A 118,661-nucleotide genomic window follows, 5' to 3' on the forward strand; every position below is an offset into this window, starting at 1 on the left:
TCCACGACAAGAGAAGCCACTGCAATGAGAAGCCCGCACACCGCAACGAAGAGTAGCCCCTGCTCGACAAACTAGAGAAAAGCTCACGGGCAGCAACGAAGACCCAATGCAGCCAAAAATTAATTAATTAATTTTAAAAAAATCTAGGCAGTCAGATTCCAAGGTCCATGCTACGGCTATAATGGTGAAAACATAAGAATGAACTAACTGTCCCTAGAAAGGCAATTTATTAAATAAGTTCTGGTGCATCCATACAGTGGACTAACTGGCTTTCACAGTGCTGCTGTAGATTAATATTCATTGACACGAAAGAGGCAAAAAAATTGGAAGCTATAGAACTATGCATTTATGATTCCATTGTTGGTTTTTTAATGAAAGTAATTATGGAAATTTATCTGTACACAGAGAAAAACACTGGAAAAAATGATGAACACCAAAATGTTAGCTGTGATTTTTTTTCTAGGAGGAAGCATTATAAGTGTCTTTCTTCTCCTATTAATACGTTGCTATATTTGGGGTAAAATGATTCTGTATTACTTTCATAATCTAAGAAAGGCAGTAACCCTATTTTTAAAGGGTCGTGACAATGGCTACTTCGATCAGTGACTGTGAGAGTGCTGCTAGTTAATTTTCAGACAGAAAGCATTGTTGCTTCAGGCCACACCCAGATCAAGGGCTCTGGGCAGCAGGCTGGCCCCAGCACAGAAGTTTCCTGTTTCTCAGCTGCCCAGATGCAGAGTTTCCATGATTGTCCTACAGAGACGGGCGTAAACGTCTCTGGGCACCCAACCACAGCAGAGTCTGGCTGGACTTCCAGTTTCTGACCTCAAGGCATTCTTGCTGAGTTTTGCTTCATTGAACACACTGAGTCCTGTCTTTTACTCTAGCAGTTGTGCCTTCCGGGGCACAAAGACTACACGTAACACTGGCAACAATACCTTCAATAACCCACAAGGGAGATTTGGCAGTTGGTGGTTCTATGCTCTTCTATCTATCTGTCTGTCTGTCTCTCGGTCTGTCTGTGTTGATTTTGTTTCATGCACAAGGCTCTGTGCTAGGTGCTAGAGAGATCTGAAATAATGTACCTCTAATGAGGAGACAAAAGTCAGTCTAAAGCGCTGAAAGAATAATTTATTTAACTGGGTCACCACAAATCTGGTGACAATTCATGGTCAGGCACTACTTGGGGACACAAGGCGGGAGCTCAGAGTCTGAAGGGGAGATGCATATTTCAGTAGGATTTTGAAAGAGGAGTAGAGGTTTCTCAGGTGGAAAAGCAGGAGAAGGGCCTTCCAGGTGGAGGGAACAGTAGGTGCAAAGACCCAGAGGCATGAAGGGGTTTGGTGAGCTCAGGAAACACAGCCCAGGACAGTGCAATGCAGGTAACTGTTTTTTGTTTTCTTTTTTACAAATTATCATTGTTTATTTATTTATTTATTTATGGCTGTGTTGGGTCTTCGTTGCTGCGTGCGGGCTTTCTCTAGTTGTGGCGAGCGGGGGCCACTCTTCGTTGCGGCACGTGGGCTTCTCGTTGTGGTGGCTTCTCTTGTTGAGAAGCACGGGCTCTAGGTGCCTGGGCTTCAGTAGTTGTGGCATGCGGGCTCCATAGTTGTGGCTCGCGGGCTCTAGAGCGCAGGCTCAGTAGTTGTGGCACACGGGCTTAGTTGCTCCGCAGCATGTAGGCTCTTCCTGGACCACAGATCAAACCCGCGTCCCCTGCATTGGCAGGCAGATTCTTAACCACTCGGTGCAGGTAACTGTTAAGGGTAGTGGCTCCAGAGGAGTTAGAATAAGACCATGTTATGAGGAGCTGGAATATCTGAACCTTATGGTTGATAGGAAGTTAGCAAAGGCTTTGATTCCATGGATGGGCAATAAGCAGACCTACAGTTCAGAAAATTCATGCCAATGACAATGTTGCTGAGAAAACTGAAACAATCAAAAGGGACTTCCCCCAGCTCCCATCACCGCATCTACCCACATGCCAGCATCTGCCCACGTACCTGCCTTTCTACTGCCACCACCGATAAACTGAGGGTTCTCCTCTCTAAAATCAGCCCTCCTCATGTGCACCACATCACACCCCCTCCTTCCTACCCAAGGACAAGGCTCCAGAAATTCTCCCCCTCTTGCCTATATTAACAAATACTATCTTTCTACAACATCATTGCTATCAGCCTGCAAGTATCCTGTTATTCCTCCTGTCTTGAGAAATCCTCTCTCTCTTTTTTTTTTTGCGGTACACAGGCCTCTCACTGTTGTGGCCTCTCCCGTTGCGGAGCACAGGCTCCGGACGCGCAGGCTCAGCGGCCATGGCTCACGGGCCCAGCCACTCTGCGGCATGTGGGATCTTCCCGGACTGGGGCACGAACCCGTGTCCCCTGCATCGGCAGGCGGACTCTCAACCACTGCGCCACCAGGGAAGCCCTCTCTTTTTTTAAAATTTATTTTTTATTGAAGTATAGTTGATTTACAATGTTGTATTAGTTTCGGGTGTACAGTTACACATATATACTCTTTTTCAGGTTCTTTTCCATTATAAGATATTGAATATAGTTCCCTGTGCTATACAGTAGGTCCTTTGTTTATCTGTTGTTTATCTGTTTCATATATAGTAGTGTGTATATGTTAATTCCAAACTCCTAATTTATCCCTCCCCCCCATCTCCCCTTTGGTAATCATAAATTTGTCTTCTATGTCTGTGAGTCTACTTCTGTTTTGTAAATAAGTTCATTTGTATCACTTTCTTTAGATTCCGCATATAAGTGACATCATATGATATTCGTCTTTGTCTGACTTACTTCACTTAGGATGATAATCTCTAGGTCCATCCATGCTGCTGAAAATGGCATTATTTCATTTTTTTAATGGTTGATGAGTAGTCCACTGTCTCTATATACCACATCTTCTTTATCCATTCATCTGTTGATGGACATTCGGGTTGCTTCCATGTCTTGGCTATTGTAAATAGCACTGCTATGAACACTGGGGTGCACGTATCTATTTTTTTATTCTTTTCCACCTGGCATGCGGGATCTTAGTTCCCTGACCAGGGATCGAACCCATGCCCCCTGCAGTGGAAACACAGAGGCGTAACCACTGGACTGCCAGGGAATTCCCAACACGTGTCTTTTTGAATTAGAGTTTTCTCCTGACATATGCACAGGAGTGGGATTCCTGGATCATACGGTAGCTCTATTTTTAGTTTTTTAGGAACCTCCATTCTGTTCTCCACATTGGCTGCACTGGTTTGCATTCCCACCAAAAGTGTGGGAGGGTTCCTTTGAGAAACCCTCTCTTGACCCACTTCTCCTTCCAGCTACTGTCCCATTTCTCTCTTCTTTATAAAACACCTTGAAAAAGTTGTCATGGTTAATGTCACCAATTCCTCTTCCTGTCCTCTCCCTAAAATTCAATCCAACCAGGATTTCCCCCCCTCCACTCCACCAAAACTGCTCTGATCAAGATCCCAAGTGACTCTGATTAACATCTGGAATTACTAACTTGAACGGTCAATTCACAATCCTTATGTGACTTGACCTCTCCCCACTCCTAGAAACACTTTCTTCACTTGGCTCCCAGGACCTCACACACTCCTAGACTAGACTAGATTTCTTCCTAGGACTGATTGGTCCTTGTGTTTCCTGTTTGGGTCCCCTCTTGCCCCAGCCTCTTCATGCTGTTAAGTCCTAGGACTCAGACCTCAGCCCCCTCTCTATCTACATTGACTCCTTGATGAGTTCACCCATCTACACACCAGCAACTCTCAATTTTATATTTCTAGCCCAGATCTCCCCACTGAACCTGAGGCTTAGTTATCTGACTGCTTTCTCAACACCCTCATTTAGATGTCTAATAATTACCTCAAATTTATCGTGTCCAGAACTGGCTTCCTGGTATTCCTCCCCAAGCCCGCTCCTTCTGCAGCCCTCCCCAGCTCAGTTCATGCAACTCCATCCTTCCAGGCCAGACACTTCAGAGTCACCATCAGTAATACTTCTTTTTCTCTCGAGCCTCACATCTCATCTGCTAGTAAATCCCATTGGCTCCAACTTCAACATATATCCAAGATCTGACACAAGTTCCCACTTCCATTACTGCCACCCTGGTCCAAGGCCATCTCATCTGGATTATTATCATCTAGATTATCACAAGAGCCTCCTAAGTAGTCTCCCTGTTCCAACCCTCGCTCCCCACCCCCTAGTTTATTCCCCACCCAGTAAAGAATGAGCCTTTTAAAATTAAGTCAGGTCACATTGCTCATAACCTTCCAGTGGGTCTTCGTTTGTCTCAGAGTAAAGCCCAACGTTTTTACAAATGACCAACAAGGCCCTGTATAATGGCCTTCCATTACTTAGCATGTTATTACATCTGCCTCCCTTTGCATGGATGTTAGCTTCACATGGGCAGAGGATTTTGTCTGTTGTCAGCACTCAATCCATGTTTGTTGAATGAATAAATGAATGAATGTAGAAGAAGGACCAGAGTAAGGAGAGGCTAGAGGATGGGGACCAGTCATGAGGTACTGGAATTATGCAGGTGAAAAGTTATGAGACGTGAAATCGGGAAAACATAATGGGAAAAGCACAGCAGAATGTAGTTCAGAGACATTTTTGCCCAAAAATTTACCAGCCATGGTGACCAAATCAATGTTGAGGATAAGGAGGTGGGCAGGGATCAAAGAGACTCTCCAGCTTCTGGCTTGAACAATAAGATAGGTAGCAGAGAGGTAAGGCGGAGGGGCAGCTCTAGAGTTTGGGTTTGAAAATGTTGAGTTTAGGAAATATTCACTAAGTAGTTAGAATAACTATAACCAAACCCCTCTTCTTTTTGGAAGCGACTTAACTGAAAATATACATGGTTTATACTATTGTTGTATAGTTCCTCTTGGTTAAAATATCAATTCTTCTCGTGTAGTGACAATTATTAGTTAGAAAGCAGCTAAGGCATGCTCAATGACCCAGTTATGCTTATTAGTGCTATGATTTTAAAATAATTTTTTCATATGATACAAATAATATATATTCATTGCCAAATGGTCACAGGAAGTTAAATGTTTCTCTCTCTAAGAGGTGGTAAGCCATCCAAACTGTTGGTAAAACTTGGTGATAACAACTTCTTTAATTTATATTAATTTGGTGAGTCACATTTTTTTTTTAGTAATTTACAAATGTATTACTTACTCAAAGCCAGAATCTTCTAATTACTCTGACCTGAGAACCTAGCCTTCTTTCAGTGGCACTTCCCCCATGACGGCACGGCAGATGCCACCACCTCCCACCCTCCGCCCTGGCACTTGGTATGACATTGCTCATAGAAAGCTTGTGTTGTGTGGCTGCCAGTCACCTGCCGGCTCCAGGTGGAGGCTGTGGTCAAGTCTACTGACTAGAACCCACTGGATGCAGAAGAGCTGAGAGATTTCCTGGAGCAGAGAATTCCAAGTAAGCTTCAGGATGAAAGTGGGAAGAAGAAAGCAAGCTCTCTCCCGCCATCATTTGGACTAGAGCAGCAATCGACAGTGAAAATTTGTAGAGAAAAAAGAAATTCACTTACCTTTTCTAGGAAAGGGTGAAACTTTTTAACAGGCAGAGAAGTCGGTCTCTTATGCAGGTCTTTCCATCTTCAGGGAAGGAGCTGAAGTGTGGCTGCATCAGAAGACTTGGAATCTTGTAACTGAGAGCCACTCAGCCTCACTGAGCCTCAGTTTCCTCACCTATAAAATGGGAGAATTACACTGACTCTCAGGGTTGGTGTGAGATGCAATGACGTTACATGAACGAATGTTTCGTAAACTCAAAGTGCCTTATACCTGCTACCGGAAGCCTCCTGGTTCAAGTGCAGTGTACTTTGATACTCATGGGAATAAAACAGCTTTACTCAGTCTTTTCTAACATAGCTCTCTCCTTCTCCCCATACCTTCATCCCAATTTCCAGTCCCTTATTGTGCTTTTTCTTCATAGCACTTAGCACGACCTGAAAATGTACTTATTTATTCTCTCTCCCCGTTACACGCCCAGCTCTGTGAGAGCAAGACTCTGCTGTCTTGTTCACCACCGACTCTCCAAGTGCCCAGAAGGCCTGATGCATAGTAGATGCTTAAAAAGTAGCTGTGAAACGTTGAAAGATAGATGCATAACCTGACACTTCCAGGAGCAAGATAGCACAGCGGTCAAACAGCGGCTCCTCAAAATTTAGTTTGCTTGTTTCAAGCACCAAGAGATTCTGATGGATTAGGACTGGCAGGCCTGCTGAATCTGCTTGTTTTAACAAGCGCCCAGGGTGACTCTGTTGCAGATAGTCACTCTGAATCAAGACAAATACTGTTCTGACTCCAGCCTGACACTTACTAGCTGTATGACCCTAGGGAGGTAACTTCTTAACTCCTCTGAGCCTGTTTCCTCATCTGTACAATAGGACTGACAACATTCCCACGGAGCTGTTACGAGAAATAAATTAGGTAATGGATGTAAAGTTCTCGGCCCAATGCCAGTTATGCAGTTAGCTGCCATTATCATTATCATTACAGATTATTTTATTGTTATGCCCTGGCAGGAGAAGAACCTTCTTGGAGAATTGCTCTTCAGAATCTCCTCCAAGTGTGGTCTGGACCAACGGCATCACCTGGGAGCTGGTTAGGGATGCAGAATCTCTGCCCCACTCCAGACCTGCAGACCCAGAATCTGCATTTTAACAAGATTCCAAGGTGATTTGTTTGCACGTACGAGTTTGAAAAGCACCGCTCAAAGTCACACGTACTGTTTTCTCCTGTCTCTAATTTCAGAGTCTGACCGGGAGGTGGGTACGCCCCGGCATCGTAGAGTCTGAATCCTTCCTCTTAGTGAAGAGAAGCCCCCAGCTCACTGTAGGTGCACCTCCAGCTGAGGACCTGAGGGGGAGGAATTCTCTCACGGAACCCTGACTAACAGCCTCTGTGGAGCCAAGGGATGAATCCAAACTTCAGCTTGCTTTCTCAACCATCCCGGGCCTGCTCATACCTGGCAGAACCTTGTACCAAAGATGGAAGAAGCCCGTCCCCCAGAGAACAGGGCAGAGACTCCCCATTTCCCTGGAGCCAGGTCCCCAGCTCCAGCCTCGCTGACCCTGACTGGTTTTGGGATGAGCACATCCAGGCAAAGAGAGCCAGAGTAGAGACCATCGTCCGAGGCATGTGCCTCTCCCCTAACCCTCCGGTGCCAGGCAATGCCCCAGCCAGGGACAGCCTGTGCTGCCCAGAGAAGGCCCGGGAGCGGAAGAGGAAGCAGAATCTTCCCGTGCACCAAGGCCCCCTGAAGCCAGGCCCTGCCGGGGACCGGGGAAGCAGGAAGGGGGGCCCTCGGGTGAGAGAACAGCTTCACCTGCTGAAGCAACAGCTGAAACACCTGCAGGAGCACATCCTGCAGGCTGCCGAGCCCAAGGCCCCAGCTCAGGGCCCGGGAGGCTCAGAGACTGGGAAGGACCCTCTGAATGTAAAGCAGAGGGATGGCTCTGGGTCTACGTCCTGGGCTGTGCACAGTGACCACCGCCAGGGTTCCAGCGGGGACCTCTCCAGGGTGGAGAAACACAGAGTGTCTGAGGTCAAACACCAGCCTGAGGAACCCAGGCTCCTTCCTTCTGGAGCGCGAGCTTTGCTGGAGATTCTGAAGAAAGAATTGACGGGGGCCATATCCCAGGCTGTGGACTCAGTATTACAGAAGGTGCTATTGGATCCATCGGGCCACCTGACTCACCGGGGCAGAAGCTTCCCGGGGCTGGTGCCAGATGGTAGAAGCGAGCCCTCGCCTCCTGAGGGAGGTGCCTGTAAAGATCCCCTTCCTCTGGCTGCCTTGCCCAGGAGGGCCCAGCCACAGACAGGGGCTCCACTGGGAAACTTATCTCTGGCCAAGCCTCTAGATTCTCCCAGGTACCCTGTCTCTCCGACAATGATCCCCAAACCCTGTCAGGGTCCCCCAGCAAACTGTCCCTTGACTGTGCCTGCCCACATGCAGGAAGATCAGATTCTCAGCCAGCTACTGGGCCATAGGCCCAGTGGCCACTGGAGGGGCAATCTTCCGCAGGACTCATCTCCCCAGAGCCACCCCTCCTCAGAGGCGGCCCTGCGACCTTGGCGAGCTGCCAAAGTGCGACCACTGGCTTTGAGCCAGCAACAGTGCCCCTGGCTCTTCAAGTCCACCTGTTTGGAAAGACTGCCCCTCGTTCCCTCAGTGAAAATGGAGCAAGGTGGCCTGCAGGCCGTCACGGACGCACTTCCTTTCTCTTCAGCCCTTTACATATCCTTTTACTAGTAATCGAAGTTCTCGTTGTCACAGCCCAGAGAGACAGGAAGTCTGGACGATGAGGGGAGGGGGGGACAAATAAGTACCCAGCGCAGGGAACAGCTCTTCTTTCCCGGTGGTCTTCTTAACGTTGCTTCTGGGCCTCCCTCCCCTGTGGCTCGTATTTGTTAGGCTCCTGAGAAAGTGGTGACCACAGCCTGGGATTTAAGGATGCTTGGAGGGGTCCGTCACCTTCCTCTGTGACACATCAGATTCCACCACTACTGACTGAGTCCTTTGGGTCTGAAAGGGTTTTGTCTGTTTTTAAACCCAAATTGGCTCCCAAAATACCCTGTGGAAGGAAAAACCCCATCATTTAGTTGTCAGCTGCCCATAGACCTTGGCACAGCGGGTCAAAGGAATGGCCTCACCTGAGGCGTGGCTCCTGGAGCCTCTTGGCTCTACAGGCAAAAAGCCTGCTCTGACCAGATAATTCACGGGGAAGAGACGAGGGACCAGAAACTTCTGGAGCAGATGGGAAAGGGGAAGTTTTCTGCAGGGACTAGACCTGAGGGGTAAGCTGAAAGGGGTAAGAAGATTTCAGTTTAAGGACTAGCTTCTAAGCTGCAGCTGAGGAGAGAGCCTAGGGCTGCACACATGTGGAGGAAGACGAGGCCCCCATGGGGAAGGCTGCGGGGCCCAGGCTGGTCTGAGAGGGTCCGAATCTTTTTTTTTTTAATTTTTATTTATCTATGTATTTTTGGCTGCGTTGGGTCTTCGTTGCTGCGCGCGGGCTTCCTCTATTTGCGTTGAGTGAGGGCTACTCTTCGTTGCGGTGCACGAGCTTCTCATCGCGGTGGCTTCTCTTGTTGCAGAGCACGGGCTCTAGGTGCGTGGGCTTCAGTAGTTGTGGCACTCAGGCTCAGTAGTTGTGGCTCACAGGCTTAGTTGCTCCGCGGCACGTGGGATCTTCCCGGACCAGGGCTCGAAGCCGTGTCCCCTGCATTGGCAGGCGGATTCTCAACCACTGCACCACCAGAGAAATCCCAAGGGTCTGAATCTTATTGCATCATCTTTGCAACCCTTAGGCAGACCCCACTCTTAAACAGTTTTTTCTTCAGAGTAACTCTCCCTCAGGATGTTAACAGCTGTTGAAGTAGGAGAAAAAGTAGCTTGGGTAAATAAACACTGGGTTAGTTCCATTACTGCGGGACTTCTCAGAGCCATGCTTAAGTCCAGTGAAAAGCTCTAAGAGGAGAATGTATGCAGCCCCAAACTCATATGACCAAAGGGCCCTTTTCCAACAGGCAACTGCAGGACTCAAGTTCCTGAGAACGTATTTTAGATGTTGCTTTTTTAGGGAGCCAAGCTCACGCTGCTGCTTCTCAGGGACAGCCTTAAGTCGAATCTCCTTGTGCCTGTGGAGTCACACAAGCAGATGTGAACAGTCGTGCCCTCTACCTGGCAAGCAGTGGTGAGGACGCAGGATGGGATGGGGCCAGCTCACCACCACGCCAGGCCCGCCCTTGTGTCCTAAATACTATGAGCACCCCCTGCTGGTCACAGGTGTTAGAAACACTCCCGAAGCTCTGGCACCGCTGGCTGCTTTCCTGGCAGGCAGAGAGCAGCTACAAAACCAACGCTGAGAGCACCTCACCAGCCACCAGTAGGCATAGAGATATCAACATAGGCAGCATTTCTCGTCAGGTGATAGCCCTCTGTGAGGAAAGCTATCTGTCGGGCCTTTGATAAGAGGCTACTGGTTAAGACTCTCTGTCAAAGTCAGGTGGTGGAAGAACCTCAAGGGCTCAGTCCCCAAAGATTCTCTGCTGTCCTTCCCCTGTGAGGGGTGTGCTGCTATTTCTAAGGCACCTGGCCCTGAGAAATACACACACAGGGGCATGCCTGGCCCTGCCTTATGACATGAGGATTGGGCTCCAAGAGCTTCAGGAGGTTTCGGGGGGCACCCACGGAGCCTGGCTGCCCAGGTCAGGTACTTGGCTACATTTGGAATGATTGGGAGGCCCCAGGCAGCATCCTGACCCCGATTATTCCCTCATTCCAGCATTAGAGATTTATTCCTCTGGGCCATGAAAGCCACCTAAGAGCAAGTTCTTCACGTGGCACGTGGAATACAAAGTTGAATGGATAAGGTTCTTGCTCTCAAGGACCTTCACGTTCACATGATACCCCTGTGAAACAGGTAGAGCAGGTATGATGATGAGACAATGATGATTTACCGCACACCTTCTCTGCGGCGGGCACTGCGACTCGGTTTCCCTGCTCACCCCCTTAGCCACAATTCTGAGACACAAAACGCTCTGAAAATCTCTATGATTTCTTTCCCCTAAGGTTGATGGGAACTCACCTGGTTGCAAAACCTGACCTGCACTGGTAGGAGGCTATTTATAGACTATCTCACTTAACATAATTACTCATTGATTTTGCTGTGGGAATATTAAATGGATTAGACTCCTGCCACAGACCCTGCTGTGAGTGTTAACTAACACATCGTACATGCACCGTATTACCTTTATAAAATAACAGGCTTTATAAAATAACAGGGATTCTGAAGTCTGGCCTCCATTTGGCCCAGCGTTTCAGATAACGGATTGTGGGCCTGTGTTATCTTACCCTCCTCAATCATCCACTCTAGATCAGTATCAGGGAGGCAGGGACAGAGAAGCAAAATAACTTGCCCAAAGTCAAAGACAGACACGTGCAGAGACAGGATTCAAACCCAGCATCTGACTGCCAAGCACAAGCTTCAACCACTATACTCCACAGTTTAGAAATGAGGCCCAGAGAACATAAGTGGCTTGCCCAAGGTCACACAGGGTCTTGGTGGCAAAATCTGTATCTGAAACTGGGTCTTTGGACTCAATCCAGGATTCTGTCCACAGCATTTATGAAGGATAAGAAGTAGGGCCAATGAGGCAGGGAGCGGGGGCCTCCTGGACAGCAGCCTGGGTGCCTGGCCAGCTATAATTATAATCAGTTGCTTGGTTTCCTTCGGGTAAACTGACATATCCTACTGAGAAGTCTTTATTGTCCTAAGGCTACAGCTCAGGTCTGAGCTCCAGGGTAACTCTGTATGCTTGTCACTCAGCCCTAGGATTGTTCCTGGGAATGCTAAGTGTTCTTGTGTAAGAATCTTTTATTTCCCTCTCACCCTGGTGCTAGTTTTCACACCACAGCCCCCTACTCTTATTAAAGGGGAAGGACTCTGTTCCCAGAGTGAGGAATGAGTTGGAATAGAATTGCCATATTTGTGTATGGATTAAAGTTGACCCTTTAATCACTCCCTCATTCCTTCATCCAACAAACATTTATTGAGCACGTACTATGTTCCTAGCACCGGGCTAGGCATGTGGAATACAAAGATGAAAGGATAAGGTCTCTGCTCTCAAGGAGCTAACAGTCTAAATGGGGAGACAAACATGCAATAAAACTCCAATAATGTCATTGTTACAAAAAAAGGTTTATACAAAGAGTGTTGGTAGCCCAGGGTAAGGAAGGCCTAATTTGGCTTCACAGCAGAGGGAACATCTGATTTGAGATGGGAAGGATGAGGGAAAATTCTGCCAGGCAAATGGAGAGCAGTTGCAGCCCAGCAATTCAAGCTTCTTGAGCCAAAGTTAACTGTGATCTGGTACTCAGTCTGGTTAGATGCTCGTTGGTGTCAACACTGCAAAGGCAATGATGAGAGCCAGAATGGGGACCATCTAGTCGACTCCTCTCATTTTACAGATGAGGAAACTGAGGCAGAGAGAAGTCAATCTCTACCTGAGGTTTTGAAATGGTTTATCTGGGAGAGAGTTGCCGTCTCTTCCCATCGTATTGTGAAAGCACACACACAGTACAACAAACTGTATTTGATATCACATGTGCCATAGAACTTTTACACATCAAAATGCTTTGTAAATTCTGCGACTTTACTGTACATATATGGTATTCAGCATCTGGAAAGAAAAAGCTTATCTGATCATACTTGCTAGAGGCAGAAAAACAGAGCAAATACATCATTCAACCAGAAAAAAATAAAATAGAAACCATAAGGAACAGGGCAATTTACTGTTTGGATAATTTGACAAAATTATTTGATAAACTGGTATTAGTTTTCCTTGACCCTGGGATAAATCCAGGAGGGCCTCAACCCTGGTCACTTGAAGAAGGCCAAACTAATGTTTTTCTTCACACGCTATCCCAGTTCCAACCTCCTGAAGGCTTATTTTCCTGATGTTCAGGTAAACTCCTTCAACTGAGTTTCAGCCTCTGCAAAACTCCCAAGTGGCAGCGGGTTTTTCCCATGTGGGGCAAGTCCTAGGTCATCATACGTGCACTTTAGCTCCCCTTCGTGTTGTGGATGGAACTGGTGGCATTTTTGGTCTGGGCTGAGAAACTGCCTGAATCATCAGGGGTAACTTTGAGGGTAGGAAAGTTGGGTGTCTGAATTTAAGCTTTTGAACTGTAGTTATACCCAGAAACATACGGGGAGAGAGGCAGGGTTAGAAAGAACCACTAGGAAATGGCGTCTTTGGCCTAGTGTTCTGTCTTTGCTGGGGACGCTATGAAAAAAAGAAAGAATGTATCAAGAGTTGGACACTGTCCCTGTCAACTTTACATTCAAACTGCTGTGTTTCAAAATCGACTGAAGGTGCATACAGATCAATGTGACAATAAGAAAAATCAAGGTCTGATGGTTGGAACCAGGCCTTGCCTGTTTCCATAAAGTTTCTGAGGGCCTCCTTTAACCTGGGTATTGGGTTAGAGGCTGTTAATACTTTGTATCTATATCATCCCTTTGCTGTTTTTGAGCTCTTTCCCTCATATCCAATTGCTCGGTTGATCCCTGCACCAAGCTCTCATTCTGATTCATTCCGCAACTCTGAGTTGCCAGTAAATGGCTCTCTGATCTACACCTTTACCCCTTTCCTTGGCTCTTTACCTGGCAGAGGGCTCTGGGGCTGCCGTGCCGTCTACCTGGGTGCAGCAGAAGCTGGGACCACACTAGTCTTGACCCTGGACCCTCCCAAAGTCACACTTCAAGAGTGAAAAACCTTTATAAATCTAGGCTATAAAATACATTTTCTAATGGGCATTATGGCCTAATTCAGATTTTTCTGTGTATAACTGTATAGGCTTAGAAAACAGCTGTGGCTTCTTTTTTAAAGAAAGCCCTTTTTAGTGTTGCTTGAAGCCAGTCTTGTTAACCCCTGTGTTGAACTGGAAGCTGACCGTTCGGACCGAGCACCTCACGGCGAACGTCTGAGTTCATGGACCCTGTTGTTTGTACAGTTCAACCGCTGCATTACCTCCCAGATGATCAAGTGGTTCAGCAACTTCCGCGAGTTTTATTATATCCAGATGGAGAAATTTGCCCGGCAAGCAATTTCAGATGGTGTCACAAATCCCCAAATGCTGGTGGTTCTCCGCAACTCGGAGCTTTTTCGAGCTCTCAATACGCACTATAACAAGGGAAACGACTTTGAGGTAAGATCATGTGCTTGGGTCCCAGGAGGACTGATGAGCGCCTTCCCTTTGTGATTGGAGTTTCAGAAAAGATCCCCTTCCGTGTCTGTCCTTACATCACTGAGAGCAGGGCAGCCTGGGGCCAATCTCTGTACCATCCACAAAGATTACAGCCTGCACATCTTCTCTTAGGCAACTGATGGATGCTGCAAACTGAATGTACAGCCAGTCTTTATTCATAAACTTGGCCAGAGGTCAGCTGTTATGCCATTTTAGACAATACTCTGTAATGACCGAGTTACACAGCCTGTCGACCTTCTCACCTTAGCGCCAGGAGGCCCAGGCCTAAATGCAGGGCTCAGCTGCAGCGCCTAGTCTTGGCCTAGGGTTTCTTTACAACAGTCTCTGTTCTTTCAATCATTTGATTCTTATCTTCATTCTCCCTTGAAGAGTTTTATCTGTGGGTCTCCCATGGCAAGTCACCTCAAATCCTTTCTGGAAATAATAAACAATACTCAAGCTTCTCAGTCCTTTGGGGATCTCTGTGAAGGCACGATGGTGGCACCATAGAGGTAAAGCATCAGTAAAGGGTGAGCAGGTGGCCTAAGTGTCGCTGGTGAGAACTCGTAATCTTCCTTGTGTGTGGCTGACAGCTCAGTTAGGCTGACATCTTGTTCTGCAGGCGCTGGGTGTGTCTGGTCACTGACTACACTTCCCTCTTCTCGCATTTCTCACTTGACTGTGATCACAAAGCAGTGTATTGACACCTCCAAAAAAAGAGAAGAACTGCTGGCATCCACTGGTTAGATGCTCCATCAGAATATGTTTGGAAACCTAAGCCTACCTGTGGGGAAAATGGACCATGCCTCCTTTGTGAGGCTCGTGGGGGTCAAGGCATGTGGATGGGAGGCAGTGCTGCCACGTCTTTCCACGTGCGGGTGTCATCTGGCACGCAGTGGTGGCAAGCCCCAGGCCAGGCTGGATCTGGAGGCCCTGTAGGATGTCCCATCATTAACGGTGCCAGTCTGGGTGAGGTCCTGGAACATCTTCTTGAGGCCCCCCACACCCCCGCAAGCCTCCTGGTGGGCTTTGGGAGCAGGAATGATTCCAAGTCCTTCGAACCCTGTCCCAAAAGATGGCAGAATGAGGTACGACAGTCGTAAGCTTGGGGGCAGTTTTTTCCACATGAGGCACTAAGGAAAAGAATACGAAAAACCTCTTCTGAACCACAGATTTAACTTCAATCAGAGTCAGTTTCCCGCTTACTAAAAACGCCACTCATTAGTGGAATCAGCTACTCCTACAAAGGGAGTGTCCCTAATACGCTTTCTCCCAGGGCTGTCTCATCAGTACCATCATTTTAAGGTATGTATTTGATGAGGGAGGAAGAGATTCCACAGAAGTCAGGGGCCAGTAGAGCAGGGAAGCTCTGATCAGCCCACAACCCTAGGAACAGGCAGCATCAGGCAGTGAGGTCTGTATGGTGCCAGTGCTTCACAGCCTCACGTCTTTTCTTCCTTGTGGGTCTCTTTGGGAGTGCAGGTCCCAGACTGCTTCTTGGAAATCGCCAGCTTGACATTACAGGAGTTCTTCAGGGCTGTCTCCGCAGGCAAAGACTCAGATCCTTCCTGGAAGAAACCCATTTACAAAATTATTTCGAAACTGGACAGTGACATCCCAGAGATATTCAAATCTTCCGGCTATCCCCAGGAGCTGTTTCGGAATTAAGGTCCCACAAAGTGAGGGGCGACTGGCCTGGGTTTCCTGGGTTTATCTTAAATGGCAGTCAGTACAGCTGTAGTCATATAAAAAGAGCATAAGGAGAAACCCCTCAAATAGGTACCATTACCATTTTTGATCATTTATTTCCTTTTCCAGAATTACCAGAGGTTTAACATTAACTATAAAATATTGTAAAAGGAACACAACAGTTTGGAACCAGAAGTATCTCCATGCCACTGTTTCCAGGTATCATGACCCTGGGAACTTGCAGGTGTCTCAGCATCTGTAACATGAGGTTGTATGGATAAAAAGACATGTCCGAAAGTGCTCTGTGAAATGTTTCTCACTACACAAATGTTATTTTTTTTTCTCCTTCATCTTTCAGATGAGGCTATCTCATTGGGGGTTTTTATAAATTGCTGTTTCGAGTTACCTATTTATCAAACTCCACTTATTTGCAAGACACTTTCAAATACATTACCTTGAAGCTTTTTACCCTGAAACATTTTTAAAACAACCAAACAGAAGTCTTAGAACTGTAAGATAAGTCGCCGAAGGCTATGAGGCTAGGGCCTTTGGGTTGGTAGGGGCAGTCGGGAGTGTGGAGGAACCCATGGCCTTCTGATGCCAGGCTGCACGTGGACCAGCTCATGCTGCCGCCCATGCTCTCACACAGGCCACCATCCCCGGCGAGCATCCAGCACTGATGCGGCACCATCTTGTGACAACCCCTGCCTGGCACTTAGGAGTGCTTCATCACCGGATGTCCACCGATCGTTCCAGCAAAGCTGACACAGACTTTCTGCGGGACCTGAGGGTTGCTGTACATTCACATTTATCTGCTGGAAGAGTTTATCAGCTGAATAACCCAAACAGTCTCTAGGTGACCAATACAATTAATGCCCCAACTTCCCATGTGCAGAAGAAACTGAACTTCAGACCACGAAAGCTAGAAGGGCCTTAGGGGCTCATCTGGCCTACCCTGCTTAAAAGAGGAAGGAGGAATGAAGCCCATATGCGAGGCTTTGCACAGACTGTGGACAGCTTAAGTGGGACAGATACAGCATCACACAGCAATGGAAATTCTCTTGCTCCATAAGGACATTACAGCCCATGGTCACTCTTTCACAGATAAAGGAATTCATGAAATCAACATTCCTTTCACCTACTGCTCCAACACAAATTGTGCCTTGCTCTGAGCATACAGGGAAGACATCTGCAAAGCTGAGTAACTGTATCTAGCTTCCCAGCTAGTCAGAGTCAAGTCTTTGAAAGGATGCCAAAGGTGCGCAGGCCAGGATAGGCGTCACAGAGCTTGAGCTCTGTGCTCTGATTAAGGGGTGTCTGTGACTTCGTTAGTTTACTTCTCTTCCCTCTGTGCAAAACAAGTTTCCACATTTAATTACTCCACTTCCTTGACTTTTCAGGTCAGCTGGATCAGATAAGATGAAATCCCTAAATTACTGCTAGATGTATCAACATAAAAAGGTAGGAAAGATGACTTTCTTTTGAATTTTCTCTTACTCCAAATAGCTAAGAGGAAAAACAAAACAAACATACTCAGCCCAAGCCAGTCTTTTTGGGTTGCTTTAAGGCTATTTGTAAGTGTCCTTCATCACATCCAACTGCACTCAGATGATCTTTGCCCTATTTTCTCCCACAGTGTTCTCTTTACAAAAATGAAGGGCTCCGCCAAACCTCAGTTTTAAGCAAGCGCTGAGTATCCTGAGCAAGGGCAATGAGGCATCTGTGTTTGGGGACAGAAGAACCTGCTGTCCAGAGTGACATTACATAGTTATTTAAGACATTCATGGGGAACAATTCCAAGTTCACATGATTGTCCAATATGGACAGCCACTTTCTGTCCCAAACCTGAAATTCATTAGTTTTAAACACTGAGCCAAGCCACCTCCAGGGCAGTGAACCTTGTCCCAGGGACCAATTAGATGAAATGTACAAGCCCAAATTGAAAACATTTGGGTCCTGCAGTCTTTCCAGGAAGTGTTCTCTAACCACTGAGCTAAACACACAAGAATGCATAAATATATATGCTCTGCCAACAGAAGAATTCTAGTTTACTATATTTTTCTGTCTCTACCAAGTATGGTGGGAACACATTCGAGCATAAGCTGAGATGGTTATTGTGTTCTTTTAGCAGTCATAATATTGCCAAAGGTCTGCTTATTCTTTCCATCAAGGTGTTTTGTGGATATACCCAAATTAGACATGCTCAGTGTCTGGTCAAATACTGCATAATTGTCCAATCCTTCTTTGTTGGACAGCAGGGGCTGGACTGTGGTTTAAGATGATGGCACTACTGAGGACTTAATGTCCAATGATCAATTGAAAGCAGGCAGTTAACTGGCATTCCATGCAGAAAAATGTTAATTAGGACCCTTTATTTCAAACATGGTTGTATATAGTATACACAGCTCCAGACCAGATTCATATGGTGAAGAGGCGAAAGGCATCTCCTAGGTATATAAGGCGGTACCCGAGCCATTTTCTTTCCATCAGAGGAAGGGCATACCTGGCAGCGATAGCACAGCACTCTTTAATAAAGTTCTGCACCCCAGACCCAGGGAGGTACACAGGTCCACTTTTAAAAATTGTCTTTGTTTTCAATGACGTAATATAGAATCCTCAGAAAAAATAATTTAAAATAAGGCTTCCATAACATAATTTTACATGTGCCTTTAAGAAAATATTTCTTTTAAAATCTTTATAAAATTTGCTGAAATTTTGGTAACCAGTTTCCTGGATGAAGTATATATTCTAAATGTTCATAATCTTTATTTTATTTTTATTTTTTGGTGGTACGCGGGCCTCTCACTGTTGTGGCCTCTCCCGTTGCGGAGCACAGGCTCCGGACGTGCAGGCTCAGCGGCCATGGCTCACAGGCCCAGCTGCTCCGCGGCATGTGGGATCTTCCCGGACTGGGGCACGAACCCGCGTCCCCTGCATCGGCAGGCGGACTCTCAACCACTGCGCCACCAGGGAAGCCCTTTTTTTTTTTTAAGTGAAGTTGATGTGTTAGTTTCTGGTGTACAGCAAAGTGTAAATGTTCATAATCTTTGATTCTCTCTTTTTTCTTTTATAGTTTTGAACCTTTGCTCTGTAAAGCAGATCAAACATAGTTTGATGATGCATGCATCCAAAACAAAACAGAAATTTTAAAAATCCATTGATTTTTTACACAAACTCTATTAGGTAATTTGTTATTTCACATAATACATGTGTATTTGTATTTCACACAATGTAAGATCATTTTCTCAGGACTGAGAAAAATCAGAAAAGATAATGAGATAAAGTGATGAGGGGGAGAGCTAAAGTTATAGTTCTGTCAGGCTGATGCTTGTGACAATATGGCAAATACAATACTTCTCGTGAAAGTATAAACATATTCTTGGTCAGATTTAAGTATATACAACACACACTGTAAAGACTGAGCTCTGGTTACATATTTGAGAGCATTAATAATGCATGCTGCATCTCTGAGGTAGATCATGGTACCTACACTTAAAACTGTGTACTAAGTGCTCACCCATGGAAAAACATAATTCTTGAAAAGGGTATTTTTCAGGGGTAGACAACTTCTATAGACCAGAAGAAGCTCTTTCAGACTATATAAACCTAAAGAGTATAACCAAGTGTCCAGGAGTTGAATGCTCAATCATATTCTTTTAGAAAACCAGATGCTAGGCCCCAGAGGAAGAAGGGAACGTCTGATGAAACGTTGAGGGCAGGTACAGACAATGAAAACAGTATAGGAACACCCACTCCAAACCCCACCAGTTTCACATGTCCATCTACTCACACTGAGGGGTCTGCCTTCTCTTTCACCAAGGGTCTCTCGGGGTTATTTGTTTCTAACAATCTTACCCTTCACACTGACAAACTCTTGTTTTGCCATTTCCGAATTCTCCAGCAACACCCCTCAAGCAAACGCCAGGTCCTAGAGGCTTCCCTCAGAAAACCCTTTTTCTCCCCATATTTACTGATTTCTGTGGCTCAGACTCCTTATCTCCTTGACAACTGCTTCTCCTTAACTAAGTCTGAAAAGTAAGCGAGCACTGAGTACCTCAAGCAAGAATGTCGTCTCTCCCCTTCCCTTTCCCCCACTTTATCCTCAGCTATCTGATCTGCTGCCCCCGCTCCACCTTCACTTTCCCCCTCAACCAATACCTTTCCTAAGTAGAGTTCTGTGGTTAGGTGCATGAGTTCTGGAGTGTCTTGTCATTCTGGCTCAAGTACCTAGCAGCTCTGATCTCTGCAAGTTACTTATTCCCTTGGCCTCAGCTTTTCCATTTGTAAAACAGAGATAATAAAATAGTACCTACCTCATAGTACTGATCTAAGTTTTAGGTAAAATCATACATGAAATTCTCAGCACACTCCTAGCGTACAGTAGGTGCTCAGTAAATATTATTAGCTACATTATTACTCAGCAGTCATAAACTGTTAGCAAGATCATGAACTTGTACTCCTAACAGTGAAGAAGAATTATTTCTTAAGAACGGCACTGATGTGTGACATTACTGATATAAAACATATTCTGAATTTCATTTTTACTATAACCATGTAGTAACATGTACTAGTATCTGTAAAGATAGCAAAAAACTTAGCTTTAAAGTGGTATGTTGACGTTTTCTGAGAGGTAAACAAAACCCAGCCTAAAAAAAAAGCCATGTGCCATAAACTCTATATGCTTCCCTCACTCTTTATAACAATCCTATGTTGATGTGCTGTGTACTTGACACATGACATAGCTATTATTGCTATTTGCTAGTTGGTTGCTAAGTCATCAACCTGCTTTTCTGTAGGCCAATACATTGCCTTTTTGACACCCTTTTAATTATAAGCTTTGTGACTGATGTAGTATTTCTAAAATTATTCAACTTGCTGTCTTCAGCAACTGCTTTTTGAGGCTGTATCAGTATCCAATGGATAGACTGTTTTTGGCTTGAGTATTTTCTGAATTAACTTCTGCCATTTATTCAAAACATCTTTGTAGTTGTTCCACTTGTTAAAGAGGCTGTTTCACTGTTTTCTTGATTGAGTGGGTGGGTGGGTAGGGGGAGCATGTACTGACACAACCCTGATTTTCCTCTCTTAACCTTTAAAATCTATTTACATTTCCACAAAGATAAGCTTGCTTTCTTATTGAAAATAACCTGACCTCTTTTCTGGTTTTTTCATTTAATAGTCATTAAAGTTGATTATTTTCTTCCTCTGCTCTTTCATGAATATGGGTCGGTGATTACCTTTTTCAGAATATTTAAGACTCTAAATGTTTTTTTGGCTACTGTTTCTAAATAAACTGACTTTTTCAAATCAAGCTTTATGAGACAATAGGATTATCAATTTGATGCTTTGCTGAATTCTCACTCTATTGAATCCCTAACAAAAAAAAACACAATTACATTTGGTAGAATATGTTCTTTATAAATACCCCAAAGCTGCTTTTATTCAAGATTACTATCTTGGTGTTTAGATCCTTTATTCCTCATCATATATCCCCTTACTTCATCAGGGCTGAGCTTACTGACTCTGGACCAACCAGAACAAACTCCAGAACTCCTCTCCTATGGAACTCTTGCCAAAAATAGTGTCAGAAATAAGAGTTTCTAGAGAAGAGAATGGGGTGCAGGTATTAGAACAGAACACACATATGAACAGTTTTTGCTAGACTGTAGATTTGTCAGCAAATCCTGGGAACAGAAAGCTTAAAATCACTGGACTTACATTCCTAAACACCTTAGTTTTGCTATACTAGATGCAAAGATAATTAAAATCCTCATACCATGTGAATGGTAGTTATGATAATGTATCCTTTGTCTCTTGAGTGAGGCAGAGTTTAATATGTTGACAATGCTGAGAATATGCTATTAAGTGACAGTTTTCACTTCTTTACTATAGAATCGTGCCTATTCACTTCAAATGTATCAGGGCATTTCTCGGGCAGATGGACAGTCTTCTCACTGTTTCAGGAACTAGAAAAATGCACTATTTATTGAGCAAATCTCAAATGTTCTGAAACTTGGCAGAAAAAGAAGTCCCAAGCATTCAGTCCATTGCTGTTGTACCAGAACTGGTGAATTTGCCCCCAAAATGAAGATCAATAACAGATTTTTCGGCTTTGGGGTATATACTTAACAGTTCACTTCCTTTAAATAAAGTGACCACAATTTACCTTTTCAAAGCGTAGTTACTGAGAAACACACTTGTATTGATGATCCCATGAAAAAAAGACCAAAAGCCACTTGAGGTTGCAAAAGCTATGTGGCACCTCCCAGCAATACAAAGTCCTGAACTCAAGTTGGGGATGGGACTACGAGCAAAGTGACTCATTCCATATCTTTTAACAGTTCTTCAAAATCCATGTGAAGTACTGTATCGTGATTATGGTAGTGGTTACACAAAGCCACACGTGATAAAACAGCACAGAATCACACACATACACACTTGAGTGCTTGTAAGACTGGTGAAATCTGAACAAGCTCTGTGGAGTATACCAATGCTAATTTCCTGGTTCTTATGTAAGATGCTAACATAGGGGAGGCTGGGAGAAGGATGCATGAGGACTTCCCTGTACATTTTTTTTTAAAACTTCCCATGAATCTATAATTATTTCAAAATAAAAAGTTAAAGAAAAAAACATAACCCACATAGAATCAGAATCTTTAAGCAAGGGTTCTATTGAAGGAGAGATGTACTCTAAGGAAGAAGCATATAAAGGCCCACACCAGCACAGACTGGAGTGCTTCTATAAGGACACAATTTTCATTCTGTTAGGGTCTGTTTGGTTTTGTTCTGTTCTGAGTACACAGATAATCGAACTATCAGCTAGTTCTGCTCTTTGGGATCAGAAAGAAGTCATGGAAAAACAACCTGTCCTGCGTGCTCACCACAGTCCTCATCTATCTACAACCTCCCCACAAATCACATTTCCCCTCTAAACTTCCAGGTTTAAGTAACATTGTATAGCAATTCATTTCTTTGTATTGTTAGGAATCTTCACCACAACTGTGAACGTCTTGGCTTGTTTTCAGGCCCAGGGGCCCATATGTGTTTTAGATTAAAAGACATTTTAAATCTTGGCTTTATTTGCTCCCAATAAGCCAGATTCTTCCTGTGCCTAAGCTGTTCCTTGGCTATCAAGGACCTTTGGAAACTACACTAACTCTTTCAGGCTAGGTGGATTTTATTTTTCACTATAGGAGTTTCCTATTAACAAATAGCCTTCCTACACCTCCAATTTCTTCCACACTTGCAAAGTTACTGACAGACCAGGGCCTTTGGAAATTGTGATCAATGAACCTACCTTCAGACGGAGATAAAATAAAATTTAAAATCTCCTTTAGCCTACCAGTTCTCAAACTTGGCTACACATTGGAAGTACCCAGTGGACTTTAAAAATTACCAGTGTCTGAGTCCCACCTCTAGATTCTGATTTAATTGCTATGAGGTGTAGCCTGAACTTTGGGAGTTTTAACAGATCCCTAGATAATTCTTATATGCAAAGTTTGATAACTACTGCTTTAGCACACAACTCTTCACATGGAACACTTTTCATATTTCATCACTCTTCCAAACGTGCATAAAGAAAAGAGTAATCATATGCTTTAGTGCTCATGAAATATAAGCAATTATTCAACTAGAAACATATCAATTCTTGGATTAGGGCCTCCACTGTCAATACCCTTCCCTGACCATACAACTTTGGGAATGCCTTGTAGAGGCCCTACTGACACGCTCAGGTTCATATCTAATGAAAGCGGAAGGCTCATATGAAAAACAGGAGATCCTCTCTTTTCCTCTCTCTCCCCCTCCCTCTCTGTCTCTGTCCTTCTATATATATATTTTTAAAAACACACTTTATTTTTTAGAGCCATTTTGGGTTCACAGCAAAATGGAGCAGAAGGTACAGAGATTTCCCATATATACTCCCTGCCTCCATTTAAGCACAGCCTTCTCCATTATCAACATCCCCACCAGAGTGGTACATTACAAATGATGAATCTACATTGATATATCGGCATCACGCAAAGTCCATAGTCTTCATTAGAGTTCTCTCGGTGTTGTACATCCTATGGGTTTGAACAAGTGTATAATGACATGTATCCACCATTACTGTATCATACAAAATAGTTTCACTGCCCTAAAAATCCCTCCTTTTCCATTAACCCCTAGCAATCACACTAATCTTTACTGTCTCCATAGTTTTGCCTTTTCCAGAATGTCATAGAGTTGGACTCATGTAGCATTTTAGACTGGCTTCTTTCATTTAGTAATATGCATTTAAGTTTCCTCCGTGTCTTTTGATGGCTTGATAGTTCAATTCTTTTTAGCGCTGAATAATATTCTATTGTCTGGATGTACCACAGTTTATTTATCCCCTCACCTACCGGAGGATATCTTGGTTGCTTCCAAATTTTGACAATTATAGAATAGAGCGGCTGTAAACATCCATGTGCAGGTTAGGTTATTGTGTGCCCATAGTTTTCAGCTCCTTTGGGTAAACACCAAGGAGTGTGACTGCTAGACTGTATGATAAGAACATGTCTACTTTTGTAAGAAACTGCCAAACTGTCTTCCAAAGTGGCTGCACCATTTTGCGTTACTACCAGCAATGAATGAGAGTTCCTGTTGCTCCACATCCTCACCAACATTTGACACTGTCCACGTTCTCGATTTTGGCCATTACAACAGGTGTGTAGTTGTACCTCATTGTTTTAATTTGCCTTTCCCTAAAGACATATGATGTGAAGCAACTTTTCATATGCTTATCATCTGTATACCTTCTTTGGTGAGGTGTCAAGGTCTATGGCCCATTTTTAAATTGGGTTGTTCTCTTATTGTTGAGCTTTAAGACTTCTTTTTGATAATAGTCCTTTATCAGATATGTGGTTTGCAAATATTTTCTCCCAGCCTGTGGCCTGTATTTTTATTCTCCTGAATGTGTCTTTAGCAGAGCAGAAATTTGAATTTGAATGAAGTCCAACTTATCAATTCTTGCTTTCCTGGGTTATGCCAAGATCATCTAGATTTTCTCCTATGTTCTCTTCTAGGAGTTTTACAGTTTTGTGTTTTACATTTAGGTCTGTGATCCACTTGGAGTTAATTTCTGTGAAGGGTGTAAGTCTGCATCTAGATTCACTTATTTGCATGTCAATGTCCAGTTGTTCCAGCCCCATCTGTTGAAAATACTATCTTTGCTCCATTATATTGCCTTTGATCCTCTGTCAAAGATCAGTTGATTATATTCATGTGCATCTATTTTGGGCTCTCAATTCTATTCCATTTAATTATTTTTGTCTGTTCTTTCACAAATACCACACTGTCTTGATTACTATAGTTGTATAGTAAGTCTTGAAGTCCAACTTCAAGTAAGTAGTACCAGTCCTTCAATTCTGTTCTTCAATATTGTGTTAGCTATTCCAGGTCTTTTGCCTCTCCATATAAACTTTAGAATCAGTTTGTTGACACCCACAGAAAATTTTGCTGAATTTTGATTGGGATTACATTGAATCTATAGATCAATTTGGGAAGAATTGACATCTTGATGATATTGAGTCTTCCTATCCATGAACATGGAATATCTGTATTTAATTTCTTGCATCAGAGTTTTGTACTTTTTCCTCATATAGATCTTGTACATGCCTTGTTAGATTTATACCTAAGTACTTGATTTTGGGGGGTGATAATGTAAATGGTATTGTTTTAAATTTCAAATTCCACTTGTTTATTGCTGGTACATAGGAAAGCAACTGACTTTTATCAATTAATCTTGTGTATCCTGCAACCTTGCTATAATTGCTCCTTAGTTCCAGGAGTTTGTTGATTCTTTCAGATTTTCTACATAGACAACCACATCTTCTGTGAACAGCTTTATTTCTTCCTTCCCAATCCATATACATTTTGTTTCCTTTGTCTTACTGCATTAACTAGGACATCTGATACAATGTTGAAAAGCACTGGTCTGAGGGGACATCCTTGCCTTGTTCCTGATCTTAGGGGGAAAGCTTCAAGTCTCTCACCATTAAGTATGATGAAGTATGTTAGCTGTAGGGTTTTCATAGATATTCTATATCAAGTTAAGGAAGTTCCCCTATATCCCTAGTTAACTGAGAGTTTTACCAGGAATAGGTTGGATTCTGTTAAACACTTCTTCTACATCTATTGATATGATGTGGTTTTTCTTCTTTGGTCTGCTGATATGATGGATTATATTAACAGATTTTTGAATGTTGAACCAGCCTTGCATACCTGGTATATTTCCCACTTGGTCGTGATATATAATTCTTTTTTTACACAACTGGATTTGATTTTTTTTTTTTTTTTTTTTGTGGTACACAGGCCTCTCACTGTTGTGGCCTCTCCTGTTGCGGAGCACAGGCTCCAGACGCGCAGGCTCAGCGGCCATGGCTCACGAGTCCAGCCGCTCCACGGTATGTGGGATCCTCCCAGACCGGGGCACAAACCCACGTCCCCTGCATCGGCAGGTGGACTCTCAACCACTGCGCCACCAGGGAAGCCCTGATTTGCTAATATTTTGTTGATGATTTCTGCGTTTCATGAGAGAAATCTGTAGTCTGTAGTTTTCTTGTAATGTCGCTGGTTTTGATATTAAGATAATGCTGGCGTCATAGCATGTTAGAAAGTATTTCCTCTGTTTCTATCTTCTGGAAGAGATCATAAGGAGTCGGTATAATTTCTTTCTTAAGTGTTTGACAGAATTCCCAGTGAACCCATCTGGGCCTGGTGTCTCCTGCTTTGAAAGGTTAATAATTATTGATTTATTTAATAGAAATAGGCCTATTTAAATTGTCTATTTTTTCTTGTGTGAGTTTTGGCTGATTGTACCTTTCAAGTAATTTGTCTGTTTCATCTAGGTTATCCAATCTGTAGTCAAAGAGTTGTTCATAGTATTCCTTTGTTATCCTTTTAATTATGGAATCTGTAGTGACATCCTCTTTCATTTTCAACATTAGTCATTTGTGTAAGGAATATTCTTTTTTTTTTTTTTTTTGCGGTACGTGGTCCTCTAACTGTGGTGGCCTCTCCTGTTGCGGAGCACAGGCTCCGGACGTGCAGGCTCAGCGGCCATGGCTCAAGGGCCCAGCTGCTCCGCGGCATGTGGGATCTTCCCGGACCTGGGCACGAAGCCGTGTCCCCTGCATCGGCAGGCGGACTCTCAACCACTGCGCCACCAGGGAAGCCCAGGAATATTCTTTTAATAAAAGTTTTAATACCTAAATAAATGAACTAGATTCTCTTAAGAAAACTGACCTTCACTAAAACAATATATTTTTTTTTTTCCTGAAAAGGACACAGTATCAAAACCTACACTTTCCAGGATTATTCAAACTAGTATTTTAAAAAATGTGTGATGTGAGAAAATATTTTCATGGTTCCTGTGGATTCAGCTGTTATAATTCCAAAGGGAGCAGAGAAAGACTTGGAAAAAAGTACTTCATGATTAAGGGAGATTATCTTCTCAATTGGAAATTTAATTTCCCCACCACTGTAACACATCATCCAAAAACTTACTAATTTTGAACCATGGCTAGAACTCAGAACCTATTTTGCTTACCCATATCAATTCCAAATTAACTGAAAAGGCAGAATTCAAATGACAGCAGCATAGAAAACTAGAATTCTAAAATACCAGAAAAAAGCATTTCTTTTGAAACCCTGGACATTAAGTTCGGACTCTCTCTAAAACACATGGATAGATAATTATTAGGAGGACATAAAAAATTGTTTCCCTGTGGCCCAGTAATTTAGTTCTGTATTTTCCCTGGAAGATTTGAAGATATACCCCAAAAGGGGCATTTACAAGGATGTTCAAAGCAACATTGTTATGACAGTGAAAAATTATCACAAATAAGGGAATATAATCTATGTTATATACCTATAATAGAATATACACACACACCTATGTATATGTGTACATGTATATGACACTGTGGGTCTGCAAAACAACGTGTAAAGAATATCACTCATGGAAAAAAACAATAAAACTATATCCTTATAGATACATGTATATGTATACAAACGCGCAGAAAATGGTTTGGAAAGCCACACTCCAAAATGATAACAGTAACTACCTCTAAGACTTTCAGGTGTCTGTTGCTCAATGGGGGGTTTTAGTATTATATGTCATATGTTTTTTTAAATAATGAGTTCATATTTTATGGCTGAAATGAATTTGAAAAAGATAATGCCCCAAAACATACTTTAAGAAATCAAACATATCAAAAGTATACCCACCTTGACACTGATAGGTGCCAACAAAGAAGCCGAATGACACGCATCCTCTTCCCCCAGAGGAAAGAGTAGAAAGCAATGGAGAGTTAAGAGAACATTCTGGTCAAATTTGCATCCAGGTATGGCTGCTTAGCTGTTCCACTTAACCAAAGGGAATTCTTGCTGTCTTCTTTCTGTGGGGCAGGTGTGTGCCCACTATTTAATTGTGCACACATAAGGTGCTTACCTGCATCTTGATAAATGGAAGCACTGGAAGGATGTTAGCCAAGGAGGGGGGCAATACACATGCTTCCATGTCAAAGCAAGCAATGGACAAAAAACAACCCACTGCAAATTCAGCATCAGTACATTATGTATGTATTACCATCTGGCTCAATGAAAACAGAATTGCTCACTCCAAGACATCAGTTAAAAGGTGCTGGTCAAAATATTTTTATACCATCTATGTGATATAACCTGATGTTTCCTTTCCTATAGAATATCTTCTTTGCAATAACTGTCTTTCAAGATTCACCATCCCTTATGGTATATGTCAGAAGTCCCAAAATGATGGCTGAAATATGTGACTTTCAGATGGGATTTGTTTTCTCTCTACTGTATTGTCCCCATGGTATTTTTGAGAAGACTATTTCAAACAAATATCCAGATTTCTACTTTATCTTCATCTGGTAACACTGGGTCTACCCCTGCTTCATGGCAACCACTGGCTGGAGAAGAACTGTCTCACTGAGATAGGGCAAGCACTCTGCAACATCCCAGTCCCCACCATGCCTTACTGCCTCCCCAGTACTGAGGCTGAGAGTCAGTTGCCAATATCATTCTGTTTCCACTGCTGTTTTTCTCACAGGAGAGTTAGGAATAAAATTAATACTTGTACTTACATTTCTACCAAAAGTGGAAAAGCTAAAGAAACAGAGTGTCAGATGTTTTAAGAAAAATGGAAAAGAGGATATTTTTCTATGAGAATGAAGAATATTTCTACATGCCCAATTGCAAAAAAGTATGTTTCTGCTGAAATAACGTAACTTAACAAGCCACTGTGAAACTACTGGCCAATTCTCTCACTTATGATATCTTCCTGTCCATATTAGGCATTTGAATTTCTAATGCCTGATTTATATAACATTTATGGATATGCCACCAACCAAAAGATACAGAGGCAGTGAAGAAGCAAACAAAAATTGGAGTTCTGTAAATTACATACATTTTTACCTATATGAATTAACTTCACATTTAAATATACCATGCCATCAATTCTAAATATGCTTGTTGAAAAAAACCAACAACAAAAAAGGAAAGCATAAATAAATAAATAAATATGCTTGCTGAGCACCAACTATACATAACAGGTACTGCATATTCAGTATTACAAGGATGAAGATGAACAAAACAGTTCTTCCTCTCTAGGAGCTTGCATTTGGGAGTGAGAAGGGATGGGGAAGAAGGAATAGAGAGGTATGTAAGTTACTCTCCTAGAAAGGCAAATTAAGATAGTTACAATTTCTAAAGGATAAGATAAAAAGGAGACAGTAAACCAAGAAATTTTAGGGAGTGTTGCGGGAACAGTAAGTCACACAGCGTACCTGCAGTATAGTGTACATATGGTAAGAAAGGTAGAAGAGAAAGCTGTAGTAGTTGGGATCATGTTATTGACAGACTTCACTGCTAAGCTGATGCGTTTGTCTTTAACAAAGTGGGTATTAGGGAAGTTCCAAGTGAAGTAGGAATAACACTTGTCATTGGAGCCAAAGCAAATAGGCTGGTTACATTACATAAGAAATAATAAATTACAGAAAACAAAATGACTCCTATAAGCTATCTGAGCTTATAGCTCAGATATAAGCTTCTACATAAGGTAGATAAGCTAGCTGCTTCTATAAGCATAGATACATGAGTGGTTTTCCAGAGAAAACCCCACTGCTCTTGTACAATAATCGATTCAATACTCTTGTCAATTTTTTTTTTTTTGTGGTACGCGGGCCTCTCACTGTTTTGGCCTCTCCCATTGCAGAGCACAGGCTCAGTGGCCATGGCTCATGGGCCTAGCCGCTCTGCGCCATGTGGGATCTTCCCGGACCGGGGCACAAACCCCTGTCCCCTGCATCGGCAGGCAGACTCTCAACCACTGCGCCACCAGGGAAGCCCTCTTGTCAAATTTTTAAGCTTCTGTGATTAAACAGAAATGTCAACCAATCTAATAAGTAATAAATGAGAGCCCATGTGTATAGCTACTCTTTGCTTCTTGAGAGGTCAAGATAGTTTCAGAGGTGATCAAATGAGTCACATGGTTCCAGGACCACAGAATTTAGTAAACACACACCTCTGCACATGCACGCACAACATACTCAATACCGGAGGATATGCCATCCTAGAACTTATGAGGGCCCTCATAAAGGGGGTGTTGTAGTTAAGGAAAAGGAAAGTGCCAGGTTACAGACTTGGAAAACCAAGTTTTAGCCTTGTTCTGCCATCAAGTAAGTGAGCAAGTCATTTCTCTTCTTTCAGCCTCAGAAACTTCACCTGTAAAATGAAGGGACTCAACAGGAATGAGCTCTATGGTCTCTTCAACCTCTTGCCTAATATCAAGAATTTCAGGGGCTTCCCTGGTGGCACAGTGGTTGAGAGTCCGCCTGCCGATGCAGGGGACGCGGGTTCGTGCCCCGGTCTGGGGGGATCCCACATGCCGTGGAGCGGCTGGGCCCGTGAGCCATGGCCGCTGGGCCTGCGCGTCCGGAGCCTTTGCTCCGCAACGGGAGAGGCCACAACAGTGAGAGGCCCGTGTACCTCAAAAAAAAAAAAAAAAAAAAAAAAAAAAAAAAAAAGAATTTCAATTCGCAGCCTTCAAGTGTGAAATGACAGGCAGCCTGTGTGTGCTGAAGCATTTACAAAAAGACCAAACCAAACAAAGAAGTTCCTGGTGCTGAAATATTGAAGATCTCACATAAAAATCCAGTTTTCTCACTTCTCTTGAAACCCCAGAAAATCTGGCAACACAAGATCCAAATCCCCAGATGGCCAGCCTGCTGTGGTTGAGCAGGTGCCGCCTCCCCTTTAACAGGACCTACCTTGTTTTCCAGTTTGCCACAGTCTCCACCCTCTGCCTCACACATGTGTCACCTGTCCGACTCTGAGTGACCACTGCCATACACATAGGAGGCATCCCCTCTATTTATTCACTCTACAGATATATGAGCCATGCACTGAGCTAGATGCTGTAAAAGAAAAAAAAAATTAGACATGCCTAGTCAAGACATAGGAAGTCACTATCAGAAACAATAGATCTGAGAGTGGGATTTCAAGTCATGGTGGAAGAAATTATTTTAATTCTTCAAATATCAAAGGAAATGGATCTATAATCTAGATCAATATTGTCAAAAACAAGAATATGAATATTTGGTAAAAAATTCAAGCTTATTAAGTAGAAGATTCAAAGTCAAGTTTTTCCCTACATGATAAACCATTAAGTCTACAGGTTCTTCGTAGGATCACAAATGCAGATTCCTGCTAGCAGGCTGAGGGCTGTCCATAACTGCAGAAGCTCAGCCTCAGTCACGAGGATGCTCCTTGACTACAGTCTGATGTGAAAGCAATAGAGCCTAAGATCAGATCAGTCACTGAAGTGCAAAAGCATAAATACCTAGGTACAGAGGAGGACAGTGGACTAAGGTCTTAACTCTTAGTCATGTGTGGACCATGAACCATCAGTCTGGCCACTCTAGCTCTCTAAGACACACCACGGTTCTTTACTCTGTCAGAATTCTATCATGCAGGATTTTCCAGGAAACAAGATTTGCCTTTTTCATTTCATTTGTCATCTCCCTTGACAGTTCACCGCTGTGATGTGTTGTGTTGGCTCTTAAGCACCTGTCACCCTCTGAGGATGTCTATGTAAAGGATGTAAACATTAGTAGTGTTCCTTCATTGCTAGAAATTAGGCAAGGATAGAAGTGGCAGAATGATGACAATATATGAAAGTCACAATTTATAACAGCAAAAGACAGCCTAAATACCCATCAACAGAGACCTGGTAAGTTAAATTATGGTAAAGACATAAAATAAAACATTGTACAGCTATAAAAGAGGATGGGATGGAATGCTATTGAGGAATAAAAAGGGAACAAACTATCGCTACACATACCAACTTGGATAAATGTCAAGGGAATGACACCAAGTGAAAAAAGCCAAAACACCAGTCCCCAAAGGTTACATACTATATGACTTCATTTATATAACATTCTTTAAATGATAAAATTACAGAGATGGAGAACAGATTACTGGTTGCCTAGGGTTAGAGATGGGGCGGTGGGAGGGGGAGGAAGATGGGGGTGGATACGCAAACCTACACACATGATAAAACTGTACAGAAACAGACCCACAGAGTATATATTCCATGCCATCAAAAGAACAGAAATACAGATAAATTTCTAAAAATTATCAGTAAAGCTTCTTACAATAAGAAGGTACCTTTGGAAAACTAAAGAGGAGGAAAGAGAAGAGGGGGAGAAGAGGGAGAGGGGAGTAGGGGTGGGGGGATGAGAACGGGAATGTTCTATACGACCAGAATGACCTCTAAGGCACACTACAAAGCAAAAAACAAAAAACACTATAGTAGTGTGTGTAGCACTCTACCATTTGGGTAAACTGAAACAAAAATGTTAATGCTTATCCACAGAATTTTTCTGAAAGGACACAAAAGAAACAGTCAACACTGGTTGCCTCTACAGATGGGATAGTAGGAGGCTGAGGACTTGGATGGAAGGGAGGAGATGTTACTATACATACTCTTGAACCTTCTGAATTTCATACCATATGAATGTATTACTTATTCATAAAAATTACTATTTTCTTTTTGAATATATGACAAGGCAAATCAATGCTTCAGTGCCTTTGTTCATACATGTGGTCTGGCAACAGCTTTCCATTACTACTCATCCCCTCCTGGGTACTTATTAATGAGCCTTTCTACCTAAGTGATTCTCTTAAGCTTCCATACTAGTTCTGAAGATCAGTTTCACTGGTTACCTGAAAATGCTTCTAAATTATTACTCTTCCAACCTACACTCACTGCACTATTTCATATGGTCTAGCTCAGTTATAGTAGCTGACTATAAAAAGTGACAATTATCTTCAAGCCAAGTGAAAATTTTTAATTTTAAAAGCTTATATGAGAACAAGTCAAAAAATAATGATGATGACAGCTACCAATTTTTGAGCTTGATACTGTGCCAAGCAGCTTTACAAGCATTATCTCAATTTACTCCTCACAGAAACCTTTAATAGGTGAGTTTTGTTATTTTTATTTTATAGATGAGGAAACTGGAGCTCAGATAGGGTAAATAATTTGATTAACGTCACACAGGTTCTAAGAAAGGAACCTGAACCTGTATTAGGGTCTGTCAATACTAGAAATGAGGAATCATTCTTCTATAGCCTAGTAAAATGCATCTCAGTTTTGGTAACTCTGAACTCTAAAATCCATCTGAAACAGCTGTATGGTCTCTTTGTAGCTGACAACCTGCTGCTTTTACAGTGCTAGCAGTAAGCTGGCTCTAGACGTCTATTATTACCAAAATAGCTGCACCTTGTGTAGTTAGGAAGATAAAACACTAAACAAAAAGCTGAGGCGCCTCCAAAGTAATAAATTTTTAGACAATCCAATTCAGAATTTAATACTTGGTCTCCAGATGAGATGGCACTTACTCTGATCTGTACAATCAACAATCAAATTCTTTCACAAGACATGAGTCCAACCAGAAAATTTAAGATTTTATCTTTATCCAAAAAAACTTCTGAATTAACTATTGATATCTTAATCAAATTTGAACTTCTGGAAAATTATGTGAATCAAATAAGTGTCAACAAGCAGACTACCGTGTATTATTAATGGCTTTTGATCTCTGTATCAGCCACAACATATTTTGAATATGCCAGCTTAACCCTAAATAAAAGATTCCCAAATAGAAAAATTTCTGCACCTCATCTACCACATTACTTGCACGGTAAGTGAGAGGTTTTACATTTAGTTTAAAAGATCTGAAACATTAACGATAACTGGAACTTTCCCCAACATCGGACTATTTTGTATTAAGACACAGATACCACAAAAGATTTTAAACTTAATATGTTTAAAATAAAAATTAAAAAACACGTACCAAGCAGCTTTCTGAGATAAGGAAAACAATGTTAATAAGTAACAGTAAAATGCTACCAAATAAATGCAACCCAAGTTTGGTCCTCTGTATTCCAAGGACATCTCTTAATAAACTTAAAGTATTTGTGTTATCAAGGCAATTTCTAACCACACCAAATTTCTCCAAGATATTCCTGATCTTTTTCTTCTATTCTGCTTCTAGCAATAATGTAAATTTAAGAATTTCTTAACAGCAAAGTCAAATATCACTATTACTTTCTTTTTGGTGCCTGATCTTTTTTTCATTAATCTCCTTTCATCGAGGTTATGTGTTATACCAAGTAGGCAACATTCTATGTTCATTGCCTAAGGTCATGTTAATCTGTATCTTCTAAAAATCAGCAGAGGCTATTTCTGACCCTGTTCATTTTTCCCTCCCCCCTCTTGGCATAAGATCGCAGACACAAAGCCATGGCTGCAAGGCAAAAGCATGACAGATTTAAAGGGATTCGTGGGTGATTAACACTTCTCATTTCATTGGCATTCTGAATACTGTCAGTCAGAACATAAAAAGGTTAAGAAAACTGAAGTAAAACACTCTCTCTAAGAACATATATACCTCCTGAACTAAAGAACACATTCTGGAAATTTTGTTTTTTGATGAGAATGGACATTTGGTAGATTCAGTAATTAGTAAGTTGGTCTTTGTATAAATGATAATTCTATTGACTATCCTGTGATGTACCTTAATTCAACATAGGAGAGGTGGCTGAGAAAGATCACTATATAGAAATGTCTTGTCGGCCAATAAGCAATCAAAGTAGCTTGTTAAACACTACAATCACCAGAAGTTACTTAACGTAGCAAATTATACATTCAGTATTGACTTGTTAATAACATAAAGCCTCTTACATGTAAACATTCAGAATTGCAGCAAAGATAAAAAAAAATACAGTCATCAGAATTTCCCGTTAGTCTTCAGCACTATAATTTCAAGCTCTTGAACCCAAAACTGATACTATTTGAATGGTAATAAATATTATAATAAACAATAAATATTATCTCTATTCACACAGTATTTCATGTAGGTCATAAAACTAAAAGGTTTTTATTTGTAGCCCAAAAGTAAACGTTTCAAAATATTCAAGCCTTTTGTAAACAAATTTACAGCTTGCTGAGTTAAATTACATAGTGGGAATGATGTTTGAGAAAGAAGTCTCTTCTCTGTCTTCTCTCATGCTGGAAACAACTTTTTTTTTCTTTGCAGAATGAAAAAGGGAAAAGAGTTCCTTTTCTGTTTTTAAACAGGAACGATATTTGGGTTTTAGCTCTGCATATTTCTAGGCTCCACCTGGTACCATTCACAAGAGAGGAAATTCTATGCAGAAGGCCATGCTTCTGGCAAGAACCTGAAAACTTGACAGGCTTAAAGGCTGCCTACCAGAGCACTCTGCATCGCCATACTCCTGCCCTGCAATCTTGACTTAAAAAATCAACAATTCAAGGTTAGCAGTGAGGCAACAAGCTCCCAAGCTTCATGGAGTACATCAGTTTTGCCTACCAGGAGTCAAAGCCAGATCAAGGAAAAATCAAAACATAACAGAACGTGAAGGGAGAAAGTAAGAAGAGGAAGGAAAGAAAAGAGGGAGGAGCAGAGAAAGGATCCGAAAACAATAAAACATCACGATACAGAACAGATGTGCTCCAGGGAACTGAGGAATATTTGAAATTGTCTCTACTAGTCTTCAAGACACCAAGATAGAGAAAGAAATCAGCTATAAAACAAAGGTAAGTGTTGTGAACATCACTGAGCCTTGTGTTTACAACATGAATTATGGAATCATTGAGCTACATAATATTGAATGGAAAAGAGGTTTTGGGATGTTCAATTAGCATGTAATTAGAACACACCATATTAAAAAAGCAATAAAAATAAAATTAAGAAAACAAGAGAAAGGGGCTCATGCTGTACAGCCCATGAATCTCATTGGCTTTATCATGAAAGTTTATTTTTTTTAATCCTAGTACAATCAACTACCAGTTACATACAGTAAAAAAACAAAAACAGCCACAAAGCAATGATGATAGAGATAGTCTGCGACACTGTACAGTGGAGGAAACGTTGTCTGTTGGAGTCCTCCGGCAGATCTCCACCTGGCTTCGGCAGTTAAGCTATCAATCCCTCCCTCCCCAAAGTAGTTAAAAAGAAAAATTAATGTCTTGCTTGGGTAGAGCAAGATCCTAATACCTCCTGGGGACACTGGAGAACTTTAAAAAACTAAAGCAGTAGAAACAAAACAAAAACTGAAATGTGGAAGCAAGGTGACACACAACGAAGCTCCATGAGGCGTTGGCTTCAGACCACCTCAAAGCGAACCACCTGGAAAGAAAAGAAAAGGCTGTCACAGCAGGAAGGAACAGACAGAAAATTCAGCAGACCTTAGTCTCTCTCATCACTCCACTCCTTACCAAATCTATAGAATCCAAGCTTTCCTTAAGTCTTATATTTTTATAAGTAAGCCAGGTTGCAGAAAATTGCTTCCTTTTCTAATACCCTGTATTGCAAATGCTGGCAACTAGAACATACTTACTCTTTTAGAACCAGAAAACAATACAAGAAGAGAAGCATTTTTAGCAAAGCATGCTGTCTTCTTTATCTCAAACTCTTCAAAACAACAAACAGTAGGCTATTTATATGACTGTGTACCCTTACCTTAGAGGAGTAATGACTCCATTCAAAAACTAAGTCTCATATATATTTGGTTCGATTGAGGGCTTTTTCAGCCAGGTGACCACTTTCATCTGTGATCTTCTCCCAATCAGTCTGTCCGACCACAAAACCTATGGCCCTTTTCCTATCTGCATCCTTCTTTTCTTCCAGGTCTGCCCATCTCACCTAAAAAGAACACAGCATTAGGCTGGGCTTTAGAAAAAATAAGTACGCAACGAGCCTCTTAGCTTTCTGAATAGTCTAATGGGTAGGATAACTAATTTAAAGCCAGGAGGTTAAAAAATTAGAAGTTAACTGTGGAGAATTGAAGAAAGCCATATACCTTAAGTTACAGAAAGAAAACTCTCTAGTCAATCACCAAGTCCTAACCACTCCAGCTCCTGAACAGTTCAGCCCTCAGTTCAGTCCTATCCCCTTCCCCCTCCTGTCACTCCTTTTCAGTTCACTGGCCTCATTTTTTTACCTAAGGAAAAGCACTAACCTCTACCTAGTCTTGCTATCTTCATTCGCACTCCCTCCGATCCACTCTGCCAGAGGAATCGTCCTAAAATACACACAGCTTTAAATCTGTGCCCTACCTACAGAATAAAATCCAAGCACACAGGTCCCTCTGGATCTGGCCCTGTCTATTCTCCTGCAGCATCTCTGAGCAGTACCTATGGCACTTTATACAGCAACACAAAATTACTTCCAGCTCTCAGAGCACACTGGGCTATTTCTCATCTCCGTAAGGCTGCACAAACTAGTCTCTCTTCCTGAAACGTCTTTGTTATAACCTGGTCCACCTGGCATGAGTCTCGTCATCAACCCTTGCTTTATCCCTCTTGTCCTTTGCCAATCAAATAATTAATCATTGCTTCCCTGGAGTTACTTCTGGATTTTGACATGTCTAGTTTTGAACTTCCATACTATATTGCAATTATCTACTTACAGATCTCTCTTCCCTAACAGACTATATACACCCTAGATCAAAGACTGAGTTGTTGTTTTTTTCTTTTTTTAAAAACTTATTTATTTTTGGCTGCATTGGGTCTTCATTGCTACACGTGGGCTTTCTCTAGTTGTGGCGAGCGGGGGCTACTCTTCGTTGCAGCGCGTGGGCTTCTCATTACAGTGGCTTCTCTTGTTGCGGAGCACGGGCTCTAGGCACCCGGGCTTCAGTCGTCTCAGCGCCTGGGCTCAGTAGTTGTGGCTTACAGGCTTAGTTGCTCCGGCATGTGGGATCTTCCCAGACCAGGGATCGAAACCATGTCCCCTGCATTGGCAGGCGGATTCTTAACCACTGCGCCACCAGGGAAGTCCTGAAAGACTAAGTTTTATTTATCTCCACATAATAACATTTTTTGAAATTTATCCTTAGAAAACAGGGAGCTGGTATGATTACTTTCATTTATGAGATGGACAGACCAAGAGACAGACTCAGTTGATACCATTTATGGCAAGATTATAACTACAAATATATAGATCAGGGATATTTTCTATTGGTATTCTGATAATTTTAAAATATGGATTCTTACATGTTATAGTAGTAATTTAAAAAATATAAGCAGATATATCCTCTAAAACATGAAATACTTAAAAGAGACTATGAAACTGTGGTTTGCAATACCTAGTACCAAAGTCTGCAGAGATTGTATTTTAAATATGGCTTGTGATTTATTGTGATTGTGATCTGTGACAAGGAAAGGGAACCAGAGCATGCTCAACCATGCTGCACCTGGAAATGTGTAATTGCTCTTAGAGGTACACTGACCCTCCCTATTATCATTTAGAGGAATGGTAATCAAATGACTAGGCTTCTTCTCCCCCACCACTACCACTGTTTTTAGCAACCAGTTAGCCAAAGATAAGATACACAGTAACAGCTGTGGGGGAAAACTGATAACACCTGACTCTTTTTAAAGTAGATTTTTTGTGGGTAGAAAATCTATGACTCAATTTCTTTCATGGGCCTCAGTAAAAAGCTATTTTAATAAACAATGTGGGTTTCTGTGTACCAAGATCTCTGGGCCTTCTGCCCATTAATGCTGATGTATTTATTTTGACAGATTCATGCACCCCTCTCTCAGCTCTCCCTGGGATCAAGGGTATACATTTTAGCAAAAGATGACTATGGTTAAGGGGAATGAAGAACGGATGGATGGATGGACAGATGGATTGTGGCCACTGAACAAAGAAACGGTAACCAGTCCACAGTACTTCCTTAGCACAGAGTTAAACACACTAATCAATCTTGCCCTGAGTAAACTAACAGCTAATTTTTAAATCTGTAGTTTAAATTCTAAGTCTTTAAAACTGATGCTATATCAACATTATTTATTTACATGTCAGGTTCCTCCAGTGGAGGTCCACTCCTTAAGTGGCCTCCAATTGCACAGACCTGACACACAGACATACAACGCCGTAGAAGGAATGAATAATTACCAAAAACACTAAAAATATATGGAGCAAAATAATGACTTTCAACTAGGAATAGCTTCTTAAATGTCAGTGTCCCTCCTAATCTTCCTAGAGGTACTTTTACTGAGATTTACAATCTCAATTTTTTGCCATTTATCTTAACTGTAAAAAGAAAAAAAAGTTATAATAAAGAAAACTCTTGACCAATACGCAAAAGTTTCAGATACATATATTTTATCCGTTGTCACCAAAAATATTTCTGAAATGTACGAGTTCAGCAAACAAGAGAAATGTTCACTTTTCCACAGTTATCAAAGAAACACAAATTAAAGTCCATTTTATACCCAACTAAGCAAGTGGAAATTTAAAAAAATAAATTATATTTTAAAACCTAGCCATTTTGGTAAAATTCTAATATCAACTCTACAGAACTACCTTTGTGTTACAGTGTAAATTAATCCCAGAAACCTGCCCAATATTTATAAAAAGCTGAATTATAGAAATCAAGAGACCCCAGGAGGGCTTCCCTGGTGGTGCAGTGGTTGAGAGTCCACCTGCTGATGCAGGGGACACGGGTTCGTGCCCCGGTCCAGGAGGATCCCACATGCCGCGGAGCGGCTGGGCCCGTGAGCCATGGCCGCTGAGCCTGCGCGTCCGGAGCCTGTGCTCCGCAACGGGAGAGGCCACAACAGTGAGAGGCCCGCGTACCGCAACAAAAAAAAAAGAGAGACCCCCCAGGAAAGGAATGAGTAATGAGTCCTGCATTCCTGGCTACCTGTAGGATTTCCTTGTGCTCTGATGTTGATTTTGGTAAGTGATTTGAGTGTTAAAAACTATTTGAAGCTGTATATATACAGCTATATATAAAGTAGATATAAAGTAGATATAAAGTAGAAACTAACACACCATTGTAAAGCAATTATACTCCAATAAAAATGTTTAAAAAAATTACTATCTCCTCAAGAAAAAAAAAGCTATTTGAAATGAGGGTGGGAGGCAGGGAGGAGAGTGAAAAGAGGAGCCACAAGAATTAGGATGTGAACCGCTCATGCTCTTTGTCCACCCAGCTTACAAAGTAAATTACATGGGATCACATACTCCTGATTGAAGAGAGTAACAGTTACCTGACTAAAAATGAACTAGAGAAAAATATTTCTCATTTGGAATTATTCACTGTTACACCAAATTATTATGCCCAAGGAAGAGCTGTTTCTACTTTTCTGTTGCCCCAACCTTAAAACTGGAATAAGAGGTATCAAGACAAGTAGTCCCTGCGTGGAGCTGGGTACATACAGAAGGCCACTAACCAGGTCTCAAGACACAGACAAGGGCAGGTCTAGGGACTGTCTGCAGTATTTGAAAGAGCTTTGAAACCTGGAGTCCTTTGTAATGGTATCCACTGTAATGAAGTTTTACTGGCATTTTTATTCTCTTAATAAATATCCTTTTAATATTGAATTACTAAGAGAATTCATAAAAAAGAAATGATGTGTAATGATGATGAAATTATTATTAACTTCATTCTTTACTTAGAGAAATGAAAAATGAGATACCATTTTTTTTTCACCGATTAGATTGTCGAAAGTTAAAAAGTTCAATAACAGCACTGCTGGTGCAAGTGTGGAAAAACAGGCATTTCCTTACATGTGGGTGTATAAATAGGTGCAACCTTTTTGGAGAACAATCTCGCAATATCTGTCAGAATGATAAATCATATTCTATGAGCTTGCAGCTTTAAGACTAAAAATATTCCCTAGAGATATACTGTCAAAAAGATGCCAAGATGTATGCATATGACTTTCACCAGAGTATTATATTAGCAATAAAATGAAAACAGCATAAGCATCCACTGATAAGGGACTGGATAAATAACTGATTATTCAGCCAAACAATGGCACACTAGGCAGGCATTTAAAAAGAACGGTAGGGAATTCCCTGGCAGTCCAGTAGTTAGGACTCTGTGCTTTCACTGCCAAGGACCGGGGTTCAATCCCTGGTCAGGAAACTAAGATCTTGTAAGCTGCGTGGCACAGACAAAAAAAAATAAAATAAAAAGAACTGTAGGTTTGTATATACTTAAATAGAAAGATCAAGACAGACTAGCTGGAAAAGGTTTATGTAAATCATATGTAATATGATCCCTCTTACTTTATTTTGTTTTAAAGGATATATACAATTATCACTTTTATTGAATTTGACATCTACGTGGAAGACTTATCCAACATCCTGGCTTCATTACTCTGCTCCCTATCATAGCAAAGCTTCTTCAAAAAGTTATCTACATTTGCTGTTCTGCACTTCCTCATTTCCTATTCTTCTACCATCTGCTCCAAATTGGCTTCTGTCCTTCAACTCTCTAAGAAAGCTTGACTTTCTTTGATCAAACATCAACAATCTCCATGTTGCCAAATCCAATGGCTATTTCTCTTTTCTCAATTTACTTGTCTTCCCTGTATCATTTAACAATGGAGTATTCTTTACTTCTTAAAACATTTACCTGTATCTGAACTTCTAAATTTTGGAGACCTGAGTCCTATCATCACTTCTAACTTAACTGGTACCTCCCTGAACTTCTGATTTTTCACTCCCAAGCTTACATCTCCCCTACTTTTCACTAACTCAGTAAATGGCACCACATATATGGAATGCTTATGGCCAGAACCCTGAAGAGTCACCTCTGATTTCATCCATCCTCGACCCTCTACATCTAATCCATTAAGAAGTCCCATAGATTCTCTTTAATACTCTACTTTGCACCTGGCTCTTTTGCCCCATGACAAAATGGCACAAGCAGCCATTCCAAACTCCTTTAAGGTGGACAACATGCTAGCCACGTGAGGTTCTGTTCTCCATTTTTTAAGTTACTTGTACATTTTGATCTGATCATTTGTAAGGACTCTTTTTCTTAATGTGTAATATGATACAGTATAAACCAAACCACTCTAAAAAAACAGCATTCATATGATTATCTGACTATAACTTTCTAAAACCAGATGCCTAAACGGGCCCTTTATCTGTTGGTAGTTATTGACAGTCTCTTACCCTCTTCTTCCCAGGCTCAGAAGCACGAGTGTCATAATCATCAGGGAGCTGAAGATAATCCTCCATTCTGCTGGCAATAGCCTCCCAGTCACGTTTCCTTTTAGTACCAGTTCTCAAGCCATCCAACTTGTCTGAGGGACAAACACAGAGCCGCAGCATTAAGGAAGAGTGTGAGCTGGCACACGACACAAAAACAAGGGAAAAGAAGGCTGGAACACTGTCAGAGGGCACATCCGCATTTGTGAGAGCAGCATCACTTGTAGATCCAAACTATCTTCTTGGCTGAGATAATATCGAGTTCTGTGCAATTTCCATTGTTTATCTGGTGTTCATACTGGCAGCCTTTACATTACTATGTTGGTTTAAGCAACAAATATGGGCAGAACAAGAGAAGGCACTTGTTTCCTGGCCTCCTTATCCTCCCACCCCACCTAAAATCACAACACTTCAGCTCTCATGTTTTGATGAAAATGCAACATTGGGTTTTTCTAAGAGCAATTTCTTCCATTCTTTTTTTTCTTTAACACAATATTAACACCACCCATTAGATGTGCAGTCATGTGTGTATCGTATTATATGAAAAGCAGGTAGTACAAGAACTTAATGAGCCAAGCTAACGTTCAGAAAGGTTTTAGATTAACAGTTTCTTGGGATTTTGACCACTGTGAGACGATTCGTCATGAGAATGTTTATGAGTAAGTTGATTATACAAATCACCACTTTCTTTGGTTATACTGTGAAGTGCTGTTGACCATCCTGAGGCTAAGGGCTAGTCAGCCAAAGTGGCTGGATCTGAATTTTCTTTCTGAATCCTCAATCTGAGAGGCTTTCCAAAAGCCCCAAACTGTAATCAATTAAATGAACAGGGATTGCTGATTCAGAAATTATTAGATATGAGTTTAGGTGTCTTCAAGAACACACGATGAAAATGTGTGGGTTTTTTTATTGGTTGTTAATTCTGATTTTGCATTCTACATGTGAAATATTATGAGTTATACATATACATATATATAATATATATATATTATATATATATATATATGCACTACATTGAAGCACTAAATTTTTGGATCATCTGTAGTTATAAACACACTATTATTAAGTAGGTCAATAAAGGAAAACCTAAACACTTCAGAAACACACAATAACCACACTTCATTTAAGTCCATAAAGGGTGCAGAGTGTATATATAATAGAAACCTTTTAGACATCAAGGTGGAGAGAACTTGACATGAAAAGAAAAGTACAATGGAAGCAGGAGGGAAGGTGAGTTTATGCTTCAAATGTAAAAGTTATACACACAACTAACTGTGCATACCATACAGGCCTCAAAAACCAGGAAGATTTTGCATACTTGGCAAAGCTTTTATTTCCTACGTTCCTCCCCCCATAAAAGCAATATTATTGAAATATCAGCAAGGCAAGCTACAACACTTTACAAAACCCAAGAAATTTTTATCATATCACTTTGGAAAATTTTTAACACGGACTGAGTTCAACAGAAACAGTCTTCTAATCTCCTCTGTGAATCACATGCTTACCAAATGGCTCTAACCTACATGTATATGACAGGCCATATTACACAAGATCTTAAAGAAGTGACACCTTGATTGCACAGGGACATAAAATATGGTATTAGAAAACCAACAAAGTCCCACAAACAGTAAAACTGTTCTCAGTTCAACAGTGTACAGTATTAGCAGAAGAGTAAGCAGCTCCAATACACTTATTGAATAAACCTCAAAGGATTTCCAAACTTAATAAGATCAACTTCCACATTAACATACTTCAAAGGAAAATTTCGTATTTCAACTCTAAGAATAGAACATGGCCAGGCAGCAATACAGAAGGGCAGTGAGAAAACTGCAAGAACTTTTCCTCATACACTGGGTGTATGACAGGAGTTACACACCAGGAGTCCCATATTTGCAACATGGAAGTTCAGAAGAGCATGTATTTCTAGTCTGAACACCCTTGTTTGTAATGTTTAATTTGAAATTTTATTGTGCACAACATGTTTAAAGTTTCCTTCTTGGGGCTGAAGAAAGGTTCATACCTCTTCCACATGGCATCCTGGAAACCCAAACACACAGATGTATGGCATAAGGTGAAGGAAGAGGAATCTGGGGTATTTGTTAGTTACAGAAGACGACTGGTGTCCAACACACTCATACTAATGATTTTCAGAGGTTTGAATTTCAAAAGGTGAAGTTTTAAGATGAAGATGAAAGTATAAATATCCAACTTGGCAGGTCACAGAATTTTACCACATCTTCAAAACAGTATATATTATTATTACAGCACAACAGAAAAAAAATTTTAGATATATCTATATATTTTCTAAACATAAATGATATTTCTGAAAATTTGATCACAGTGAACACACAAGGGTTACGTGCCTATACAAATAATAATTGCATTCCAACTGTGAAGAGATGAAACCACCTGACATGTAGAAGGCCAGTACACAATAACTCATAAGCAGAGACAAATGACACTGAGATGAGAAAAGCAAAAGTACTCGATATGAAGAAGCCTAAATTAGGATGACAACAGTCTCAAATATTCTTTTGGTTTTTCAGTTTGAGAAACCAAAATCATGTCAGTGGAATTTAAGTAGCTTGAATGCTGAATCCCAGCATTTGATGTGGCATGTAACACCCACCCTTGCATTAGGGTGCCTGTGTCCCAGCTGGAAAGGAGCCATTCAGGTGCTACTGAAGGTGGGCCACAGGCAGTCTTCAACAACTCCATGACACCCATGCCAGATGCAGCTCAGGCCAGTTCTGAATTTTTCTAAAATTACACCACTTCCAATTTAACACTCACACATAGGCTGAACTGTATACTGTACTTAATGAACACAGATTGAGACTCTACAATGAGATTTAACAGCTCTTTGAAAGATTATAGGTAAGTATTTTCTCACTGGCAGACTCATTTGTAAATCAAAATTCCTCAGTTACAGATTCAGCTTGTCTAGCTCAACGTATGACACTGCTAAAGCTTAGTATGTTTCCACCCAGCATAATCATGTTACCAAGAGTAATTTAAGAAATGTTGGTAAAATACTCAGAAAAGTAAATTGTACCTGCTAATCAAATCTACTGAATTTGCTATGACAGGAAGGCAACATAAATAGGCTAATTCTCAAATGAAGAGCCTCATGTTTCAGGCTCTTCTTCTTTTTCTCAATTGGCTCCATGGGCCAATCTCAAAGAAGCAAGCACTTTCAGGAATGCTCACACTCCACCTGCCTTTCTCTAAAGATGATATAGCTCTCAAGATAACACAGTGGTGCAAGAGGCAAGTCATTATACGAAACATCACTGTCACAAACAAAAACCCAACTGCAATCATGTAAGAATTTATTTCCTAGATTCATTACTAGATCTTCAGTGCCTTTAATTGAAATGGTTTATTTAACAGTTCTATTTCTGGATCACCGTCTAACATTCTGCCTTTAAAATGGACTGAATTTATATAAAATGTATTTTCTGAGAAGCAAATAGTAGATAGGCCAGAATTTTTTCCAGAAATTGATACCAAGATTAATGTCATATTATCTTGAATAATCATCATAACTAAATTCCATTTTCCTTTCTCTTTAGAAATTAGGAAGGAAAATAGAAAGTGGACTAGCTCAAGTTAAAAAAAAAGCATTATCCTAGATAATATATTACATAAGGCCTCTAAAGATTATATGCTTAGCTAAAATATTTTACAATCCCCACGTCTCTTTAATTACCATTTCTCTTTGCCTCAAAAGATAATCACTACTTAGAGAACCAGAAAATAGGGAAATGATCTTATAGTCTTATAGGTTATTCTATAAGTACAGAACTTCAGATTTAATCTAATCTTAAAATAAACATATCTAAAGCATTGTTATTAAAAAAGTAACTTGTGATTGTTATTTTCCTACATATTTAATTGCATCTAAACACTTACGAATACTTTAAAAGTTTAGGGAAGGAGATGGTTTATTATTAAGATTTCCCACAGAGGGAGGACGAATGCAAGAATATGTCAGAAACCACATATCATTTTCACATGCCATACACTAGAAAAAAATTCTAGACTTTGCAACAAAGCACCTATCGCAACAATATGGTAATACTACAGTTTACGGAATTATCTTTTCACATAGGACCTGGTCGTCATCAATGGCTCACATGATCAGCTGGGCAAAATAAAAAGCATAGCCTATGCAATTGTGTGTAAAGTGCATCCCTCTGATGTCAGAAACACAGATAATATGCCCCAAACAGTGAAGTAGCTAAATGACTCAAATTTGTTCTATAAATTTAAGATATATTTCTATGGTTACTTCAGCTTTGGAGTTCCAGCATAATTCCAGGAGGAGAAATGCAGAGACCAACAGTCATACTTCATATATTAGTAAGGTCCATCTTTTCAAAAAATCTTATACCATTATCTTAAATTATTTACTAATACATCTTAATCAACATGTTAAATGGTTCTCTTTAGGTGAGGTAAAAAAAAAATTGTTCTGCAATATTACCGTGAAATTTTGGGGTAAAATCCATTGGATATGTATGATTTTCTGCTTGACAAAGAACCCCATGTTAAGCAACTCCAATTTTTGATTTAGACAATTTTCACCAGTCTACCTTGTAATCTGGCACTAAAGACAAGCTGGAGGAAAATTTAAACGGAATCTTACAAAGCGGGCTCCTCAAAGACCTGAATTATATATCTACCTCCCCAACTCAGAAACTCTAATTTATTATACAAGGAAAATAACTGCCTTTTAATTAATTTTTAAACTTCAATATTTATTATTATTACTACCACTATTACCCAAAGTATTCATAATCAGGTTCAACTTTGGACTGCAGTTAAATATTTTTTTTAAAAAGTAGAAACCTCACCTACACCAACATTTCTGATTAATATAAATGAATGGATTTTAGAAGTGACAGTGTTTTATTACTAAATTTATCACATATTTCCATTTACTTTAAAAACTTTAAGTGGTACCGAAGGTAGTTCTTTTAAAATACTCTTCTTTCACTCTGTCACAAGACATAAATGAAAGCCAACAAAACAGACTGAGGATGTAAGGTAGGCCAAAAATCTTCATTTAAGCAGAAACTTTGGGAAATTTGTTCTTCTTATAGCAGAAAGATCTATGACCATTACCATCAGGTATCACATATAAAAACAGGAAAAAGGAAATACCCACCTAGCTTTGCCTCAGATGTGTCCATCTCCCATTTGCTTTTCGGAATGTAACCCTAAATCGTACACAGAGAGAAGCTCGAAGGGTTAGAAAGAGACACATACATGCACATCACTTTTGAATTGGAAAAGCATTAAAACTGGGAATGGATTCAGTTTCCACTCACTATTTATAAATATATCCTGAGGGAAAACACAGTCTCATTATCTTTGAAGAAACTGAATTACCAAATTCACCAAACTTCACTGCCCAGATTTCAGAATAGTCACTTTAGAGTGGTATCATGAAGGCGCTTGGCGGCAACTACAGTTCAGGACACACAACTGTAGTCTGAACAACAGCTATATAGCCAATATGGTAAGAATGTATGGTAGTTACTGTGCTCAATTAATACCATTCAGAGTAGCAGAGAATTTATAATACTAGCTAGGTTATTTTCTAAATACAACTGCTATTATCAAGTGATAGTAGCCATGAGGTCCAAAGAGTGTTCTTCAAGACAGTTACTTTATATTCCAGTGTACTTTTAGATACTCAAAAGAAGGGAGAAAACTTGGTATCACTGAACACAATTATGAAGCTCAACTTCATTTTAAAATGACTCAATCCATTTACCAGTTAGATCTTACAAAGACTAATTTTACTGAATCAATTTCAGAGCATTACTTTTTCATCAGTTGGAAACTAGATTATTATTTCTGATGTCTTTTTAAAAATTACATCTTTCTATTATATGAAAACCCAGAAATCTCCACAGGCAATTTATATCTTATTTAATAAAATAACTGGGTGGTTTATTTCAAACGAAGTCCTACATAAGATTTTCAAATTTCACAATGTACCTATTTAGCTATGTAGTAAGCCTTTCAGTTTATTCACCTAGCAAGTGTATGCTTTTTCCACATAATTCACTGATTCCCCCTTTCCTTCATTTGGACTCTGTTCTCTATTAGGTCTTAACATACAGAACTTTAATATTAGGTTAGGACTTATTATATAGGACAGATTCATCAAAGGTGTCAGCATCTTCTTTTAAGAATCCATATATCTTTCTACTATTGGGAATGTTCGAGTTCATAGAATAGACTGACACACAGGTAAAGTTGGAAAGTATGTTGAACATTTCATGACAATAGCTTCTGTGTAAGAGTGTACTAGAGCATCATCATTCTTCCAGGAAATCTACACGTTTTATACATTTCTAGTCTTTAAGCCAGACTAATAATTCAATTCCAACTAATTAGGTAGTATTTCAGATTATAAATTATACCATCCTTTCCAAATACATGTTTAGAACAAACCAAGACAAAGGCTGAAATGATGGTGCTAAAAGTTTAGTACTGATGGAATTTGTAGAGTTGTATCTCAAAAACTCATCTGAAAACCTTAAACATCACTAGAATAATATATTTATAAATTCTGAGTCAGATCTATGAGGTTCACTGAAGCACTAAAGAAGACAAAATATCATACCAATGATCCCCCCAAAGGAGTCTCTTAACCAAGAAAAGTTTGGATTTCACCCAGCTATAGTAATCAGTACAGAGTAGAAAATGTAAAGTTCAGTGAAAATTCCATTAAAATGGTCTGAATGACACAAGACTTGCTCTTAACCCTTTCCAAGGGTCAATTCTCCAAGAATCTTTTACTCTTGGAATAGAACCCAATAGTAGAAGATCTCGATTCTGCATTTTGAAAAAAGGTTAAGAGAAGGTTTATAACATAAAGATAAGCAAAATGAGTACATTAATTTCCCCCTGCTGGAACCACCTTTTTCTTCCTTTAAAACTTAAAATCATTTTCTCACTGTTTGAAATATTAGGCTACTTGGAAATAAAAGAGATAGTTCAGCAGGGTAGAGTTCTAAGGCTTCATTGCCATGTTTCTGATGAAAAAATATAGTATTACAATGTGTTTCACTTTTAAAAATAATAGTACATTCAATTAAAAGTTCCAAGTTTTGACCTACACCTAAGCAAGTCAGATGTTATGAACCATATGCTGAACTGAAATCTCCACAAAAGGAAGACAGAGCTTCAGAAAGCTAACATTAGAGACTTCTCACATGATCGATTGCTAGTACACACGCTGCAAGTAGCTAAACTGGTCATTAGCCATATTCCAGGACAGCGTGGACCTTTAAGTGAATTTCCTGCCTACATCTTAGATCATGTATGTCAAAATACAACCTAATTAATAAAAATACTTTGTTTAAAGAAAAAAAAACATAGGAGACTCAAATGCCATTAACTTTAAAGCTTATTTTTTAATCCACATATGAAATCTAGGAATGTAGAGATTGACACCATCTCTATGCAAACACACAGTTTCTATTCAGAGTCCTCTATAACACACATGGGTTGATGGGACCACTCCTTAGAGAGAATATATTCTCTAGGGGTTAGGAATCAGGGTTCTCGCTTTGCACATTTTCAGAAGAATATGAAAAGCAGCTTTAGCAAGGGCTGAAGTATTAAATAAAACAAATAATATTTTGAATTTAAAAAGCAACACTATTCCAAGGCACTGCTAATCTCTGTACCCCATTAGCAAACACTGAAAATAACGTAAGTCTATAGGTCGCATATTCTTGAATGACAGGGTAAAGGCAGACATCACTACAGAGGTGTGATCAAAAGCATTTACAGTAGGTACACGGGATCTTTGAATTCGCACTACGTAAGCCTTTAATCAGCCTAAGCAAAATGCATTGCCTACACAGTCAAATCATTTTCCCCATCACTTAATAGGATAAAATGCGGAAGAACAAATCCAGCAGTCAGTGGCAACCCTCTGCCTCCTCATTCAATAAGTTCTTCTGCCTCAGTTTATAGAAAATCAATTTTGAGCTCTGATAGCGAAGAAGAGACAATTATGCATACATTGGGTAGGCTGTACCACGTATCTGCTGGAATGTAAGAATACCCTTTCAAATGTAATCGATTTTCTTAAAAAGTGTATTCCCCTAGAGCCACCCACAAATAGATGAGTGAGTACAAGGGTAAGTTTCTTAGCATTCTAAAAATTTTCTTGTAACAACACAGTAGAGGGTTCTTTTCCTTTGGTCAGGGGAAAAACAAAAAGTATCCAAAAGTCTCCTTGAAGATGATTATGGAAACTTTTACCATTAAGGTGCAATATCAACAATAGTCATCTGATCACAGAGCTGAATTTAAACCCTTAAGAATTTTAATAAAGAGACACTTTGTTCAAAGTGGTTGTTCTGTCTCCTACCAGTTCGCTTTCCTCTTCCTCTGCATCTTTCTTTTCATCCTTCTGTTCTTCAATATTTGCATCAAAATCTTCCATCTCCACCTACAATACCGCAATAATCACACACAAAAAGACTGAGTTAACATTTAGGAAAATGTTGAGTCCCTCAATGAGATATGAAAGGAGCACAGTTACCCAGAGCAAGACACACAGACTTGCTGTTACATGCTAAGTAATTTCTAACACCCTAAACTTTGCAACAGAACTAACAGACAGGATGATATTCCTGCTTTTCATTTTCCTGGGATATCCATCTTTGTAATTCTCTATGAAGTTGTGTATAATGATCTAAATTGATGGTTATCTGTTTTGAATGACAATGGATTACTAGGATTTCTTTTTAAAACCTTTAGCAAGTATTTTTTCAATAAAGTAAAACAGGCATGATTCAAATTTCAAAATGTAAGAAAGGGTATAGTGAAAAGTCAGATGATAATAGGTTGGCCCAGAATAGTAGCAATACAAATAGAGAGTAGATAAATTAGAGAAGTATTTATAAGGTAAAACTGACAAAACTTGTAGACTGACTACATGGTGGAGGGATAGAATCAAACACTGGTACAAGGGGAAAGTAAAGAGTCAAAGATAATGGAGAGTAGAGAGTCAGGGTTTCAGCAACCAAGCAGACTGATGGATCTAATTACTAAAATAGAGAATGTGAGAAGAGGAACAGGTTTGGATGAATTACATATTGAATAGGTTGAGTCTGAGGTGTACTAAGATAATACATATTTTTTGGTAGAGAATTTGGAAAATAATGGTAGAATTATAAAAATCACCCATAACCCCTCTACACAGATATAATTACTGTTAAGATACTGATGAAATTCATTCCAGCCTTTACAATTTAATATTAAGGGCATAGAAGTGGCAATCCAAGGTACCAAAAAGCCTGATTATCGATACAGAATGTGCAGATTGAATATAGAGCCTAGGATAGAGCCCTAAAGAACCCCAGCATTTAAGGACTGGGTAGCAAGAGAAGCCAGCAAAGGAGACTGAAAAGGGATGGCCAGAGATGCAAGAGGAAAACCAGGAGAAGGTAGACTCACAGAAGCCAAGAGAAAAATGGTTTCAAGAAGGTGGACATGGTCAACCATGTCATATGTGGCTGCAAAATTAAGCAAGAGAAGTGAGAATTGTCCATTGCCATGGAAATCTTTGGTGAGAGAGTCTCTAGAGAATGGCTGGGGCAGAAGCCAGAGGAAGTGGGATGAGGAGTGGCACGGGAGGTAAAAACACATAAAAATACAGTGACAACATTGAGTACAGGTAACTCTCATTCACAGGAAGAGGTCAAATGAAACAGAAGTATATAACTGATTAAAAGAGAAAAATCTCTCCTTTTCCATAATAAAGATTTATTTATTTCAAACTAGTAATTGATTTAGACAAGAATTTGCAATCTGTGAAAATCTGTTGGGGAACAGGATATTAATAGTTTCAAAGTATCTTCCTACAGATTACTTATTAGGAAGAGAAAAACACAGAAAAATTTGATGAATATCACCTGAACCAAGTGATCAACACTTAAATCACCAATAATGAAATAAGACGACATCATATGACCCCTGATATGATGCAGTGAGAACACAATGTCACTTATGTAGCATTCCTGCTAATGTTTAACCTAAAGCTAATCATGACAAACCCAAATTGAGGGGCATTCTACAAAACAGCTAAGTGGCCTATCCTCTTCAAAAATGTTTTGTCTTTCATGACGATGACATAGCTGAGAAACCATTTTTTGTATTAAAGGACTGGATCCTGGATTTTAAGAAATTCTTATAAAGCACAGTATGGGAACAACTGGTGAAATATGAATATGGACTGTATATGAAAGAAGTCAGGAAATTTATATTACCTAATATAGTACCTTATCAATGTTAAATTTCTTAAATTTGATAATTGAGTCTTCCAGTTTTGTAAGAGAATGCCCTTGTTCTTGGGAGATATCTACTGAACTATTTAGGGCTAAAGGGTTTATGAGGTCTGCATTTTAACTCTCAAATGGTTCCACAGTAAGAGGAATAGTAGTAGTACTAGTGGCAGTAGCAGTAGTAGTAGTAACTAGAAGAAGAGGAAGAAGAAATCTAAGTAGAGAAAAATGAGACAAAATATTAACAATTGGTGAATCTCAACGAAGGTCATGCAGGTGTTCTTATATTGGGTTGCCCAAAACGTTTGTTAGGGTTTTCCATTATGGAAAAACCCAAACGAACTTTCTGGCCAATGCAATACTATACATGCAATTTTCTGTAACTTAAATTTTTTTCAAAATAAAAAAAGGCGGAAAAAGAGGTCGCTTTTGCACTGCTTTCGAGCCAAAGGACGCTCACCTCTTCAATAGCAGCATCCTGCAGCAAAGAACGAATGTCCAGACGCATCATATGACGAGGTGCCGTTTCCCAGTGATCGGCCATCTAATTGAGAGATTCAGGAGGTCATGTTATCCCTGGAAACTACTCAAAGAAAGACCAAGAGAATATCCAAGACAAATTTAACTAATACTATGAAGTCTAACAGGCTAGTTCCAGGAAGAGCTAGGACACCTCATACCCTTAGATACAAAGGGTAAGAAACATTTACTAGAGCAGGTAGAAAATATATTTTGAAAGTAAAGGGGATAAATAAGAATTTCCAGATAACAGTGATGAAACAGGCAAAATGAAGTTTAGAATATTACACCCTCTGTGCTTCAAAAAAAAATCACCTTATTTATTTCTTTAAGCTTTCTTCCATGAATATTCCTCTTGCTACAAGTCTGGTTATCTGCACTCATTTCAGCCAAATATACCTAAGAAAGAATGAATAATGATTAGGCAAACAAATGCAGCACTTACATGATAACATAAAGCACTCTAGAGTTCTTTTAAATCTATACCTCAAATCCCTTGGTTTTTGCTGCACTCCAAAACTGGTCAAAATGTCTAACTCTGTCATTGATGGCATCCAGGATGATGAAAGGGAAAAAGCCATCATCCAGAGTCTTTTTGAAAGTTTTGAACATGCTGGTGCGGTAGGTTTCCTCCATCTCAGCTTCATATTCGTATTCCATTACCTAAGATCCCCCCAAAGAGATATGGAGTTAGCAAAAGCAAAGAATCATCTTAAATCTCTTCCCTCGTTAGCATTTGGAGACATGACGACTTTCCAGTCTTTCCTTCACACCTGAGTACTAAAGTTTGTGTTCAAAAAAGCCACATTTCTCTCTGAACATGTTTTCCTTTCAATGCTATTTATGAATCAGGATGTAATCTGAAAGGAATATATCATACCTTTTTTTTCACTTTCTTTCCAGAATCTGGATCTTTTTCTTCTTTTTCCACTTCAGCGATGAAGTAATCATCCAGGCTTAGAACTCTGGGTGCAGGTCCTCCAAATTCTACCTCCTTATCCTGAGAATCATATATTCAAGAAAGTTAAAGAGAATTTATGGAATAAGTTAATAAATGTGCACAAAGTTTTTCCTGTGGCTAAATACCACGCAATCTTCTTGTAGTTTCAAATCAAGCAGGGGCAAAGCATCTGCCTAAGCAGATCAAAATTTATGATATAGCATCTACCAGATGGGCCAACTAGAACGGATCAAACGGGAAATATCTGTATCAATATCATATTACTTGCTAAGAAGGCAAGTGGCTAACAAAAGCAACTGATTCTTTCACTTTCCCATACTCACTCGAATAAGTTTCGCAACATGTGTCTTTCCACTGCCAGGCAATCCTCTCATTATAACGACAATCTGAAACACAACGAAAAAAAAAGTCACCCAGAGAAGATTTTATTTCACAGTGAGATCTTAGAGTTAACAATGACCTATTATTCTCCAGGACAGACCATACGATAGGCCATGAAACAAACCTTAATACATTTGACAGCATAGGAATAACACAAAGCATGTCTCTGACCACAGTGGAGTAAAATCAAAAATCTGGGAAATTCACAAGTATGTAGAAAGTAAACATCATACTCCTAAATAACCAGTGGGTCAAAGAAGAAGTCAAAAGAAAAATCAGAAAATACTTTGAGATAAACAAAAATGAAGACACAACATAAGACAGTGGAAGAACAAACTAAACCGAAAGCAAGCAGAAGGAAGGAAATAGTAATATTAGATCAGAAGTTAATAAAATAGAGAACCGAAAAACAAAGAAAAATCAACGGAACCAAAAGCTAGCTCTTTGAAAAGAGCCACAAAATTGACAAACCTTTAGCTAGACTAAGAAAAAAGAGAGAAAATTCAAATTACTAGAATCAGAAAAAAAGAGGGGACATGACTGCCAACGTTACAGAAATTTTAAAAGGGTTATAAAGGAATACTATGAACAACTGTATACCAACGAATTAGATAAATGAAATGGACAAATTCCTAGAAAGACACAGCCTACTGAAACTGACTCAAGAAGAAATAGATAACCTGAATAGACCTATGACAAGTGAAGAGATTTAATTAGTAGTCAAAAAACTGCCAAAAAAGAAAAGCCCAGGCCCAGATGGCTTCTTCACTGAATCCTAACAAATCTTTAAAGAAGAATACCAACTCTTCACAAACTCTTCCAAAAAACAGAAGAGGAAGGAACAATTCCCAACTTATTTTATGAGGCCAGCATTTCAAATCAAGCATATAATCTGATACCAAAACCAGACAAAGACATCACAAGAAAATTACAGATATCTCTTAGGATTATGGATACAAAAATTTTCAACAAAATACTACCATATTGAATCTAGCAACATATAAAAAGAAGTACACAACATGACCAAGTAGGGTTTATCCCAGAGATTCAAATTAATATCTGAAAATCAGTTAATGTAATACATTATATCAATACAATAAAAAACAAAAAAATCTCAATGCAGAAAAAGCATTTAACAAAATCCAATATCCTTTCATGATAAAAACATTCAACAGGGGCTTCCCTGGTGGCGCAGTGGTTGAGAGTCCGCCTGCCGACACAGGGGACGCGGGTTCATGCCCCGGTCCGGGAGGATCCCACATGCCGCGGAGCGGCTGGGCCCGTGAGCCATGGCCGCTGAGCCTGCGCGTCCGGAGCCTGTGCTCCACAACGGGAGAGGCCACAACGGTGAGAGGCCCGCGTACCGCAAAAAAAACCCCAAAAAAACCATTCAACAAACTAGGAATGGAAGGGAACCTCCTGAACTTGATAAAGGATATCTAATGAAAACTCACAACTAACATAGTACTTAATGGTGAAAGACTGAAAGTTTTCTTTCTAAGATCAGGAATAAAACAAGGATGTCCACTCTCACCACATCTATTCAACACTGTACTGGAGGTCTAGCCAGAGCAATGAGGCAAGAAAAAGAAAAAAGGCATACACATTGTAAAGTCAGAAGGAGAACCATCTCCATCTGCAGATTACATGATCTTATAGATAGGAAAAATCCTAAGGAATCCACTAAAAATCTATTAGAACCAATACATGAGTTCAGCAATGTTGAAGGATATACAATCAGTACGAAAAAATCAATTGTATTTCAATACAACTGAACAATCCAAGAATGGAATTAAGCCATCTATATCTTCCTTTTTTTTTTGGCAGCACTGTGTGGCTTCCGGGATCTCAGTTCCCTGACCAGGGATTGAACTTAGGCCACAGCCGTCAAAGCGCAGAATCCCAACCACTAGACCACCAGGGAACTTAAGCCATCTCTATCAATAATAACATTACACGTGAATGGATTTAAACAATCCAATTAAAAAGCAAAAATTACCAGATCGCATAAAAAAACATGATCCAACTATATGCTGTCTATAGGAAACATACTTTATTTGTGTCACTGAAAGACACAAATAGATTGAAATTAAAAGGATGGAAAATGATATATCAACAGCCACAGGAAAGCTGGAGTAACTACAGTAATAATAGATGAAATAGACTTTAAAACAGTGACATACATACATATACAGAGTCAAACTGCTGATGGAAATCTCCCGTTTTATTTAAACAGAACCATTTTATTTAAATGGAATCTAATTATTTTGCAATATAAGATAAATTTAAGAATGTATACATACGGAGGAAAATAGGTCTAAACTAATCAAGTCTCCTAATTCTCCCTCTTTTAGTTCCACATACCATAAAACCAAATCCTCTTTTCCCTTCTTCAAATTGCAATTAATTGAGTTCTTATGAATTATTTTCTAAAATTTTCAACATTTTTTTCTGCCAAGCAATTAAGCTCTAATTTCTTAGATTCTATAGGGTAGGCAGTTTATGAGATTTTATGATGATTTGAAGATGCCTTTAATCTGATATTAATACTATGTCACACATGGAAGCAACCTAAGTGTCCATCAACAGATGAATGGATAAAGAAGATGTGGTACATATACACAATGGAATACTACTCAGCCATAAAAAGAATGAAATAATGCCATTTGCAGCAACATGGATGGACCTAGAGATTATCACACTAAGTGAAGTAAGTCAGAAAGAGAAAGACAAATACCATGATATCACTTATATGTGGATTCTAAAGCATGGCACAAATGAACTTAACTACGACACAGAAACAGACTCACAGACACAGAGAACAGATTTGTGGTTGCCAAGGGGGAGGGTGGGGGGGGGATGGACTGGGAGTTTGGGATTAGCACATGCAAATTATTATATACAGAATGGATAAACAACAAGGTCCTACTGTATAGCACAGGGAACTATATATATTCAATATCCTGTGATTAAACCAAAATGAAAAAGAATGTATATATCTGTGTAGCTGAATCACTTTGCTATATAGTAGAAATTAATACAACATTGCAAATCAACTATACTTTAATAAAATAAAATAAAATTTTCTTAAAAATACTACGTCACTGAAAAGTACAGAAATTCTGTTCAGGATACTAAAGAGATTTCTTATCAGCTTCTAATTTGCAAGAAAACTAGTCATTTACATAGGACTTACTCTCTCAGGTCTGCTCTCTCGGCCAGGTGGTTTCAAAATATCATCCACATTCTTAGATTCAGGTTTCTTCTCAACCCGCGGAGCTGGAGGTGGCTGGTGGCTTAGTGAAGGAGCTGGCAGGGGCATTCGCTCCTCTGGGTAAGTTCTTCGTTCTCCTAGGATCCCAGCAGTTGAACAAATTACTATTTATACAGTAATTATTTAAAATTTTAACTCTCTCCACTCCTCCTAAGGTAATATAACTTATGGTGATTTTGGGGCTACTTTTATCCTTAATTAGAGATAGTTTAAGATAATGTAAATCTATTGAAATCAAGAAAATGAAAAGATTTAGGTATGCTTTCAGGCAAAAAGAATGTTCTGAAAATTACTGAATTCATCCTTATTTGTATTAAACTTAGGAAAAAAGTTAACAGAACACAGAAGAATAACATGTACTCCTGAATAGTCCTGAGTGTGATTTATAGTCCGTCTGTATGTAACTTCTGCTTTACAATATTGAGAACAAGTCATCAGCTTAGGAAAGCTTGTTTGTATAAGTAGGTGTGAATTTCTAGTTTAAGTGTAATTTGTAACAGTGAAAAACTAAAAGCAACCTAAATGTCCAAAAATAAGAGTCATATATCTCATCCACTTGATGGACTATCATAGAGCCATTAATATGTATGGAAAATGTATATAGTACACAATATCAATGGGAACAAGCACAACAAAGAAACTGTATTTATACTTTGATTACAACTTCATTAATATGTGTGTGAAGAGAGAATGACAGGAAATATACAAAATTACAATAGTTGTAGTATGGTAGGTGGTGGGATTATAAGCGATTTTGTTTCTAGCTTCCAAAATTTCTTTAAAAATGTAAAAATAGCAATTTACATTTTATTTCATCAATTACATGGCTATTTTTGGTGATAACGTTGTCACCTCTGAGAAATCTGTGAGTGCATTTTACTCTGAAAGTTTAAATCCATAACTACAATGGAAAGCATCTCATGTTGTTTTCAGTTCTCAGCATCTTTATAGTTAACAAGGCACTAATCTACCTCCAAACATGGACGGTCCTTCATAGGCTGGTCGGTCAGACTTCCGATCATAGGATGGCCTATCAAATCCCCCTCTTCTGGATGAGGAATGGTCTTTTTTGTCTCGATATGACTGAGTCCTAGAAGGTTTAACAGGAAGTGCTTTGGTAAATGAAAAACATATGGAGGTCTCTTATAATGCAACACCATTATCTGCCCAATTTTTTCTATGGGTACTCATTATACATAGTCAATACTTATATTTTCATTTTGCTTTCCCATTTAGATCTGCCTTGCGTACACACATCCACAGAACTCACAAATTGCAAAAACAAATTGTTTGCCTATTAATTAAGCAATGACTACAACTTTGTCAACAATACTCTTTCCTTTCCTTTCTGGCTATCTCCAGTTCCCATTTAACTCTCTGGAATTCAAGCTCACAAAACTCAACCACCTAGTTTCCTGAAAACTGGTACTCTTCCCTCTCCAGATTACACACACACATGCATGAGAAAAATACATCATTTACTAAAGTTCCTTTAACTACACTGACATTTGCTGAACTTAAGTATATGGTAATTTGCACACCCGGCAAAGATATTTCTCATAGCATACCTATCATCTCGAGGTCGGCGTTCTCTGTCAAATCGATCCCGGTCATAGTCAATAACACCACGATCCCGGTCTCGATCTCTATGTGTCTCCCGATCCCTTTTGAAATCTCGATGATCTGCCATGACATTACTTTGACGATCAAAATAAGGCTCACGATCTCTGTCTCTATCATAACGATCTCGTTGGCCTACATGCTCTATAAAAACAATATAAAATAAGAACTATATCCCTTTTTTTCTGAAATAAAAGCAGAAATGTACAAATCTAAATTTAGAACTAGCATAAACTGTTGCCCTAAATTCAACTTATAAAGAAATCTTTTAGCTATATTAAAGGGAGGCCCACATTCTAAGAGGCCTTCTGTGAGCTGGCCCCTGCCTAACCCTAGTTCCCTCTCTGATCTCACCTCCTACTACCTTCCCCATCTCTTTGTGATGCAACCACACTTTCCCGTTCCTGAGACCTACCACCTGCTGTTCCCTCTGACTGGGACCGTCAGTTTGCAGATGCTTCATGGTTGACTCCTTGTCATTCAGCTCTCAGCTTCACTGTCATAGGGGCCTCCTCTGACCACTCTGTCTAAATTAACCACCTTCACTATCCATCACATCAAATGTTTCACTGTCTTTATAATACATTCAAAGGTCTGAAACGATCTTGTTCATTTATTCTTTTTGTTTGTTTTCCCATTAGAATGTAATTTCACAAGCACAGAAACTTTTATTTTTCTCTTGTTGAATTCCCAGTGTCTAGAACAGGGATTAGCAAACTTTTTCTGTAAAGGGACAGACGGTAAATGTTTTATAGGACATACAGTCTTTGTCGCAACTACCCCAGCTCTGGTTTGTTAGCATAAAAGCAGCTGTAAACAATAGCTAATGGGAGTGTGTCTGTGTTCCATTAAAACTTTATTTCTGGGAATTCCCTGGTGGCACAGTGGTTAAGAATCTCCCCACCAATGCAGGGGACACAGGTTCGAGCCCTGGTCCGGGAAGATCCCACATGCCGCACAGCAACTAAGTCTGTGCACCACAACTACTGAGCCTGTGCTCTAGAGCTCATGAGCTACAACTACTGAGCCTGCGTGTCACAGCTACTGAAGCCCGTGTGACTAGAGCCCGTGCTCCGCAACAAGAGAAGCCAATGCAATAAGAAGCCCGCGCACCACAACGAAGAGTAGCCCCTGCTCGCCACAACTAGAGAAAGCCCACACACAACAATGAAGACCCAATGCAACCAAAAATAAATTAATTAATTAAAAAAAACCACAAAACTTTATTTCTGAACACTGAAAGAAAAAAAAAAAAGCGAGGCCCAGATAACCTCACCAAAAGGGAAATCATATGATAATTGGGTCCTAAAAGGTTTTAAAATACTGATCTCTCTGGGACTCCTACCTGTTTCAAAAGTTGATCTTTCAGGTAGTGGATCTGGACGCAGAGTTATTCTTTCTCCATAGGGTATCTGCTCAACTTTATTAGTGGATATGTCTGGTAAACAAAATCAGGGATAAAAACACTGTAAGAGTGAAGCTTAAGGAAGCCAAAGCGGAAGCTAACAATTCCTTTAGAATCCCAAATACAAATTTGCCACTTTCACTCACCTCGGCCATGGCCATAATCGACAGTCTGCTGCACCGGTGGTGGTTTGGACATCGGTGGCATACCCATAGGCACCGGGCCAGGAGGAGGGATGGAAGGGTGAACAGGTGGGGGTGGTAACACTGGAGCAGATGGAATCGTTGCAGCTTCAGGTTTAAATTCTGAATTCAGTCCTTGTTCATCATTTGTATCCCAGAGGCCATAGAAAGAATCTTCATCCCAGCGTTCTTGTTCCATAGCTGAAGTCTGTGGCTTTATCACTGGAGGAGGAGGTGGCGGCGGAGGAGGAGGGGGTGGTGGTGGCGGTATTGGGATAGGCGGCCTGGTCACAGGAACAGATGATCTTGCTGGTGGAGCAGAGGGTCTTACAATTGAACCTGGTGGTTTACCCATAGGAGGGGGTGGTCTATAGGACCCTGGAGGCTGGAGAACAGAGTAAATGGCTTAACGAATGAGCATACCATCATGTTTTCACATATCAGTAGAAATTAAAATCTGGTTCTCAATCCATAGAAGAAAAATTTGATATACTGAACTTACTCAAAATTCAAAATTTTTTGTACTTTAAAATACATCATTAGGGAGAAAATATGTGCATATCACCTACCTGATAATGGACTTGTATTCAGAATATAAAAATCTCTTATAAGACAAATAGTCAAAAAAAATATGGGCAAAAGATTTGCATATATTTTTCCAAAGAAGATATATGAATGGCCAATAAGCCCATGAAAATATACTCGACATCATTAGCCATGAGGGAAGTGAAAATTAAAACCACAATGAGGCACCATTTCATACCCAGTAGAATGACTATAATTGATAAAATAGACAATAACAAATGATGGCAAGGATGTAGAGAAAGACTCTTAGACTGCTAGTAAGAATGTAAAATTTCCACTTTGGAAAATGGTCTAACAATTTGTCAAAAAGTTAAACTTCAATTTACCAAATAATTCAGCAGTTCCATTCCTAGGTCACTAACCAAGAAAAACATGCCCCTCCAAAGACCTGCACACAAATATTCGCAACAGCGTTATTCGATAACCCAAGTGTCCATCAACTGGTGAATGGACAAACAAAATATGGTATAGCCATACAATAGATTGTTACTTGGCAATAAAAAGAAATGAAGTACTGATTCATGCTATAACATGGATGAACCTTGAAAACATTATGCTAAGTGAAAGAAGCCAGACACAAAAGACCACATATTGTATGATTCCACTTAAATTAAATGCCCAAAAAGGCAAATCTATAGGGACAGAAAGTAGATTAGCTGTTGCCTGGGACTTGGGTAGGAATGAGGATTAACTGCAAATTGGCACGAGGGATCTTACCGGGGTGATGAAAATGTTCTACAACTGGATTATGGTGATGGTTGGACAACTCAGTAAATTTACTAAAAATCACTGAATTACAAACTGAAAATGGGCAAATGAGATTATGTAAATTATACCTCAATTAGGTTGGTTTAAAAAAGGAAAAAAAAATGCCCTCAACACTATCACCTCCTCCCTTCCCTGCAATGAACCACCCTCTTTTTCTTCTCCTTCCAGAAAAATTAGGGTGCTAGCCAATTTGATACAAGTATCCTAGGCCCACCTCAAACCTACTGAATTTCTGTGAGTGAGGTCCTGGCATTAGTTTAAAATAAACAAAACTTCTGTAATTCTGATGTTCACCACCTGGTTAAGAATCTCTGCTATAAACTATCTCCCCACTATGGTAACCTATCTCTTCCACAAAAATAGTGAATTTCCAGTGAGAGAAACAAACTCTAGCTAGCTCCCTCACTTCTACCTAATTGTCTGACTGACAATAGTAGTTTGTGGCAAGGCTGGTACCAACACACAACATCAGAAGCGGGAAACAACAAAACAAAGAAACCAAATGGGACATTTAGTAATCTCTCTGACAACCACCAAATGGCAACAGAAATGTATATTAAGGAAACAGTAGAATCTCTTGGCAGATAGGTTCTATTTACTTAATACTGAAACCCAATCGTTAAATTTTATTTTAATCTTTGTAATCAGAGATAATTTTAATCTCTGATTCGAACACTCTTTACCCATTTCTCTTAGTTCTATGTTTCTGGTTGTTCTATTGACAAATTGACAGCTGCTTTAGATCTTGGAAAGCCAACAATACACATTACTTATATGTTTATTCATACACAGGCTGCGTGTTAAACTTTTTGAGTAACAAAATTACATTGTGGCTAATACGTAAGAAATATTATTTAACAAGAGGCCACTATAGGCTGGAGTTAAAGACAAATGACTATTAGGTAAATGATGTAAGGTAAACTTTAGGTTATGGCACTTTAAACTTTATTAAGGGAATGCCTATACATGACAAAGCTACTGCATCTGGAGCACAGCTATCCAGACATGCTTTAAATATCATAAGAATTCTGGACTATGTCTACAAATAAAAAGTGTTTTCTTCATATTACATAGTGAAAGCAATATATACATTTGTGAAAAACAGAACACTCCTACAGTATTTACATGAGAAAGGATTAATATCTGTACCATACTAAGGATAACATAAATTAGTAAGAAAAACCTTAAGAGTCAAATAGATAAAATAGAATTTTTATAAGAAATGTAATTAACAATTATCAGAAAATATTCATGTTCACTAATTATCAAAACTACCAAACATTTTATTATTTTTTTAAATATTTATTTGGCTGCACCGGGTCTTAGTTGCGGCACGCAGGATCTTCGTTGCCGCACTCGGGATCTTCGTTGCTGTGTGCGGGATCTTTAGTTGCAGCATGAGGGATCTAGTTCCCTAACCAAGGATCAATCCTGGGCCCCCTGCATTGGGAGTGCAGAGTCTTAACCACTGGACCACCAGGGAAGCCCCACTACCAAACATTTTTAAACATTTTATTAAAATATTATATCTTCCAAAAATATTAAGTAGCTGATGCTTGCAAGGCTATAGTATAGTTGTTATATAACTATTTTAGAGAGCTGTTGGCTATATTATAGGAATCATTAAAAATGTCCTCGTTCTTTAACTAAAGTATACCACTATAGGACTTTAAAAGTACTTTTAAGAAGTTATCTAAAACAAGAATTTGAAGCATAATGGGTAGTGGTTTGTAGAAAATAAAGAATGCAGATGTAAGCTTTTATCTATAGAATGGGTAAACAACAAGGTCCTACTGTACAGCACAAAGAACTGTATTCAATATCCTGGGATAAACCACAATGGAAAAGAGTATTAAAAATGTGTATATATGTATAACTGAATCACTTTGCTGTACAGCAGAAATTAACACAACATTGTAAATCAACTATACTTCAATAAAAAATATTAAAACTAAAAAAAAATAAGAATTTGATACAAATTTATTAACATTGTATTAATAAAAGATTAGAAACAAAGGTTTAACTTTGTTAAATGGAATAGTTTTAATAAATTGTGCATCAAAAATATAAAGCTTGTAGCAATATGTTAAAATGTTTATGATTGATTTATCAAGTGAATAAAGCAGAAATGTGGATCTATAATCTACAGCTTCTACTATTTGCTAAGAGACTCAAAGATAAAAGATGTAGCTCCTATCCTTATGAAGGACAGGCAAGATAAGAGAGAAGGCAAGACAAGACAGAAGGCAAGACAGACAAGAAGACAGACAATCCAAATACAGTATGATAAGGGTTCTGACAGAGGCCCATAAGATGTTACAGGCGTACATGCAAGGGCAACTGTCTTACACAAGTGGAAGAGAAGATACAGAGATGAGTTCTAAAAAATAAACAATTAACTAGTTGGAGGAGAGGATAGGAAGAGAAAAAAAAAGAAACTCTAGGTTTAGAGAACAACATGCATATGCAAAGGCATGAAGTAAGAGCCAGTCACACTCATAGAATTGTCAGAAGCTCCATGTGGAGGGAAAGTAAAGAGAGGGAGTAGCAAGTAATGGTAAGCAGAGCTTGGGCCAGCTCAGGAAGAACATAAAAGGCCAGGCAAAAGAATCTAGATTTTATCCTGAAAGGAACACAAGAATACTGAAGCGTTCTACAGCCAAGGTACAACATGGTGAGATTTATGTTTTAAAATGTCCATTTTGGAGACTTCCCTGGTGGTGCAGTGGTTAAAAATCCACCTGCCAATGCAGGGGACGTGGGTTCAACCCCTGGTCTGGGAAGATTCCACATGCCACAGAGCAACTAAGTCCATGAGCCACAACTACTGAGCCTGTGCCCTAGGGCCCATGTGCCCTAGGACCCGACGCCACAGCTACTGAGCCCACATGCCACAACTACTGAAGCCCACGTACCGCAACTACTGAGCCCACGTGCTGCAACTACTGAAGCCTGCATGACTACAGCCTGTGTTCCGCAACAGGAGAAGCCACCGCAGTGAGAAGCCCGTGCACCGCAACGAAGAGTAACCCCCACTCGCCACAACTAGAAAAAGCCCGTGCACAGCAACGAAGACCCAATGCAGGCAAAAAAAAAAAAAAAAAAGAAAAAGACATGAAATGTCTATTTTGGCCAGCAGTCACATCAGTGCTGCCTAAAGTAGAGTGTAGGGTAGTCCTAACTACAAAGTGGCATGAGAGAACTTTTGGGGGCAATGGAAATTTTTTTTCTCTTTTGGTACACATTTGTCGAAACTCAAACTGTGGGCTTAAAACATATGTAAATTATAACTCAAAATTTGATTCAAAAATATTTTAAAAATAATCACTCTGGAAGCAGAATGAAGAATGGATCAGAGGGGAATGAGATGGAGAGAGATGAATTAGGGTGTTTCTGAAATAATCTAGGCAAGAACTGACAAAGGCTAGAACTGAGGTTGTAGGGAAGTGGAGGATAGAATACTTGAACAATATTAAAAAGATAGTAAAATTAGTCAACAGAATGACTGAACACAGAAGGTTAGAACAGAGAAAAGAGTTAGGGCTGGCTTCAGGTTTCAAGTTCGGGTGACTAGGTGATAATGAGGAGAAAGAACAAGTTTTCATGGAGGATGGTAATGAGCTCCATTTTAAATATGTTGAGTTTGGCAGGAGACACACCCAGAGAGAAACCCTGTAGGCAGATGGATGCATACACAGGCCAAGAGATATGATTTGGGGAGTCAACATCATGGTGGTTGCTGACATCAACAATTACATCCGAGTGTTGTGTGTTAGATTAGGATGGAAGGGAACATTGAGAAATGAAGAGTTAATCTGATGAAATGGTTCAGCAGTGTTTTTTTCTCTCTCTCACTTATATTTGCATGATAACGTTTTTAAAGCCCATCACTGGCTTAAAGGTAAAACGACAACAGCAACAACAAAATGAAAACAAAACAAGGGGAGAGCTTAATCACACAAGTCTTTAACGTAGCTTCACTGCCTGAACTGGGGCATGATGTTCAACCCCTTCCCTAGCTAAAGGCTAGTAGCCTGAAGAGGCAGGGAGACTACGAAGCTCACATGAGCAGGGCTCACAGGGAGTCCCTATACTGTCCAAATGGAAAACAGGACTATTTGAACAAAAAGGATTACCAGGAAAATTCTACAATTTTGTGAACACAAAGCCATATATATAGTTCAGGTGTACTTGGTGTACTTATCAAACCAAAAGCATTTCTGTCACACTTTTGACCATACTCATAATATTTTCAAAGGTCCATTACCATTAGCTTTTTACTTTTCCAAAATTTACATTTTTTATAGAGGAAATTTATACTTATTGTAATACAAAAAAAATCAAATGACATACAAACATACAAAGTAAGAACCATTTCATTTTCTGGGCACATATTTTCCCATACCGGATACATTCCAGGTCTTGAAGGTGTATTCTGCAATCTCGAATCCTGGGGTGGTAGATGGTCAGGCATCTGTGGCTCAGACCCATAGTCTTTCATCTTTTGAAGCTGTTCTTTCTGTTCTCTGTAAACAAATAAAATTGCCATTGTACATAAGGCATGTGTTCTCCATTCCTAAATAACTATAATTAATATTGAAGAACAAAAAAGGAAACTAAAACCTTTTTTCAAACCCTCTACAGTGCCCATAAAACATCTCCAGGAAAAAAAAAAAAAAAAAACATCTCCAGGGTAATACTCTCTTGCCTTTATGAGCCAACTGATCAGTCATCTACGACCTATAAAATAATGATAAATTATTGATCTTCAAGGACCGATTCTAGAACCTGCCTCTTTAGTCTATTTTAATATCTCACCTACTTGTCATGTTTTTCTTTCATCCGACAAAAATCTCTCTTGCTATTTTTTTTTGTTCAATAGTCTTTAGATAAGAGGTTGCAAAATGGTGGCACATGGGCCAAATATCAATGTATTTGGATATATATGAATATATAAAAAGGTTTTTTAAAATTTAGCTTCCATATTAGTTTTAAAATCTGAGCTAGCTGCCATTACTTACAAAGCAAAATAATATATTTTTCCATATAAATTCAAATTTTAAAGAGATCTGCAGACACTGGGCCTACATGCCCACATGCCAACAATCAGCTCAGTGGAGTAGTGGCTGCCCGCTTTAGATGAAGCAGTTTGCCACAGTCCTCACCAAACCCAGTAGAGTTACACTGGCCTGCTTTCACTCATTTTAGTTACCTGTCTGGTTCTTGTGGACATTTTAGTTTACAGTCCCTGCCGTATACAGTGAGAACAGTTGTCAGTCTAAACCTTTAAAAACAACACTTCATACTCCTAAAGAGTAATTATGTTAACTCTTCCAGTTTTTCTTTAAATCGCTGGTCAAATTCCCTTCACTTTTCCTTACAATGCCCACAGTAAACACATACAACATCTACCACAACCTCTTCAGACCTTTTACAATTTTCTCCCTACCATTTTGTAAAGTGTAATGACCCAAATGGACACAAAGTAAGGGTCAAGTATAAAAAAAGATTATTTTCTGCCTCATGTAAATCATACTATGACTTTCCCAATGCAACGTGACTGACCTGTATTCAACTACGACCACTCTTACCCATCACTTCATATATTTTGTTTTATCATGTGGCCTAGAAAGAGCTTTAAAAAAAGGATGATGAGGCACCTTGTATCCAGCATTTCTATACAAAGCAATAACGGGTGAAAAGGAGATTTCAAAAAGGAAAGGAAAGAAACCTTGGCAGCTTAGTAACACCAATCAGCTTGGTGTTCTCCATAAACAACATAGATTTTAGAGACCAGGTTCAAATTCTAGGTTTACCAATTCCGGTAGCCAAGTGGTACTCTCTGAGCCTTAGTGTCTTTGGTGAAGTGGGAATACTACTGCTTATCTTTGCAGGCCTTTGAGATAGGGATTTGAGATAGGAGGATTGAGATAATACATGCTAAATTATCAGCACAGTGCCAGCACACAGTAGGTGTTAAATTAAAGGTGTCCATAATTTAAAAGTGAACAGAGAATAGCTAAATGTTCTATAGCATACTTTCCACATTTACTACTTTCTTCAGGAGTAATCTGGAAAAGTCAAATCTCTTAAGAGTATATCTTCTATAGACCACAGAAATCTGTTTTGTTTCCTGAGGCACCTGATCTTTCATCTTTACTTACAGGTATTTTTCCTCATTATACTTTTTTAGTCATAAAGCTTCAGTTATAATTTCAATCAGCATAATCCACAAATGTAAACCAGAATTGAAAAATGAAAAAAACACAATACATTGGAATATATCAAAAACTAACCATTAATTTATTTTCACAAAACATTGCTAATTCCTAAGAAATTACTCAAAAAGTAATTTCTCATTGCAATCTGTCAGTGACTCCTAAGTTCTCATCTTAGGATATAGTTGGTATAAGGATTACATGAATTAATACATACAAAGCACTTAGTACAGTTCCTGGTACATAGTAAGCGTGCAATAAATGTTAGCTTTTATTATTACTGCTACTAATGGGAAGCATTATGTAGATACCTATAGATAGTTGGGTGATTGTAAATCAAGAAATCCAAATTCTATTCTCCATCTCACAAAGAAAATATTTGATTATGTAGAAACAAGTAACATCCTCAAGTAGAGATACCTGCTTCCAGTTATAATGAAAGATAAAACATCCCAAAAAGAAAGAATCAATAGTTAGATAAATCTGAGGCTGCTTCCAGGTAAACCATTCTTAGCTTCAACAGAGAAAAATATAAATCCTTCCAGCACTTTCCAAAGTTATACCAAAGATTAGTGAATATGAAGTCTATCAGATCTAATACCAAAGAGCAAACTGCCTCGGGGAAAAAGGGGATTTTACGTATGAGCTCTGTGAAATCCAGAGCACTGGGAAGTTGAAGTTTGAACTTGAAACAATCACAGGCATGGCACGTCGGCAACATAGCTACAAAAGCCAAGAATGGCTATCAAATTTTCATATTTCAGGACATAAGTTTATAATTATCAGTTCCTAAATATCCATCCTACCCTAAAACAGCACTCAATGACTAGAAATTAAAATTAAAATCATGTGGTAATAAGAACTTGAAAAAAAATGATTCCATTCAAATATAACACATCATTTTAAAAAGAGCAGTCTGAATGCGGTTTTGACTAAAAGAAATGATCTTAAGTAGTTAACTTACCGAAGCATTTTCAGTTCTTGTGCAGCTTTCAAAATGATTTCATGCTGCCTCTGACTGAGAACCATTACCCCTCCAAGGCCTTGGTCAGAGTCTAAGTTTGCATCCGACCCCATCATTTCAGAAGAATGATGTGAGGAGGGCATATGTTCCGCCATGGGGGAATGTCTATCCACATCAGATGGGTACCATCTGTCTGACAATCGTTCTCTTTCCCAGTCCATTCTGTCAGGAATATAATCTCGCTTTTCCCGCCACGTATCTCCTCTTTCTGGGTACTCTCGGATCCTCAACTCACCCCTATCACGGAAATCTCGATCATACCCATGGTCTCGATTTCTTTCTTCTCTCCATCTATCATCCCGATATCTATCCACAGGTGGAAGAGGTGGGAGGGGTGGTAAAGGTGGAAGAGATGGAATATCTCGTTCACGGAACTGTGATTCTTGTTCATCCAGTGGTCTCCCATAATCTCTGTCCCACTCATTATCCAAATTTCTATCATACATATCCATAGGTCTTCCAATCCGATCCACATCCCTGTCCAAGTCCCTGTCCATTTCCCTGTTGTAGTCCTCATCCATATCCTGATCTCTCTCCCAATCATCCCACCAAGGGCCTCGTCTATCTCCATCGTGAGATCGAGATGGTGCCGAAAACCTGTCCTCTCTGTTATAGGAATCTAGTGTATCATCTTGATAGTCATGTTCACATTCTCTCCAGTATCTCTCTCTATCCCAATCATCAAGTCTTTCTCGTTCCACTGGAGCATTTCTACCATCTAATGGGAACTCTTCATGCCCTCTCTCTTCTCCATGGTTCCATGTTGCCCTAGGAGGCTCATCTCGATGATACGAATACATTTTTTCCCCACCATCTCCTGGTTCTGGTCTAAATGGACCTCTGTCACGACCAAACTCTGGTCTTCCCAGACCCCTTTCCCGACTGCCAGGCCCTCGAGGTGGTCCCGTCTCCCTGCTCCCGGCTCTTCGGGGTGGTACTCTCTCTCTACTCCCAGGTCTTCGAGGGGGTCCTCTCTCCTGACTGCCAGCCCTCCGAGGTGGTCCCCTTTCTCGGCTGCCAGCTCTACCCCTCTCCTGGCTGCCTTGCAGACCACCTGGCATTTTCTCCCGACTGCTTCCTGGCCTCACCAACCCTCTGTCCCGGCTGCCTTCTCCTCTACTCATCTTCTCTCGACTGTCTTCTCTTCTACCCATCATTTTATCACGAAAGTCTTCTTGCTTGACCAGCCCTGGGCCACGGCTGATTGCCTGGCCTCGACCTCTATTTACTAGTCCTTTATCCCGTGTGTCTTCCATTCTGCTTTGCCCAGGACCTCTGTAAGATGAGCTGTTGCCTCGATTGCCTTCTAACCTATTATCTCTGTTATCTGGCCGAGGCAGCCCTTTATCTTGGTTGTTTTCTGAATGCGGAAGACCAATACCCAAAGGTTTAAAATCATTATCGGCAGTTAGTGATGATGATGTTGCTACTGCTGTTCCTCCCTCCATCCCCCCTGTTTTTGAGGGAAAAGTAGATTGAGAAGGTACAGGTTTATTTGCAAGGGGTACAGGCTGAGTAACAGCTTGGGCTTTGTCCATTTGAGTCTCCATACTTTGAGAATTCTGGTCCCAATTAGAAGGCTCTATGGGCCCCTCCGAGACTTCGCTTTTAGGTGGCTCTTGTTGAGAGTCGCTTAGATTCTCATTTGACTGAGCCGCCTTGGCATCCTTTACATCTGCAGCAATGGAAAATGCAGCTGATTGCATTTTAAAATTCTTCTGCTGGTTACTACTGGTGTCTGCTAATGGTTCTTTGTTTCCTGGTTCTGCTTGTGACTTAGGTTGCTGCTGATGTTGCTGTCCAAAAGCTGGTTTGGGGCCTTTCCACTGTGGTCCACTCTGTCGAGGACTGAGGGATGTATTGGGGGTAATATAGAACTGAGATGCTGGCCCCCGGGGAATCATTCCCCATTTGCTTTTAGCGCCCTCTGTTGGGTGACCTTCATATCTGGGTCTTGGCCCATCGGGGCGATTTCCTTCAAAACGAGGCCCTTTGGGTCTCGGTCCTTCACACCTTGACCCTAAATCCTCAAATCTTCGAGGACCATCAAATCTACAAGTAAAACAAAAGATATTACTCAAGACAGTAAAGCAGAAAAAAAAAATTCTCCATGTAAAAATATTTAAGGCAATCTTGCCTTAGTATCCGTTTACAAAAATGACTCTTAGTCATTAAACAAACCCTGAGATATCTATCTTAGAACCAGTATGTTAAGGTGGCAGAGCTCAGAAGGTCTCAGGACAAATCTCCTGCAGCAAGTCACTGATATACTGAATTGTTAAAAAGCAATTATAAATATTGTGCCTTAGTAGACAGAAAAGGCCACTCATTTCAAACAGAAAAAAAAGTCCCGCAGCTAATTCTGAAAGTACTTTTAGAGTTAAATTATAACTAAAAACTAAATATGAAACAATTAACAAGATAATATAGGATGATTACAGATATTGTTGGAGCTAACATTATCATCTTGACTAATTGACAAAAAGTTGAAAAAACAGCAGCCAGCTATGTCTTAAGAGCATGCCCTGACATTTAAAAATCTGGACAGAGATATTTTTGCTATGGACCCACTTGCATATTTGGTAAATATTTAGTGTATATCCTCTGTCAGGCACTATGCTACATCCAAGGGATACATGAATAAAATGTCTTCTTTACCCTCAAAGGGTTTACAATGGAAAAGAAAGAATCTAAGTGTAAATAACTGCCAAAAGGTACAATGACTAAAGTCTATCTGCATATAATAAGGGCAACAGAGGAGAGAATGGTTAGTTCTACCAGGGTGAAGGTGGTGCTCTCCAATAAAGGCTTTATATCATAGAAGATGCTTAAGTTAACTCTTGAAAAACAAATTCTCAGAGATCAGATTAACAGAGAGTATCGGAGATGATGGCAGTGGGTGGCAAGGACATCTCAGGCTAAGGAAGCATTATGAGGAAAGGCAGAGAAACACATACCAGCATAGCATGTTTGGCAAACAGTTTAGCATGGCTGAAAGAAAGAGGAAACAAAGTCTAGGACACCTAGGAAAGGAGAAGGAGTGGAAAAGCAGCACACTAAGAGATAAGGTAAAGAGGCAGGCAAGGGTCAATCTCCAGAAGACCTTGTATACCTCGGTGGCATGGACTACTGGTACACCTCCAATATTCATTCCCCCTTTTTCTACAGTAATTGAGCCTCTCCATTATTAGCTAGACATAAGGATAGCCAGACTAAAAACTCCTTTTCCCAAACTCTCTTGCAGCTGGAACTTTTAGCCATGTTCTGGCCAATGAGCTGAGAGTGAAAATGATTTACACATCCTTCAAGGCTGTAAACTTAAAGGGAAGAACACATCCTTCTCTTCACCATTTTCTTTTTCATGCTGGCTCTGACATGGTGGTGAGGCATCCTGAACCATGTAGATAAGGGCAACATACTAAGAGATGGTAAAGTAACAAATCAGAAGGAACCTGGATTCTTGACACTGTAGAGCCACCATATTAAGTCCCGAGAGAGAATAAACTTCTAACTTGTTAAAGCCATGTGACTTTGGATCTCTGTTACAACAGATGAATTAATTCAGCTGGGTAAGGAGTTGGAAATTACCTTAAGCACGTAGAGCCACTAAATATGACGTGATTTTTAAAAGATTTCTCTAGCAGAAAAGTAGTAAATGGATAAGTGGGAAAAGCTAATTGTATATTGTCTCTACAATTTGAGTAAGTGAAGTTGAAGTCTGTTCTAAGGCAGTGATTGGTATGAGGATGTAAAGGAGGAGATAAAAGAGAGATGTGAAGGAAAGTAAAGCTGATAAATTTTCTAACAGGTGGGATTAAAATAATGGAAAAGGAAGAATTTAGGATGGTTCCAAGGTTTTTGGCTTCGGTGATGGTGATGCCTTTCATGCCTCTAATGAGAAATAGAAGGGTTTTTCTTTCATTTGTTAGGGAAATAAATGAGAGTAATAAATTCGGTTTCAGCAAAATATTAACTTCCCATCCCTGTGACATCAGTCTTTGGTGATCTAGAAGTCTTAGTTTCAAAGGGAGAATGCTTCTATCAGGGGACACAACAATGATTCTATTAAACTCCAGTTCAGACTGCCATCTGGCCACTTTGGGTTCTGAATCAACAAGCAAAAAAGGGAGTTACTGTACTGGCTGGGGGGGATTAATCCTGTCATTCAAGGGGAAATTGGGTTATTTCTACACAGTGAGGGTGAGGAGTATGTCTGGAATGGAGGAGATCCTCTAGGACACCCCTTAGTACTTCCATGTCCTGTGATTAAAGTCAACAGAAAACTACAATAACTCAATTCAGGCAGAGTTGAGAATAGCTCAGACCTTTCAAAAATGAAGGTTTGGGTCACTCCACCAGACAAGGAACCAAGACCAGCTGCGGTGCTCACTGAGACTAAAGGGAATATGGATTAAGTAGAGGAAGAAGGCAAGTTATAAATACCAACTGTAATTACATGACCAGTTGCTGAAATAAGGGCTGTGATAGTTATGAATATTTCTTCCTTAACGTTTGATATTAAATGTTTAAATATATACTTATTAGTCAAATATTTTTGATTGATTTTTCTTCCTTATCATCTAACATAAGATGTATTAGTACTAGCTAGCTTTATATCTCAGAATTTACGTTACAGAATATCAAAGAGGGGATGTAAACCAGCTAGGGAGAATGATGATTTCCCCAAAGACAAAAAAGGGGCTTTATAATCTTTTCTGGGGAAAGGGTTAGAAAATTTCTGGTTGACCAGGGATAAATGTTTCATGTTAGACACAAAAATCTCCCCTGTGACCCACCCTAATAAGAAACATAGAAGAAAGAAAGAAACACGGCTGGAAAATGTACTTCAGCCCAGCCAAGTTAACACTATATAGTCATCGCAAGAAATTTAAAAATACATAAACTCATGCCGTGGAGCGACTAGGCCCGTGCGCCACAACTACTAAGCCTGCACTCTAGAGCCCAAGAGCCACAACTACTGAAGCCTGCGTGCCTAGAGCCAGTGCTCCGCAACAAGAGAAGCCACCGCAATAAGAAGCCTGCACACTACAACGAAGAGTAGCCCCCGCTCGCGACAACTAGAGAAAGCCCGCGCACAGCAACAAAAACCCAATGCAGAAATAAATAAATAAATAACATTTAAAAAATAAAAAAATAAAAATAAAAATACATAAACTCACTATAAACAGAGAAGGGGCTACCAGTAGATGAGAATTTTGTTTTTAAATTCTGGAAGACAAAGAACAAACATGAGTGGTAACACATGGAACAGGAAGAAGCCGCAGTGTAGAGTGCTGGTAGCAGAGAAGGTTGCAACCAAAATGGGGCTGGCCTGCCCACAGAAACCCAGAGAGGATCAGGATTCTCAGAATCCAGGGATGCTGGGGAAAGACAAGTAAGACTTGGGGCTAAAATTATGTAAATTAAAATCTATATTCAGAACCACTGATCAGCCTTTCCCTGGTCTTGAATGTCTCTAAATGCCTGAATTTGAGGGTCCCATAGCGTTAGCAGTTTTTTGCCCTATCACCTAAAGCAAAATCTGACAATTGGTTAGCCCCCCACATACACACAGAGCTCCCAATCAGCTTCAGTGTCTCCCACTCTTAAACATAAATGGACAACCAGAGATCACAATATATTTGAGAAATGTCTCCAAAATGAAAAGAAGAGTGGGAGCCCCATCGGCAATGATTTTTTGATTCTGACATCAAAAGCAAAGCAACAGGGACTTCCCTGGTGGTGTAGTGGTTAAGAATCCGCCTGCCAATGCAGGGAACACGGGTTTGAGCCCTGGTCTGGGAAGATCCCACATGCCGTGGAGCAACTAAGCCCACGCGTCACAACTACTGAGCCTGCAAGCCATAACTACTGAGCCCGTGTGCCACAACTACTGAAGCCCAGCACCTAGAGTCCGTGCTATGCAACAAGCCACCACAATGAGAAGCCCGTGCAACTCAACGAACAGTAGCCCCCGGTCGCCACAACTAGAGAAAAGCCTGAGTGCAGCAGTGAAGGCTCAATGCAGCCAAAAATAAATAAAGTAAATAAAAGTTTTTTAAAAAGCTTCCTTAAAAAAAAAAAGCAAAACAACAAAAGCAAAAATAAAGTGGGACTACATCAAACTAAAAAGCTTCTGCACAGCAAAGCAAACCATCAATAAAATGAAAAGGCAGCCTACTGAATGGGAGAAAATATTTGCAAATCATGTATCTGATAAGGGGCTAATTCCAAAATATATAAAGAACTCATACAACTCAACAGCAAAAAAAGAAACAATATGATTTTAAAATGAGCAAAAGATTATAGATACTTTTCCAACAGACAAATGACATTTTTCCAAAGAAGATACACAGATGTCTTTCCAAAGAAGACATCATGAAAAGATGCCCTACATCACTAATCATCAGGGAAATGCAAATCAAAACCACAATGAGATAGTACTTTACATTTGTTAGAAAGGCTATTATCAAAAAGACTAGAAATAACAAGTGTTGGCAAGGATAGAGCAAAGGGAACCCTTGTGTACTACTGGTGGGAATGTAAACTGGTGAAGCCCACTATGGAAAACAGTATGAAGGCTCTTCAAAATATTAAACATAGAACTATCATATGACCCAACAATTCCACTTCTGGGTATTTATTGGAAGAAAATGAAAAAACTAACTCAAAAAGATATATGCACCTCCCCCCAACCCTGTGTTCACTGCAGCATTATTTACAATAGCCGAGGTATGGAAACAACCTACGTGTCCATTGATGGATGAATGGATAACGAAGATGTGGTATATACATTCAATGGAATATTATTCAGCCACAAAAAAGAATGAAATCTTTTCGTTTGCAACAATATAAATGGACCTGCAGAGCATTATGCTAAGTGAAATAAGTCAGAGGAAGACATACTATATGATCTCTCTTATATTTGGAATCTTAAAAAAATTTTAATTAATTAAAAAACCAAGCTCATAGATATGGAGAACAGACTGATGGTTGCCAGAGGCAGGGTGTGGAGGTGGGAAAAATGGGTAAACTTTTTGTTTTCTTTTGTTTTTTAGTTTACATAAATTATAATAAAAATATATTCAACCTCAAATTATATATCCAAATTACTAATCAAGTGTGAGGTTAGATTAAAATATTTTCAGGCATGCAAGGGCTCAGGAAACTCCAACCCACAATTTCTTAGTTGAGAATGCACTCCAGGAAAAGGAGGCACTAAACCACAAACTGGAAGCCATGAGATTCAGTAAACAGTGAATCCAATCTAGAAGGAGAGTCAAGGGAAATGCTGGAGTAACAGCCATATGACAGATCTTGAAAGCAGCAAACCAGCCAACCAGCCCAGGCAAAAGCAAGAGAATGCATGAATCTGGGGGAGAGATCTCAAGAGAAAAAGGGATGTTGCTTTTGAGTCTGGAGTTGGAGGATTATTTTAAAGATGTTGCAAGAAGAGGGACTTACCTGGTGGTCCAGGGGTTAAGCCCGCGTGCCACAACTACGGAGCCCACGCATCACAACTAGAGAGCCCGCATGCCACAGCTAGAGAGAAGTCTGTGTGCCACAACTAGAGAAGCCTGTGTGCCACAACTAAGAGCCCATGCACTGCAACAAAAAGATCCCACAACTAAGACCCAATGCAGCCGAATATTTTTTTAAAAAAGATGTTGCAAGAAAGGCAACTGGAAATTCTAAAAAAGTTATTATGCTAAAGGAGATGTAATCACAGTACACTGCTTACCTCTATGAACATTATTTACTGAATGAAATAAATATATTGGGCAGATGGAGTTAGAGAACAGTATAAGAACTAAACCTTTATCTATCAGAATAGGAAGTAAACATGTAGTATCTAATGTATACATGTGTAAGTCAAGAAAGTAGCAATACATTATTTAGTGATATGAAGGTAACTACCAAAAGAAACAGCTAAAGAATTAAAAGATGTCATTAGGAAATATGTCTAGTGTGGTTTGGGGCAGTGGGTGGTTGTTTCTCTTGATTTTTAAAAAACTATGTGTGTGTATCACTTTGATAAAAATGTAAAATGTATTTCTTTAAAAGACACACAGAGAGTGTTAGCCCTAACCAGGAAAAGGGCTTCTTCTGAGAGTACAAGAAAGATTAGGATGGTAACTTAAGTAATGGTAAGGCGGGGAAGTGAGTTTCATTGGGCCTGAAAGCCTTGATCTCTCTGTGAAGCAGGAAGCTAAATGAAAGATACAAAGAGAAATAATAATGTTTGCTAAGACAGAGAAAGCAGCATTAGCACAGATGGTCTATGCAAAATAGTGAAGGCTTGACACAGCTATTGTTGGACAAAGAGGAAAGGAGCTGACCAGGTGCTTGTCAAAACCATGTCACAGGGAACTCCCGGTTAGGACTCCGAGCTTCCACTTCGATCCCTGTTCAGGGAACTAAGATCCCACAAGCTGCATGATGCAGCCCCCCCAAAAAAAGGTACGTTGCAGTGCTAAAGATAAAGACCACATATTTATGAAGGAAAAGAAGTATGCCATTTCAGGTTTTGTGATGATTTGGTTCCTTTTCTTGAAGTTACATTTATTAATTCAAAGTGTCAGAAATAACACCTTAGGTCATTAAAGATATGTAAAGTCATCTGTTTTGTATTGAATTCAGCAATTATTAGTTCATATAAGTGATAAGAGAAGGCTATATATAATACACAAGTCAGTATAAGAACACTTTTCAACATGTTAGCTAGTGTTATAATCAAATTCTGAATATGAATGAACTGCTTTTTAACTAAACTGTGAATGCCTTAAGAATTTTACCCATAACTAAGACATTCTGGCATAAGCAACATTTATTGAACACCTACTAATTGTCGTGTACTGTGTTAGTGCTGGAAATAAACTGATACCTAACCTCAAGGAGTTCACAGTCCATAAGAAGAATGAAACAAGTAAATCAACAGTTAGAACAGAACTTGATAAATATGGAGCATGTTGGTCTTGCTCACTTAAGTATCCCCAATGTCTGACTCACTGAAAGATCTCGACACATAATTACAGAAGTGCCATCCCCAGGGCAGGAAAAGTAGGAATTGATAAAGCAAAAAATGACAGAAAGGGGATTCCAAACAAGGAAAAGAGCATAGGCAAAGGCCAGAGGGAAGGATAAAGGAAGCAGAAGGCACTAAAAGGTGTAAAGATAGAGAAGAAGTGAACATGGCGGAAAAGTTGTATAACATAATGAACTCACTTCTGTAAGCCTCATGCCTGCATATATAATATGCAGTGTTTATGAAAAGGTACGGTGCTTTGCTTTTAGATTTAATTGTTGACCAGGAGCCAAGGGTCATCATTTTATTTTTATTTGGGGAGTCAGAATATGTTAAACCAATTGAAATATACTTTCAACACTATATATAAATGGAAATTAGTTATCAATACTGCACTTCAAATTTTTCAAAGTTCAAGGATGTTAAAAATGTCAGACTATCAAAACCTTTTTGATTTATAAAAGTAAAGAGCTTTTAGGCCTTTGGAATAAATATATTAAGAGATACTCATATTAAACATATGTACGAAAATAAGCCATCTTTACATCAACACAATGAACTACTATGACCTTTTTAACATATAAAAACGTACTGGAAATAAAGTACAAACGTAGTATACATCCACTAAATACAATCACACAAAAACACATGCATTGTACATTGGTTAGATGAAAAGAAAAAAAGACAAACATCTGGTGTTTAAATATTTTGAAAATTTTTGCTTGCACAGTTAGGTATTTCATAAACTTCTAAAAAATAAAACCCCTAAAACTAGGTATGAAACCATTAGAACTAGGTATAAAAATTTCAAAACTTGATACAAAAAATATACTCCAAATTGGGTACAAAAACTTAAGAGGGATGCAGAAATACAAATACCCTTAAACAAGATAATGTCTGATTATCACAATATATAAACACATTCACATCAGCAGACCACGGTAATTACAAGATTTTAAATTCTGGAATCAAATTCCTGCCTTTTTAGTTTTCATGTGAAATAACGCCATTTTCTAATATGTATAACCAAGATCCTAAAATCAAAATTCCAAAGAGAAATAATCACTATAAACAGGAAAAGCCATGGCAAATGGAAGCATTAAGAAAAATTATGGTGTTCATAGTCCCTTGTTAAACCTAGTAAGACAGCTACAGAATGGAAGAGGTCACAATTCCAATCCTAAAACTAATCAAAAATAGGTATAACTGATCAGAAGCCTTGATATTATTAAAATGCCAGTTCTTCCTCAACATGGTCAATAGAGTCTATGCAATGTTCAGCAAAATTCCAGCGTATTTTTGAAAACTGACAAGCTGCTTCTAAGCATTATATGGGAAACAGAAAGGACCAAGAATGGTCAGGACAATCTAGATCAGGGGTCAGCAAACTACGGCCCAGGGCCAAACCCAGTTAAGACTGATTTTTAAAACATTTTTATAGGTTAAAAAAAGAAAGAAAGAAAAAAAGGAAGAAAGAAAAATATTTGACAGAGACCAAACATGGCCCACAAAGCCTAAAAATATTTACAATTCAGCCTTCACAGAAAATCCCTGATCTAGAAACACAGAATTGGAGGACTTACACTAAGAGATATCAAGATTTATTATGAAGCTACAGTAATTAAAACTATTTGACGGGCTTCCCTGGTGGCGCAGTGGTTGAGAATCTGCCTGCTAATGCAGGGGACACAGGTTCGAGCCCTGGTCTGGGAGGATCCCACATGCCGCGGAGCAACTAGGCCCATGAGCCACAACTACTGAGCCTGTGCATCTGGAGCCTGTGCTCCGCAACAAGAGAGGCCCGTGCACCAAGATGAAGAGTGGCCCCCACTTGCCACAACTAGAGAAAGCCGTCGCACAGAAACGAAGAGCCAACACGGCAAAAATAAATAAAATTAATTAATTAAAAAAAAAAAGAAAAAAAAAACTATTTGACACTGGTGCAAGGATAGACAAATAAACCAAAGTAACAGAATCCACAGACAAATCCACATATATAGTCACTTGAGTTATGATGGAGACACTGTAAAGTAGTAAGAAAACGATGACTTTTTCAATAAATGGTACTGGGGTCAACTTGATAGCCATATGGAAAACAATGAACTTTACCCTACCTCATACTATACATTAACAAAAAAATCAATTCTATATGGATTGTTGATTTTAAAATAGAAAGGTAAAACAATAAAAGAAAACAAATACAATAATGTATTTATGGGCTTGGAGTAAGCAAAGATTTCTTAAACAGGACATGAAAAGGCGCTAACCATAAAGAAAAGATCAATAAATTAGATTACTAAATTAAAAAAATCAAGAATTTCTATTAATCAAAAGATACCATTGGGCTTCCCTGGTGGCACAGTGGTTTAGAGTCCTCCTGCCAATGCAGGGGACACGGGTTCATGCCCCGGTCCGGGAAGATCCCACATGCCGTGTGGCTAGGTCCGTGAGCCATGGCTGCTGGGCCTGTGCGTCCGGAGCCTGTGCTCCGCAATGGGAGGCCACAACTGTGAGAGGCCCGCGTACCGCAAAAAAAAAAAAAAAAGATACCATTAACCCTTGGGGTTCATTTGGGTTCACTGGATTCAATTATAGTTTTTGAGTTTTTTAAAAACAGCTCTATTTGTAAGGATTGATATTTCACGACTTTTTTTTTCCTACAGGCTTTCCTAAGAACAAAGAGAAAATTTACTTTTTGAAAAATAGAATGAAGTTTACATTATCTTGCAATTATCATATAGGTCCACTGAATTCTTTCATAAACCTAAGATACATTATGGGATCTTCTTTCTATATATTGAAACATTTTGTGGTGTTCTTATCCTAGAATTCATTATTACTCATCATTCCTTATCAATTATCCCCAACTACGCTAAAGATCAAAATACAAAGACAACAAAAGAATGATGGAATTGTAAAATAAGCTGTCACCCCTCCTTGCATTGTCCAAAATACTGCAGCCTGCTTTTAGGCTTCATTGAGCACAAGTGAGAATTCAGAAATTTTCATTTCCTGACAATGAAAAGTGACAGAGAAAGTTATGTCAAAATTATTAGATGGGCCTTCCCTGGTGGTGCAGTGGTTAAGAATCCACCCACCAAGGCAGGGAACACAGGTTCAAGCTCTGGTCCGGGAAGATCCCACATGCCGCGGAGCAACTCAACCCGTGCGCCCCAACTACTGAGCCCACACTCTAGAGCCCACGAGCCACAACTACTGACGCCCGCATGCCTAAAGCCCATGCTCCATAACAAGAGAAGCCACCACAATAAGCTCGCGCACTGCAATGAAGAGTAGCCCCCACTCGCCACGACTAGAGAAAGCCTGCACACAGCAAAGAAGACCCAACACAGCCAAAAATAAAATAAATGAAATAAATTTATTAAAAAAAAATATTAGGGCTTCCCTGGCGGCGCAGTGGTTGAGAGTCCGCCTGCCAATGCGGGGGACACGGGTTCGTGCCCCGGTCCGGGAAGATCCCACATGCCGTGGAGCAGCTGGGCCCGTGAGTCATGGCCGCTGAGCCTGCGCGTCCGGAGCCTGTGCTCCGCAACGGGAGGGGCCACAACAGTGAGAGGCCCGCATACCGCAAAAGAAAAAAAATTATTAGATGAATCAAAAGATAAATGCAGAGACAGCTACACTCTAGGTCCTAATAAAGATGTGAAATTAATCATACAAGCAAAATCTCTGACTATGAGTCCTCGGATGACAATATCCTAGATGAATATTCTCAAACTCAAGATAGGACGAGTGAACAATACATTTCTAAGGACAGAAAGGAAATGTGGTATCGTCATCCAGTTAGTTATTAAACAGGAAAGACTTCATCACATATTTTTGGCAAGAACCTGGACCATTCTGCTTTGCTAAAAGAATATGTGACAGAATTATTTCATCTTCTATAATGTTTGTCTGTCAAAATTTACTTGATACAAAAAGTTTTACTCTTTAAAAAATTTTTTTTTTTTTTGCGGTACACGGGCCTCTCACTGTTGTGGCCTCTCCCACCGCGGAGCACAGGCTCCGGACACGCAGGCTCAGCGGCCATGGCTCACGGGCCCTGCCACTCTGTGGTATGTGGGATCTTCCCAGACCAGGGCATGAACCTGCATCCCCTGGATCGGCAGGCAGACTCTCAACCACTCCGCCACCAGGGAAGCCCTCTTTAAAAATTTTTAGGGGCTTCCCTGGTGCCGCAGTGGTTAAGAATCCTCCTGCCAATGCAGGGGACATGGGTTTGAGCCCTGGTCCGGGAAGATCCCACATGCTGTGGAGCAACTAAGCCCGTGCGTCACAACTACTGAGCCTGTGCTCTACAGCCTGCAAGCCACAACTACTGAGCACTTGTGCCACAACTATTGAAGCCCACACACCTAGAGCCCATGCTCCTCAACAAGAGAAGCCACCGCAATGAGAAGCCCGCACAACTCAACGAAGAGTAGCCCCCGCTCGCCGCAACTAGAGAAAGCCTGCGCACAGCAATGAAGACCCAATGCAGACAAAAATAAATTAATTAATTAAAAAAATTTTAATTAAAATTTCTAGTAAGTTGTTTTCATTATGCCTTTATTCTTAATTCTGTAAATTACTTGTAAAATTACCTTTAAATTAAAAAAATAAAAAGGTTCCAGGGCTTCCCTGGTGGTCCAGTAGGTAAGACTCCACGTTCCCAATGCAGGGGGCCCGGGTTCAATCCTGAGTTGGGAAACTAGATCCCGCATGCATGTCGCAATTAAGAGTTCGCATGCCGTAACTAAGAGTCCACAACTGCAACTAAGAAGCCTGCATGCCGCAACTAACAGTCAGCATGCTGCAACTAAAAATTGTGCATGCTGCAACTAAAATCTGGCACAGCCAAAATATAAATAAATAAATATATAGATTTGGTTTTGGGGGGTTTTTTTTGCGGTACACGGGCCTCTCACTGCTGTGGCCTCTCCCGTTGCGGAGCACAGGCTCCGGACGCACAGCCTCAGCGGCCATGGCTCACGGGACCAGCCGCTCCGCGGCATGTGGGATCTTCCCAGACCGGGGCACGAACCTGCGTCCCCTGCATCGGCAGGTGGACTCTCAACCACTGCGCCATCAGGGAAGCCCTTAAATAAATATTTTTAAAAAAGGTTCCAATGCACCATCTAGATGGTAAAGTGAAGACTACTTTTTTAGTATACTGAAGGATAAGAATGCAAAAAGTGCTGCAGAGTGAGAAATAGTCAAGACAATCTAGACATATGAACTGATATCTAGTATACATAAAGGACTCCTACAAACCAATAAGAAAAAAACATAACCCAACAGTAAAACAGGGAAAAGACTTGAATCAGCATTTCATAAAAGAGGAAATCCAACTGAACGAAAATCAAATGGAATGGAAGTCAATCTCATTCGTCATCAGGGAAATATAAATTAAAGCCATATTACAATACCACTAGACATACACCAAGATTGCTAAAATTTTAAAGTTTAATAACACCAAGTACTAATGAGGATACAAGAAAACTGCAATACAGAAACACTGGTGGTGAGAGTGTAAACTGACACAACCACTTTGCAAAACTGTTTGACAATATCTATCAAAGCAGAACATATTCGTACTCTTATGACCAAGCAATTCCCATCCTTGGCACATATCTAAACAAAATTAAATACAAACACACACACACACACACCCCTAAAGGGACATATATAGCACCAAAGACACAAAGCAGTGTTTTTCATAATAACCACCAAAAACTTAAATGACCATCAATATTAGAATGGATAAACAGATTGTGGTATATTCGTACAATAAAATACTGTAAAGAAATGAGAATGAAACAAACTACAGCTACACACGTGGATGAATCTCACAATAATATAATGTTAAGTGAAAGAAGCCAGACTCAGGAGTACATACAGCATGAGTCCATTTATATAAAGTTCAAAAATAGGCAAAACTAATCTATTGTGTAAAAAGTTGGAATAGTGGCTATCTTTGGGATGAGGAAAAATGGGAAGGGGCATGAGTGGCACTTCTCAGACACTGTTAATTTCTGTTTCTTAATCTGAGTCGCTATAACACAGGTGTATCTGTGAAAATTTACTAAGCTGTACACTTATGATTGTGCACATCTCTGTATGTTCCTCTTCAATAAGCAAGTTTTATTATTGAAAATAAAAGATTCTTGGAAACCAACATCTACTAACATGACAGTTTATTGGAGCTGTGGTAGTCTTCTACAAGACTTCATGAATCCAATGATACATACACATATAAACAGTTTCAAAAAGCTGCCCCAGATGCTCAACAATGTGGTATGCTACTTACATATGATGCATTTATGTCACTTGACTTTTTGAAAACCTTCAGTTTTTAGAAAGCAGCCTAAATCTGAATTTTTCAAAAAACTCAAAGTAATTTCCAGTACTTTATTTAACAGTGCGTAATTGGTAAGTCAGTTAACTGTATTCTCAGTTCTTGTTTTTCTACCCAGCTTTGTTTAAGAAACAACACACACACACACACATACACACACACACACACACACACACAAACTAGAGTGGCTTACCGTATGTTATATATATAGCAAACTCTGAATTCAACTAATAAAGGAAATTCACAAGTTTTCTTAGTAGTGTGGATTATTCTTACCTCAGTCTCTTTTACTCACTGACTGGCTTCCCACTGATCTCTTTTTCTCCCACGTAACAAAGGTTAAAAAACAAAAACAAAAACAACCATGCCTGGGCAACAGTCACAAACTATACTTTACATGGGCTAAGTGAACAAAAGAAGTAGAAGGGTAATAGAAATGGCAATGACACAGCTAGATCAGGGAAGGGTTTTTAAAACAAAGTAGGAAAAAAAAAACCAAGGTAGAAATGTGAGCAGGATACAATTCAAGGACAAAATATGCCATCCTTATCAAAGCTGCAGGTGGAAAAAGCCAGAAAGGGATATCTCATATCTAAAAACAGTGTAATCTCCATTCATGAAGATTCAGCAGACTAGAATGCAGGCCCAAACCTAACTAGATGAAATGTAAAGTCTTAGAAAAAAAAAAGAACACAAGACAAAAAACTGTACAAGTTCAGGGTGACAGAGAACTGGCTTAATAACAGTAAGGTGAAAAAGACCTGGCTGGCCAAACTGATGTTAAGCTCAACATGAGTCAACACTGTGAGAGTACTGACCCCACCCCCAAGAAAAAGCAATCTGTTCAGCTATATAAGTACATTTTTATAACAAAGTTAGTAATAGGCCTATGGTCTTTCTCCATCTGAAGTAAGTGTTCATTCTGAAAGAGACTGACAAACCAAAGGCCCTTCAAAGGACAGTGAACAGGGACTTCCCTGGTGGTCCAGCAGTTAAAACTCCACGCTCCCAATGCAGGGGACCCAGGTTCGATCCCTGGTCAGAGAGCTAGATACCACATGCCACAACTAAAAAGATCCCGCACGCCACAACGAAGATCCTGAGTGCTGCAACTAAGACCCAGCGCAGCCAAATAATCAATCAATAAATTTTTTTTTTAAAAAAAACGACAGTGAACAATATAGCAGGACAAAGCTAGCACCGACGTTAATATGAAGAGAACTTCAGTTTATGTGATGGCACAGCAGAATGGTTAAGGTGGGTGGAGGGAGACAAGAGGATGGTCTTTAAACAACGGCAGGATACACTGTAGAAGAGGGACAGGGTAAATCATTATGTGTTGCACCACACAGGCAGATCTAGAATCAACAGGCAGAAGTCAAGGCAACACATTTATGTTCAAAGTAAGAAATACAATTTCTGTAAAACTGTCAGCACCTCGTGGGGCAGTGTTCCTTATCACAATGCCAACGCTCAAGCAGAGCTCATCAGCTGCTTGTCACAGGAAGCACAGTGGACTTAAGAGTGGGTCAGAAAGCCCTGGATTCTAACCCCAACTCAACCATTTATTTGCCGTGTCATCCGGGGCAATTTATTTATAACCTCTCCAAATCTCAGCTCCCTTTATCCATTTACTTTATGAGATCACTGAGAGGAATAAATGAGATAATATGTGCAAGACCTAGGATGACAAAATGCAACACAAAGGTGAGTTGCTTTATAGAGGGCAAGTTGCACTAGGTAACTGCTAAGATCCTCCTAGCACTGAAATTATTAACTGTACCCTGAGGCAAAAGAAAAAAAGTTAAAGTAGGTCCTAAATTTACAAAGTCAAGATTTGGTAGGCAAAAGAGAGAAAACATTATTATGACAGAAAAAAGGGAGCAGGAAATCTATGTTTTATGAGGTTATAAGAACGTACTTCTCATATAGCAAATCAGTTACCGTATCTAAAAGGTAATGCTCAATCCAGGAGATAAGCAGGAATTCAAATCAAGATGAAACACATGTCAAATAAATCAGGACTACAAATGCACTTGTAATCACTGACAGGATGAACATCACTGAATCACGGCATTAAACACAGTGCTTAACTAGTGCTCTTGCTCTGGGGACCCTCTGGACTCAGCTCCCACTATGTGGACTTACGCTCTACTCTCCCACCTACATCATTCTGAGCAAGTTATCCAATCCTCTCAGCCCCAGTTTGTAAAGGGGAAATGTAGGGTATGAAACTACCAAGTTCACAGGTTGTCGAGAAGACTCCATGGGATAATGTATGCAAAGCTTCTGACAAGGCTTCTGGTACTCAGCGGAATTCACGTTAATTGCCTTTAATTAGCTTTCATTTTTGGATGGAGTTCTGTTTTCTGAATATAAACTTGGAGAACAAATAAAAAATATATTTTGTTTTCAAATATTGAAATTAGGTTCAAATTTAAAATAATGATGTAGATCCATCAACACTGAGATGGAAAACTAACCAATGCTGACAAGTGGAAAAAACAAGTTACAAAATAATACACTTAGTATGCCTCAATTTTTTTTTTTTTTTTTCTTTTTTTGCGGTACGCAGGCCTCTCAGTGTTGTGGCCTCTCCCGTTGCGGAGCACAGGCTCCAGATGCGCAGACTCAGCGGTCATGGCTCACAGGCGCAGCCGCTCCGCGGCATGTGGGATCCTCCCGGACCGGGGCACGAACCCGTGTCCCCTGCATTGGCAGGCGGACTCTCTCAACCACTGCGCCACCAGGGAAGCCCTGCTTCAATTTTTTACGACATATGTTTTAAAAATTATTACCTCCAGATAGTAGAATTAGGTGACTTTTACATTTTTTCAATACTTTCCTGTCCTGTCTAAATTTTGTATAAGGAGTATTTCCAGTACAATTTCCAACTGGAAAAAAAATCTGATTGAAAATATTTTTCTATAAGAAAATTATCATTTAGGCCAACTTGGGGAAAAAATATTTTTACAAACTTGGAAAAATAAATTTAACACCTTTTAAAATTTTTTCCTTTTAAAAGGAAAAAATATTTTTACAAACTTGGAAAAATAAATTTAACACCTTTTAAAAGGTAAAACTAGTAGTTTAGAAACTACTAGTAAATGTTTTGTGTGCTTTTCTAAAAAATGTGGTTCAAACAAAAGAAAAACATCTCCTAAACTGAGGAAAATATAAAGGATAAAGTTCCATGGGGGCAGGGATTGTGTCTGTTATGCTACATTCACTGCTGGAGGCACAAATATTAATAAATATTTGCTGAACAAATGGATAAAATAAAAGTCCTATTTACCCTTACACTAAATTCCATTACCTTATTTCACTAGATGCTTATTCATTTTTACCTCCAACAGCTGGCATATCATGTCACAGAAAGTTACCAATCCAGTTATTTGTTACATAAACAAAAAGCAAAAAAGATCAATAAATCTAATACAAATTGCTTCTGAAGCTAAGGAATTGATAAGCATTACTCTAAACCACTACATTCATCCTGGACTAAAATCGTTACATACAGGATAAAAGCAATGACATCAAAGAAAGGGGGGCATGTTGCCATTTCTAGATTTCATTATGTCATGTCTAGTAAGTGAACAACACTAACATTATTAACTGTAAACCAGGAATGTATATAAAAGTACAAAGAGAACATAAAAGCCTACTCAGCCTGTATCAGCAAAGCAGCGAAACCACCACACCCCCACTCCCCACCTGCTCCCAAAAAAAAGGCAGACCTACCTTGGGCCTCTTGGACCTTCCAAGTAACTGCTTCTAGGAGGATCTGGAAGCAATCCACCTGACCTCCCTGGCATGTCCTTGACTGCAGTGATTGGCTGAGATGGAGCAGCTGAAGGCTCCCCAAGTCCTTGCTCAGATGAGAATGAACTGTACGGCAGAGCAGACTTGCTCAGTGGAGCTTTAGAATTCACTTGTTCAGATGGGCCAATGGCTGATTGCAATGGAGGATGGTACGTTGAGGGTGGGGCTGAACCAAAAGACACAGGAGTGGGAAGCAGTGCTGGTCTAGGTTTCTCTGGAACTTGTGAGTTCTGAGAACTGGAGGCTGGTGGAACTGGGGCTGTTGTTAACTGAGGAGGTATCCCTTGTGGAACTCCAGGGGGAGGTATTCCTGGAGGAGGTGTGGCTGAAGATAATGGTGGGAGGGGCATAACAGGTGGAGGCGCTGTTGAAGAGAGAGACGGTGGGGGAAGAACTGGTGGCGGCCCTGCAGAAGAGAGGGAAGGCGGGGGTAGAACTGGTGGTGGCCCTGTAGAAGAGAGAGATGGAGGCATCACAGGTGGGGGCACAGAGGTTGGTAGAGAAGGTGGCATCACAGGTGGGGGCATGCCAGGTGGTGGCACTGAAGCAGGCAGGGCAGGGGGCATCACTGGTGGTGGCAATGATGGAGGCAATACCGGAGGAGGCATTGTTGGTAGAGGTGGAGGCATCTGAGAATATGGGACAAAAGGTGGCGGCATGGACATGTTCCCCATATACTGGTTCTTCATGTTCTGAAATGAAGTGACTTTCTCCTGGAGATAGGTCTGAGTGGCTTTCATATGTCCCTGCCATGTTTTCCATTGCTTCTCATACTCCTGAAGCTGATCTTTATGAGGATAGGAATGAAGCTGTTCCTCCCACAGCTGAAACTCTCGCTCCCATTCTTGGTAGAGATGTTGAAACTGCTGCTGCTGCATCTCATAATGCCGCATCTGCAAATCTACAGACATGGTCTACAAATAAAGGGATAAAAATTATTTCAAGACATTCATATAAGAAAATTAATAAGTTAAAGTATTAATGAATCAAGGGCATTTGCAGCCTTAGGAAATTAGAACACAAGACTTTGGGAGGCTAAGGATAAGCTTGTTAAATCCTTTCCATGATGATCATTCGCCTTTCGCCCTTTGACTTATTTATATGTCATCACCGAGTTGGAAAAAATCTACCAAACACTAAAGCAAATAGCTGTCTCAGCAATAAGTATTTTTCAAGTTTTTATTACTACTATGGGTCATTTTAAATATTACTATTGAAAACGATCTGTTATAGACATACAGACGTAAGTTTATACCTCACAGATACAAGACAAACAAGTATCTAAGTCACTTCATCTTTTGTGGTGCATTTGCTTAGGTTTTTTGTGGTGGTTGCTTTGATCTTGCTGATGGATTTCTGCTTGTTACTGCAGTGCTTTTCAGGCAAAAACACAGGTTACCTTGAAGCGACATAAGAAACCCTGGTTCTTCTTCTTTTTTTTTTTGGCCACTCTGCGCGGCTTACAGGACCTTAGTTCCCGGACCAGGGATTGAACCCCGCGCCCTCAGCAGTGAAAGCACAGAGTCCTAACCACTGGACCACCAAGGAATTCCTTTTTTTTTTTTTTTAAATTGAAGTATAGTTGATTTACAATATTGTGTTAGTTTCAGGTGTACAGCAAAAAAAAAAAACCATACACACACACACATTCTTTTCCATTATAGGTTATTGTAAGAGAGTGAATATAGCTCCCTGTGCTATACAGTTAAGTCCTTGTTGTTTATCTATTTTATATATAGTAGTGTGTATCTGTTAACCCCAAACTCCTAATTTATCCCTCCCCCTGCTTTCCCCTTTGATAACCATAAGTTTGTTTCTATGTCTGTGAGTCTGTAAGAAGCCCTGGTTCTTAAATCCCTTAGCAACAGTACTCTAACATCTGCCTGGGTTAACATGATCAGAAGATTCCACTATACCTGCCCTTCCCCAAGAGCATTTTCACAATACCACATTTCCAAGCCCCCAGTAATGTGACAAATAACTACTCGGGCACTCCAGGCAAAACATCTGGTATCTTTCCTTCTTCATACTTAAATCTCTTTCATGAGAAACAAATCCCTTTAACATCCTGGGGCAATTTCCCATGTGGCTGAGGAACTGAGGAAGCACTCACCTGTATATGTGGTGGATGCTGTATAATCTGCTGGTACTGTTGTAGGATCTGCTGTAACTGGGTGTGCTTCTGCATTATTCCCTGATACTGGAAGCCAACTCGATGCTGCTGGTGCTGCTGCCAGTGTGCTGCTGCAGCCTGCAACTGTTTTAACCTGGCGTCTTCTTCTGGGTCCTCAGACTAAAGATAAAAGAGAGGGTACAGTCTTTTTCCTTTTTCTAAGTCATAAACAGCAACCAAATTTATAAGAAACCTGACTATTTTATAAAGTATTATGTTGTAATAGTATTGTGTTATAAAGTCCAGAATCCCTGCAACTGTGAGAAAAGCTATTCTATCCTTAGATAAAATACTTAGTTCTATCTATACTGTGATCATGGATACTAATACAAAGGAATTTATAAATCCCACAGTCTTTACGAGAATAATCACTTCACTGTTCCTAAACAGGATAACCATTTCCCCAGCAGAAAGTCAATCCACAGTTACTATCCTTTTCACTATATGAGAAATCTCTTTTTTCACCTTAGTCACTTTTCACCAGCTGCCTACAGTGTAATCATCATGTTTCATTAATGTTTCCATATAAGGCTCTTGGGAGAACAGTGACCTTTGGACCAATGTGAGAACTTTCCATGTGCCAGTCAGTATGCTAAGCAACAAGGATTATCACATTTAATGCTTTAATAGCTCAGTAAGAAAGCTACTATTTGAATATGCCCATTTTGTAGATGAGGAAATTGAAGCATAGAATGGTTAACTAACTTGCTCAGAGTCACCACCAGCAAGTAGCAATGCCTGGACTACAGCCCGGGCAGTTTGACAATAAAAGCTCAATCTCTTAATTATTGCCCTGTGCTGCCAATATGAAAACACCCACCCTTGCATCCCTTTAGTGCTTAGAGACACTCAATTCAGAAGAGTGTCTAATTCTTCACTCTCACTTAAACGATGAAAAAATGCCTCTTCTAAACCCGATATGGCACACATCTGACTATTCCACAAATGAAATTTTACATGCACTTAAAAAAAAAATGAAAATATATATCCATTTATATATAACAAAGGTACATATATATATGAATCAGAAAAAAACGGAACAACTTAATAAATACCAAGTAATTAACTTCATGGTTACCTGGGGTTCCTCAGGTGGGAGAGGAGGTGGTACGTCCTCATTAGGGGGTGGTAATGGGGGCTCCTCCGATGGAGGGGGCTCTGGTACTTGGCTGGTGGCAGGTACAGTAACTTCTTCCTTTACCGGCTCAGCTGCATCCTTTGCTACAACAGGACCCTTTTTGTGTCCCGGCAAATGCACTTTTGTCCTCTGCTGCAAACTAAGCAGGTGCTGTCGATACCAGTACTGCTGCTGTTCCTACAACAGAAACCATTTTTAAGTCAGAAAGAGAAAAACAAATATCGTATATTAACGCATATATGTGGAACCTAGAAAAATGGTACAGATGAACCGGTGTGCAGGGCAGAAACAGAGACACAGATGTAGAGAACAAACGTATGGACACCACGAGGGGAAAGTGGCGGGGGTGGTGGTGGTGGTGTGATGAATTGGGAGATTGGGATTAACATGTATACACTGATGTGTATAAAATGGATGACTAATAAGAACCTGCAGTATAAAAAAATTAATTAAATTAAAATAAAAAATTTTAAAGAAAGAATTTTAATTGACAATCCTGTATATCTGCAACTTGGTTTTGACAGGGAGCTACACTTGTGTCTGTGTTCACGTATTTATATATAAGAAAAGGCAAACCTGAACTGAGAAAGGCAAATAAATAAACATGATCTTTCAATTCCTCCCCCAAATTTATATGTTTAAATTAAATCATACATGTTAATTCAACATACTTCTCTATTCTCATTAAAAAAACATGCTTTTGGAGGTGAGAGTAGTCTTTCTGATAAAAGATCAGAGTAAATCTTTTCAGTATTCATAGCTATTGTTTTTAACTTGCCTTTAGTTGGTTCAGTTTTATCCACGGGGGTCTCGTGATTAATGAATATAATAAATAGTCCTACCTCTTCTCTCTGTCTTCTCTTCTGCAGTATCCTTCCCTCTTTTAAACACCTGCTGTATCATTAATCTTACCATACCCAGGTATATATACATAAATGAAAATACATTGGGTTTTAGAATGCTTTCTATTTATTTTAAAAGTTTCACTTTGTCTTCCAAGTTATACTGTAATTTGATTTTCTGGAAGCTTATTTTGTGCTTCCACTTTCTAAAAATTACCACAATAATAAGTTTAATGTGGAAAAAAATTAGAAGATACAGCCTATCCTGATTATTCATGGATTCTGTATTTGTGAATTTGCCAACTTGCTAAAATTTATTTCTAACTCCAAAATCAACACTCAGGGAACTTTCACAGTGATTTATGGACACGCGCAGATGGGCAAAAAATTAGTTATCTGACTTGCACGTTCCTGTCTGAGGCAGAACACGGCCATGCTCTGCCTTTTTGTTTAGCTCTTATATTGTAAATAAGTGTTCTTTTCAAGGTCTATTTAGGGCCACATTTTTCACATTTCTGTACTTTTTGGTTGAAGATTTTGCTGTTTAAAATGGCCCCAAGCATTGTGCTGAAGTGCTGTCTAGTATTCCTAAGTGCGAGAACGCTATGATGTGCCTTAAGAAGAAAATACTTGTGTTGGATAAGCTTCTTTCAGGCATGTGTTATAGTGCTGTTGGCTGTGAGTTCAATGTTAATGAATCAACAATATACATTAAATAATTTGTTTTTAAACAGAAACACATATAAAACAAGGTTATGTATTGACTGGTTGAAGAAAATGTGACCAAAGGCCCACAGGAACCTAACCCTGCACTTCCCCTAGGAGCAATTGTTCAGTATTCACTAATTCAGTGTTCTTGACAACTTTATAAAATATAAATACCTCAAATAAAGAGACTCGACTACAAATAAGCAATAATTAAAATCAATTTTAAAAAATCTCACCACTCAGAAGTAACTACAGGATCTTCATTATCCCAGAGTTCACTATATAATTCCCCATGGTTACAAGGTGGCATAAGGAAAAAAAAGTTGTCATAACACTAAAATATTCACTAATGAACTGCCCTATATACTTCTATAATTAACAACAGCATATAAACAGAAACAAAAACAATAGCATACACTTCTATTACAATTATAAAGATGCATGATCTAGCAGAAGTACTACCAGTTAACAACCAAAAATAATTCTTATAATAGGAACTGCAAAAGAGAATGACATGAATATCAAATGTTGAAAAACAGCCCTTGGAAAAATGTATAAATCCCTAAAATATTTTTTCAACATATTCAAAAATGAAATAAATGATGATAATATAGTGTTATCACACAATTTTGTCACAAAAATTATAGTACAGAAACCTAATCTACAATTTATTCTTTATAAACTCTAAGACTCAGCCGTTCTTTATGATTTTTGAGCTTTATTTTTCAAGATTGTGTCCCAAATAAAATTTTTTACTTTTTACAATAAACTTTTGGTCCTTGTGTTAAATGGATTCATTTTACTTGCATTCACTGAGATTCATTATCTCTGGATAACCAGGATTTCCTATATTGTTACTATTTTACTGTATATCCACTCCAATTTTCCACATGCAAATACACATGATACTCTTTTCTCATGAAACATACTGTCTTGTTATCTGTTTTCTCATTTGCAGAAAGTAACTGTCTTGGGAGAGAGGTGTTTCATGCTTTTCTCATATCCTGTCTGGTGCTTAAGCATAGTGCTGGAACACACAGTAGAATGTCAATAAATAGTTGCTGATCAGCTAAAGACTTCCCTTCTAGGCTACTAATTTCTATGACCTGAAACTTGCTACATCCCTTTGGAAGAGTAAATTCCATCTCACTAACTCCATCCTGAAGTTTGGGTCATGACTCGGTTTTTCTCTTTTTAATTATCATACACATAATCATCAGTTCCTGAAATATAATTACTTTTACTATTCAACATGAAAAAAAAGAAAAATAACCAACACACTGTTCATGATAGTCAACAATTATGTGGTATTAGAACATTTTCAACTTTCTTCCATTATTGTATGAAAATACTGAAAACAGCAACAGGCTTGTTTTTTAGCTTTAAAAAATTAATAAACTCTTTCAAGTAGAAGTTAAAAGTTCCCTTTTTTTTAAGTTACTTTGAAAGCATCACCAAAACATACAAAGATGCAAACTATCTTTCATAAACTAGAAGCCAGTGGCTATAGATAGGAAGATTATTCAGGTCTAGATTCCTTATCAATTTATACCCACCTTATTCCTTATTCTTGTGCTTTCTATCTCTTTGTCTTAGACCTAGTCTAAGGTTAAGAACCGTGTTAGGAGCTCAAGTACTTGTTGATTTACTAACAGTATGCACTGCAGATCAATTTCTATTTAATATGAACCCAATAAGCAGAAACCAGATCTAATTCAATCCTAGGACGAGGCTTTGGCACATTTTTAAAGCTCTGCAAATGAATAATGATGAAATCATTCAGAAATGTCCTCAGTGACCCCAGAGAAGGTTGCTTTATCTCTATTTTAAAAAGGAATAAAACCTGCCTGGACTTGCTAATGAAGCTGAAAGAGTAGCCAGTTCTTCTGAATGTCCCATTATATCAGACAACTCCATCTCATATGGGATGTTAGTTCATAGGTAGAGGAAAATCACAGTAAATGTCACATTCACAAAGAGATTGAATAGGGCTCCCCTGGTGGCACAGTGGTTGAGAGTCCGCCTGCCAATGCAGGGGACACGGGTTCGTGCCCCGGTCCGGGAGGATCCCACATGCCGCGGAGTGGCTGGGCCCGTGAGCCATGGCCGCTGAGCCTGCACGTCCGGAGCCTGTGCTCCGCAACGGGAGAGGCCACAACGGTGAGAGGCCCGTGTACCACACACACACAAAAAAAGAGATTGAATAGAGTTAAAAGTAAGGATGTATCTGTCATAAATACCAAAAAAGATGCTAATTAATTCAGCAAGTATTTACTGACCACTTGCTACCAGTACAGTAAGGAACTAGGTACTAAAAGATTCTCCAAGTAGGGAAATATAAAGAAGGAGGGACAGGGAGAGAGAGAGAGAGGATGAATGAATGAATGGGTGAATGAATGAATGAACACATGTGTCTATGTGTGTGATGTTTTAAAAATTTTGAAAGGTTGCCTTTCCTGTCCAGGTTGATTAGGATAAATGCCTGTAACATTACATGTTCAATGTCATATCCTAAAGCAAGTGGGATGGGGAGGGGAGACTTGGTAAAATAATGAAATGGATTTCCATTTTTTTAATTTATTTAAAATATATTTATTTTCAACATTTTTGAAGTTCACACTATTCCAGGAATTAAGGTCCCATCTTAAAAAAAAAACTCCTTTACTGTGCCTCTTCCTCCAGCTCCTGCCCACATTCTCTCTCTCTCTCTCCTTCAGTCAAACTTCTTAAAAGAGTTGTCTATACTCACCATCCCCATTTCCTCACCTTCCATCACTCCTCAAATCAATGCAATATGGCTTCAGTCACTATGAAACTGCTCCTGCCAAGGTCAACAATAATCTACATGTCAGTAAATGCAAAAGATAACTCACAGTCTTCATCTTGCTTGACCTCTCAGCAGTAACACAGCTGACTACACCCTCCTCCTAGAAACAGTCTTCCCTTCACTTCGGTGGCACTGCACTGTCCTGATTTTCCATCTACCTATTTGGCCTTTCTTCCCATTGGTTCCCTTAGGTACTGTGGTTCTGCAGGGCTAGGCTCAATGTCCTTTAAACTTTATTCTTACTCTACACACACTCTTCAGGAGACCTCATCTATTTCTGTGCCTTCAAATACCATTTTTATGCTGAAGACTCACAAGTCTATGTCTCCCAGATCTCACTTCTAGACTCCAGACCTGTATCTAACTTCTAACTGGACATCTCCATTTAGAATCTTATGTCTCAAGGATCTTAAACTCAGTAAGTCTAAAACTTAACTCATCATTTTCCCTTCCTCCCCAGACCTGTTCTTCCCCCTCCTGTAGGTTATTAGTATATGGAACCACCATCCACCCAGTTTCCTATCCCAGAAACCCAGGAATCGTCCTTGATGCCTCCCTCTCCACTACTGCTCAATCTCCAACTGGATTCTAGCACCAAAATATTTCTCCAGTCTTTCCACTTGTCTCCATCTCCTCCATCACCATCCAAGTCCAAGCCACTACTAACTCTTGCCTGGATCACTCTATTCACTATTCTCTCTAAATCACTCTTGCTCCTTTCGATTCCACTCTCCCCAAAGCAGTGTGAACTTTCAAACAAACCAATCTGTCACATTTGGCTATATAAAATCCTTCAATGGCTTCCTACTGCCCTTGGGATAAAGTCTTCATAGGTCCTCCCTGGCCTGGTTTGTACATTCAGTAAGCCCTACTGAACTTAATTCTTTGAACTCGTATCTGGTTATTTCCTACCCATTCTTCAGGTTTCATTTAAATATTACTTGCAAAGGGAGGTCTCTTCAATTAGGTTAGAGCTCCCAGCTATATTCAATGATTTGAAAAATATTTATTGTTCACCTACTATGTGCTAGACCCTGAGCAAGTCTCTGTGAATACAATGGTGAGCTTAAAAAAGCTCACCTTTTCCTAATCCTTATGGAATGGTCTAGTGATATTTTCTATTTTATAATTCCACAGCACCTTACACGTCTTCAATTACTTTTTAAATGTCTTTTCCCCACACTGGAACAAGTGAATGAGGGCAGGTACCTTGTCTATTTTGTTCACCATTTCATCTCCAGTACTAAGCACAGTTCTTGGCACACAGTTGTTACTCAATATATATTTAAGTATTAGATAGTGACTAAAAACTCTAATCAAAGTCAACAGCTTTACCTAAATAAGTTTTAAGAATAAAAGAATAAATCACAGTTCATTAAAAAAAGACCAGTATGGGCTTCCCTGGTGGCACAGTGGTTGGGAGTCCGCCTGCCGATGCAGGGGACGCGGGTTCGTGCCCCGGTTCGGGAGGATCCTACATGCCGCGGAGCGGCTGGGCCCGTGAGCCAAGGCCGCTGAGCCTGCACGTCCGGAGCCTGTTCTCCGCAATGAGAGAGGCCACAGCAGTGAGAGGCCCAGGTACCGCAAAAAAAAAAAAAAAAGACCAGTATGCATTTTAACTAGCCAGTCCTTTAAAACACACAGAAGAGTTAATTCTTCAAAAAAGACACATTCCATTATATCACCATTTTACTCTGAAAACTAGAAATTAAATGGAAGAATATCAAGCACTTATCCTGTCTTTTCTATATAGGCTAACTGTATGTCCAATCAAACAGCCCTAGTTCATGAGTGAAAGTTTTTCTTTACAGAATTCCTTATGGTAAATATAGAAGAAACAGCAGGAAAAAAAATCACCATATTGCAACCTCTAACAAAGAAATAATTTACTCAAGCAAAGACCATCAACGGATGAACCACTAGATGAAATATTAGATTCAAGATTGATGGGAAGCTTTACAGCGGAGAAACCAGTCACCCCCCCTTGATCAATCTTGGCACCACTAACTATGGGACAACCAGGCACTGAGTGACTCCTGATGGGATGCAAATGAAGTACACAGCACTACCTAGGTTACGAAGTACACTTGCCAAAAGAAAGGTGAACTTAAATCTAAGAAGGTTGCACAGTTAATGCCTAGTTTACAAAAAACAACATGGGAGAGAGAGGAACAAGTCAAATGACACCAACGAGACAGCAGACAAATCCAGGACGTGGGACATTCTACAGGATAACTAACACAGATTTTTCAACAAGCTCAACGGCAAGGGTAGAGAAACAGAATAGGAGAGACTGACCTAAATCAGGGATTCTCAAGTGAGAGTGATTTTGCCCCCCAGGGGATATTTGGCAATATCTGGAAACATTTTTGGTAGCCACAACGGGGGGCTGCTACTGGCATCTAGCAGGTAGAGGCCAGAGTTGCTGCTAAACATCCTACAATGCACAAGACAGCCACACAACAGAATTATTCTGCCCCAAAATGTTTATACTGAATCCCAATTTGAACAAACCATCAACACTTTATTAAGTCCACGGGGGAATTTTAACATGGATAATATCAAGGAATTATTTTTATTAGTATGATGAGACAATAGGGGAAATCTGAACAGATCTGGCATTAGATGATAGAAACTTGTTAATTTTGTTAGGTGTTATAACGTGTTTACCTTAGAAAAAGCCCTTTAAAAAAAAATGTCTAAGAATGTAGGAAGGAAATGATGTGAGATCTAAGATTCATTTAAAAATATTTCAGCAAGAACAACAGTAAAGGGGCTTCCCTGGTGGCGCAATGATTGAGAGTCCGCCTGCCGATGCAGGGGATACGGGTTCGTGCCCCGGTCCGGGAAGATCCCACATGCCGTGGAGCAGCTGGGCCCGTGAGTCATGGCCGCTGAGCCTGCGCGTCCGGAGCCTGTGCTCCGCAACGGGAAAGGCCACAACAGTGAGAGGCCCGCGTACCACAAAAAACAAAACAAAACAAAACAAACAAAAAGAACAACAGTAAAGGCCTAGGTGAAGCATACATGGCAAAATCTTGATAGCTGTTGAATCTGAGTGATGGGTATATGGGGAGAATCATACCATTTTCTCTACTTTTGTGCATGTTTAAAATCTTTCACCATAAAAAAATTTTTAATGAAATATTCCAAAAATAAAATATGAATCAACAGAGAAGCGTTAATTGTCAGAGACTGGCACTGGCATGAAGAAAATGTTTACCACCTGATAAACCAAAGTAACCTAAGTATAGAACACGACAACTCTTGTATCTTATTCAACAAAACTTTGTGGAGAGCTGACAAATTGGCAAGACACTGGCCTAGGTGCTACAGGGGATAAAAAGGTAAGTGAGGCAGTCCCTGTCTGCAAGGGACTTAAGATTTGAAGAACAGAACCAAACCACATGGGTAAGCTGAAGCATGGCTTCATAGAGACCCTGATATTTGAGATGTGCCTCGAAAGCAATACAACTGTAAGGGGGGAGAGAGGGTTGAGGAAGTTGGGATGAATTCTAAAGAGAGATTAAAAAAAACCTAAAGAGGCTTAGCAAGGGCCTTCTTGATCTGGCCCATTCCCACCTCTCAAATCTCATCTTCCACCACTTTCTTTACGGCTCTCATCAAAGAATTTGAGGCACTGAATAGTCAAAGCACTAAAAGAAGTTCACTATAGACAAGGGTACAAAGGCAGAAAAACAAAAACAGTGTTCGTGCTAAATATTCATATTAAGGACCAGTCTGATTCCCGCCCCCCCTCCCCCACTACCAAAAAACAATTCATTTGTCTAAGAGGCCAGAAAAAGTCCAGTAGAGATGAGGATAGAAATGTCATATTTTGGCTTGGACTAACTCTGAGAGTGCTGGACAACAAAAGCACTGGAAATCTCAGAGTGGGGTGGTAAAGGGGGCAAAAATTCCATCTCTATTATAATGGAGGAATCTGGAGAAATAACCTGATGGGATAGTACTAATTTGGTGTAAGCTAACAGAATCTCTCATTCTACCGTTTTACCCCAGCATCTCAAGTGTTTTCTCCTGATGATGTGCCAAGCACCACATCTTGCTTACTTAAAACAACCTGTTTTCAGCCCGGTGCTTTGTGACCACCTAGAGGAGTGGGATAGGGAGGGTGGGAGGGAGGGAGACGCAAGAGGGAAGAGATATGGGAACATATGTATATGTATAACTGATTCACTTTGTTATAAAGCAGAAACTGGCACACCATTGTAAAGCAATTATACTCCAATAAAGATGTAAAAAAAACAAAAAAAAAAACCTGTTTCTCTTCTTAATTTCTAATGCCAAACCACTGTAAAATTAGAATAATATCTTTTGGAAATCTTTATATATGAATCTGAGCTTGTAGATTAAACGATTCTCTTTTTTCATGAGGGAATCTATGTAGATTACTAATTGCTAAAAGTGTCTATTTTAAGAAACCAAAACAAATTATTTCTTCCACTTTAATTTTATCTTCTTTCTTAAGAAAGGAATTCATTTATTACTGCTACCCTATCAATCTTTGACAGGGAAGCATCACTTGAAAGAGAAGTTTAGAAGACTGGCTCTCTCATGAATGAAGAGATGTCACCAGCATTTTTTTAAAACTTGGCCGAATTCCAAGGCTGTTAACTGTGGAGTAAATGGTAACAACAATGCAATGCAGCAAACTGGTCATGTCTTAAAACTACCTTTAAGTGATGTGAGAACAGGATGTATGGGTCAGTTCCTTAAATGACCAACAGATTCCCCAAAAGGTCAAATATGTAGACTTCCTTAGGTATTGCATATATATCTATAAACATAATTAGGATATTCCTGATTAGAACAAGATTTCCACCCTTCATTTGCTGAGACTTCTTAATTCAGGAAGCTGACAGCTATCAGTGGCCCTTAATTTTCTTTTAAAGAAACTAACTGGTCATAAGATTCATATGCATTTCAGGTGTCAGCCCTTTGAGAAGCTTCTTTTTTATGCTGCCTCTAAAATAGAATTTTAGTTTAAGTTACAATTAAACAACAACAACAAAAAAAGCCCTTTGCAACAGCAATAAAACCTAGAAGCATGATCAAAGGAAACCAAGGAATATATCTGAGAAGTAACTCTTGAGCCACCCCATCACTCTGGTGTCTAGAAATATCTTCAAACACTGTTCTTTTAATAATCCACATTTAGCTAATTAAAAAGCTGGGATGTCAGACCTTTGACTTTTATGGAATACTCTGGAGTGTAAATTAGCCAGTTATTGTGTGTTGGAATTAGGCTAAGCACTGGGTAAAGCCCCCAGGCCTGCTCACTTAGGGCCCTCTAGGTGAGAGAGGCAGCTTGGGCAGATGTTTTCTTACCTGTGGAGTCATCGTAGAGGGATCTGGCTCAGGGGCAGCTTGCTGCTGTTCAGCACTCTTGTTCTTGGACCCGCTCTCCAAAGGCTCTTGCTGGACAGTTGTCTTATTCCCAGAAGGGGCGGACGGCGGTGGCGGAGCTAGCAGCTGGGATTTAGAATGGCCTTGGGAGGGGCGGGAAGGAGATGCCTGAGAAGAGGGCAAGTAGGACTGGGAATGGCTCAAATAGGACTGCGAGGAGGAGGAAGAGGAAGAATAAGATGGGGTGGGCGCCAGGTAGGACTGGGAAGGTGGGGACTGAGAAGGGGACGGCTGAGCGGGAGGCAGGTAGGGCTGAGACGAGGCCGGGGGGTAGTACGAGGGTGGTGGCTGAGGTGGAGGCATGTAAGATTGAGACGGGGGCATGTAAGACCCTGGCGGTACTGGGGGAGATTCAGGGGGAGAATCCAGCTCCATGGGAACCAAACCAGGAGGCCCGTCTCGTTGGTGGTGGAGCATCTGGTGTTTGTACTGCTGCTGCTTCTGATAGCTGAGAGCCGGCCCAGGTGGCGGGGGCATCGGCGGCGGCGGTGGCTGCCAGTCCCCGTAGCCGCCCCCCGGCATCACCGGCGGGGGCGGCAGGGGGGGCGGAGGAAGGTGATGGGGCTGGAGCACGCACTGCATTTGCTTCTGGTGCATCTGCTGCAGCTGCTGGAGCTGCGCCAGGTGCTGCTCGCGGAAGCTCATGAAGCCAGAAGAGGAGGGGGCCGCGGGAGTCGTCGAGCTCGAGTACCCGGGCCCCGGCGAGGCCTCAGGAAGCGCCACCGGCGGTGGCGGCGGGACCGGCGGCGGCGGATAGTGGCTGCTCCCGCCATACCGGCCCCAATTCGGGTACATATCGGAGAAGAAGGCGCAGCACTCGTCCCGGCGTCGTTACGCGTCGCAACCGACCTCCAGGAGCTGCGGCGGCGACGGCGACAGCCGGAACTCGCGGCGCCTACAGGCCCCGGAGCGTGTAAACGGAGCGCACCAGTGCGCCGGCGCTACCGAGCTGCGCCCGCGACCGGGAAGGTGGGGACGGTACCGGGGCGATTACGCCTGCGCAGTAGCCACCGAGAGGAGAACAAAGGCAAGATAGAGCGGCCCTTTGCTTGGCGACTCTCGGTTGCCACCTTCCTTCCGGTTCGGATAATGTAGGGGCGAGCTGAATGTTCCTATATAGCCAAGGAACCATAGAGTCTCACAGCTGAGAGCGGTGGTAGAGATCCTATCGCTCTACGGGTTCGCTTTTGAATGGAAAAAAAAAAAAGGTTCCATTCACAATAGCAACAACAACAAAAAAACATGAAGCAGGTAGGAATAACACTAATAAGAATACGCAGAATCTATATAAAGGAAACTACAGAACTATACAGACTCATATCCGAGTGGAATAAAATTAGACTTGAAATAATGGAGAGGTTTACCATGGTTCTGAATGAAAAGAGGAAAAATTATGAAGATGTCAGTTCTTCTCAAATTAAATGAATAGACTTAATTCAATTCTAACAGAAAATCCAATTAGGAACAAATCTGTGAAGATGTATTCTGAAGACAGAATATAAGAGTACATCAATTCCTGCAGGTATTGTAAAAGGGAAGAAAGGGAATTCTTTAGAATAATTCAATGCAGAAGGCTTTATGTTGGAGAATATCAGTCAAAGGAAAGGTAGCAAAAGCCAGATAACAAGATTGTCTAGAGAGGACCAGATTGGATTTAGAAAATAATCCAATCTCATGTAATACTAAACATGAACCCATTTGGCTTGAGAGAATCACTGAAAAACAAAGCTGATACATACTGAATTCTGAAAACAAAACAAAACAAAAACCTACCTAACTCTGAGACTATTAAGTGTGTCAATGTGTCAGTTGTGCACCACTTAAAGGTTTGACCTTGCTTCCATCTTAATAACCCAGATCTTCACCTCTCATAGGAGGTGGATGTGAGCGGAAAGTGGGGCAGCTAAGTTTCCTTTGGAAGAGAAAGCTTTTCATTCTCAAATAGGAATTTAGCTGTGTTTCTTTTAGCTTTTATTGAAATATAAAGTATATACATAAAATTACAAATCATAGTGTACAGCTTAGTGAATTTTCACAAACCAATCACACTTGTGTACAGATCAAGAAACAGAACATTACCCAACTCAGAAATCCCACTTGTAATTTTAATATTTTCAATTGAAATTCTCTTTGAAAACTATAAAAATAAATGTAATTTACTATAGAACAGACAAGGAGAAAATCAGATGATCATCTCATTAGATGCAGAAAAATAATGTTTTCTTTCATTTCATAAATTTCAATATCCATTTATGATTTTTAAAAAGATTTGCAAGCCAGAAGTAAAAGGAAACTTCCTTAATCTTATACAGAGTATTTACTAAGAAAACTACAGCAAACATCACAGTTAATGCTGAAAAGTTGAAAGTTTTCCCACTGAGATCAAGAACAGATGTCCACTACTATCATGTCTGTTACGGGTTGAACTGTGTCCCCCCCACACCCCCCCAAAAAAGATGTTTAAATCCTAACCCCCAGCACCTCAGAATGTGACGTTATTTGGAAATAGGGTTGTCCCAGGTGTAATTAATTAAGATGAAGTCATACTGGAGTAGGATGGGCCCAAGTGGTCTCCTTATAAGATGGCCATTTGAAGACAGCACACAGAGAGGATGCCATGTGATGGTGAAGGCAGAAATGGAGTTATGCAGCTGCAAGCCAAAGAATGGAATAAATGGAATTCTCATATGCTGCTGGTGTGAGTGTAAATTGGGATGACTACTCTGAAATACTATTTGGCACTATCTACTAAAGCTGAACAGCCCCAGAGCCTATGACCCAGGAATCCCACTCCTAAACATATAACCAACAGAAATGCATATATATGTTCACCAGAAGGCATGTACAAGAATGTTCACAGCAACATTATTTGTAATGGCTGAAAACTGGAAAACAACACAAATGTCTACCTACACTAGAATAGGTAATCAAATTGTGGTATATTTGTACAATGGAATACAAAACACCAAAGAGAACGAATAATCTATAAGTACATGAAACCACTCAGATGAATCTCACAATGTTGAGCAAAAGAAGCTAGACAGAAAAGAATATATACTATATGTTCTCACATATATAAGTTCAAAAATAGACAAAACTTATATATAGTGTTAGAATTCAGGACAGTGGAGGGATAGTGACTGAAAGGGAGCTGCGAATGCTGTTTCTCGATCTGGGTGCTTGTTACATAGGTATGGTCAGTTTATGAAAAGTTCATCAAGCTGAACCACTTTTGATTTGTGCACTTTTCTGTTCGTATAATTCAAAAATAATGTACCACCAAGAAAATTGTGAAAGATGGAAGTTCAAAAGAATAGTTACTGTAAAATTGACTTTACATATAGTTCAAAAATAGACAAAATTAAGTCATAATGTTAAAAGTGAAGGTAAAAAAAAAAAAAAAAAAATGAAGGTAAGGACTTCCCTGGCGGTCCAGTGGTTAGAGCTCTGCACTCCCATTGCAGGGGGCATGGGTTCAATCCCTGGTTGGGGAACTAAGATCCCGCATGCCACACAGTGAGGCCAAAAAAAAAAAAGAAAAAAGGAAGGTAGTGGCTGCCTTTGGGGAGAAGGAAAAGTGTAGTGACCAAGAGGGGTCACAAGTAGGGTTTTAGGTGCTAACAATGTTCTGTTTCTTGAACCAAGTGGTAATTACATAAATATTTGCTTTGTTAAAACTTACTGAGCTGTAAATTTATCTTTTGTGGTTTCCTGTTTGTGTTTTGTACCTCACAATTTTTTTTTAAGTTTTTAAGAGTGGGAAGGAGAAGAAAAGTGATGGTAGTGGAAGACAAAGAAAGATGAGATTAGGTTGAGGAAGGCAGGAAGCTCTCTCTTTGCCTTTTCCTTTCCTACCTGGCATGGTAAGTTCTAGCTGTCAGGCCCCAGGCCCTGTATCCAGAAACCCTCCCTCAGCAAGGCACCTAATAGGGAAACAGCAACGCTGTTTAAAACAGGCCCTTCCACGTTCCCCTCATTGTTTCAAGATAGATTTCAGCATTGTTCTAGATCCTATAGGAAATCCTATCTGCTACATTCTTTTTTTTATATATATAAATTTATTTATTTATTTATTTTATTTTTGGTTGTGTTGGGTCTTTGTTGCTGCGCTTTCTTTAGTTGTGGCAAGCAGGGCCTTCTCATTGCAGTGGCTTCTCTTGTTGTGGAGCACCAGCTCTAGGCGCGCGGGCTTCAGTAGTTGTGGCATGTGGGCTCAGTAGCTGTGGCTCGCGATCTCTAGAGCACAGGCTCAGTAGTTGTGGCACACGGGCTTAGTTGCTCCGCGGCATGTGGGATCTTCCCAGACCAGGGCTCCAACCCGTGTCCCCTGCATTGGCAGGCAGATTCTTAACCACTGCATCACCAGGGAAGCCTCTATCTGCTACATTCTTACACTTAAGGAACTAACATATAGTTGGCCATTCAAATTTTGTAGCCTGCACAATTAATTCTCAAAAGTCACAGCCATCTTCGTTATACAGAACCCGTCTCCAGAAAATTATTTAAAAGAAGACTCATTGTTTGTGTAATACTCTCCTCATGACATTTTAGTAACATTAATTTCACGTTATATGATCAACCCCAAGCCCATTTTTTAGAGACTAATTTTACTAATATAGAATGTAGAAAGTAAAGTTACAATGAAAACGTAAAGTGCTCTTATTCAAAATGAAATAAGGGATGAATTAAAGCACAAATCACACAGAAGGTTTTGTGTGGGAAACTCTGGGGGGTGGGGTCAGCTGTTAATTGTCAATGCTGTCAAAATCAACTCAGCATGAGCCTTCCCTGGGTTAGGTTTATAATCCAGCTGCCCGGGACTTTCCTGGTGGTCCAGTGGGTAAGACTCTGTGCTCCCAATGCAGGGGGGGCCAGGGTTCGACCCATGGTCTGGGAACTAGATTCCACATGCCACAACTTAAAGGGTTCGCATACTGCAACTAAGACCCGGTGCAGCCAAATAAATATATAAATTTTTTTTAAAAAAAATCCAGCTGAAAAAAAAAAAAAATCCAGCTGTCCTTCTTTCCTTATGTTTCATTCTTGCTGTTACTAGGGAGACTTGGGTGAGGGCGGGGACAAGGGGGTGACATTTGATTGGTTAGTGGTTTGAAGCCATATTCTGATTGGCTGGTGGCTTGCGTATTATTTTGTGGAATAAAATCCCTGCTACCTCTTGCAGTTTGTACCATTCTAAACAACAGGATCTAGAGGCAGATTATCTGCTATTGGACCTCTTAAGATTTGGGATGGATAGTGTCTAGGCTCAGGGTAACCTGGTCATATATAACCTGGGCAGTGTGAGTACTTCCTTCCCTTCTTATCACCATGGAGTCACGCTTTCATTTTATCCTAAAAATAAACTCCATAGGTGTTAATAAGTAATCTCAATTGCATGTGGTCAGTCCTTCATTCCCAGTGGGTCTGCACAGTTTAGGAGAGCCTGTAACTTGAGAGTAGTTGACCGCTTACAGTTCTTTGGATGGTATCCATAGCAGCAGCTAAAACTTTAAAAGAAATATACTTGGAAAGATATTATGGAAGTCACAAAACAGACAAGAAGGCCATATAACTAGGTCTAGGAGCAGGAAAAAGCCAATCCAGGAGCTATTCTACTATCAAAGCTCTGGATGCTGTATGAAACAAAGTTAAACTCTTTTTTTTTTTTTTTTTCCTTTAGCCACTCAATGCCTTCTCAGATATAGGGGGTGGTGAGAGTGCTGCAGGAAGGGGAACCTGTTTCAGGGCTAAGAGTGGGCTCTTGTCTAACACTCGGAAATGAATTGTCTGAGGAGACACACGTGCTGACAAAACAAGACTTTATTGGGAAGGGGCACTCAGGTGGAGAGCAGGAGGGTAAGGGAACCTGGGAGGACTCTCTGCCACGTGGCTTGCAGTCTTGGGTTTTATGGGAATGGGGTTAGTTTTCGGGTTGTCTCTGGCCAATCATTCTGACTCAGGCTCCCTCCTGGTGGCTCGCGCAGTGCCAGGCCAAAATGGGTTCCAGCAAGGATTCTGGGAGGTTGGAAGGACATATGGATTGGCATCTCCTCTCTCCTTTTGACCTTTCCCAAATTCTTCCGGTTGGTGGTTGCTTACCAGGACCTCCTGTTTAAGATAACTCATGCAAGTGGTTACTACGTTGCCTGGCCAGGGCTGGCGGTTTCAGTCAGTGTTTCCCTAACAAGAGGAAGGATTCTCCAGTTCTCCCCTTCAACATCTATAGTGAAAAGGCTGGGCACTCTGATCTAAATCCTAATACAACTGCATATGATTTGAGTGTAACATGCCAAGAAAAAAGTCTGGGTACGGCTAGAAAGAAGGAGTGGATGTGAGCAAACAAAAGCAACAAATACCCACTCCCCTGGGGGAAGGGCCTCCATTTTCAGGCAAATGTATTCAAAGACCTGGGCATAAAAAGGAGATTAGCATTATGAATCAAATGCAAAAAGAATACCACCACAAAGATTTTGAGAGAGAATAAACAGAGGCTTTCTGAGCAAGGAAAAATTGGGAATGATTTTAAAATCAAAGAATAAATGTAATAATTAGGAAGTAGTCCAAGCTGCTATAGCAATGAGACACTGAAGTACAGTGGATTAAGCAAAACAAAAGTTCATTTTCACTCATAGAACAATTCAGAGGTAAGCAGTCCAAAGTTGTCATCTTCAACCTAAAGCTTCCATCTCTGGGTTCAAGGTGGCTGCTCTGGCTCCTGCCATCAAATCTGCATCTAGTCAGTAGGGAGGTAGAATGGGTTAGGGGAGCATACCTTTTTAAAAAAAATTTTTTTTAATTAATTAATTTATTTATTTTTGGCCATGTCAGGTCTTAGCTGCGACACACAGGATCTTCGTTATGGTGCACAGTCTCTGTAGTTGTGGTGTGCGTGCTCAGCAGTTGCGGCTTGCGGACTTAGTTGCCCCCCAGCATATGTGATCTTAGTTCCCTGTCCAGGGGTCGAAGGCCCCCTGCAGTGCAAGCACGGAGTCTTAACCACTGGAGGGCCGGGGAAGTCCCAAGGAGCATGCCTTTTAAGGTCATAATCCAGAAGAGATACTTATCATTTTCAGTTACACCCTGTTGTCTACAACTTAAATGGTAGGCCATGCCTAACTGCAAGGAAGGCTGGGAAATAAAATTTCTACTTGGGCAACCCAAATAAAACTCATAAGACCTATTATTAAAGGAAGAAGGGAAGAGTGAATACTGGGACAACTGGCAATATCTGTTACACTGACAATGACAAGTTCTAATATGGCTGTGGAGCAACAGAAACTCCCATACTGTTTATGGGAGTACGAATGTGTACAGTACTTAAAGAATAATTTGAGAATACATTATCGTCAATAATTTGAAGACATACAATGCCTTATGACACAATTTCACTTCTAAGTATATTATCTTGGATTACAAATACTTTTTTACATATGTACAAGGAGGCATGTAAAAGAATAAAGCTCGGTTTCTAATATTAAAAACTGCAAAAACTTAAATGATCATCTACACGAGCATGAATAAGCAAATTGTTTAATATTCACACAGTGAAATATCATACGGCAATTAAGGTGAGTGAACTAAAGCTAAAACTAACATGGATGAATCTCACAAACATAACTCAGAAAAAAAGATAAAGTTGCAAAAAACTATATACTGGATATATAGTCCAAAGAATTGAAAGCAGAAACGTGAACAGGTATTTGTACACCCATATTCATAGCAGTATTATTCACAATGGCCAAAAGGTGGAAGCATCCCAAGTGCCCCATCCACAGATGAATGGATAAACAAAATGTGGCTTATACATACAATGGAATATTATTCAACTTTAAAAGGAAGGAAATTCTGATACATGTTACAACATGAATTAATCTTGAACATTATGCTAAGTGAAATAAGCCAGTCACAAAAGGACAAATACTATATGATTCCACTTATATGAGGTAACTAGAGTAGTCGAATTCATGAAGACAAAAAATAGAATCAGGATTGATAGGGGTTGGGGGAAGGGAAGAACTGGAAGTTTTTCTTTAATGGGTACAGTTTCAGTTTTAGAAAACAAAAAAATTTGGAGTTGGACGGTGGTGATGGTTGTACAACAGTGTGAATGTACTTAATGCCACTGAACTGTACACTTGAAAATCGTTAGCATGGTGAATTTTATGTTATGTATATTCTACCACAAAAATTACTATATACAGCATGTTTTCATTTATAGGCAATTCAAAAGCATACACATTACAAACATATTGTTAAGGTATACAAGTAACGGGTAAAACTATAAAGTAAACCAAAAGGATGACAATTACAAAATCCAGGAGAGTGGTTACCTAAGAGGTGGGGTGGAGGTGAGAGAAGGGGGGAATGTAATCAGAGAGGATTATATAGAAAGTGTCAAAGTTATGGGTAATATTCCTTTTCTTAAATTAGGTTATATGTACAAGGGTGTTCATCTTAGTAATATTCTTTATCCCTTAAATATACTCTACGTATGTAATATTTTATAGTATCTGTATATGTTATACAGTATTTCATACAAAGGTATACATTTAAATACACATATCATATATACTTAATATAAATGTATGCTTTTGAATGTATGAAGTATTACATATTTTTACGTGGGAAAATTAAAGGAGAATTAAGAAACATTAAAGTGGGTTACTTGAGGAAAACTTCGAAAAACTAATGTTCAGAAACTCTCTCTAGGCTGAAACAGTTCCAACTTGTATAGTTCCACCTCAAACAACAGGTTTGTTTGAGAATGAGGTGTAGTGAATACTATTGTCTGCCTTCAGGACATCCATTTCCTTCTTTCTTCCTTCTTGATAAAATCCCAGTTTTGTTCAGGAGTCGACATCTCCCCTTACATATCCCATGTCACTGAGAAAAAGACGACTATCTTCAGCTCCAAGAGTAGGTCGCTGCAGTTAAAGTCAGTCATGCCCGTACCATTCCCTTGCCTTTTATTGGTTCAGAGATTCTGGCTTAACCTAATCAGCCTGTGGCATTTCTTTTTTATTTTGTTTTGTTTTGGCTTGGTTTTTTGGCCCTGCTGCGCAGCTTGTGGGATTTTAGTTCCCCAACCAGGGATTGAACCCTGGGCCCTCCGCTATGAGAGCGCAGAGTCCTAACCACTGGACCGCCAGGGAATTCCTTGCATGTGGCATTTCTTAGGCCATTCAAAGATTGGCATCTGTCCAAAGTTGGCACAATCATGCTGACAAGCAGGATTTTTATTACATGGTTTGGGGAAGAGACCCTATTTCTCTCTAACCCGTACACTAACACTAACCCGTACCCTAACACGTACCCTAACCCTAACCCGTTGTCGTAACCTAACCTGTACCCTAAATCGTACCCGTTCCCTAACCCTAACCCTAACCCGTACCCTAACCCTAACCCGTACACTAACCCTAACCGTACCCTAACCCTAACCCCAAACCTTACCCTAACCCGTACCCTAAACCTAACCCGTACACAAACACTAACCCGTACTCTAACACATAACCTAACCCTAACCCGTTGTCGTACCCTAACCTGTACCCTAAACCGTACCGGTTCCCTAACCCTAACCCCTAAACCTAACCCTTACACTAACCCATACCCTAATCCTAACCTGTACCCTAACCCTAACCCGTTGTCATACCCTAAACCGTACCCATTCCCTAACCCTAACCCTTACACTAACCCGTACCCTAATCCTAACCCGTACACTAACACTAACCTGTACCCTAACACGTACCCTAACCCTAACCCGTTGTCGTACCCTAACCTGTATATGAACAAGGAACATGTCGTTCCAACTGCTGTTTACAGCCAACTGGGGGCTTTGATGACAAAGCCAACAGAGGGGGAAGGTCAGAACTGAGAGATATGGAGCTTCAGCCCTGATAGTGCTGTTTATAGAGTTCACTACCTTTGAAACTCCTGTTATTTGAGATGTATTTCCTTACTGTTTAAGGTAGACTGAGTTAGGATTCCCGCTACTTGAACTGGAACCACCCTAACTGAAACCTGGAGGTACATTTTAAGGATACATAGAGAAACAGGAACCTCAGACACACAGTTGGGCCCCATGGAAGTTCAGGAACCCTACTTGTCACTACAAGAAGGGCTGAATATGTAGGTCTCACAGAGAGTGGAACGTAGCTCAGGAACTGGGTGGCCCTTAGGACCCAGTGTAGACCTGGCTGTCACTCCCTCAGCATTAGTAAGTTTTTGATCAGTTCTTATCCCAGGACTCTGCCATCTTGGTACTCTTGTTTCAGGTGCACCCCTGCTTTTCTTTATGTATGATTTCTTTTCTTTTTTTTTTTTTTTTTTTTTGCGGTACACGGGCCTCTCACTGTTGCGGCCTCTCCCGTTGCGGAGCACAGGCTCCGGATGTGCAGGCTCAGTGGCCGTGGCTCATGGGCCCAGCCGCTCCGCGGCATGTGGGATCTTCCAGGACCGGGGCACGAACCCATGTTCCCTGCATCGGCAGGTGGACTCTCAACCACTGAGCCACCAGGGAAGCCCGTATGTATGATTTCTAATCTTGCTATAGCTGTTCAACTCTTCATGTCTTGAGATCTAAATTCCCCAAAGAGAGGATCAATTTCCTAAAGACAGTCCATCTCATGAACCCCCTGCCAATCTATAGATAAGATGTTTGTGGGTAAGATGCCCTACCCTTGACTCAATTAACAGTAGTCGAGGGACTTCCCTGGTGGCAGAGTGGTTAAAAGAATCCGCCTGCCAGAACACTCTATGACATAAATCACAGCAGGATCCTTTTTGACCCACCTCCTAGAGAAATGGAAATAAAAATAAACAAATGGGACCTAATGAAACTTCAAAGCTTTTGCACAGCAAAGGAAACCATAAACAAGACCAAAAGACAACCCTCAGAATGGGAGAAAATATTTGCAAATGAAGCAACTGACAAAGGATTAATCTCCAAAATTTATAAGCATCTCATGCAGCTCAATAACAAAGTAACAAACAGCCCAATCCAAAATTGGGCAGAAGACCTAAATAGACATTTCTCCGAAGAAGATATACAGACTGCCAACAAACACATGAAAGAATGCTCAACATCATTAATCATTAGAGAAATGCAAATCAAAACTACAATGAGATATCATCTCACACCAGTCAGAATGGCCACCATCAAAAAATCTAGAAACAATAAATGCTGGAGAGGATGTGGAGAAAAGGGAACACTCTTGCACTGCTGGTGGGAATGTGAATTGGTACAGCCACTATGGAGAACAGTATGGAGGTTCCTTAAAAAACTAAAAATAGAACTACCATATGACCCAGCAATCCCACTACTGGGCATATACCCTGAGAAAACCATAATTCCAAAAGAGTCATGTACCAAAATGTTCATTGCAGCTCTATTTACAATAGCCCGGAGATGGAAACAACCTAAGTGTCCATCATTGGATGAATGGATAAAGAAGATGTGGCACATATATACAATGGAATATTACTCAGCCATAAAAAGAAACGAAAGTGAGCTATTTGTAATGAGGTGGATGAACCCAGAGTCTGTCATACAGAGTGAAGTAAGTCAGAAAGAGAAAGACAAATACTGTATGCTAACACATATATATGGAATTTAAGAAAAAAGAAAAAATGTCATGAAGAACCTAGGGGTAAGACAGGAATAACGACACAGACCTACTAGAGAATGGACTTGAGGATATGGGGAGGGGGAAGGGTAAACTGTGACAAAGCGAGAGAGTGGCATGGACATATATACACTACCAAACGCAAAATAGATAACTAGTGGGAAGCAGCCGCATAGCACAGGGAGATCAGCTCGGTGCTTTGTGACCACCTAGAAGGGTGGGATAGGGAGGGTGGGAGGGAGGGAGACGCAAGAGGGAAGAGATATGGGAACATGTATATGTATATGTATACGTAAATGTATATGTATAACTGATTCACTTTGTTATAAAGCAGAAACAAACACACCATTCTAAAGCAATTATACTCCAATAAAGATGTAAAAAAGAAAAATCCACTTGTAAAGGATTATTGAGATAGGCCTTCTCACACCCTGGTGGTAAAAGTATAAATTAATATAATTTATCTAGAATGCAATTTATTAACCTATGTCTGAGTTTTAAAAATATGTATTGTGACTTCAGGAACTTGAGCCTGTAAATATACTGTAAAATATAAGCAAACACTTATGAAAATAGATGTATAGTTCACCGTTATTTCTAGAAAAAATAGGAAATAATCTAAAATCTAACAATAGAAGAAATAGAAGAGTCTACAATAATTAAGAGTTTCCATTTATTGAGTTTTCATAACATGTCCAATTTTGTCAAGGGCTTTGCAGATGTGATCTTATTTTGTCTTTATAATGACACAGGGAAGTAGGGACTCTTCACATTTTATATTTGAGAGATTTCTATCAGAGAGAGTAGGGACATAGTGGACATTACCAAACTCACACGTGGTAAGGTTTGTATTCATGTGATTAAAAAGTGAATGTTCTTCAATACTACGTACTTCTTTCCTCTATAGTAATACTATGCATCCTTTTAAATGAGCTGTTCATTTTGTTGAATCACCACTGAATTGACCTAGAAATAATGCTGGTGAAGCGTAAATGTTATTTCATTAAAGTTTAGTCATTGATATCGAAAAAAAAAAAAAAAAGAATCCGCCTGCCAATGCAGAGTGCACAGGTTCAATCCCTGGTCAGGGAAACTGCAAGTTGCAGGATGCAGCCAAAAAAAAACTAAGTAAATAAACACCCTATACACTTCATTTAGGCATATCATTTGTTGATGTTTTGCTACATTCTCTCTCTCCCTCCCTCTTCTATCTATCTATCTATCTGTTTTTCCCCAATCCATTAAACAGTTACTTGAAGCTATTGTGACCCTTCACACCTAAACATTCAGCGGGTATTTCCTAGGAACAAAGCTATCCTTACATGCAACTACTATATACTATTCACTCTAAGGAAACTTAACATAAATACAATTACAATCGGCCCATTATTTAAATTTCCTCAATTGTCCCAATAATATCCTTTACAGTTTCTTTTTTTTGGTGTGTGTATACACATTTAGTTTTATTGTAACAAAGTAACTCGTACACTTTTAACGTTTAAAACTGAACATCATCTTTCCTTTCCAGTGAAACAAAAAGAAAAATTTAAAACTAAACAGGAACAAAATTACAATAGAGAATGTCAATTGCAAATAAGATCCTACAGGTTCTGCTGATTCTCCCATCGAGTGGTAGGGCTCAAGTCATCATTAGGAGATAATTTTATTTTAAAAGTGTCATCTTAAATTGCAAGGATGTCCGTTAAACATCACAATTAAACATGCCAAAGGAGAAGCCATGTTGTCAAAATGCCCACTTAACCCACCCAAACATCTCAAACCCACCCTTTGCTGACCTTCTATAACCCCATTTTTTAAAGGTTTTTTTTCTTTTTTTAAACAAGAGAAAGTAGACAGATACATGTTGGTAAACGCTAACTGTCCATACTCACATAGAGACACAGTGTAATCTCTGAGCCCAATATACAGAGAAAGGAGGGAAAAAGCTAGAATTCTATGTATTACTACACAGGGGCCTAGCACCCTCCAGCTTCCAGCAGAGCTAAGGGAGCAGAAGGTTTTTCTTTTTTCCCACAGAGAATGGTGGTGTTGATTCTATAAAGTTTTTGTTGAGACAGGAAAGGATAAAAATGAATTTGGAACAGAAAGGGGTAGAGATTCTTTTCCCACTGAATTCTGCTCAAGGTATTTTCCCCCAAAATAAGTTGTGAGCCATGGTATAAAGGAGAAAAGAGACCTCAAAAACAGGGTGCCTGAACACAAGAGGAGGAGAAAAGAAAAAGACTGCAACTTGCTCCCAGAGACTGCAGAAAATTAAAAAAGGAAGGTTGGAATCCATCAGTGTTCCATTAGTCATCTTCTCCATCTTTCTCTCCTCCCTCTCCCTCATCATCATCTTCATCTTCTTCACCTTCATCCGCACCCCCTTCTTCATCAGTATCTTCCAATCCTTCTTCCTCTTCATCATCATCTTCTTCTCCTTCCCCTTCCTCATCATCCACGTCCAGAACCAAGTAGTACTGTAATGGATTTGGCCAAATATCATCTTTGATGACCTCTCCTAACTCATCTGCACCTGCATCAGAATGATCAGTAAACCAGGTGAAGCAGCTTTCTGGTTCCTCATGCTGTCTCTTCCTGCTGGCTTTATTCTACGTTTGATTTGAACATTTTGTCAAATCCTTTCTGGATTTCCATTTGAGTGGACTTTGAAGATGGATCACCACTCTCATTCAGATGAAGTTCTTTGGAGAGAACTTTATTTTCGAAGTCAGGGTTTTCATCAAAATAAAAATCTATTCTGTAACCTGAGTTAGTATCTTCAAATTCTGTCACTTCACTCTTGTCAAATAATGCAGTGCCTCTTCATCCTCCTCCCCAAGCAGTGCAGACACTTGTGGATGGTTAACAAATGTTACCCCAAAATTTGGGATTTTGGCCATCAATTCCGACCTCTTCTGAAAAAATGGTTGGCGGAGTTTGTTCTATTTCTGTTCTACTTTCAACATCTCCTCACTGGCTTGTTCGTTAAGTCTGTCTGTTTCATTTTGTACTTCATCAATATGTTCAATTGCTTCTAGCTGTTCTTTTTCTTCGTTGGTCAAGTTCGGAGAAGCAGACGTTTCCTCTGGCCTGGAGGCAGGAGTCAGTCTCGGTTTCTTTGGTTTCTTTGCTTGGGGTGGAAGTGAAGACGTGTTTGGGGGCCATGCTGGGAGAAAAGCCAAGAATCCACCCAAGGGAAGACGATCGTACCAGGAGCTCTGAGAACTCTACAGTTTCCTATTTTTTTAATTCAGGGTACAATCAAGGATCACACATTGCATTTAGTTTTCATGCCTAGTGTCCTTTAATATAAAAACAGTTCTGTAGCCTTTTTTTTTCTTTCATGACATTGACATTTTTTAAGACTCCAAACCGACTGTTTTGCAGAATGTCCCTAATCTTTGGATTTCAGTTTCCTCATAATTAGATTTAGTTTTTTTTTAATTTGGGGGGACAAAAATACTACATAGTTAATGTATCCTTATATACCCCACACCATGACGTACATTATGTCAGTTTGTCCCATCAGTAGTGACATCAAGTTTGATCACTTGGGTAAGGAAGTGTTTGCCAAATTTCTCTATTGTAAAGGTATGTATAGTAATCTATGGGATAATACTTTGAGGTTCTGAAAGTATCTTGTTCCCTACAGCTTTTTACCAATGGTTCTGACATCCACTGATGATTCTTGCCCAAATCAGTTATTACAATGGTGATTGTAAATGATTTTATATTTCTATCCTTCCTTCTACATTAGTTGTAATATTCCTATACAAAAAAGCTCCCCCATCTCTCCCATTTTCTTTGTTTACTCTTAATATCTTATGGACACATGGATTCTTTATTAAAAATGAACATGTTGTACACCTTACATTTATACAATGTTATACATCAAATATATATCAATAAAAATTAAAAATAATCATGTGATAATCCACTACTGTCATTACTAATTTTGATCCTTAAATTGTCTCAAATTTGACCAACATGAGACTTTTCAAGCTGGTTCCTGTTTCTTTTGGCAAGTCCCCATCAATTTTTGAGCACTTCCTTGCATTTTTCTATAAGTAAAAAATTTCCTTATTATGAAGAGGGGCCAAGATGGTGACATAGAAGGCTCATGAACTTCCTTCCTCCCATGGACACACAGAATGTACAGCCACGTACAGAGCAATTCCTCTGGGAGAAATCCAGAAACTAGCTTAGCGACTTCTACACATCGAGTAGATGAGAAAATACTCACCTCAAAATGGGTAGGAAAGGCTGAGACACACTCTCACCATGAACCTCATCCTCAGTACAGGGCCGTACAATTGGGTGGGGAACCCCCAATTCCCACCTTCTCCCTGAGGAGTGAAAGGTTTGGACCCACATCTTGTGCGCCAACTTTTAAGGGTCTCACATCAGGGATGGGTCCCTAAAACACCTAGCTCTGAAAGCCAACAGGGCTTGTGTCCATGAGTCCCACAGCACTACAGCAAACAGAGGAGCAATTCTTAATGGGTCTGTGACTTCCTTTGATCATTAAACTTTCATTTCTCACTGTGCCATCACTTGGATCTTATAATACGTTTTATTAATTGTAGTAAAACACACATCACATTACACTTGCCATCTTTATCATTTTTAAGTGGATATTTGGGTTTCTTCCACCTCTTGGTTATTGTGAATAACGCTGCAATGAACATGGGTGTGCACATATCTCTTTCAGACTCTGCTTTGAATTCTATTGTATATATAACCAGAAATAAGATTGCCAGATCATATGGTAATTCTATAATTTTTTTGAGGAACCACCTCAAAAACTACTATTTTCCATACCAGCTGTACCATTTTACATTCCTACCTATAGTGCACAAGTGTTCCAATTAATAGGATGTTGGTCACATCCTCACCAACCCTTGTTCATTTTCTGTTCTTTTGATAGTGGCTACCCTAACGGGAGAGATGTAATACCTCATTGTGGTTTTGATTTGCCTTTCTCATGATTAATGATGTCGAGCTTTTTCATGTGCTTGTTGGCTATTTGTATATCTTCTTCAGAGAACTGTCTGTTCAAGTCTTTTGCCCGTTTTTAAAATCAGACATTTTTGTTGTTGAGTTGAAGTTCCTTATAAATTCTGGATATTAATCCCTAATCAGATATATGATTTCCAAATATTTTCTCCAATTCCATAGATTGCCTTCCACTCTCTTGATTGTTTCTTTTGATACACAAAAGGTTTTAAGTTTGATGTAGTCCCATTTGTCTAGTTTTGCTTTTGCTGTCAATGCTTTTGGTGTCACACCCAATAAATCATTGTGAAATCCAAAGTCCTAAAGTTTTCTCCTAGTTTTATAGTTTAGGTCATGTGTGTAGGTCTTTAATCCACCTTGAGTTAACTTTTGTATATGGTGTAA

At 39.9% G+C, this 118,661-nt stretch overlaps 2 protein-coding genes and 1 pseudogene across 2 annotated transcripts; 1 reads left to right on the forward strand and 2 right to left on the reverse strand.

Annotated features, from left to right (window-relative positions):
- The first annotated feature begins 6,944 nt into the window (after nucleotides 1–6,944).
- Nucleotides 6,945–15,452, forward strand: PROX2 (prospero homeobox 2). Its single transcript, XM_065872644.1, has 4 exons — nucleotides 6,945–8,262; nucleotides 12,390–12,499; nucleotides 13,551–13,745; nucleotides 15,267–15,452. The coding sequence occupies exons 1-4, from the start codon at nucleotides 6,945–6,947 to the stop codon at nucleotides 15,450–15,452; spliced, it is 1,809 nt and encodes a 602-aa protein (XP_065728716.1).
- A 20,384-nt stretch (nucleotides 15,453–35,836) lies between these two features.
- Nucleotides 35,837–102,432, reverse strand: YLPM1 (YLP motif containing 1). The gene is made up of 21 exons (XM_065872310.1): nucleotides 101,560–102,432; nucleotides 91,774–92,010; nucleotides 90,636–90,815; nucleotides 88,442–89,436; nucleotides 69,258–71,369; nucleotides 66,481–66,601; nucleotides 60,687–61,107; nucleotides 60,481–60,573; nucleotides 59,084–59,279; nucleotides 58,487–58,605; nucleotides 57,438–57,592; nucleotides 54,184–54,246; nucleotides 53,780–53,899; nucleotides 53,386–53,562; nucleotides 53,215–53,298; nucleotides 52,841–52,924; nucleotides 50,463–50,543; nucleotides 47,232–47,283; nucleotides 42,023–42,153; nucleotides 36,563–36,745; nucleotides 35,837–36,229 (listed from the first exon to the last, which is right to left on the reverse strand). The coding sequence occupies exons 1-20, from the start codon at nucleotides 102,430–102,432 to the stop codon at nucleotides 36,599–36,601; spliced, it is 6,441 nt and encodes a 2,146-aa protein (XP_065728382.1). The 3' UTR covers nucleotides 35,837–36,229; nucleotides 36,563–36,598.
- Nucleotides 102,433–115,567: 13,135 nt separating this feature from the next.
- LOC136118351 (protein SET-like) lies at nucleotides 115,568–116,760 on the reverse strand (annotated as a pseudogene).
- Nucleotides 116,761–118,661: the final 1,901 nt, after the last annotated feature.

The sequence above is a fragment of the Phocoena phocoena genome, chromosome 2, assembly GCF_963924675.1.
Source record: "Phocoena phocoena chromosome 2, mPhoPho1.1, whole genome shotgun sequence".
Lineage (NCBI taxonomy): Eukaryota > Metazoa > Chordata > Mammalia > Artiodactyla > Phocoenidae > Phocoena > Phocoena phocoena.

What these genes read in the sequence shown, in the direction of transcription:
- PROX2 (XM_065872644.1), top strand. Translation starts at nt 6,945, where the DNA reads ATGAATCCAAACTTCAGCTTGCTTTCTCAACCATCCCGGGCCTGCTCA. An exon ending in CTTATTTTCCTGATGTTCAG is followed by an intron (nt 12,500 to 13,550) that starts GTAAACTCCTTC and finishes TTGTTTGTACAG; the next exon opens with TTCAACCGCTGCATTACCTC. An exon ending in ACAAGGGAAACGACTTTGAG is followed by an intron (nt 13,746 to 15,266) that starts GTAAGATCATGT and finishes TTGGGAGTGCAG; the next exon opens with GTCCCAGACTGCTTCTTGGA.
- YLPM1 (XM_065872310.1), bottom strand. Translation starts at nt 102,432, where the DNA reads ATGTACCCGAATTGGGGCCGGTATGGCGGGAGCAGCCACTATCCGCCG. An exon ending in CGATTATGGCCATGGCCGAG is followed by an intron (nt 60,574 to 60,686) that starts GTGAGTGAAAGT and finishes TTTGTTTACCAG; the next exon opens with ACATATCCACTAATAAAGTT. An exon ending in AGGAAGAGGAAAGCGAACTG is followed by an intron (nt 47,284 to 50,462) that starts GTAGGAGACAGA and finishes TGTACGATTTAG; the next exon opens with GGTTACATTCCGAAAAGCAA.